General features: G+C 37.5%; 1 protein-coding gene across 1 annotated transcript; it reads left to right on the top strand.

The window, feature by feature from the left end:
• The first annotated feature begins 47,399 nt into the window (after window positions 1–47,399).
• Window positions 47,400–138,153, top strand: LOC126625466 (uncharacterized). Its single transcript, XM_050294557.1, has 3 exons — window positions 47,400–47,820; window positions 132,013–132,497; window positions 136,378–138,153. Exons 1-3 carry the CDS (start codon window positions 47,742–47,744, stop codon window positions 137,506–137,508), a joined length of 1,695 nt encoding a protein of 564 aa, XP_050150514.1. The 5' UTR covers window positions 47,400–47,741; the 3' UTR covers window positions 137,509–138,153.
• The last annotated feature ends 6,026 nt before the right edge of the window (window positions 138,154–144,179 follow it).

Raw genomic sequence — 144,179 nt, 5'->3', positions numbered from 1 at the left:
GGACCTAACCATTAGACATCTATGATGCCTCAGGACAAAGGACTAATTTGCATATTGCAACTTACGAGTTCTTACATGACATGTATGTTCGAACTCTCTTTTGATCGTTATTCAGTGCACTTGATTACTCTTTCATGCACCTATGTATTTGTCTTAGTGTCCAACACTAAATGACTTGAGACTAGTCATACTCACGCTTGAGTTGACATAACACATACTAACCTTAGCGGATTGTCAATGCCCAATTGGCAATCGTATGGCTAGGAACGTTTTAGGAATGAACATAAGAGAAAGGTCTCGTTAATTTAACTTACTTAAATCACTTCTCTCTTAGATCAAATACATTCCTTGGATTCCCTTATTGCTTAAACACATGATACAATAAATAGTGATTAACAATAAGCTTTGCCCTTCATTAAACATATAATAGTTTAATACATTAAGTATTCCAAAAGCTATTACATCAAATTAGTGGCTTTGTGGGCATACTTCAAACATTTCACCCAACACAGCCACTCATTACAACCACCCAACACATTCACCTACCACTACATCCACTCATTTCACCCAACACATCCATTCACCTACCACTACATCCACTCATTTCACCCAACACATCCACTCATTACAACCACCCAACACATTCACCTACCAGTACATCCACTCATTTCACCCAACACATCCATTCACCTACCACTACATCCACTCATTTCACTCAACACATCCACTCATTTCAACCACCCAACACGTTCACCTACCACTACATCCACTCATTACCACCACCCACTACATCTTTTCCCTAGCCTATAAATATATCCATCCAAAGACATATCTAGGGGGGACAGTTTAGGGAGAAGGGAGGAAGACACATTCTGCCGCAAGGCAGAGTCTTTTCTTCTTAACCATTCTACACATTCCTACAACAAAAACACAATTCCATGCACCTTCATTTCCCTTTCCTTGCCTTGACATCCATCCAACCTAAACACATTCAGCCATTCCCTTCCATATATCCATATGCATCCATCAAACCACACCTTGTGCCGCAACAAAGAGAAGAAGGATGACCCTTGAACGTGCTTGCCATTCAAGTTGGATTGTTGGAGTGTTTTTAGGTGTTTTCATTCTTTTGTTTTCAATGTCTAAATTTGTTTATCTTTGCTTTGTGAGTATGACGAACTAAACCCCCCCTTAGCTAGGGGGGAATTCAAAGCCATGAACATACTTGCAATATGAATTGATTACCTTCAGTTGTGATTTCATAAGTTGTGAATTCAATTTGTTTAATTGCTTGATTGATAACTTATTCGTGTATGTTTATTAAGAGTGCACACTTAGTTTGCATGCATGAATATGATGCTAGAGTATAAGGGAGTTTCACCTAATAGTTACAAACTTATATTCAGTAGTGGAGGTCGCTTATAAACGATCGCATTAAATGAATTCTTGGCAGGAGTTTCATGCTCATCATAGTAACGAATGCCTCGTCAATACATATAGTTTTCATAATGCTTAATGATCTTTGATTGTATCTTTATTATGCGAAAGGGACTTTTGAAGAATGCTTGAATTGTTGTATGCGCTTTCCCATCCAATTCAATAACTTAAGGAGAACTTGAAGGTTAATTTAAGCCGACTTAATTAACCTGGGGTGTTGAGTTTCATGATTTATCGAAAGAACAACTGAAAATTGGTTTATGTGCAAGTGTGTCATGTGTGGAGAAGAACCCTCTAGCTAGCCCATCATCCTTAGTTTACCCAAATTCGTCGAAAATCTGTTTTAGTTTACAATCTGTTTGTTTTGTTTTCAAATTTGTCAAAATCAAATCCCCCTTTACTTTAAAGTGTTTTATTAGTCAAAATCTATTTTGATTTGTGTTTTTAAGTGTCTTGAGTCAAGTTAGAACCTAATTTTGTCCAAAACCATCCCTAGAGTCAGTTTAGAGTCTAATTCATTGTTTTAAGCTGTTTTGAGTCTTTTAAACTAGTTTTGAGGCTTTTAGTTTGTATTGCATCTTTTGAGTCTAGTTTGGTGTTTTAAATTTAATTTTATGTTTTTAAGTTAGTTTAGAGGTTATTAGCAAGCCCTCCTAATCCCCGGTCCACAACGATCCCTACTTACATTCTTTACTACAATTGATACAAGAGGGTTTACTTTTTGTGTTAATTACCCCGATTTATAGATTCCTTACTCATGGTACCCTTCCAAATGACAAAGCCCAAGCTAAGCAGATTCGATACAAGGCTACCTGTTGCTTGATCATTACTGACCGACTCTACAAGCGGGGTTTTAACCTACTATACCTAAGATGCCTTACGTTCGCAGAGGTGAAAATTATCCTTCGGGAAATACGTGAAGGAGTCTGTGGAGATCATGCTGGATCTCGATCCTTAGCACACAAGGCTTTTCGTCAAGGATATTACTAGCCAACACTCCACCAAGATGCCATCAAAATATCTCGCTCATGTGATAAGTGTCAACGCTATGCAACTATTCCTTACTCCCTTCCCGAGTCGCTCACTCCTATGATCAGCCCTTGGCCCTTCGCTCAATGAGGACTTGATTTGATCGGCCCAATGCCTGTAGGGAAGGGTAAGGTCTGCTATGCAATCGTTGCAGTTGACTACTTCATAAAGTAGGCTGAAGTAGAACCCTTGGCAACCATTACTGAGGCAAAAATAGAAGACTTCGTATAGAAGAACATCCTTTGTAGATTCGGCATTGCCAATGGGATAGTCACTGACAACGAGCGACAGTTCAACAACAATAAGTTCAGGATGTTCTGCTCTAAGTTCAACATCAACTTATGTTTTGGCTCCCCAGCTCATCCCCAGTCTAATGGACAAATTGAAGCCATCAACAAAATAATCAAGTGAACTTTGAAAACCAGCTTGGACAAGGCTAAAGGTTGTTGGCCAGAATTTGTACCTTAAGTTCTTTGGTCATACTGCACTTCGTATCGGACATCAACAGGAGAAACCCCATTCTTACTTGCCTTTGGTACAAAGGCAGTTGTCCCAGTTGAGTTTGAGCAAGCAACGTTCCGAGTCCAGAATTACTTGGAAAACAAAAATGACAAGCAACTTACCCTCAACTTAGATCTAGTCGAGGAACATAGAAACCAAGCTCACTTGAGGAATGTCGTCTACAAGCAGCGCATCTCCAACTACTATGACTTAAGGGTCAAACCTCATTCTTTCAAAGTGGGGGACTGGGTATTGAAGAAAAGATTACTCTACGACAGAGTCCCGAGTGAATGAACACTTAGTCCAAACTGGGATAGACCGTTTGAAGTTGTTGGCATCAGTCGCCCTGGCTACTACAAGCTTAGAAGCTCCGATGACAAGACCCTTGGCTATCCATGGAACGCTGATCACTTAAAGTACTTTTACAAGTAAACTCACATTGTACAAGTGTTAAGCTTCAGTCGTTCGACATCCTATGTAATGAAGACTATTTGGCATGAATTCAATAAAGAGGTGATTTAGACAACTCGGTCCTAATCCTCTTACATTCCTAGCAAAGAAACACTCGGGTTCAAAGCTTCAACATGAATGCTTCCAACATGAAACAAAGTCTATGTCAATAACACTATACAAATAAACAAACAGCTTCACAGTATAATCGTTCAATCATACATTCCAACACATTCATACATAAGCCAACTGTGCTTCGAAAGGGTTCAACATACTTTGTGTCATTCGACATTTGCTACAATGTGCCTCTGTTGGAAATGTGCCCCAAAACCAATCATATGATGATACTTTACGGACATTTCACAAGTTAAACTAATGTAGTTTAAATATAAAGGGCAAAGATTATTGTTTTAAGCCGTCTCATATAAATGTTATATGCTTAAACGATAAGTCCAAGGAATATGTGATTAGGAGAATGCGATCTAAAGAAGTTAGATTCATGAGACCATTCTTTCGTAGACACATCCTAAACGTTCCTGATCATAGGATTTCCAATTGGGCATTGACAGTCCGTTAAGATCAGTACGTGCTGTGTCTTCTCTCAGGGAGAGTGACTAGTCTCGAGTCATTGGTGTGTGTGACATCAAGACAAGTACGTAGGTGCTTAATAGAGAATGAGTTCACTGAACACGATCAACGAAGAGTTCTCATATTCATGTCACATGAGAACTCATGGTTGGGATAATGCAAAGTAGTCCTTTGACCTGAGGCATCATAGTTGTCTTGTGGTTAAGTCCTTGATCTTTGATTATGTCAAAGTCACTCCATCAGGAGGGTGTCCACGACATAGTTGGGGTTAAGCCACTTAGCTATGGAGGCAAGTGAATGCGCAACAAGGGATCTCTAACCTTCAAACCGTTTGAGGGAGAATACTCTATGATATGATTAAGAATCTCTGGCCAGAGTATGAATGAGATTTAGGAAAGTCATTCCAAATCACATTCAAGGTAATCATATAAGCACACGAATCACATTGGATAGTAGACATGAATAAACTATCAAACCAAACAATGTGGTCAAGAGTATTGTATTAGAGAAAGACCGTATTGTATTTGTAATCCTAAACTGAATAGGTTCTCTACCTCTTCTGATTAGCTTGGGTAACCATGATATGTTGCTAGGTGTTGAAGGAAAATTTTGTGAAAACATGTTCATTTAAGCAACATCATATAGCATGCAATTAACAATTAAAGGCGGAATCATGCTAGCATGCACCTAAAAACAAAACATTAACCAAGAAATTCAAAGCCTAGTAGATTGCTGAACCATTAATCAACTCAAAACAAAGTGAGTTGAAATTTATACCTTTGAAGATTCCTCTTTGCATAAGCAAAGGCTAATCACCCAAAGAGAGGGCCTTCATTCCTTGCATCTTAAATCTATGGATTTGGATGGAAGAATAGGTTTCTCCAAGTTCCCAAAATAGGGAACCTCTAAGTCTCTTCACCAAGGAGAGATTGGAGAAGATATGAGTGACCTTGGAGTAGTAGGATTGCTAGATGTACCCCCCAAGGTGGCCGACCTCTTTAGAGAGAAATGGAGAGACATGTTCTCTCCAATTTTCCCCAAAACAAAAACCTTAATGAATTTTAGGCTATAAAGTCATATTTATACCTTTATTCATTTGAGTGGCAAACTTGTAAATAAGTCCAAGTTCACTACCCTTAGCATCATGGCCGGTCCTAGGGTATTTTGGGCTAATTAGGCCTTTGTGAATCATTATTCATTAAGTTGTCATACAACTTAAGTCAATGGACTTGACGTTCGAAGCCCATTGGGCCTTAAGGTCCAAAACTATCCCCGAGGTCTTTAACGAACTTATTCGTTTGATTAATTAACATATTAATTAATCCTTGCCATAAATAAATGATTAAACCATTTAATCATTCTTACTCATCTCCGTTTAATCTCCAATCTCCACCTCTTATGGTGTGCGATCCATTAGGTTCCTTTTAGCGAGGCAGTGGGTGATTAAAACCATTTTTACATCGATTGTGAATTTGAAACTTACTTACAATTCTCCCTTTAGTGATTACACACGTTTAGGGCTTCCATAAACCATGAGTGACACCTAGCAGCATATCATGGTTACCCAAGCTAATCAGAAGAGGTCAGAGAACCTATTCAGTTTGGGATTACAAATGCAATACGATCTTTCTCTAATCTAATACTCTTGACCACATTGTTTGGTTTGATAGTTTATATGTTCATGTCTACTATGCAATGTGATTCGTGTGCTTATATGATTTCCTTGAATGTGATTTAGAACTACTTTTCTAAATCTCATTCATACTCTGGCTAGAGATTCTAAATCATATCATAGAGTATTCTCCCTCAAACAGTTTGAAGGTTAGAGATCCCTTGTTGCGCATTCACTTGCCTCCATGGCTAAGTGGCTTAACCCCAACGATGCCGTGGACACCCTTCTAATGGAGTGACTTTGACATAATCAAAGATCAAGGACTTAACCACAAGACAACTATGATGCCTCAGGTCAAAGGACTACTTTGCATTATCCCAACCATGAGTTCTCATGTGACATGAGTATGAGAACTCTTCGTCGATCACGTTCAGTGAACTCATTCTCTATTGAGCACCTACGTACTTGTCTTGATGTCACACACACCAATGACTCGAGACTAGTCACTCTCCCTGAGAGAAGACATAGCACGTACCGATCTTGATGGACTGTGAATGCCCAATTGGCAATCTTATGATCAGGAACATTTAGGATGTGTCTACGAAAGAATGGTCTCATGAATCTAACTTCATTAGATTACATTCTCCCAATCACATATTCCTTGGACTTTATCGTTTAAGCATATAACATTTATATGAGACGGCTCAAACAATAATCTTTGCCCTTTATATTAAACTAGATTAGTTTAACATGTGAAATGTCCGTAAAGTATCATCATATGATTGGCTTTAGGGCACATTTCCAACAATCTCCCACTTGCACTATAGCCAATCAGCTTAGTCATCAGTGATGATACCTCTTTTGTAGTCATTTCATAAATGGCTGAATAGTAGGCCTAGACAATGGATACCTATATGTTATCCATAGAAGCAACCTTGAGAATAACGACGTCACCATTATACATGATTCTCAACCATGTGGTTCAGTCTCTCATTTGAGTTCGGATCTTGATGAGACCTTGATTCCCTGGCTTGAGCTATCGCCCCATTAGTGTCATACACTTTCTGGTTGGAACCGAATAGAGAGTTCATAAATGAACTTTCCTATCCAAACAACATTGTTGTAAACTTCTTTATGGCAATATATTTTGCATTCATAATGGAACACACTAAAGTCATTACTTTAATGTTTCCATCCAAATATCTCTTTAGTCATAATAAAGAGATATCCGTTTATCTCTTCATTCATAATGAAGAAACATCCAAATATCTCTTTAGTCATAATAAAGAGATATCCGTTTATCTCTTCATTCATAATGAAGAAACATCCAATGATGGATTAGATTCATAATCTAATACATTTACGCTTCCATTACGTTACTCTAATTCTTCCTCATTCTTTGAGGAATCTATCCTTTAGTATTTCTTAAATACTTAAGGACTCACTTGACAGTTGCCATGGTTCTGATCCTGGGCTTGCACTGATATCGTCTTGTACCGTTCGAGGTACAACTCATATCAATGTTTTTCATACAATATGAAATACATAAATCACCTTTATACGTATGCATAAAGGATTTTATTTACGCATTATTTCTTTGGGAGTCAAAGGGTACGTTCCCTTTGAGAAGAGCAACTTCTTAGTCTCACTAGAGTTGTCCTTCTAATTGAAGTTTATCATCATATGAGAAACTTCCTAGCAACTTTTGTCTATTATTAGGGATTGATATAATCAAATTATATCTTGAAATCTATCAATATAGATTTCCATCCCATGTATATAGACTATGTCTCCCATATACATTCTATCGTTATAGAATGCTTAAAGTCATAACTTTAAAGAAGAAATATTCTTTTCATTTCCAAAATCAATATATCATATATATTTAAATTTTAGGAACATGATTAACTCCCATAAACATTCTATCTTCATATAATGTTTTAAAGTCATAACTTTAACGAAGAAGAATTCTTTTCATTTCCAAAATTAATATATCATATATTTAAATTTTAGGAACATGATTAACTCCCACTAATCTTTTGTAAACCTAGTAAACAAAAGATTCATTTACATCTTCATGAGAAATCAAACGATTTGATCTTTCTCTCATAAGATGCATATAGCTCCCACTAGCTTGCTAAGATTCATGATGGATGGAACTCTACAACTTACATGTCTTGTGATTCATAGTTTTAGACATATATTATTAAGACTATCTTAATAATGGTTTCGGAAACCCATATTATGTCCAAACATTGAATTACCATTTAGTTGTAGCCAGCAATCTTCAAATTAATTGAAACCAAGACTATCTCAAAGATGGTTTCTTCAAAGTCAACCATTCTCTTTGATTGTAGTCACCTTAAGCTACCAATTAGCTTATGAAGGTTTCATTATTTCGGGTCAAATGGTATTTTACCATTTCCTTGAGTATATATCATATATACACTCAATGTAGTGATAAGGATTTTCATTCTTATTTCTTTCGAATTAAGAGGTGCAACTCTATGACATAGTCATAAAGTTCAAACCATTCAACTGAGACGGTTTATAAATCCTTCTCGACTACCTTGGAGCTTGTGGTATAGGAACTAGGTTGTTTATATTTGTTGATTACTTTCTTGTCTCTCAAAGAACCCATTCTTTGAGTTCTATCTCTCGTTCATTTGCTTTTAGGCAAATCACATTGTAGGATTACAATGAACTACCCAACAAAACAACATTGGTTAGTTGGTTTATAGAAGCGATATCCAAAAGTTAATTTAAGGATATCCCACAAGATTGTTATCAAACAAATATTGCTTATTAGCTCACAACCCCAAATCTTAACATGCTTGAGATTTGTCTTTCTTTCCAACTACATCTTATGGAGTCATGAAAAATTTGGAAGATCTTCTAATTGACAATCATATTGTTTTAGAAGTATATATCCTATATATGGGTAATAGATAACATCTAACGAACTAAATCTTATTCGAGTTCGTTCTTCTCCTTAATGGAGAAGTTTATTATCTTATGATGCTTCTTTCCTTGATATCTTTCAAGGAAACTGTTCTAAAGTGTTACCTTATCTTGGATCAAATCTAAGGAGGTAAATACTTTAGACGTCTTACTCATCAACTTACATTACTTGAATTCTTTGAAACCTTTTGCAAAGTATTCGGACTTATGTTTATTTAAAATAAACTATAGTCCAACCGAGGGTGATCTTCGGTGAATGTCATCCAACATGAGTAGTATTATGTTTGTGGACAAGTGCCACTAACATCTAAGTGAATTAACCTCAACAACTTTGTGATTCTTTCTTCTTTCCAAAAGAATAAAGATTCGAACATTTCGCCTCTATACAATTTTAACAAGAAGGTATTGGATCCGGATCTAACAATCCAAAGCATCCATTTATTACCAACTCGTAATTTATGTTTTTAGAGGAATCACAACTTAGTTGGGATTAGTCACTACCTTGCAACCTTTTGGGTTTTAAGCATCATTATGTTCTAAACAGTTAACACCACCATATTATCTCTACTATAGAGACAATAAATTAGATTACCATAATCCAATCATTGATTAATAAAGAACAATGTTTTGTCAAACAAAACATTTATCCATTTCACATAGTGACAGAATTTAGTTCCTTAAAATTGGAATATAAAGACAATCTATGTTTTTCCAATTTCTTTGGTAGTTCATATGAGGAAGTAAGTACCATCTGCTTTCGCAGAGATCTATATTTGATTCACTTTCCGAATGTGAAGCACCTTTTCCTTCTCTCATATATCTTCTACTTCTTATTCGTCACACTTTTACAACGATTGTAAAACATAGTTACTAATACGGAATCAAGCATTCAAGTAGAAGAACCAACTGTTTTGAACTTTTCAAGAACAATTTACAACACCTTCGAAATGTGTGTTCTTGACATTTGCAAGACATTTCTTGCAAATACCCCTTCCAATGTCCATCCTTTCATAAAGAAAGTTTGTTCCCTTGGAGTTAATTAAATCTTCTTCATTTGACTTCTCCTTTGACTACAATAGTCATGGTCCCTAAACTCCCACTATCTCTTTTGAAACTTATTTCAATTGTGTTATACACATCAAACATTTTGGAGAGCATGTGGTTATTGTTCACTACATAGTTTACAATAAACTTAGTGAACCATTAGGATAGGGGCACTTAGGTGAAGTCCTTGCCTAGTTTCCGTCTCATTAAGTGGTTTATCACTTCAACACTTAATGATTCAAAATCATTATAAGTCCATGTTAATGGACTATTTTTGTCAACCAACCATTATGTTCTAAACATAATTACAAACCTTCAAGAGTTGTACAAGGCAACTCTCATTTCTTCATACAACAATTTGTAAGTGAAGAAACATGGCACATAAAGTGTCCATGCCTTTGTGCTTTCTTCTCAAGTTCTTTGTTCATTTAACAAAGAAACAAGCGCTAAGTGTTTGCATTGACTAAGAGTTGTTCAAAGCAACTCCTATTTCTTCATACAACAAATTGTATTTGAAGAATTATGACATTAAAAGTGTTGTCCTCTTTATGATAGACTTTTTCTAACATATTCTTCTAATGATACATTATCAATAGGAAGATTGTGAGGAAGAGACTACTTAGGTACATTTACAAGCCATTAAAGACAATCTATGGTTTTGTAGTACCAAGTCCGGAAACTAAAGCATTCGGCTTTTCTTTGTCAAGTGTTGGATAGCGTTTGCAAATATATTGGTAAACAAATACATAACGAATATAAATTGATTGATTTTAAGCCACTTGATTCGGGTCTTTAAATCAAATAGCATCACCCACTATTTTTGGCAAATTCCATATCCCTCATTGGAATTCGAGAGTTTTGGAGGAAACTCTTAGTAGGTTATGGGAGGCTCACTATTACCAAGCCCACCTCAGAATTATATCATGTTGGCTAGCGTTAATAATAATGAGAGAGTACGCTTACTCATTTGCATCTAATGCAAGTACCCATCTTATTTGGCCTCTAGAGAATGATTGCCTCAGAATTATATCATGTTGGCGTCATTGCACTTAGTTAAGTCATTCCCACCATGCCTAGTTCGTGTAGGGGTTCAAGCATAGCCTCAGAATCATATCATGTTGGCTAAACTCGTTGCCTACCTCACTTCATCATGTATGTATATAGAACTCCTCCTGAGTGTAAGCACGCACTTTGTACTCCCCCATTATAGGGTGAAGCCGGTGTATGAGTCACAAACGATTGGAGCCTACCACGGTGGAAGGCTACGAAAGAGTGTTCAAAGCACTTTCCGCTTATCAACTTAATAATGGTTTGGTTGAGGGTTTTAGGTCTCATCACATATAAACATACATTTTAATCTCTATTAAAACTATTTGGGTCCTATTACAACTATTGGTCCATATGATTGTTTTTAGTTGTATATAATACTCCCACTATGTTTATAAAACGGTTTTTAAAGCAAGAGTATATGATACTACTAACATAACCTTTGCATTCATTTGATGGACTATATAGTTGCCTTAGGGCCTTAGGATGATTATGAACCTTTGTTTAGATTCAACACGAGCCTTGTGTTGAATCTCGGTCTAGGGATGGTGATTGATTTTAGTTACGCGTTTAATCACATTAAGGCGTGTTGTCTTAGGGGCGTTGGACCCAACTACTTCATTTTCATGCATATCAAATAAAGCAAGAAAGAAGTACTTCAAAGTAAAGGCGAGCTTATGCTCATTACAACATTTGCATAAAACAAATTACTTTAAAGTAAAGAAGAGCTTAAGCCCTTTTACAACATTTGATCAAATCAAATTACAACCAAAATTAATCTACACATTCCCATGGTTCAAACAAATTTGAAACGGCCTATCACATAGCTCAATTATATTAGGCTTAGGTTCATAATCACCCTTTAATTAATTAACACTTTAACTAATTAAATTGAATGCAACATTTTCATTTGGTTTTTGTATCCATAAAATTGATTTAAATGGAGCTAAACAAAATGAAAATCCAATTCTCATTTAAAGAGACAAAACAATTTTGTTCTCAACCTAATTTGGGCCATCAAGCAATTAACCTCAACTTTTGGGCTATATTGCAAAACTTTTGGGGTCACTTTGTAAAGACACAAAAGTCCACTACTTCATGTAATTACACTAGAACCCAAAATTTAATCAATGCAAAAACTTCATTAAAGGAGCAAAACAATTTGTCCTTTAGCGTTTTTGGACCTAAACGTAAAAACGTAAACTTTTGGGCCAAAGTGCAAATACACAAAAGTATCAAAACTTTATGTAATTGCATAAAAACCCAAAAGTACTCCCACTTGAGGGAGGGCCAGTTTTAGAGAGGGAAAGGGAGTGGAGATAAGTCCACAAAATTTTAGAAATTTTTTCAACAATTTCATAAAGCCTTGCAAGTGGAATTTGTGACATAAATTCATGCAAGTGGAATGTGACTTAAAGTCATGCAAGTGATGTGTGTGTAAGAGAAGTACTTCTTACACACCTATCACCATTTCCATCACCTTACACAATTTCTATCACATTAAAACATTTGATAAAGCACAAAACAAAGACTTTATGAAATAAATCAAAACTTTGAATCAAAACACAAACCTTTTTGTTCTTGGCAAAAATGTCAAGAACAATGAAGAACACTCATGAAAAAACTCAAAATTTTCCATGAACATTTTTCACCCAAAAACATTCCAAAACCATTCAAACTTTAGGGAAATAACATCTAACCAAACTAGGGTACATAGGGGTTCCAAAAGTCACCTTAAAACACTTTTAACAAGTCAAACAAGAACCCAAAAATCACCCTATATATTTGGCCGAAAATTCCCAAAAGCATGGCACCAAATTTTAGCTCCAATATTCATGCTCATATGAACTACATCTACAACATTTGAGATGGCAAATTTTCTAATAAAATTTACATTCAAAGAAACAAGAATAAAGCTTGTAACATATTACAACTTTTAAATCACAAACTATGAACTACAAAACCCAAAAGGATTCACCAACTACTAGACCTAGGCTCTGATACCACTTGAAGGATTATGTTGTGAAAACATGTTCATTTAAGCAACATCATATAGCATGCAATTAACAATTAAAGGCGGAATCATGCTAGCATGCACTTAAAAACAAAACATTAACCAAGAAATTCAAAGCCTAGTAGATTGCTGAACCATTAATCAACTCAAAACAAAGTGAGTTGAAATTTATACCTTTGAAGATTCCTCTTTGCATAAGCAAAGGCTAATCACCCAAAGAGAGGGCCTTCATTCCTTGCATCTTAAATCTATGGATTTGGATGGAAGAATAGGTTTCTCCAAGTTCCCAAAATAGGGAACCTCTAAGTCTCTTCACCAAGGAGAGATTGGATAAGATATGAGTGACCTTGGAGTAGTAGGATTGCTAGATGTACCCCCCAAGGTGGCCGGCCTCTTTAGAGAGAAATGGAGAGACATGTTCTCTCCAATTTTCCCCAAAACAAAAACCTTAATGAATTTTAGGCTATAAAGTCATATTTATACCTTTATTCATTTGAGTGGCAAACTTGTAAATAAGTCCAAGTTCACTACCCTTAGCATCATGGCCGGTCCTAGGGTATTTTGGGCTAATTAGGCCTTTGTGAATCATTATTCATTAAGTTGTCATACAACTTAAGTCAATGGACTTGACGTTCGAAGCCCATTGGGCCTTAAGGTCCAAAACTATCCCCGAGGTCTTTAACGAACTTATTCGTTTGATTAATTAACATATTAATTAATCCTTGCCATAAATAAATGATTAAACCATTTAATCATTCTTACTCATCTCCGTTTAATCTCCAATCTCCACCTCTTATGGTGTGCGATCCATTAGGTTCCTTTTAGCGAGGCAGTGGGCGATTAAAACCATTTTTACATCGATTGTGAATTTGAAACTTACTTTCAATTCTCCCTTTAGTGATTACACACGTTTAGGGCTTCCACAAACCATGAGTGACACCTAGCAGCATATCATGGTTACCCAAGCTAATCAAAAGAGGTCAGAGAACCTATTCAGTTTGGGATTACAAATGCAATACGGTCTTTCTCTAATCTAATACTCTTGACCACATTGTTTGGTTTGATAGTTTATATGTTCATGTCTACTATCCAATGTGATTCGTGTGCTTATATGATTTCCTTGAATGTGATTTAGAACGACTTTTCTAAATCTCATTCATACTCCGCCCAGAGATTCTAAATCATATCATAGAGTATTCTCCCTCAAACAGTTTGAAGGTTAGAGATCCCTTGTTGCGCATTCACTTGCCTCCATGGCTAAGTGGCTTAACCCCAACGATGCCGTGGACACCCTCCTGATGGAGTGACTTTGACATAATCAAAGATCAAGGACTTAACCACAAGACAACTATGATGCCTCAGGTCAAAGGACTACTTTGCATTATCCCAACCATGAGTTCTCATGTGACATGAGTATGAGAACTCTTCGTCGATCACGTTCAGTGAACTCATTCTCTATTGAGCATCTACGTACTTGTCTTGATGTCACACACACCAATGACTCGAGACTAGTCACTCTCCCTGAGAGAAGACATAGCACGTACCGATCTTGATGGACTGTCAATGCCCAATTGGCAATCCTATGATCAGGAACATTTAGGATGTGTCTACGAAAGAATGGTCTCATGAATCTAACTTCATTAGATTACATTCTCCCAATCACATATTCCTTGGACTTTATCGTTTAAGCATATAACATTTATATGAGACGGCTCAAACAATAATCTTTGCCCTTTATATTAAACTAGATTAGTTTAACAAGTGAAATGTCCGTAAAGTATCATCATATGATTGGCTTTAGGGCACATTTCCAACAGGTGTCACTCTTGGTTTGTGGAAGCCCTAAACGTGTATAAACACTAAAGGGAGAATTGAAAGTAAGTTTCAATTCACAATCGATTTGAAAGAGTTTTAATCGCCCACTACCTCGCTAAAAGGAACCTAATGGATCGTACACCGTGTAAGGTGGAGATTGAAGAAACAATGGAGATGAGTAAGAATAATTAAATGGTTTAATTATTTATGGCAAGGATTAATTAATATGTTAATTAATCAAACGAATAAGTTCGTTAAAGACCTCGGGATAGTTTTGGACCTTAAGGCCCAATGGGCTTCGAACGTCAAGCCCATTGACTTAAGTTGTATGACAATTTAATGAATAAAGATTCACAAAGGCCCAAAAGCCCAAATCCCTTATGTGGCCGACCATGTGTGTTGAATTAGGGTTTTTGGTTCTTTAGGTCATTTAAAGAAGTGACTATATAAAGAACTTTATAGCCTAAAATTGAAAAAGGGTTCTTTTTGGAGAAAATTGGAGAGAACATGTCTCTTTTTCTCTCTAGGAGGCCGGCCCCCTTGGAGGGTGTATCTAGCAATCCTACCACTCCAAGGTCACTCATTTCTTCTCCAATCTAACCTTGGTGAAGATACTTAGAGGTTCTCAATTTTGGGAACTTGGAGAAACCTATTCTTCCATCCAAATCCATAGATTTCAGATGCAAGGAATGAAGGCCCTCTCTTTGGGTGATTAGCCTTTGCTTATGCAAAGAGGAATCTACAAAGGTATATATTTCTCAACTCACTTTGATTTGAGTTGAGTCTTGGTTCACCAATCTATTAGGCTTTGAATTTCATGGGTAATGTTTTGTTTTTGAGTGCATGCAAGCAAGATTCCGCCTTTAATTGTTAATTGCATGCTATATGATGTTGCTCAAATGAACATGTTTTCACAAAATCATCCTTCAGCCTCGACACCTTGTCCTTATTCTCACCAACCAGGTGATGAAATGTGAAGAAGGAACTCATCTTCATGCCATTAACCAGGTGATGAAATGTACAACCCGTACTCTCCTTCATGCCACAAACCAGGTGATGAAATGTACAACCCGTACTCTCCTTCATGCCACCAACCAGGTGATGAAATGTACAACCCGTACTCTAATATTATTTGGCAACTTGCCACTCATGCCACCAACCAGGTGAAGAAGGAACTCATCTTCATGCCACCAACCAGGTGATGAAATGTACAACCCGTACTCTCCTTCATGCTACAAACCAGGTGATGAAATGTACAACCCGTACTCTAATATCATTTGGCAACTTGCCATTCATGCCACCAACTAGGTGAAGAAGGAACTCATCCTCGTGCCACCAACCAGGTGATAAAATGTGATGAAAAGTGATGAAGGAACTCACCTTTGTACGACCAACCAAGTGATGAAAGCAACTCAGCATTCATTCCACCTACTAGAAGACGAGTGGTACAACTTGTGCATGTGAACTCCTAGCATTCACAAATAATCAAAAACCCTCAAGCTTGACAACTCAACTAGGGGAGAACTTATGCCCAACAAGAGTTATAGTCACTAATAAAGTCTTATTGCAAGCCAACAACAACTTCAGTGTATGGCATACGAAGATCAAGCTATTCAGCCTTCTTGCATCTGCTTCAGACATTTCCCGTCTGTAACAATGCAAACTCCACAACTCGTAAAAAGCTTCTCATACTATTGATCAAGACAATCTGAAGAAAAACCAATTTATGGTGCCAACAAGAGCTTCATCAAAGGAGTTCAACCACAATTCTCAAAAGCTTCACACACTCTTGATCAAGACGTTTATTTGGAGAGTTATTAATCTGTGTATTCTTGTTTTCTAAAGTCGTTGCATGATCTCATTATTCTTTGCTTGGTTGCTACTTAGAAGGCGTTTCATCATTTTAGTTCCAATTACAAGAACTCATGCTTGTTTCATTCAAAGCTTAAAATTGAGTACATAACATATAACAAGATGAAGTTGTTTAGTAGTTACCACCAGAGCAAAAAGCCTTCGTCCCATGCATTTGTTTTGTAGGTTTAACCCCTTTGAGCCTTATTTAGCCTATTTTCTTTGTTAGCCACATTATCCCTACCTAGCCTAGAATAGGACTATCTATACCCTTGTTCTTAAAGTATAGTGGAGCATGACTTAGAGGGAATTCCTTTGATCAAACATATTGCAGAAATCAAGTGTGGGGGAAGGATATGCACACTGGTAGAAAAAAAAAAGGAGAAACAAAACGTGAAAAAGAAGAAAAAGTGGAAAAAGAAAGAAAAGTTGTGAAATAAGTGAGAAAGAACTCACAAGAATTGGTTGTTGAAAAAAGGGTTCAAAAAGTTTGAATATGACCCTAAAGTGTACGAAATCCCCTTAGTGTTTCAAGTTCATTGCTGCATTCAAGAGTGAATTCTAAGTTGATTTCATTGCTTTGCTTACTATTGCTTTAAGAACCTTTGTTTATCCTTAACCTTTCTTTGTTAGCCAATACACTTAGCCCCGTTACAACCCTTGGACGGTAATCTTGGGTGTTATGTGTCTCAATATGTGGAGTTTGGGATTGGTATGAGCATATGGTATCCCTAGTTCTTGCGTCTAAGTAGTGTCATTCCATTTATGAGATCATATATATATACATGCATTAATAATTCCAGAAAGTGCTTTCTTCGCTTATAACATATGTCAGTGTTAGTCTACATGTTTACATCAATCTTGTCACATATACCTAGTATAGAGAGTGTAGTCAGAAATTCTGTGTGAAAATAGAGTGTATACCTGGTGAGGAATTGTTGGAAATGTGCCCTAAATCCAATCATATGATGATACTTTACGGACATTTCACATGTTAAACTAATCTAGTTTAACTATAAAAGGCAAAGATTATTGTTTGAGCCGTCTCATATAAATGTTATATGCTTAAACGATAAAGTCCAAGGAATATGTGATTGGGAGAATGTAATCTAATGAAGTTAGATTCATGAGACCATTCTTTCGTAGACACATCCTAAATGTTCCTGATCATAGGATTGCCAATTGGGCATTGACAGTCCGTCAAGATCGGTACGTGCTATGTCTTCTCTCAGGGAGAGTGACTAGTCTCGAGTCATTGGTGTGTGTGACATCAAGACAAGTACGTAGGTGCTCAGTAGAGAATGAGTTCACTGAACGTGATCAACGAAGAGTTCTCATACTCATGTCACATGAGAACTCATGGTTGGGATAATGCAAAGTAGTCCTTTGACCTGAGGCATCACAGTTGTCTTGTGGTTAAGTCCTTGATCTTTGATTATGTCAAACGTCATTCCATTGGAGTGTCCACGGCATCGTTGGGGTTAAGCCACTTAGTCATGGAGGCAAGTGAATGCGCAACAAGGGATCTCTAACCTTCAAACTATTTGAGGGAGAATACTCTATGATATGATTAAGAATCTTTGGCCAAAGTATGAATGAGATTTAGGAAAACGTTCCAAATCACATTCAAGGTAATCATATAAGCACACGAATCACATTGGATAGTAGACATGAATAAATAAACTATCAAACCAAACAATGTGGTCAAGAGTATTGTATTAGAGAAAGACTGTATTGCATTTGTAATCCCAAACTGAATAGGTTTTCTCTACCTCTTCTGATTAGCTTGGGTAACCATGATATGCTGCAAGGTGTCACTCATGGTTTGTGGAAGCCCTAAATGTGTGTAATCACTAAAGGGAGAATTGAAAGTAAGTTTCAATTCACAATCGATGTAAAATGGTTTTAATCGCCCACTGCCTCGCTAAAAGGAACCTAATGGATCGCACACCGTGTAAGGAGGAGATTGAAGAAACAATGGAGATGAGTAAGAATGATTAAATGGTTTAATCATTTATTTATGGCAAGGATTAATTAATATGTTAATTAATCAAACGAATAAGTTCGTTAAAGACCTCGGGATAGTTTTGGACCTTAAGGCCCAATGGGCTTCGAACGTCAAGCCCATTAACTTAAGTTGTATGACAACTTAATGAATAATGATTCACAAAGGCCCAAACAACCCAAAAATACCCCAAGGCCGGCCATGATGTTTAGGGTAGTGAACTTGGACTTATTTACAAATTTGCCACTCAAATGAATAAAGGTATAAATATGACTTTATAGCCAAAATTCATTAGGGTTTGTTTTTGGAGAAAATTGGTGAGAACTTGTCTCTCCATTTCTCTCTAAAGAGGCCGGCCACCTTGGGGGTGCATCTTGCAATCCCACTACTCCAAGGTCACTCATTTCTTCTCCAATCTCTCCTTGGTGAAGAGACTTAGAGGTTCTCAATTTTGGGAACTTGGAGAAACCTATTCTTCCATCCAAATCCATAGGTTTTAGATGCAAGGAATGAAGGCCCTCTCTTTGGGTGATTAGCCTTTGCTTATGCAAAGAGGAATCTACAAAGGTATAAATTTCAACTCACTTTGTTTTGAGTTGAGTTTTGGTTCACCAATCTACTAGGCTTTGAATTTCTTGGTTAATGTTTTGTTTTTGAATGCATGCAAGCATGATTCCGCCTTTTAATTGTTATTAGCATGCTATAGATGTTATTCAAATGAACATGTTTTCACAAAATATACCTTCAGGAATTGAGGGAATTCTCTAAGGCATGCTACTACCATCAAAACCATGTTTTAATTGATTAAATGCGAGCTAGTGAGTGGTGATTGTGATTAAGTATGCGCTCGAGGGTAAGGATAACTAAAATCCATGTGAGTAGTGATTTTTAATATGTCATGCGTCATTGAAAACTCTGAGACGAACGTTGGAAGGTTTAGGTTTTGTTTTCTTGCATTTTCATAGCTCGTTTCTACTTATTATAGTGTTTTAAGCTATTTTCGTGTGTTTGTAGGTCTAATTGGCAAAGTTGGCAAGAAAGCATAATTTGATGCATTTTGAAGCACTTTTGGGCTGAATTGGATTGCAAGCATGTGGAGCATAAGGAATGGACGTTTTTGAAGATCAAATGAAGCTAGGAACGTGCTAAAGAGATGGAGAAATCAATTCAAGACTTGGAAGATGAATATTCAGCTGTAAGGGCACCTAAATCCCTTCTAGAAGGCCTATCCCTTCACTTAAACACATGCCGCACCACCCTTTCTAGAAGCCCTAAAAAGGTGGCGCCCCAAAGCTTTCTAGAAGTTCAAGAACCTGCCACAAGACTTCCTTTCTAGAAAACCTAAATAGGTGCCGCACCTTATACTTCTAGAAGCCCTAAAATCTGCAGAAACCCTAGTTCTTTTCCCCCTTGGATTGGGCCAAGCCTTTTTCTACAAAACCCTAGCCTATAAATATAAGTTTTTTAGCCAAAATGCGTCACCTCCCCCCATATCATTCAGAAACATAATCTGCCGCACCCTATACACCATTCTACATCATTCTCCACCACCATACATCTTTGCCTCAGCCCCATTCAACCAAAACCATCATTCCGGACCCCAAAACACATCTCATACACTTTATCCACCTTTGTGCCAAAACAAGAAGAAAGAAGGGAAGACTCTTGGATGTTTGAGCTTGATTGTTGGAGCATTCTAGGTGTAATTCGTTCTATATTTACAATGTTTAATTTCTTTTTCTTTTCTTTTTCTATGAACATAAGTGGCTAAACCCCTACTTAGCGAGGGGGAAATTCGAAGCCATGAACATCCTTAAGATATGAATTGATTTCTTCCAATTGTGATTTGATAAGTTGTGAATGCAATTCAATTAACTGTTTTCTTCAAAACTGATTCTTGTATGTTGATTAGGGATGCATACTTAGTTTTCATGCATGAATTTGATGCTAGAATATAAATGAGTTTCACCTAATCGTTACAAATTTATATTCATGAGTAGTGAAGGTTGCTAGTCACAATCGCGTTAATTGAATTCTTGGCAAACGTATCATGCATTCATAGTTACGAATGTCTTGTCAACACTTATGATTTTCATGGAACGTAAAGATGTTTGATTGTATCTCTATTATGCATTCATGTAGGGGTCCTTTTGGAGAATGATTTGGGTTGTTGCATGCATTCATCCAATTCAATGAGTAAAGGAAAATCTGAGGGTTATTTAGTGCATCATGGTTAATCTGGGGTGTTGAGCTTCATAATTTATTGAAAAGCAATTGGAAATTGATTCATGTACAAGTGTGTCATGTGTGAAGAATGGACCTCCAGCTAATCTATCAACCATCTTATTTCCCAAATTCATTTACAATCTGTTCTAAGTCTTTAGTTATTTGTTTTTACTTAAAATTCGTCAAAACCAAATCCTCCTTTACTTTGTTGAGTCATATTAGTTAGAAACTGTTTTAGTTTGTGTTTTTAAGTGTTTTGAGTGAAGGTAAAACCAATTTTCGACCAAATTCAGTCCTAGTGTCTAGTTTGAGTCTAATTAGCTTGTTTTGTGCTGTTTGAGTCATTTGAGTTGTTTTAGTGTATTAGGGGGCATTTGTTGCACCGGACTATCTCGGACTGGACTAGCTTCAAGGACTAAGCTGGACTGGCTTAGACTAGACTAAGCTGGACTAACTTAGTGAAGCGTTTGGTGCAGTGTTGGACTAAGAAGCTGGATAATAACAAATTCTAATATTATATTATTTAATATATAAATTATTAATATTTTATTATGATCTAGGTGACCGGAGATGACGAGGAGTCTATCGGGAGTGGTTGTTGAGCATGACGAGGACAAGAGAGGATAGTCTTAGCTAGTCCCATGGTTATTACGGGGTCTCGCTAAGACCTTTTAGTGAAGGGTTTTGTCCATGCTAGTCCCCTTTAGTCTCATTAATGTTAGTCCCAGCATGGAACAAACACAGTATTGGACTAACAGCTAGTCCAGTCCAGTCAAGTCTCACTTAGTGAGGGCAAACAAACGCCCCCTTAGAGTCTAGATTTCCATTCTTTGAGTCTAGTTAAGTATTTTCAAGCCTAGTTTTGTGTTTTAAAGTCAGTTTAGCATAGATTGCAATCCCTCCTAATCCCTAGTCCAGAATGATCCCTACTTACATCTTTACTACAGTTGTCAATAAGAGGGTTTAATTTGTGTGTCAAGTTAATTTTCACATCAAATTTTGGCGCCGTTGTCGGGGTTTAGCAACTTTGCTAATTCCTTATTGTTTCTTTTTATTTATTTTCATGTGTTTTTATTTTAGTTGCTGACTTGTTTTGTTTTCTTGTTTTTAGGTACAAGTGTATGACTCGAAGTTCTCAACCTATTCGTGAGCACATATTTAACTTTGACGACGATTTTGAGAGGACTTTGAAAGGAAGAGGAATCAGCAAGCATCTAATCCACCTAGCCTTGAACCTGAGTTTGAAGAACAAGTAGTAGAGGAGGAAGAAGACCCCACGACATAGGTTGTGGAGGAAGTGCAAGACATGGCAGCGGATAATCAAACCATCAAAGAGCTTTCTGCCTCGGGTGTGGACAATGCAATGCCTTTATGCATCAATACCCCACGGCAGCCCAAGGGAAGACAGACGAGTTCGAATTGAAGTTAAGCTTGTTACATCACATTCCGTGTTGGAAGTATGCCCACAAAGCCACTCATTTGATGTAATAGCTTTTGGAATACTTATTGTATTAAACTTTTATATGTTTAATGAAGGGCAAAGCTTATTGTTAATCACTATTTATCGTATCTTGTGTTTAAGCAATAAGGGAATCCAAGGAATGTATTTGATCTAAGAGATAAGTGATTTAAGTAAGTTAGATTAACGAGACCTTTCTCTTATGTTCATTCCTAAAATGTTCCTAGCCATAGGATTGCCAATTGGGCATTGACAATCCGCTAAGGTTAGTATGTGTTATGTCGACTTAAGCGCGAGTATGACAAGTCTCAAGTCATTTAGTGTTGGACACTAAGGCAAACACATAGGTGCTCGAAAGAGTGATCGAGTACACTGAACAACGATCAAAAGAGAGTTTGAACATACATGTCATGTAAGAACTCGAGAGTTGCAATATGCAAAGCAGTCCTTTGACCTGAGGCATCATAGATGTCTAATGGTTAGGTCCTTGATCTTTGATCATGTTAAAGGCATTCCATTGGAATGTCCACGACATTGTTGGGGTCAAGCTATCTAGTCGTGTAGGCATATGAATGCACAACAAGGGATCTCTAACCTTCCATGGTGGAAGGAGAATACTCTAAGATATGATTCGAAAGTCTTTGGCTAAAGCATATGAATATGACTTAGGAAGTTTGTTCCAAATCATATTCAATTGAATCATATAGATAAGTATCACATTGGATAGTAGACATGAAACAAACTATCACTCAAACAATGTGATTAAGAGTATTGTATTAGAGAAGGACCGTATTGCATTGTAGTAGTAACTGGATAGGTTCTCCAACCACTTCTACTTAGCTTGGGTAACCATGATATGCTGCTAGGTGTCACTTGATAGGAGCATATTTATGCGACTTAGTTGGCTTATTCTTGTGCATTTATGTCGTGTTTCCTTAGTTATTTTAATGTTTAAAGTCATTTTCGTGTGTTTTCAGATTTTATGGACAAAGTAGGCAAGAAGATGCATTTTGGAGCATTTTGGAGCAAAATGGGGCTTGGAATGGATAGCAAATGCATGGGCCAAAGTGGATGGACGAATTTGAGAACTAAAGAGGCCAAGAATATGAAGAATTATGGTCCAAAAGATGAAGAAAACAGCCCAAAAATCTGTCACCCCAACTTGCATTCCTTGCCATGCAAACCACATAGAATTCCCTTTGGATTCCCATGCCATGCTTGATCACTCTTGTCCCCTACATAATTTCTGATTTCATGCTTCAATTCATTTAATTATTACACTCAATTGCTTGATACCTCTTGTTCCCTTCACTCATTAGATTTTAGACAACATTTACATCCATTACATGCACCAATTGATGCTCCATCATTCACATTTGGAATCCAATGCCATGTGCAACACATGTTGTTGCACCTTTGACCCATTTGTTGACACATTTCACCTCCCTTTCCATCTCTATGCAATGTACACAATCATTCATGCTCCCTAGCTACAACACCACTCCATTTTACCCTTCACACTTTGCATCATTACTTCATTTTCACCCTTGGACCATTGCACACCACACACACAAATTGCCATGCATTTCATCCTTAACCTAACCTGATTTTCTAAGGTTTTTGGGGCCTATAAATACATGTTTACACCCCTTGGCAAAGGGTTCACACTCTCATATTCACCATTCATCACAGAAATTCGTCCATACAACCTCTAGGTAGCAAAACACCCCAAAAACACCATTCTAGTGCCTAGAAAACATAACAGCCACTCCACCTTCTTCCACCCTCTTTGCCTAGTTCTCCACCACCCTCCAACCCTCAAACACTCCTCCACACTTACCCTAAACCTTTCCATACCATTCCCCATCCATTCTACACCATAAAAACCACCCAAAACCGTCCAAAACCTCTAGTGCCGCTGCTTGCAAGGAAGGAAAGGGAAGGAACATCTTGTGCCGTGCCTATGCCCAAGCCTTGGGAGTGTTGGAGCGTTTCTAGGTGTTTTCTATCTTTGTTTTTAATGTCTAAATTTATGCATCTTTGCTTTGTAAGTATGAGGAACTAAACCCCTCTTAGTTAGGGGGTGATTCGAAACCATGTTCATACTTGCAATATGATTTGATTACATCCAGTTGTGATTCATAAGTTGTGAATTCAATTTATTTATCCGTTCGTATAAAAAATGATTTGTGTATGTTGGTTGAGAGTGCACGCTTAATTTTCATGCATGAATTTAACGCTAGAATATAAAGGAGTTTCACCTAATCGTTATGAACTTATATTCACAAGTAGTGAAGGTTGCTAGTCACAATCACGTTAAGTAAATTCTTGGCATAAGTTTCATGCAAATCATAGTAACGAGTGCCTCGTCAATGCTTATGTTTTTCATAGAACTTAATGATTCTTGCTTGTATCTCTATTATGCAATTCATGTAGGGAACTTGTAGGGAATGTTTTGGGTTGTCGTATGCAATCATCCAACCTAATAACTTGTGGAAAAACTGAGGGTTAATTAGTGCAATTCACGGTTAATTTAGGGCGTTGAGTATTCATAGTTTATCGAAAAGCAACTAGAAATCGTTTTGTATGCAAGTGTGACATGTGTGGAGAAGAACCTCCTAGCTAGCCTTCCATCCATAAGTTTCATTCAAATTCATTTTACAATCTGTTTTGATTCACTTAAATTTGTCTAAGAATTTGTTTATTTTGTTCTTGTCCTAATGTAATTATTTTCGTCCAAAATCAACCCCATCTTATTTCTTTGAGTCATATTAATTAGAACTCGTCTTAGATTATGTTTTTAAGTGTTTTAGTTCATTAGAAAACCAAAATTCGTCCAAGTTTGTGTTAGAGTCCCAAAACTGCCCAGATTGTGTGTTTAAGGTAGTTTTGAGTGTTTAGGGGCTGTTTTGAGTCTTTTGGTTTGTTTTAGTGTTTTAAAGTATAGTTTTGCATTCTTTGAGTCTAGTTAGTGTTTTAAACTTTGTTTTTACGTTTTCAAGTCAGTTTCCAAGTGATTTAGCAATCCCTCCTAATCCCCGGCCTAGAACGATCCCTACTTACATACTTTACTACAATTGATAAAAAGAGGGTTTAATTTTGTGTGTTTAGTTATTTTACGCATCATCACTCATGGTTTGTGGAAGCCCTAAAGATTAGCAAACACTAATTTTAAGGGAGAATTGAAATGTGGTTTCAATTCGCAATCGATCGTTAAGAGTAACAATCGCCCACTACCTTGCTAAATGGAACCTAATAGATCGTACACCGAATAAGGATGTTGGTGAAGAAATTAAATGAAATGGATAAGCAATTAAATGGTTTAATTGAAGAATGGTCAAGATTAATTAATTAGTTAATTAATTATACGAAATGTTCGTATTGGGCTTATATGTTGGTTTTGGGTTTCGGGGCCCAAAAGCGTTTTGGTCCACAAGGCCCATTATGTTTAAGTTGTATGACAACTAAAACAAAATGGGCAAATTAGCCCAATAACAAGGTAAGGCCGCCCATAGGGTGAGGGGTTGCAAATTTGGATTAATTACAAGTTTGCCACTCACATGTGATGAAGTATAAATTCAACTTTATAGCTTTATTTTCATTTAGGGTTTTTCTTGGTGAAATGAGGTGAAACACTTTCTCTCATTTTCTCTAAAGAGGCCGGCCACTTAGAGGAGTTTTAGCTAGCAATCTATTCTTCTCTAAGTCATCCATTTCATCTTCACAATCACATCCTTGGTGAAGAGACTTAGAGACATCAAACTTTTGGTGTTTTTGGAGAACAAATCCTCAAATCCTCAAATAAGCAAAGAAGCACTAAAAGGAGGAAAATCACAAGGAAGATCCAAGGAGCAAGGAGGTGACTTGAAGGCCCTCCACTTGGGTGAATCCCTTGTGTAAACAAGGATGAGCTTCAAGGGTAAAGAAACTCTAAATCTTACCTTCTCTTTAAATGTTGTTAAAGAGTTTATTGGTTCACCATATACTAGGCTTTGAAAGTCATGGGTTTTATGAATTGTTTTTGAATGCATGCCTACTTTAATTTGTTAATAGTTTGCATATGTATTCAAATGTTCTTACTTGTTCTTAGCTAGGACAAAATTTTTCCTTCATTCCGAAGTATCATGGGCTGTCCATGGAGGATCCAAACAAGCACTTGAAAGAGTTTGAAGTAGTTTGTTCAAGCATGAGCCCGGTGAATGTCGATGGCAGCATCTTGAAGATGAAGGATTTTCCATTCTCTCTAATGGACAAAGCTAAAGATTGGTTGTATGAACTAGCACCTGGGACGGTTACATCTTGGGAAAGCATGAAATGAGCATTCTTAGAGAAGTTATTTCGAACCTCAAGAGTCATTCTTTTGAGGAAACAGATTAGTGACATCTAACAAAATCAAGGTGAATCGTTTCCAACTTATTATGAATGTTTTAAAACTTTTGTAGCTTTATGTCCACAACACCAAATGAAGGAGGAGCTGTTCATTCAGTACTTCTACGAAAGACTCCTCCCCATTGAACGCCAAATGCTAGATGCCTTAGCGGGTGGCGCATTAGTGGACAAGACTCTAGTGGCTGCCAAGACTTTAATTACAAACCGAGCCCATAATGCACAAACAATATGAGAGTGTTGGACAAAGAGAAGGCCCACGACAACATAGTGTGAATGAGGTAAATGCAATTTCTGAAATTCAATCACAATTAGCTAATCTTACCTCTCTTGTGTCTCAGGTTGTAGTTGGGTCAAAAGCACAAGAAAATCAGGTTTGCACCGTGTGCTCCATCCAAGGGCATCTATCCGAGAAGTGCGCTCAGTTGATCGAGAATGGAGGATGGGAATCTGCCAATGCTATTGGATTCCAAGGCCAAAACCAAACCAAATACGATCCATACTCAAACACATACAACCCCGGATGGAGAGATCACTCTAATATGAAGTGGAGAGAACCCCAACAACCTACACAACAAGGGGGATTTCGTTAAAACCCCCCTGGGTTTCCACGGCCCTATCAACAAAATCAACCACCCCCGGCCCAATCTAGAATAAGTTCATCCATGGATAATGATTAACTTGTTCAATTATTAACCAATGTGGCACAGGGCATGCAAAATCAAGCTAATGAGGTGGAAGACTTGAAGAAACAAGTGGGACAAACGATTGAATTCATGGGGCAATTCAGTAGAGAACAAGGTAAGTTACCTAGTTCAACAAATGTGACTTCGAATGGAGGATTCGAATCTGCCAAAGCCATCACTTTGCGTAGTGGAAAAGAAGTTGGAATTAAGTCCGATATTCCCAAATCTGCCCCGAAAAAGGATGAAAAGCTGCAAAATGAGGAAGGAAGCACTAACACACCCATGACAAGAGTGAACCCCCTTTTGCCGTAGGCCCCTATCACTCCTAATTCGGCCAAACAAGGTAAGTTGGGTTCAAATTCAGTTAATATTAATCTGACCCATGTTCCTTTTCCTCGTAGGTTCATACAATCAAAGAAGGATGAGAATAAGAAGGACATTCTTGAAACATTCCAGAAAGTGCAAGTAAACATTCCACTCCTTGAGGCAATTAAACAAGTCCCGAAATATGCCAAATTTATCAAGGAGCTGTGCACAACCAAGAGAAGAATGTCAAACAAAAAGGTGGTTAAGGTAAGTGAAAATGTTTCAGCCGTCTTGCAACGTAAACTGCCCACTAAATGCAAAGACCCAGGTAGTTTTATGATTCCTTGTGTAATTGGCACTAATCAGTTTGAACATGCAATGCTTGACTTAGGTGCATCTATAAATGTCATGCCTTATTCTATTTATGCATCTACGAACTTGGGTGAATTGAAAAATGATGGTGTGATCATACAATTGGCTGATCATTTTAACGCTTATCTAAAATGAGTATTGGATGATGTTTTAGTGCAGGTGAACCATTTGATCTTCCTGGCTGATTTTTACGTTCTTGACATGGAAGATTCAGCCCATTCCACATCTTTGCCTATTCTCCTAGGTAGGCCATTCATGAAGACAGCCCGCACAAAGATAGATATATTCAAAGGAACATTGACCATGAAATTTGATGGGGAAGTTATTGATTTCAATATTTCTAATGCTATGAGATATCCTTATGATGACCACTCTTGTTTCTCTATTGATGTAATTGACTCTTTGGCACAGGAATTCCTTGAGGAATTGAACGAGGATGCCCTTGAAACAACCATTACGAAGAGCATATAACTCAGCAACCAAGACATTGGAGCCTTGCACCCCCACGACCAGATTATGGGAACTATTGCCGTGCCCTTTAATGAAGAAGTTGCAGAGGTTGTGGCTGCCTTTGAGTCATTACCACAACAATATGGTAAGATTTTGATCCCAATTTCAAGTTCAGATTCTACTAAGTTGTTACCTTCTGTTATTCAGGCACCTTCTCTTAAACTTAAGCCGTTGCCGGACCATTTAAAGTATGTGTTTTTGGGAGATGACGAAACCTTGCCCGTCATTGTTTCTTCACTTCATGGCACAAGAGGAAGAGAAGCTTGTGAGGGTGTTGCAGGAATACAAAACAGCCATAGGGTGGACCTTGGCTGATATTAGGGGAATTAGCCCTACCACTTGCATGCACTGCATACTTCTTGAAGAGAGGGCTAAACCATCTCGAGAGGCTCAACGTCGTCTCAACCCTCCCATGATGGAAGTTGTGAAAAAGGTGATAATCAAGCTCCTAGATTGTGGAGTAATCTATCCCATTTCTGATAGCCAATGAGTTTCACTAATTCAAGTCGTTCCCAAGAAGTCTAGAGTCACTGTTGTGAAAAATGAAGAAAACGAGCTTGTGCCTACACGAGTTCAAACTGGATGGCGAGTTTGCATCGACTATAGGAAGCTTAACGCCACAACAAGGAAAGATCATTTCCCTTTGCCATTCATCGACCAAATGCTTGAAAGGTTAGCCGGTCATGCGTTTTATTGTTTTCTTGATGGATATTCTGCATATAATCAAATTGTGATAGCCTCAGATGACCAAGAGAATACCACATTCACGTGTCCCTTTGGAATTTTTGCTTATCGTCGCATGCCATTCGGCCTATGCAACGCACCTGCCACTTTCCAAAGGTGTATGGTAAGTATATTCTCCGATTTTGTTGAGAAGATTATTGAGGTGTTTATGGATGATTTCAGTGTGTTTGGGGATTCTTTTGATAATTGTTTGGATAATCTAACCTTGATCTTGAAATGATTTGTTGAAACTAACCTTGTTTTGAATTGGGAAAAATGTCATTTTATGGTTAAACAAGGTATAGTTTTAGGCCATATCATTTCAGAAAAAGGAATTGAAATAGATAAATCGAAAATAGACCTTGTACGTCACTTACCCTCTCCTACTTCGGTTAAAGAGGTTCGTTCTTTTCTTGGCCAAGCAAGGTTCTATAGGCACTTCATTAAGGATTTTTCCAAGATCTCAAACCCCCTTTGCCGATTGCTTCAGAAAGATGTGCCTTTCAAGTTTGATAAGGAGTGTGAATCGGCATTTAAGTAACTCAAGGTGAAGCTAACTTCAGCCCCTATAATTGTTCCTCTCGATTAGAGCCTTCCTTTCGAGCTTATGTGTGATGCATCCGACTATGCACTAGGCGTTGTTTTGGGGCAAAGAAAAAGGAAGCAGTCATATGTCATTTACTACGCCTCTCGGAGTCTTAATGATGCCTAATTGAACTACTCCACAATGGAAAAAGAACTTCTTGCTATTGTCTTTGCTTTAGATAAGTTTCGGTCTTATTTAATTGGCACTAAAGTGATTGTCTACTCTGATCATGCAGCTTTGAAGTACCTACTAACGAAGAAGGAAGCAAAACCTAGGCTTATTCGTTAGATTCTTCTTCTTCAAGAATTTGACATCGAAATCTGAGACAAGAAGGGAAGTGAGAATGTAGTGGTTGACCACCTAAGCCGAATAATCCATGATGAGCATATTATGCCTATCCTAGAAACTTTTCCCGTTGAGCAGCTGCTGTCCATTGAAGGAAGTGAACCTTAGTATGCCGATTTAGTGAATTACTTAGTTGCTAAACAAGTTCCAAGCATTCTCACCAAGCACCAATGTGATAAACTTCGAAAAGATGCACGATTCTTTATTTGGGATGATCCCTATTTGTGGAAATATTGTTCTGACCAGATTTTGCGTAGATGTGTGCATGATTGTGAATTTCATTCGATTCTAAGATTCTGTCACACTTATGCTTGTGGTGGACATTTTGGCACCCAAAGAACAACATTAAAGGTTCTTGAATGTGGATTTTATTGGCTTACTTTGTTTAAAGATGCTAGAACTTTTTGTCTAACCTGTGATCATTGCCAAAGAACGGGAAATATAGGTGCCAAGGATCAAATGCTGCAGCAACCCTTATCCTTTGTTGAAATTTTTGACATTTGGGGTATTGATTTCATGGGCCCTTTCCCTCAATCTTATGGTTTCACTTATATCTTGCTAGCTGTTGATTATGTTTCGAAATGGGTGGAAGTAAAAGCCACCTGTACTAATGATTCTAAGGTGGTTGCAGATTTTGTGAAAACTAACATTTTTGCTAGGTTTGGAATGCCTAGAGTTCTCATCAGTGATGGAGGTTCCCACTTTTGTAATCTAACCATTAAGGCTTTGCTCAAGAAGTATGTTGATGCACAAAACTGGAGGGATCTTGGAACAACGTAAATCCAACTGTGAATCTGCAAGAAAGTAAATAACACAAGATGTATCATGGTTCACCCCAATGTTTGGGCTATGTCCACACTGATTATTGTATTTCACTGAGACGATTGTGAGGGAGTGAGAGAGCCTCTGTAATGAGAGTGAGGCTTTGCGAAGGTGAGGAGGCTTAAGAATTGGCCTTCCTTATTGTGAGGGTGAGGAGGCCTTTTTATAGACTAAGGGCTTCTCCCCTTTTTACATATTTTCCCCTTCATTTATTACATAATTACATTTGAGTCTTCAGAGTATTTATACGAGTTCCAAATACGGAGGCCCTAAGTATGGTACAAACAGTAGTCCCCTAAGTTTTCAGTTAAGAGAGTCTTTTGGCTGGAGACTTGAAATTCAGTCCATGTATGGGCCGAAGTAACTAGATGTTTTCTTGAACTGATGCTCGATATGAGGCGGTGCTCAATCTAAAGTGATGCTCAACTAGAAGTAGCACATGTTGCGAAGCTGCTCAGTTTGTGGCTTATGTTGCCTTGGTTGGCTCGGCTTGTGGCGTTGAAGGTCAGAAAGTCCCTTTTATAGAATAAGGGCTCGCTCCTCAATACATAAATGATGGGCTAGAGTTGATGCTCGTGGCGAGGCGGTTGCTCAGTAGGCGGCGATGCTCTCTAATGATGGTGAGGGAGTCTCTTTTATAGAATAAGGGCTCGCTCCTCAATACATAAATAATGGGTTAGGAGTGATGCTCGCGGCAGGCGGTTGCTCAGTTGGCGGCGATGCTCTCTAATGAGGGTGAGGGAGTCCCTTTTATAAAATAAGGGCTCGCTCCTCAGTACATGAATAATGGGTTAGGAGTGATGCTTGCGGCGATGCGGTTGCTCAGCTAACGATGATGCTCTCTAATGAGGGTGAGGGAGTCCCTTTCATAAAATAAAGGCTCGCTCCTCAGTACATAAATAATGGGTTAGGAGTGATGCTCGCGGCGAGGCGGATGCTCAGCTGGCGGCGATACTCTCTAATGAGGATGAGGGAGTCGCTTTTCTAAAATAAGGGCTCGCTCCTCAGTACATAAATAATTGGCTAAGCTCCCCAAGTATTTTTCATGAGGTTCAGTTGAGGCCCAATATATGGTACATAATGTAGTCCCCCAAGTCTTCGGTCAATAGAGTCTGTTGGCTGGAGACTTCAAATTGAATCCATGTATGGGTCGAAATGGCGGTTGTTCAGAGGCGGTATTTGTATACCCTGCACTGAAGCTTTGTAGGTGAAGCTTTGCAAGTGAAGCTTTGAAGCTAGAGCTCTGTAAATGAAGCTTTTGAAGCTAGATTGACATAAGTGATGCTCATGAATGTTTATGTTGATTGACATGAGTGATGCTCATGGATGTTGACATGAGTGATGCTCATGAATGTTTATGTTGATTGACATGAGTGATGCTCATGGATGTTGACATGAGTGATGCTCATGAATGTTGACATGAATGATGGTCATGAATGTTTATGTATGATTGTCATGAGTAATGCTCATGAATGTTTATGTATGAATGACATGAGTGATGCTCATGTATAATTTTGGAGTACTAGACATACTTTTGATCACCTGGTTGGTGATAATAGCTGCAGGCTGCTGAATAATTTTGGAGTACTAGGCGTACTTTTGATCACCTGGTTGGTGATAATAGCGGTAGGCTGCCGACTAATTTTTTGTAGTATTGGACGTACTTTTGATCACTTGGTTGGTGATAATAGAGGGCCTGGCTCTTTTGGGCATATGGGTCTTCGCCCTTCACATAAAATTCCAGCCCATTACTTTGGGCTTGCTTTTTTTTTTTTGTTTTTTTTTTGTTTTTTTTTTTGTTTTTGTTTTGATTACCCTATGATGGGGTTTATACAAATGTCTCCGAAAGATAAGAAAAATAAATTACAACATTCAAAAAATAAAGGTTTCGACAGTTGCAGATCGTTGGTGCGTACTGAGTTGTTGCAGATGTTTTTCATGTGCGTATTCTAGTGGCTTCTTTAGAAAGGTGGGAACATGCATAATGAAAGTTTTCTTTTTCAAAAGTTGATGGTCATGATTTCTCTTTATCTTCCTCATTTTTCTTTTTCTTTCTTTTGCTTTTTTTCTTTTCCCTTTCTGCTTGCTGTTGCTGTCTTTTAGAAAATGGCAGACAATAATAACATAGTTAATGATAGAAAATCCTTGTAGATCTTCCCTAAGAGCAAAAGCACTTCCCCGGCAAAGACAATAATGAAAGTGGCAACGAATTCAGCTAAAGTGGCTCTAATGGAGTTAGAATGGGTGGCCTCGTCGATAGTAGGCCCAGCTGCTAAGAAGAGGGCTGCTGCTGTGGTGACTGTTCATGCTTGCGAATGAGGTGAGGACTCCGTCTTGCTCTTCTACACTGGTGTGCTTCTTCTTTCAGAAGTGAACTGGCGACGATGCTGGATTTGTAACCTGCACATAAGGAGGTTGGGACCCGTTAGGGCTGCTTGGAGATGGCGGAGGAGTCGATATGAGTGGTGGTGAAGACGGAGGAACAGGAATTGGAGAAACGGGAGGCGAGGAAGACGGAGGTGGACTTGGTAGTGGGCAAGGGCACTCGTTAACTTTAATAGAAATCTTCTGGCCTTTCCACATGGGCACAATGGCTAAGAAGCTAACATATGCAATAAAAATCTTTTGGCCTTTCCACGTGGGCACAGTGGCTAAGAAGCTAACATGTGCAGGGTATCTAATAGATTGCACATTCAAATGATTCTCATCCCTGGCCTCCACATGCATACTCACCTCCCTCACGTGCAGTTCTATATCTTCGGTCCCCTTGCACATGACCACCGTACCGCACTGCACATACTCTTGCTTTGTCACTTGCAGGACATTGTACTGAGGAAGAATCGTTTTTGTATGATACCATTCCTTGGTGTGAGTCTCAAAAGAGCTTATCCATGGAATTTTCTCCAAGAAAGGAGCTCAAACTCCTCTGAGAATCCAAGACATGATCAAGGAAAGCCTGAAGAGACCACAGTATGCAAGCCTAGCTGATTTGCTGGAAATCCCAAAGGCCACAGAGTTGCACAAGCCACAGGTGGAAGCGGCGCAGCAAGACAAGCAGCACGACAACTCTCTTTGCAATATCTTAAGGTGGGCTTAGCTTGGATATAAGGGATTTAGGAATAGGTCCGACCTTGATCTGATCCCACCATGTTCTGCTTAGCCTTCTCTCTTCAACCCGCCAATAGATTCGACATCCTGCTCCAAACTCGAGAATGGTTCTCGCCTGCCCCGGCCCTCGTTACCGTCTCTTCCTTCCGGCAGACCCGCCTAGCTTTCGCTACCGCCAAACAGCAACAACCCCACACCTTTGTAAGTCGGAAGAAGCTTGGAGGGGAGGTTGGTCTCGCCGATGTTGGAGTAAGAGTGAGGGAAGGTGTTCGTCGGGAACACATGGGCAGTTCTAAAAGCCTTGGCTTTCCTCGGCAGGTTTATCATCATAATGTCGACAAGGGTAGAGTGGTGCACCCAACGAATCTTTATGGTCTGCTAACCCCTTGATAACAACAGAAGTGACTCCCTTATCGACGCAGAAGTGGCTCCCTTACCGCTCGGAGAACTTCCTCATGATTTCAATAGACTTATTTGACAGCTTCGCTTTAGCTCGGATTATAGGGCGGCGCGTGGAGCGCTTGAAAGGAGAGACAAAGGACGAAATGCTAGCGGCGAACGACGGAGCTTGGAGTCCCTTTTGTAAAATAAGGGCTCGCTCCTCAATACATAAATGATGGGTTTAACCCATGCAAAAAGCCATTGTCCTATGCATTTATTTTGTAGGTTTAACCCCTTTGGGCCTTATTTAGCCTATTTTCTTTGTTAGCCACATTATCCATACCTAACCTAGAATAGGACTATCCATACCCTTGTTCTTAAAGTATAGTGGAGCATGACTTAGAGGGAATTCCTTTAGATCAAACATATTGCAGAAATCAAGTGTGGGGGAAGGATATGTAAATGGGTAGAAAAAAAAAAGGAGAAACAAAACGTGAAAAAGAAGAAAAAGTGGAAAAAGAAAGAAAAGTTGTGAATAAGTGAGAAAGAACTCACAAGAATTGGTTGTTGAAGAAAGGGTTCAAAAAGTTTGAATATGACCCTAAAGTGTACGAAATCCCCTTAGTGTTTCAAGTTCTTTGCTGCATTCAAAAGTGAACTCTAAGTTGATTTCATTGCTTTGCTTACTATTGCTTTAAGAACCTTTGTTTATCCTTAACCTTTCTTTGTTAGCCAATACCCTTAGCCCCGTTACAACCCTTGGACGGTAGTCTTGGGTGTTATGTGTCTCAATATGTGGAGTTTGGGATTGGTATGAGCATATGGTATCCCTGGTTCTCGCGTCTAAGTAGTGGCATTCCATTCATGAGATCATATAAATATATATATATACATGCATTAATAATTCCAGAAAGTGCTTTCTTCGCTTATAACATATGTGAGTGTTAGTCTACATGTTTACATCAATCTTTTCACATATACCTAGTATAGGGAGTGTAGTCAGAAATTCTGTGTGAAAATAGAGTGTATACCCGGTGAGGAATTGAGGGAATGCTTTAAGGCATGTTGCTACCACCAAAACCATGTTTTAATTGATTAAATGCGAGCTAGTGAGTGGTGATTGTGATTAAGTATGCGCTCGAGGGTAAGGATAACTAAAATCCATGTGAGTAGTGATTTTTAATATGTCATGTGTCATTGAAAACTCTGAGACGAACGTTGGAAGGTTTAGGTTTTGTTTTGTTTGTTTTGTTTTCTTTGTTTTGCTCGAGGACTGGCAAAAGCTAAGTGTGGGGGAATTTGATAGGAGCATATTTATGCGTCTTAGTTAGCTTATTTTCTTGCATTTTCATAGTTGGTTTCTACTTATTATAATGTTTTAAGCTATTTTCGTGTGTTTGTAGGTCTAATTGGCAAAGTTGGCAAGAAAGTGTAATTTGATGCATTTTGAAGCACTTTTGGGCTAAATTGGATTGCACGCATGTGGAGCACAAGGAATGGACATTTTTGAAGATCAAATGAAGCTAGGAACGTGCTAAAGAGATGAAGAAATCAATTCAAGACTTGGAAGATGAATATTTAGCTGTAAGGGCACCTAAATCCCTTCTAGAAGGCCTATCCCTTCACTTAAACACATGCCACACCACCCTTTCTAGAAGCCCTAGAAAGGTGGCGCCCCAAAGCTTTGTAGAAGCTCAAGAACCTGCCACAAGACTTCCTTTCTAGAAAACCTAAATAGGTGCCGCACCTTATACTTCTAGAAGCCCTAAAATCTGCAGAAACCCTAGTTCTTTTCCCCCTTGGATTGGGCCAAGCCTTTTTCTACAAAACCCTAGCCTTTTCCCATCAGGATTTGTGAAAACCCTGGCCTATAAATATAAGTTTTTCAGCCAAAATTCGTCACCACCCCTCATATCATTCAGAAACACAATCTGCCGCACCCTATACACCATTCTACGTCATTCTCCACCACCATACATCCTTGCCGAAGCCCCATTCAACCAAAACCACATTCCCGACCCCAGAACACATCTCATACACTTCATCCACCTTTGTGCCGTAGCAAGAAGAAAGAAGGGAAGACCTTTGTGCCGTAGCAAGAAGAAAGAAGGGAAGACACTTCATCCACCTTTGTTTTTTTTCTTTTACCATTACCCCTTTTTCACCTATCTACATGTTTTTTAACAACTTGAAAATTAAAATAAAAAATTTCATAATTTTCCTTTTTTTTTGACAATTAAACACCGTTATAGGTTTATTCATCATACATTTCCGTATTTTAATTTTTTAAGTTCTTATACCATTCCAATAATTAAAATAATAGTTTACGGACAATATTTTTAACGGTTACCAATGAAGGTAATATGATATTTGCTAAGTATTCTTGGGTTACATAACTCCTTTTGAAATAAATAAATGAATAATTTAGATTATTAATAAATAATTTAGATTATTAATTATTGATGGTTAATTGAGCCAACTGAGCCAACTATCGTTGGCATAAGAAAAAGAAATGTACTTATAGATAATTTAGATTATTAATTATTGATGGTTAACTTTGGGAATCTTATGGGACACATAGTAGCATAGTAGGTAGGGAGTTATGTACACCAAAGTTTAAGCCGGGTAGGAAAAATGTTCCCCACACGAAAGCCTTCCCCAGTTCCCCTTCCTCACCAAATTTTACATATATAAAATAAATGGGTAAATGGTTACCCGTTTATAACCGCGGTTAATATCCATAACCACTCATTTAAATTTCAGGGGTAAACGGTTATACTCATAACCGTTTATTTATCTAAACCTATAACCGTAACCGTGAAGTTTAAATGGGCGGGTAACTGTGGGTATTTTTTCCATCCCTACTCAAACATGTACGTCGATCACTAGATGCCAAAACTATGTGGAATTTTCTACACCTAATTCAACTCAATAGTGTGATGTAGCACATAAGTATGGAGATATTCAATGGGAAAACAATTTCACGTGAAATTTAGGTGTAATTTTTTTTTTCGTTATCAATAAAATTTCTCTCATACTATTGACAATTTTCACAATAAAAAAAAAGTACTTGACATAGTGTTTGGACCGAAAATTACACAATCGCCCAGTGCAATAAAAACTGTTGAGTGAGTATAGCTCTACACCGTCAGATAAGAAAGTTAAGATAATTTTGTTGTTGTTAGGGGATAATATTATGGTTTTTAATCATGATAATTATCTTTTAATAATGAATTATCTTGACACTTTTCTTATACGAGAGAAATGTGAAGCAAACTATATCGAAGCAAGCAGAACAGTTCAATTTAATTTGGGATTCTTAGCATTCATCCCGGGGATTGAGCATCATGCATTATGAGAAGAGTCCTAGCATGTGGTGGCATCAGTTGGTAACCAAGGTGGAGTCCAACTTGAAAGATTAATTACGTGAAGTAAGCCAATGTGATGCATGCATGGGATAATTATTAGCAAACTCAAGGCTTCCAAATGAAGTGGATAAAGCTTGATATGCCAGGGCTTTGGAAATGAAGTTTGAATGACAATGCTTATATTTAGCAAAGACGGAATTGGGATGCCATGATTTGTTACGTGGTTTTGGTTGAAATGCGTGGTTAGTACCAAAGACGTTGAGTGCCACGACTCTCATTGGATAATCATCTCCGCATAACGATTATTATTTGTGGTGATTGATGGTCATGGCTGGATTTTGCGCTAAGTTAGTTCTATAAATAGAGGAGGGAGTGCATCATTCAGGATTTCTCCAATTCAACACACAAACTGCTCTGCGCAAACTCTCGCTCTACGCGAAACCTCTCAACAACCTTGAGATTTTTAATTTTCTTTTTTACAACACATCTTCAGTTTGGATAAACAACATTGTGAAGGCAACCGGTGACATCTTCAGTTTGGATAAACATCACTGTTGCCGTAGAATCAGCCGACCCCGAAGCACCTTTAGTTTGGATAAATAGCACTGTGTCGAGGCCAACTAGTTATTTATCCAAGTCTCGGTCGAGAAGGATTTTCAAATCCTTATTGGCAAATGTCATCTCATTAGCCTTCTAGGCGAAGTGAGGTGTTACGGGTTACTACATTTGGCACATTGAAAGCCAAATTTGATATTGAACTTCGCAGAATTAGCAGTCTTGTCTTCAGACGCTAGAACCCGAAGGCCGAGACGTGTTTCTTCCTTGGTCGCAATATCAAGAAGTCAGCAGTGCGGCCAACGCGACATCAACACATTTAACTCGTTGGCCGAGCTCGGCCAATGAGTTGGCATGCCCCGCACACAACTAAAGGAGGTAGTTAACTTATTAATTACTCGGCCTGCGCGCCACGTAGGCTTGGTAGTTTTTAAGGTCAACACATAGGTACACAAAATGGAAAAAATAAAAAATCTATATCTAATTTAAATATACTTCGTTAATTCAAGCTTCACGGAAAAACAAACACCTTCGGTCCTCAAATATTCCACCCATTTTCAGAAATTTACCATTTGTTTTCCACTTTCATTATGCTAGTGAATTGACGACATTGACCACAAAAAAATCGATCGTACAAGTCATGCGATCAAACTTAATAAAATCATTATTAAGTGAGAAAATATTGTCAAAAGATTTAAAGTCTGATCAATAAAAAAAGTACAAGCACAAATCATTAGCAAGTGAGAAAATAAATGTCATTTTGTGTACATTTTTTTAAAATCAATAAAAAAAGGCTCTTAAATTTGAAAACAAAAAATGGTACAGGATCACGAACCATAAGTTGTCGATACATTTTTTACAATAATATATTGCGCTTACTTTATTTTATTTTCAATTATGGACTGACGCCATGTAAAATTCAATTCTGGTTGCCTAAATAAACTTGTGGTTTGTGGTGGACATGGGAAGAGACAAAAAATACCCATTGATTGTTTTCTAGTGGTGGCAAAGAAAATAGGATTGATCAATCATTAGTTGTTTAGATTCTACTTACCCTTTGTTTTTGTGGAGATCCCTGCCCCTCCTTTGCCTTTTAATATATTGTAGATATATGATAATAAAATTATTGCGAGTGTGTGCAATGGAATAAAAAAAATAAGACACAAAATTTAAGAGATTCCTCTGCAATCAGTGTAACTAGAGTACATCTTCAAGGCAGCCGTGATGCTTTATTTTATAATATGAAATAATAGGAGTACAAAGATAACTCTTTCTATTCTTTTCTCTCTTCTTCCTCTCTTTTCTCTATTCCTTTTGTTTCTCTTTTCTTCTTATCACCATTATGTTTGGTGTGTGTTGCATTTATATAGAAAACAGGAGTTCTAGGAAGCAAGCTTCTACAGACAGTGGAAGACAGCCCGTATTCCCACTTGTAGCTTAGTGGATTAGTGGCCAGCGTGGACATCCACCATATTTACAACAGTTTATTGATTATTGTTTGCTTTATTTGATTCAAAAACTATAAATAAGCAGGTGTGCATATAAGGAGAAAAAAAGTTGCATAAAGTGGTTCCTAATTGAATATTTTACAACTAATTACAAATTTTCCCATTGAAACTTTCAATGTATTTCACTTTGGTTTTTATTTTAGTATAAGTGTAATTCTACGCCATTTCTATATATAGCACACAAAAAATATAGTTTAAATGAATAATGCAGATCTATAATTTTTCACTCAAATGAGGCATGAGCTATATTTTATTCCTCTCAATGTATCTTATTACTTTTTATCGTTGAGAAATATTATGGTACAACCCTTACACATCATCTACTATATATTGTTTATAAACTACTATTTACGCCTATGTAATTATATTTTATGGAACAATTTTTTTAAAACCTATTTTTCCCTTTTTAAACATTAAAAAAAAAATTCTAATGGCTATCTGACGTCAGCCTACCTTTTTATCTAGACCATTGAATTTAATAGTGCGCCTAATGTGACGACCCGTCTCTAAATTTTTTATGTAATTTTCTTCCCCAATGTTTAAATTGACGTTTCTGTCCTTTTTGGCAAAAGTGGAACCTGACGTGGACGTGGTTATTCGGTTTTTAATTTATTTTTCTCATTATCATAATTAATTAGTACTCGTTGTTACGATCGCGTGAGCACGAGTTAGACCTGAATCGGAATTGTAACGAAAAAAGTTACATTTAGTTAAAGTGCATTAACAACGGGTAAATTTGTACTTGTGTGCGTTAATTTTTCAATGTAGGAAGCTATTGTTAAGGGGACATATTTTGTGTACTATGAAATTGTACAAGTTCTATCCCATTTTCTCTTTAAAATCCGTCCTGTGCCTTATTCACCCTCACCAACCAATCAATCACTTTCCCATTTCTTTTCACCCAATCAAACATCACTCACTCACTCACACACACACACACTCTCTCTCTCTCTCTCTCTCTCTCTCTCTCTCTCTCATCTTCTTCTTCTTCTTCTCTCTTCACTCATAACTTTCTCTTCTCTACAACAACAAGGATCACCTTTAAAACTTCACATATTGAGACTCAAACAACAACCATTGTGCTCCTCTCATTCTCACGAACCCATCTGTACCAACCGATCACGAAATGGACGAGTTTTGAGTGTCCAACGTGGAGCAACTCAGAGTTTTGACATGGGTGGAGCTTTCCTTGACGTTTTCCGTTTGAGTTACAAGATTTTAGGAGTTTTGGAAGCATCGAGGCAACTCCCCGAGGCCATTAACCTAGTTTTAAAGTGGAGCCAACAAGGAAACCCACGAGTTTGAGAAGTCGAGTTTAGCTCTAAGACTTTCGAGCCAATTTCAGTCCATTTCCATCCACTTTTCGGACTTTTGAAAGAAACCGACGACTTTTTCCCAAATCCGGTGAACTAGACGGCGGCGCCGACAACAACGGATGGTGGAGGACCATCAGAGAAGAAGGAGAATATTCCATCAAAGTTGACGAAATATTCTGACGTCGTCAGTTATAGGTGAGACTTACCCTGATAAGGTACAAAGACTAATGAGGCTAGGAGGCTACGACCCATCGATGTATCAGTGAGTGGGCATTTGTTTATATATATATATATATATATATATATATAAAGTTTTATAGCTTCCACATGTGCTTTTGTATTGACTTATGTCTCTCATGCCATGTTTTATTTAATTTTAGAAATGTTATTACGTGGTTGAGATTTATATACTATCATGGCATGTTCATATACATTTTACCTACTCATCATACATTGCTACACCCGGTGTTAGTGCTCGCCCAGTGCCAAGGCCAATCTTTCACGTGTATGTTCACATCTGCACCGCACGCTCGCCTTGGATCCAAGTAGGTGATAGTTCTATCGTACAGGTAGCAATAAGCAACTCCAACTCGTATGTGACTGCGAATAGCGCCAGTCTTCACATGATTGTGGCACTAGAGCGTATATTATTATTACACCCAGTCCTGTTCATGTCAAATTCCCTCTGCATACTCGTGTGCTAGCATAGATTGATGAGCACATGATTTTATTATGCTACTGTTGTGATATTGTGATTTGGCATATTTCTAGATATATTGTTGATTTACATTTGATTTCATACTTATACGTAATATGATTTTCTGGAAACTATACATGTTTTACGGCGAAAGGTTAGTATGTTCAGAAAATAAATGTGTTTTATAAACCTTTGTTTTTGCCCACTCACCCTTTTGTTTTTTGTCCCTCCTGGTCCTAGTTAGTTGTTACTCTATGATGTACGAGGAATCTTTGGCGGTTCTGACATATCCATAAATAAATGTAGGGGACTTTTCCCGGCTGTGTATTAAGTACTTTATCTAGTTTCGACTGCATACGTTTAGGGGTTCTTCCCACTACTCTGCACTTGCTACTTTAGATTAAATAAATGTTAGTTTTGGTTTAAATTTATCCATATTTTTATGCTTTACTTCCCTTTTTTATCATGTCACCTTCTGGTGATGGCCAGCATGCCTCGACTCTAGTCAGGGTGTGTCTCTTTGGTATCAGAGCATAGGTTTAGCAGTTTTACATTTCTCGTATGTGTTATAGGTCCTAATAATTTTTGATCTCTTATGTAAGAATCATGCCACCTCGTAGAGTGTCACCCGTCTCTTCTGAGACTAATTTTCCTGATTTTGGGCAACTCGGTGAGGCTATCGCTAGTGCCATTTTGTCCACACTTCGTCTTTCCTAAGGGACTACCATAGAGATCGTATCCCACTATCAGATAAATAATCTCTTTAGCAATGAGGGGCCCGAGAAATCTGAGGTTTGGATCGATCATATTGAAAGACCATTCGCGTTATGCAACGACAGGGGAATCTTCCAGTGGAGAGATGGGTCGAGACAACGACTTGGTTCCTCCGTATGGGAGCGGAATCATGGTCAGCTTAGAGTCACGCCCGTTGTCTGCTCAAGATGCCATGAATTGGGATGTTTTCAGACGCCTATTTGAGGCTAGATTCACACATCCAGAATATAAGGATCGGAATAAAAATGAATTCACGAAGTTAAAGCAAGGTAAAATGTCAGTCACAGAGTACCATCGGAAGTTCACTGACTTATCCCGTTATTGTCCTGAGATCACCGGGAATCCCAAAGAGATGCTCTGTTATTTTAAAAGGGGGACTCGTAAATGACTGCGTTCTTTGGCGACTTCTACTCCATACTCTACCTACCAAGAATTCTTTAAGGTTCTGCTTCTTATCGAAGATTTCGAGAATGCTCCTGATGATGATGATGATGATGATGATGATGAGGATAATAATAATGACCAGAAGAATAATAACATGGGGCAATCTTCATTTGGCCCTCGAAAGACTCAGAGTTTTAAGAGAAGCGGTAATAGTTCTGGACCATTTAGCAATGGATCAAATTCTAATACGCCTCGAAGGGGCGGCAAGTCCATAGGCAATTCATGCTTTCAGAGTAAAAAAAACTTCAACAATTCTAGTGCTCAAATTTATCGCAGATGCAATAATCGCCATTATGGTGAATGTAAGAGGGGAGGTAATGGATGCTATACATATAGTCACATGGGCCACAAAGATAATCAATGCCCTCGGAATCAAAAACCTCAACCTCCTACACTACCACCTGCATTTCCTCTACAGCAGATTCCAGAACTTAGTACCTACACGCTAACAGGTTATGGTGGTGTTTTTCACTACAAGGGCGACATATCCTAGTATCCGGGATAAGCATATCAATACCCACCTGATCCTTATTACCAGGGTGGCTATCCGCAGTACTAAGGAAGTTATACGCCGTATCATGATGGCAGATCATAGTGGTATGATGGAGGGCAGTACTAGAATCTTGATGTAGCTTCTAGCAGCGGCGGCTTGGCTAGGTAGTCTAATCAAACCAACCAGGGTCGAGGTAATTAGAGACACATCAATCAAGCAAATAGGGGTCGTGGAGGTAGACAGCAAATGCAGGGTCGCGTCAACAACATCACCTTATAGGATGCTCAAAGTAACCTTGATTTGATCATGGATACGTTGAATGTTCTTGGTCATCTCGCTAGAATTTTAATTGACTCGGGTGCTACTCATTCAATTATTTTCCATATGTTCTCTAAAAAGACTTAACCTCACCCCACTCCCTTTAGTTATGAGTTGGAGTTCAATATGCCTAGGGATGAAATTTGCTATGTTAGTTGGAAGTACCAAGGATGTCCCGTTCTCATCGAGAATGTCGTAATGCCAGCTAATCGTGTTCTCTTGTCACCGACCTAAGATCTACTAGAGCCACTTTGGGAGTGGATCACCAGGGAGCTTTACTTGCCAACTTTCAAGTCAGACCAGTTTTGTTGGATCGCGTTCTCGAAGTTCAAACGAATGACTCAAAATCCCAGGAATTAAAGCCAGTACTGTTGATCGGCAATAAGGGAGATCTCGAGATTCGAAGACCTGATGGTATGCTTATGTAGGGCAATTGAATATATGTACCGAATGTGGAGGAGCTGAAGAAAGAAATACTCAATGAAGCGCATATCTCAGCTTATGCGATGCATCCTGGGAGTACTAAAATATATCATAATATTCTACCTTTCTACTACTGGGTAGGAGTGAAAAGAGAAATTGCGGAGTACGTTAGTCGTTGTCTGGTCTATTAGCAAGTCAAAGTGGAAAGAAAGAAACCATTCGGGTTGCTACAACCATTTCCTATACCCTAGTGGAAATGGAAAAATATCACAATGAATTTCGTGTACATGCTGCCTCGTACACGAAATGGCTATGATGGTATCTGGTGAAGGAAAAATTTAGTCCTAGCTAAGAACAAGTAAGAACATTTGAATACATGACTTTCAAAGCCTAGTATATGGTGAACCAATAAACTCTTTAACAACATTAAAGAGAAGTAAAGTTTTAGAGTTTTTTTACCCTTGAAGCTCATCCTTGTTTACACAAGGGATTCACCCAAGTGGAGGGCCTTCAAGTAACCTTCTTGCTCCTTGGATTTTCCTTGTGATTTTCCTCCTTTTAGTGCTCCTTTGCTTCTTTGAGGATTTGAGGATAAGTTCTCCAAAAACATCAAAAGCTTGATGTCTCTAAGTCTCCACACCAAGGATGAAGTGTGAAGATGAAATGGATGACTTAAAGAAGAAAAGATTGCTAGCTAATTCCCCTCTAAGTGGCCGGCCTCTTTAGAGAAAATGAGAGAAAGTGTTTCACCTCATTTCACCAAGAAAAAACCCTAATGAGAAATAAAGCTATAAAGTTGATTTTATACTTCATTTCAAGTGAGTGGCAAACTTGTAATTAATTCAAGTTTGCTACCCTCACCCTTATGGCCGGCCTTACCTTTGTTATTGGACTAATTGCCCATTTTGTTTTAGTTGTCATACAACTTAAACATAATGGGCCTTGTGGACCAAAACACTTTTGAGCCCTGAAGCCCAAAACCAACTTAAAAGCCCAATACGAACCTTTCGTAAAATTAATTAACTAATTAATTAATCTTGACTATTCTCAATTAAACCATTTAATTGCTTATCCATCTCATTTATATTTCTTCACTTTCACCCTTACTCGGTGTACGATCCATTAGGTTCCAATTAGCGAGGTAGTGGGCGATTGTTACTCTTAACGATCGATTGTGAATTGAAACCACATTTCAATTCTCCCTTTAATTAGTGTTGGCTAATCTTCAAGGCTTCCACAAACTATGAGTGACACCTAGCAGCATATCATGGTTACCCAAGCTAAGTAGAAGTGGTTGGAGAACCTATCCAGTTACAACTACAATGCAATACGGTCCTTCTCTAATACAATACTCTTAATCACATTGTTTGAGTGATAGTTTGTTTCATGTCTACTATCCAATGTGATACTTCTTTATATGATTCGATTGAATATGATTTGGAACAAATTTCCTAAGTCATATTCATATGCTTTGCCCAAAGACTCCCGAATCGTATCTTAGAGTATTCTCCTTCCACCATAGAAGGTTAAAGATCCCTTGTTGTGCATTCATATGCCTACATGACTAGATAGCTTGATCCTAACAATGCCGTGGACACTCCAATGGAATGCCATTTAACATGATCAAAGATCAAGGACCTAACCATTAGACATCTATGATGCCTCAGGTCAAAGGACTACTTTGCATATTGCAACTATCGAGTTCTTACATGACATGTATGTTTGAACTCTCTTTTGATCGTTGTTCAGTGTACTCAATTACTCTTTCGAGCACCTATGTGTTTGTCTTAGTGTCCAACACTAAATGACTTGAGACTTGTCATACTCACGCTTGAGTCAACATTGTTGGAAATGTGCCCTAAAGCCAATCATGTGATGATACTTTACGGACATTTCACATGTTAAACTAATCTAGTTTTACATATAAAGGGCATACATTATTGTTTGAGCCGTCTCATATAAATGTTATATGCTTAAACGATAAAGTCCAAGGAATATGTGATTGGGAGAATGTAATCTAATGAAGTTAGATTCATGAGACCATTCTTTCGTAGACACATCCTAAACGTTCCTGATCATCGGATTGCCAATTGGGCGTTGACAGTCCGTTAAGATCAGTACGTACTATGTCTTCTCTCAGGGAGAGTGATTAGTCTCGAGTCATTGGTGTGTGTGACATCAAGACAAGTACGTAGGTGCTCAATAGAGAATGAGTTCACTGAACGTGATCAACGAAGAGTTCTTATATTCCATGTCACATGAGAACTCATGGTTGGGATAATGCAAAGTAGTCCTTTGACCTGAGGCATCACAGTTGTCTTGTGGTTAAGTCCTTGATCTTTGATTATGTCAAAGTCACCCCCTCGGGGTGTCCACGGCATCGTTGGGGTTAAGCCACTTAGCTATGGAGACAAGTGAATGCGCAACAAGGGATCTCTAACCTTCAAACAGTTGAGGGAGAATACTCTATGATATGATTTGGAATCTCTGGCCAGAGTATGAATGAGATTAGGGAATGCGTTCCAAATCACATTCAAGGAAATCATATAAGCACACGAATCACATTGGATAGTAGACATGAATAAATAAACTATCATACCAAACAATGTGGTCAAGAGTATTAGATTAGAGAAGGACCGTATTGCATTTGTAATCCCGAACTGAATAGGTTCTCTAACCTCTTCTGATTAGCTTGGGTAACCATGATATGCTGCTAGGTGTCACTCATGGTTTGTGGAAGCCCTAAACGTGTGTAATCACTAAAGGGAGAATTGAAAATAGTTTCAATTCACAATCGATGTAAAATGGTTTTTAATCGCCCACTACCTCGCTAAAAGGAACCTAATGGATCGCACACCGTAAAAGGTAGAGATTGGAGATTAAACGGAAATGAGTAAGAATGATTAAATGGTTTAATCATTTATTTATGGCAAGGATTAATTAATATGTTAATTAATCAAACGAATAAGTTCGTTAAAGACTTCGGGATAGTTTTGGACCTTAAGGCCCAATGGGCTTCGAACGTCAAGCCCATTAACTTAAATTGTATGACAATTTAATGAATAAAGATTCATTAAAGCCCAAAAGCCCAAACATCCCTAAATGGCCGGCCATATTAGATGAATTAGGGTTTTGGTTGTTTAGGTTACTTAAAGAAGTGACTATATAAATGACTTTATAGGCAAAATTCATTAAGGAAAAATTAAGGGTTTATTTTGGGGGAAAATTGGTGAGAATTGTCTCTCCATTTTCTCTCTAAAGAGGCCAACACCTTGGAGGGTACATCTAGCAATCCTACTACTCCAAGGTCACTCATTTCTTCTACAATCAAACCTTGGTGAAGAGACTTAGAGGTTCCCTATTTTGGGAACTTGGAGAACCTATTCTTCCATCCAAATCCATGGATCTAAGAAGCAAGGAATGAAGGCCCTATCTCTTTGGGTGATTAGCCTTTGCTTATGCAAAGAGGAATCTACAAAGGTATTAATTTCAACTCACTTTGTTTTGAGTTGATTATTGGTTCACCAATCTACTAGGCTTTGAATTTCATGGTAATGTTTTGTTTTTGAGTGCATACAAGCATGATTCCGCCTTTAATTGTTAATTGCATGCTATATGATGTTGCTCAAATGAACATGTTTTTCAAAACAAATCCTTCAAGTGGTATCAGAGCCTAGGTCTAGTAGTTGGTGAATCCTTTTGGGTTTTGTAGTTCATAAGTTTATGATTTAAAAGTTGTAATTGTTACAAGCTTTATTCTTGCTTCTTTGAATGTAAATTTTGTTTGAAAATTTGCCATCTCAAATGTTGTAGATGTAGTTCATATGAGGATGAATATTGGAGCTAAAATTTGGTGCCATGTTTTTGGGGATTTTCGGCCAAATCCAAAGGGTGATTTTTTGGGTTCATGTTTGTCTTGTTAAAAATCTTTTAAGGTGACTTTTGGAACCCCTAAGTACCCTAGGATGTTAGACTCATTTTGAATGATAAAAATTTGAGTTTTATTGCATGAAAACATTCATGGAGCTCTTATGGGTTTTCATGGATGTTCTTCATATGTTCTTGATGTTCTTGCCAAGAACACAAAGGTTTGTGTTTTGATTCAAAGTTTTGATTTATTTCATAAAGTTTATGATATATGTTTTTCAAATGATTTATCATGTATTTAAAGTGTTAAATATTTGTATAAATGATGATGGAAACATCAATCATCAAAACATATATTATTTTTATGAAAGTATTTAAAGTGTTAAATATTTGTATAAATGATGAAAGAAATATCAATCATCAAAACATATATTATTTTTATGAAAGGTGAAAGCACTACTTGATTGTTTTTGACAAAACTAATAAATCAAAACACCCACCACTCCTTTTTATCCCTAAAAACCGGCCACCCTAATAAAATAGGGTATTTTTGGGGCTTTTATGCAATTACATAAAGTTTTGATACTTTTGTGTATTTGTACTTTGACCCGAAAGTTTACGTTTTGACGTTAAGGCCTAAAAACGCTAAAGGACAAATTGTTTTGCTCCTTTAATGAAGTTTTTGAATTTATTTAAATTTTGGGTTCTAGTTGTATTTACATGAAGTAGTGACTTTTGTGTTTTTACAAAGTGACCCCAAAAGTTTATGTTTTCGCAATATGGCCCAAAAAGTTGTGGTTATTGCATGATGGCCCAAATAGGATGAGAACAAAATTGTTTTGTCTTTTTAAATGAGAATTGGATTTTCATTTTGTTTAGCTCCACTTAAATCAATTTTATGGATACAAAAACCAAATGAAAATGTTGCATTCAATTAATTAGTTAAAGCGTTAATTAATTAAAGGATGATTATGAACCTAAGCCTAATATAATTGAGCTATGTGAAAGGCGTTTCAAATTTGTTTGAACCATGGGAATGTGTATATTAGATTTTGGTTGTAATTTGATTTGATCAAATGTTGTAAAAGGGCATAAGTCCTTCTTTACTTTAAGGTAATTTGTTTTATGCAAATGTTGTAATGAGCATAAGCTCATCCTTTACTTTGAAGTATTTCTTTCTTGCTTTATATGATATACATGAAAATGAAGTAATTGGGTCCAACACCCCTAAGACAACACGCCTTAATGTGATTAAACGCGTAACTAAAATCAATCTCCATCCCTAGACCGAGATTCAACACAAGGCTCGTGTTGAATCTAAACAAAGGTTCATAGTCATCCTAAGGCCCTAAGGCAACTATATAGTCCATCAAATGAATGCAAACCTAATGTTAGTAGTAACATATACTCTTGCTTTAAAAACCGTTTTAAAAGTATAGTGGGAGTATTATGTACAACTAAAACAATCATATGGACCAATAGTTGTAATAGGACCAAAATTGTTTTAATAGAGATTAAAATGTATATTGAAATGTGATGAGACCTAAAAACCCTCAACCAAACCAATATTAAGTTGATAAGCGAGAGATGTTTAGAATATCTCTTCGTGGCCTTCCACCGTGGTGGGATCCAATCGTTTATGACTTGTACACCGGCTTCACCCTATCATGGGGGAGTACAAAGTGCATGCTTATACTCAGGAGGAATCCATATACATATGATGAGGTGAGTGTAGGCAACGAGGATAGCTATATATTGTATCATCGTGAGGCTATTCTTGAACCCCTTCACGCACTAAGCATGGTGGGAAGAACTTAACTAAGTGCAATGGAACCAATATCATATCATTGTGAGGTTACATTCTCTAGAGGCCAAATAAGATGGGTACTTGCATTAGTTGCAAATGAGTAAGCGTACTCTCTCATTATTATTGTTGCTAGCCATATATCGTATCATCGTGAGGTGGGCTTGGTAATAGTGAGCCTCCCATAACCTACTAAGAGTTTCATCCAAAACTCTCGAATTCCAATGAGGGATATGGAATTTGCCAAAATAGTGGGTGATGCTATTTGATTTAACGACCCGAATCAAATGGCTTAAAATCAATCAATTTATATACGTTATGTATTTGTTTACCAATATATTTGCAAACGCTATCCAACACTTGACAAATAAAAGCCGAACGTTTAGTTTACGGACTTGGTACTACAAAACCATAGATTGTCTTTAATGGCTTGTAAATGTACCTAAGTAATCTCATCCTCACAATCTTCCTATTGATAATGTATCATTAGAAGAATATGTTAGAAAAGGTCTATCATAGAGAGGACAACACTTTTAATGTCATAATTCTTCAATTACAAATTGTTGTATGAAGAAATAGGAGTTGCTTTGAACAACCCTTAGTCAATGCAAACACTTAGTGCTTGTTTCTTTGTTAAATGAACAAAGAACTTGAGAAGAAAGCACAAAGGCATGGACACTTAATGTGCCATGATTCTTCACTTGCAAATTGTTGTATGAAGAAATGAGAGTTGCCTTGTACAACTCTTGAAAGTTTGTAATTATGTTTAGAACATAATGGTTGGTTGACAAAAATAGTCCATTAACATGGACTTATGATGATTTTGAATCATTGAGTGTTGAAGTGTTAAACCACTTAACAAGACGGAAACTAGGCAAGGACTTCACCTTTGTTTCCCCTATCCTAATGGTTCACTAAGTTTATGGTAAACTATGTAGTGAACAATAACCACATACTCTCCAAATTGTTTGATGTGTATAACACAATTGAAAAAGGTTTCAAGAGAGATAGTGGGAGTTTAGGGACCATGACTAATGTAGTCAAAGGTGAAACTCAAATAAAGAAGATAAATAACTCCAAGGGAACAAACTTTCTTTATGAAAGGATGGACATTGGAAGGGGTATTTGCAAGAAATGTCTTGCAAGTGTCAAGAACACACCTTTCGAAGGTGTTGTAAAATGTTCTTGAAAAGTTCAAAACAGTTGGTTCTTCTACTTGAATGTATGATTCCGTATTAGTAACTATATTTTACAAATGGTTGTAAAAGTGTGACTAATAAGAAGTAGAAGATATATGAGAGAAGAAAAGGTGCTTCACATACGGAACGTGAATAAGATATAGATCTCTGCGAAAGCAGATAGTACTTACTTCCTCATATGAACTACCAAAGAAATTGGATTATAGTAATCTAATTGATTGTCTCTATAGTAGAGATGATATGGTAGTGTTAACTGTTTAGAATATAATGATGCTTAAAACCCAAAAGGTTGCAAGGTAGTGACTAATCCCAACTAAATTGTGATACCTCTAAAACATAAGTTACGAGTTGGTGAAACAAGGATGTTTTGGATCGATAGATCCGGATCCAATACCTTCTTGTTAAAATTGTATAGAGGCGAAATGTTCGAATCTTTATTCTTTTGGAAAGAAGAAAGAATCACAAAGTTGTTGAGGTTAATTCACTTAGATGTTAGTGGCACTTGTCCACAACATAATACTACTCATGTTATATGACATTCACCGAAGATCACTCTCGGTTGGACTATAGTTTATTTTGAATAAACACAAGTCCGAATACTTTGCAAAAGGTTTCAAAGAATTCAAGAAATGTAAATAGATGAGTAAGATATCTAAAGTATTTACCTCCTTAGATTTGATCCAAGGAAAGGTAACACTTTAGATGAGTTTCCTTGAAAGATATCAAGGAAAATAGCATCATAAGATAATGTATTTCTCCATTAGGAGAAGAACGAACTTGAATAAGATTTAGTTCGTTAAATGTTATCTATTACCCATATATAGGATATATACTTCTAAAACAATATGATTGTCGATGAGAAGATCTTCCAATATTTTCATGACTCCATAAGATGTAGTTGGAAAGAAAGACAAATCTTAAGCATGTTAAAGATTTGGGGTTGTGTGCTAACAAGCAATATTTGTTTGATAATAATCTTGTAGGATATCCTTAAAATAACTTTTGGAAATCGCTTCTATAAACCAACTAACAAATGTTGTTTTGTTGGGTAGTTCATTGTAATTCTACAATGTGATTTGCCTAAAAGCAAATGAACGAGAGATAGAACTCAAAGAATGGGTTCTTTGAGAGAGAAGATAGTAATCAACAAATATAACAACCTAGTTCCTATACCACAAGCTCCAAGGTAGTCGATAAGAATGAAAATCCTTATGACTACATTGAGTGCATATACGATATATACTCAAGGAAATGGTAAAGTACCATTTGACTCGAAATAATGAAACCTTCATAGCTAATTGGTAGCTTAAGGTAACTACAATCAAAGAGAATGGTTGACTTTGAAGAAACCATCTTTGAGGTAGGCTTGGTTTCAATTAATTCGAAGATTGCTAGCTACAACTAAAATGGTGATTCAATGTTTTGACATAATATGGGTTTCCGAAACCATTATTAAGATAGTCTTGATAATATATGTCCAAAACTATAAATCACAAGACATGTAAGTTGTAGAGATCCATCCATCATGGATCTTAGCAAGTTAGTGGGAGCTATTTGCATTTTATGAGGAAAAAAGGATCAAATCGTTTGATTTCTCATCAAGATGTAAATGAATCTTTTGTTTACGAGTTTTACAAAAGATTAGTGGGAGTTAATCATGAATGCAAGATATATTGCCATATAGAAGTTTACAACAATGTTGTTTGGATGGGAAAGTTCATTTATGAACTCTCTATTCGATTCCAACCAGAAAGTGTATGACACTAATGGGGCGATAGCTCAAGCCTGGGAATCAAGGTCTCATCAAGATCCGAACACAAATGAGAGACTGAACCACATGATTGAGAATCATGTATAATGGTGACGTCGTTATTCTCAAGGTTGCTTCTGTGGATAACACATATAGATATCCACTGTCTAGGCCTACTATTCAGCCATTTATGAAATGACTACAGAAGAGGTATCATCAAGATGACCAAGCTGATTGGCTCTAGTGCAAGTGGGAGATTGTTGGAAATGTGCCCTAAAGCCAATCATGTGATGATACTTTACGGACATTTCACATGTTAAACTAATCTAGTTTTACATATAAAGGGCATACATTATTGTTTGAGCCGTCTCATATAAATGTTATATGCTTAAACGATAAAGTCCAAGGAATATGTGATTGGGAGAATGTAATCTAATGAAGTTAGATTCATGAGACCATTCTTTCGTAGACACATCCTAAACGTTCCTGATCATCGGATTGCCAATTGGGCGTTGACAGTCCGTTAAGATCAGTACGTACTATGTCTTCTCTCAGGGAGAGTGATTAGTCTCGAGTCATTGGTGTGTGTGACATCAAGACAAGTACGTAGGTGCTCAATAGAGAATGAGTTCACTGAACGTGATCAACGAAGAGTTCTTATATTCCATGTCACATGAGAACTCATGGTTGGGATAATGCAAAGTAGTCCTTTGACCTGAGGCATCACAGTTGTCTTGTGGTTAAGTCCTTGATCTTTGATTATGTCAAAGTCACCCCCTCGGGGTGTCCACGGCATCGTTGGGGTTAAGCCACTTAGCTATGGAGACAAGTGAATGCGCAACAAGGGATCTCTAACCTTCAAACAGTTGAGGGAGAATACTCTATGATATGATTTGGAATCTCTGGCCAGAGTATGAATGAGATTAGGGAATGCGTTCCAAATCACATTCAAGGAAATCATATAAGCACACGAATCACATTGGATAGTAGACATGAATAAATAAACTATCATACCAAACAATGTGGTCAAGAGTATTAGATTAGAGAAGGACCGTATTGCATTTGTAATCCCGAACTGAATAGGTTCTCTAACCTCTTCTGATTAGCTTGGGTAACCATGATATGCTGCTAGGTGTCACTCATGGTTTGTGGAAGCCCTAAACGTGTGTAATCACTAAAGGGAGAATTGAAAATAGTTTCAATTCACAATCGATGTAAAATGGTTTTTAATCGCCCACTACCTCGCTAAAAGGAACCTAATGGATCGCACACCGTAAAAGGTAGAGATTGGAGATTAAACGGAAATGAGTAAGAATGATTAAATGGTTTAATCATTTATTTATGGCAAGGATTAATTAATATGTTAATTAATCAAACGAATAAGTTCGTTAAAGACTTCGGGATAGTTTTGGACCTTAAGGCCCAATGGGCTTCGAACGTCAAGCCCATTAACTTAAATTGTATGACAATTTAATGAATAAAGATTCATTAAAGCCCAAAAGCCCAAACATCCCTAAATGGCCGGCCATATTAGATGCATTAGGGTTTTGGTTGTTTAGGTTACTTAAAGAAGTGACTATATAAATGACTTTATAGGCAAAATTCATTAAGGAAAAATTAAGGGTTTATTTTGGGGGAAAATTGGTGAGAATTGTCTCTCCATTTTCTCTCTAAAGAGGCCAACACCTTGGAGGGTACATCTAGCAATCCTACTACTCCAAGGTCACTCATTTCTTCTACAATCAAACCTTGGTGAAGAGACTTAGAGGTTCCCTATTTTGGGAACTTGGAGAACCTATTCTTCCATCCAAATCCATGGATCTAAGAAGCAAGGAATGAAGGCCCTATCTCTTTGGGTGATTAGCCTTTGCTTATGCAAAGAGGAATCTACAAAGGTATTAATTTCAACTCACTTTGTTTTGAGTTGATTATTGGTTCACCAATCTACTAGGCTTTGAATTTCATGGTAATGTTTTGTTTTTGAGTGCATACAAGCATGATTCCGCCTTTAATTGTTAATTGCATGCTATATGATGTTGCTCAAATGAACATGTTTTTCAAAACAAATCCTTCAAACATAACACATACTAACCTTAGCGGATTGTCAATGCCCAATTGGCAATCCTATGGCTAGGAACGTTTTAGGAATGAACATAAGAGAAAGGTCTCGTTAATCTAACTTACTTAAATCACTTATCTCTTAGATCAAATACATTCCTTGGATTCCCTTATTGCTTAAACACATGATACAATAAATAGTGATTAACAATAAGCTTTGCCCTTCATTAAACATATAAAAGTTTAATACAATAAGTATTCCAAAAGCTATTACATCAAATGAGTGGCTTTGTGGGCATACTTCCAACATCTGGGTGATTGTAGATCGACTTACCAAGTCAGTGCATTTCCTACCTGTTTGTGAAAGCTACCCTTTGAGTTGGTTGGCCAAACTTTTCATCTATGAAATTGTCAAGTATCATGGTGTTCCAGTTAGTATTATTTATGATTGGGACCCCAAATTTTACTTTGAAATTCTGGGTAGCTTTTCAAGAAGCTTTAGGTTCAAAATTACTTTACAACACCGCTTATCATCCTAAGACCGGTGGGCAATCAAAAAGAACTATTCAGATGCTGGAAGACATGCTGAGATCTTTAGTCCTACAGTTCGGAGACGCATGGCACAAACGCTTAGCCTTGATAGAATTTGCCTCTAACAACAGCTTTCACTCCAGCATTGGTATGTCACCATTTGAGGCGCATTATGGGAAACCTTGTCATACCCCGTTGTGTTGGTCCGAAGTCGATGAAAGAGTTTTATGAGCCCTGAAATAATGGATAAGACGACACAAACTATTCAAGTGATAAAGGCTAACCTGAAATAATGGATAAGACGACAAAAGAGTATAGCAGACAGACATTTGACCGACAAAGTATATAAGGTTAGAGATTGGGTATTCTTAAAGCTGTCACCATGGACAGGTATGGTATGTTTCGGGAAGTAAGGAAAGCTAAGTCCTCGTTACATCGGACCATATCAGATTATTAAGATACGTCTCTGATCCATCACATGTGATTCCTCCTCAACTGCTGGAGATTAACCCAGATTTGACTTATGATGAGGTTCCAGTGACGATTCTTGACTGGAAAGACAAAGTTCTTAGGAACAAAATAGTTCGTATGGTGAAGGTCTTATGGAGAAACCACTATGTTGAGGAAGCTACTTAGGAGACAGAGGAGTGTATGTGAGATCTTTATCCACATTTGGTCTTTGACTGATCTTTAGTAGTGTTGAAATTTCAAGGACAAAATTTTCTTAAGGGGGGGTAGATTGTGATGACCCGTCCCTAAATTTGCTATGTAATTTTCTCCCTAAGTGTGTAAATTGATGTTTATGCCTTTTTTGGCAAAAGTGGAACCTGACGTGGACTTAGTTATTCGGCTTTTAATTTATTTATCTCATTATCGTAATTCATTAGTACTCGTTTGATAGGAGCATATTTATGCGATTTAGTTAGCTTGTTTTCTTGCATTTTCATAGTTAGTTTCTGTTTATTATAGTGATTTAAGCTATTTTCGTGTGTCTGTAGGTCCAAATGACAAAGTTGGCAAGAAAGTGCATTTTGGAGCAGTTTTGGGCTGGTATGGATAACTTACATATGAAGCACAAGGAATGGACGAATTTGAAGTTCTAGAAGCTTTGTGCTGAATTTCCTAGTCCTATTCCTCTAGGATTGTGTAATCCTTCTTCTCCACTACTTTATGCCCAAACCCTAGCCTATAAATACATATTTTCTTACAATAATTCAAAACACCACCCTCTACCATATATTTCTACACCACGCACCCATTTATTCAGATACAATTGAGAGAGTTTCGAAGGTGTGCTTGCAAGGAAGGAAGGAAGGAGCTTTGTATCGTGGCTTGGAATCCAAGAAGGGTTCTAAATCTGCCATTGGAGTTGCTGGGTCGTTCCTGGTTCTTTCTATCCTTAGTTTTAGTTTAATATTTGTTTTAATTTGGTTTTATGTTTTCAAAGACATGAGGAATTAATTTCTTTATAGTTGGAGGTGAATTCAAAGCCATGATTATATGCTTTATATGAATTGATTGCATCCAGTTATTGTTTCTTGAGTCTTGAATGTGATTTGCTTATCTGAGTTATTAAAACTTGTTTATGTATGTTGATTGAGGATGCATACTTAGTTTGCATGCATGAACTTGATGCAAGAGTATAAGAGAGTTTCACCTAATCGTTATGAACTTATATTCACAAGTAGTGAAAGTCACTAGTCATAATTGTGTTAAGTGAATCCTTGGCAGGAGTATCATGCTTTTCATAGTTACGACCTTTGATATGTCTCTCTATCATGCTTTTCATAGTTAGGGAACTTGATAAGGATAATTTGGTTGTGATGCGTATCCCATCTAATTTAATGAGTTAAGGAAAATCTGATGGTTAATTTGTGCTGTCACTGTTAACTTGGGGTGTTGTCATTCATGGTCTAAGGGAACAATGTTGGAAATTGTTTTATATGCATATGTCATGTGTGGAGAATGATCCTCTGGTTAAGTTTTCACCATTCAAATCACCTAATTTACTTTGTTTTGCAATCTGTTTAGTTTAGTTAAATTTCGTCCAAATCAATCCCCATTTTAATTAAGTGTCTTAGATTAGTTAGAAAACTGTTTAAATCTCTCCAATTTAGTGTTTTGAGTCTTACTAGTCTTAAATTCGTCCAAATAACTCCCTAGAGTCTGTTTTGAGTCTTTTTGATTGTTTGTTGCTATTTTGAGTGTTTTGAGTCAGTTTTGAGTCTATAGAGTCTAGTTTAGTGTTTTTGAGTCGTATTTATGTTGATTAGCTTCCCTTCTAATCCCTGGCCTAAAACGATCCCTGCTTACATATACTACAATCATAGGGTTTTAATTTGAGTGTTAGAATATTTCACATCATCGTTGTTACGGTCGAGTGAGCGCAAGTTAGACCTGAATCGGAGTTGTAATGAAAAAGTTACATTTAGTTAAAGTGCATTAACAACGGGTAAATTTGTACTCGTGTGTGTTAATTTTTCAGTGTAGGAAGCTACTATTTTTTATAAGGGGACATATTTTGTGTAATCTAAATTGTACAAATCCTATCTTTTTTCTCTTTAAAATATGTCCCGTGCCTTATTCACCCTTACCAACCAATCAATCACTTTCCCATTTCTTCTCACCCAATCAGACATCACTATCTCTCTCTTCTTCCTAGCCAATTAGAAAGTTTTCTCTTTCTCTCTCTCTCTCTCTCATCTTTTTCTTCTTCTTCTTCTCTCCTCACCCGTAACTTTCTCTTCTCTACAACAACAAGGATCACCTTTAAAACTTCACAAATCGAGACTCAAACCACCACCATCGTGCTTATCTCATTCTCACGAAGCTATTCATACCAACTGATCACAAAATGGACAAGTTTTGAGTATCCAACCCGGAGCAACTCAGAGCTTCGACTCGGGTGGAGTTTTTTTTTCTGTTCGAGTTACAAGATTTTGGGAGTTTTGGAAGCATCAAGGCAACTCCCTGAGGCCACCAGCCTAGTTTTGAAATGGAGCTGACAAGGGAACCCACATGTTTGAGAAGTCGAGTTTAGCTCCGAGACTATCGAGCTAATTTTAGTCCATTTCCGTCTACTTTTTGGACTTTTGAAAGAAACCGGTAACTTTTTCAAGAATTTGGCGAACCAGACGTGACACACCCCGATCCTAGAATCAAGGTGTGCTGGCCGTCACGTGGGCGTGACGTAACCAAAAGTGCGACGCAGAAGCAATAGATAAGAGAAATACGAACAAACAAAAACCAAATACTAGCAATAATAACCTAGTAACATGCTAGAGTAAGTTTAAGTGTGAAACACACAAATTCAGAGCATAAGTACTAGGTGCAGTCAAGTAGGACCACAACTAAATTACAACACCCATAGGTGAGTCCTACATTTATTTAGTCTGTCAGTACGCCGTGGGAATCCTCGTGGGCCACCAACGCTGCTAACTAGAACTTGGAGAGGCGCAAAACAAAATTGAGTGGGTCAGTAAAACCAAAGTTTTTCAAAAAACATTTCATTTAAAATATTTCTAACCCCTCGCTGTAAAACCTGTATACTTTCCCAGAAAATAACATAATATGCATATAATCTTCATATATCTCAAATCACAATTCTTTATCAAAACCCAGAAAATATGCTATGCCATAAATGTCAATAACAGATTAAGAATGCATCAATATAACAGGTGACATAATGAATCAACCGGAGACCCTGCAGTTGGTCCTGTACGGTTAATTCCATAGCTCAATATCCAAACCAATCGGAGTCACCACGGTGACCTGTACGGCACTACTTGCACATAAGTCGGAACTACCTGAAGTAGTCTGTACGACAAGAATGGTGTAATAATACGCTCTAGTGATTCTCTCATCAATCATTTGTGCACATAATCTAAGGTCACCTACTAGTCAGAACCACCTCTAGTGATCTGTACGACTAGCATGTCGGAACCCTCTCATGGTCTGTACGACATGCATCTACTTGGATCCAAGGTGAGCGTGCGGTGCGGGTGAATATTATAAGCACTAACACCAGGGGTGCAGGTTATGAGCTCTCAACACGATTCACATCAACAATAAATCATATGAATAACATAAAACTCACCTGATACTCACCTGTGCATCCACAACACCATTTCATATATATATGCATCAATTGCTAATTCATATAATTCAAAATATGCATGCATGGCATTTTAAAAACATACTTTCTTTTAAATTCAATTTCTGGGAAAAATCAATAATATATAGGTAAATACAGAAAATACTGCCCATTCACTGATAAGTCGAAGGGTTGTAACCCTCGTGACGACACTGGATGCACTCGTCCTCGGGATAGGTATCACCTATATGCGAAACAACTATAAAAACGTTAATTAAAGCACATAACCGACAATTCGTAATAACTTCTCATACGGTGCTCAATTTGGGTATATGAATATACCACAATGACCTACTCGATGTCACGGACGTCAACATACTTTTAGAAAAAAAATCTGAGGCTGCACGCGCCCCCACGTGCTAGAATAGGCACGGGTCCACGCGCCCCCCATGTGTATCATCCCCTACCTTCAGTCGTCGGGAAAACTCGTTGGCGCTGGAAATTGGGCAGACCTGTAATCGGTCTTTTCTCGCTCAATTCTCAACCATTTTCCATGAAATTTTCACCAAAACTTCACAAATTACAAGAGGAAGAAGGATATACCTTTAAAAACCTCCCAATCCTTCGAAATCACGTCGGGAGATTTCACCAAAACCGGTCACCTTCGAACTAGGGTTTCCCGACGTCCAAAACTTCCAAACGAACGTCCCTGAGCTTCGTGGGAACTTCCTAGAGCTCACTATGAGCTTGGATTGTCCTAAAAACGAACCAATACAAAGTTCATGAATAGTGCCAAACTCGGTGCTTGTGATTTCGATGTGAAAATGAGGAAAACCTTACCTGAAAATGGCACCTTTGAGTTCATAGGGCACTCACGAACGCGATGGTGCTAATCTCCACTTCGATCCATGAAGTTTCAAGGGTTTTTGGTGTTGGTTCGTACAGTTTCGAGAGGGAGAGAGTGAGAGTGAATCGAGAAGAGGAGAGAGAGAGAGGGCACGGGGTGAGGGTATCCCGTGTGTGTGTGTGGTCCATCCCAAAACAAGTCCAACTTCTTTCCCTAACCACACAAATTGCAAATACTTTTTAATCCATTTCAAATTTTCCAAACTTAGGAAAATATGCATTATTCAATAATATGTCACACACACACCTTAGCATCCGTCAAGGACAATTTCGTCATTTCACAACCTCGATAAATAGAATCTCGAGACGGGCTGTGACAATCTACCCTTCTTATAGAATTTCATCCTCGAAATTCATACAATCAGTCACCACATTAATACTCATAAAACAACCTCGGATATATTTCTCTCATTTAATATTTTGTCTCCCAAGTAGCTTCTTCTACTGAGTGGTTCCTCGATAATACTTTTACCAAGCTCATTGTCTTATTCCTTAGAACTTTGTCTTTCCAATCCAAGATAGTCACTGGTTCTTCATCATACGTCAAATCCGGATTAATCTCCAAAGGTTGAGGAGGAATCACATGTGAAGGGTCTAAAACATAATGTCGAAGCATCAAAACATGAAACACATTATGTAATTTAGATAACTTCGGAGGCAACTCCAATCTGTAAGCGACTTCACCAATCCTCTTAGTGATCTCATAAGGTCCTTTGTACCTAGGACTTAGCTTGCCTTTCTTTCCAAATTGCACTACACCTCTCCAAGGTGACAATTTCAAGAATACCAAATTACCCACATCATATATACTCGATCAGTAGCATGTCTATCTGCTAAACTCTTTTGTCGATCCTGGGTTGCTTTCAGGTTAGACTTAATCACCTGAACATTTTGAGTAGTCTCATCCACAATCTCTGGGCCTTCTAACACTCTTTCGCCAACCTCTGACCAACACAATGGCGTACGACAAGCTCTACCATAAAGTGCCTCAAATGGTGACATACCAATGCTCGAATGAAAACTATTATTGTAGGCAAATTCCATCAAGTCTAGGTGATCATGCCAAGAATCACCAAACTGTAACACTGAAGATCTCAGCATATCCTCTAACGTCTGAATAGTCCTCTCTGATTGCCCATCGGTCTAAAGATGATAAGTAGTGCTGTAAAGCAGTTTTGTACCAAGAGCTTCCTGAAAAGCTATCCAAAACGTACAAGCAAAGGCTAATCAAATCAAATCCTAGTAGTTAGGTGAACCAAGACTCAACTCAAATCAAAGTGAGTTGAGAAATTTATACCTTTGTAGATTCCTCTTTGCATAAGCAAAGGCTAATCACCCAAGGAGAGGGCCTTCATTCCTTGCTTCTTAGATCCATGGATTTGGATGGAAGAATAGGTTTCTCCATGGATTGAGAACCTCTAAGTCTCCACACCAAGGTGAGATGTGAAGAAGAGATGAGTGACCTTGGAGGAGAAAGATTGCTAGCTAATCCGTCCAAGGTTGGCCGGCCTCTTTAGAGAGAAAAGAGAGCTTATGTTCTCATCCTTTCCCCAAAAGAAAAACCCTAAATGAATTTTGGCTATAAAGTCATATTTATACCTTTATTCATTGGAGTGGCAAAATTGTAATTAAAGCAAGTTCACTACCCTTCCTCTAAATGGCCAGCCATAGGGTTCTATTGGGCTTTTTGGGCCTTTGTGAATTAAGTTGTCATACAACTTAAGTTAATGGGCTTGACGTTCGAAGCCCATTGGGCCTTGAGGCCCAAAACTAACCCGTGGTCTTTTAACGAACTTTATTCGTTTGATTAATTAACATATTAATTAATCCTTGCCATAAATAAATAATCAAACCATTTAATTATTCTTACTCATCTCCTTTATTTCTTCAATCTCTACCTTACACGGTGTACGATCTATTAGGTTCCTTTTAGCGAGGTAGTGGGGGATTAGAACTCTTTCAAATCGATTGTGAATTGAAACTTACTTTCAATTCTCCCTTTAGTGATTATACACGTTTAGGGCTTCCACAAACCATGAGTGACACCTAGCAGTATGTCATGGTTACCCAAGCTAATCAGAAGAGGTGGAGAACCTATTCAGTTTAGGATTACAATGCAATACGGTCTTTCTCTAATTCAATACTCTTGATCACATTGTTTGGTTTGATAGTTTATTCATGTCTACTATCCAATGTGATTTATTTACTTATATGATTACCTTGAATGTGATTTGGAACGACTTCCTAAATCTCATTCATACTCTGGCCAGAGATTCTTAATCATATCATAGAGTATTCTCCCTCAAACGGTTTGAAGGTTAGAGATCCCTTGTTGCGCATTCATTTGCCTCCATGGCTAAGTGGCTTAACCCCAACTATGCCGTGGACACCCTCTGACGGGGTGACTTTGACATAGTCAAAGATCAAGGACCTAACCACAAGACAACTATGATGCCTCAGGTCAAAGGACTACTTTGCATTATCCCAACCATGAGTTCTCATGTGACATGAGTATGAGAACTCCTCGTTGATCGTGTTCAGTGGACTCATTCGTTATTGAGCACCTACATGCTTGTCTTGGTGTCAATCACACCAATGACTCGAGACTAGTCACTTTCCCTAGGAGAGGATATAGCATGTACTGATCTTAACGGACTGTCAATGCCCAATTGGCAATCCTATGATCAGCAACGTTTAGGATATGTATACGAAAGAGAATGGTCTCATTAATCTAACTTGTTTAAATTGCATTCTCCCAATTACATATTCCTTGGACTTATCGTTTAAGCATATAACATTTATATGAGACGACTTAAAACAATAATCTTTGCCCTTGACATTAAACTAGATTAGTTTAACATGTGAAATGTCCGTAAAGTATCATCATATGATTGGTTTTAGGGCACATTTCCAACAATCTCCCACTTGCACTAGAGCCAATTAGCTTGGTCATCAGTGATGATACCTCTTCTGTTGTCATTTCAAAAATGGCTGAGTAGTGGGCCTAGACAATGGATATCTATATGTTATCCATAGAAGCAACCTTGAGAATAACGACGTCACCATTATACATGATTCTCAATCATGTGGTTCAGTCACTCATTTGAGTTCGGATCTTGATGAGACCTTGATTCCCTGGCTTGAGCTATCGCCCCATTAGTGTCGTAGTGTCAGTACACTAGAGACACTTTCTGGTTGGAACCGAATAGAGAGTTCATGAATGAACTTTCCCATCCAAACAACATTGTTTGTAAGCTTCTATATGGCAATATATTTGCATTCATAATGGAACACACTAAAGTCATTACTTTTAATGTTTCCATCCAAATATCTTATTAGTCATAATAAAGAGATATCTGATTATCTCTTCATTCATAATGAAGAAACATCCAATGATGGATTAGATTCATAATCTAATACATTTACGCTTCCATTACGTTACTCTAATTCTTCCTCATTCTTTGAAGAATTTATCCTTTAGTATTTCTTAAATACTTAAGGATTCACTTGACAGTTGCCGTGGTTCTGATCCTGGGCTTGCACTGATATCGTCTTGTGCCTATCTAGGTACAACTCATATCAATGTTTTCATACAATATGAAATTCATAAATCACCTTTCTGCGTATGCATAAAGGATTCTATTTACGCATTATTTCTTTGGGAGTCAAAGGGCACGTTCCCTTTGAGAAGGGCAACTTGCTAGTCTCACTAGAGTCGTCCTTCTAATTGAAGTTTATCATCATATGAGAAACTTCCTAGCATCTATTGTCTATTATTAGGGATTGATATAATCCAATTATATCTTGAAATATATCATTATAGATTTCCATCCCATGTATATAGACTATATCTCCCATATACATTCTATCATTATAGAATGTTTAAAGTCATAACTTTAACGAAGAAGTATTCTTTTCATTTCCAAAATTAATATATCATATATGTGTATATACATATATTCAAATTTAGGAACATGATTAACTCCCACTAATCTTTTGTAAACCTAGTAAACAAAAGATTCATTTACATCTTTATGAGAAATCAAACGATTTGATCTTTCTCTCATAAGACGCTTATTGCTCCCACTAGCTTGCTAAGATCCATGATGGATGGATCTCTACAACTTACATGTCTTGTGATTCATAGTTTTAGATATATATTATCAAGACTATCTTAATAATGGTTTCGGAAACCCATATTATGTCCAAACATTGAATCACCATTTAGTTGTAGCTAGCAATCTTCGAATTAATTGACACCAAGACTACGTCAAAGATGGTTTCTTCAAAGTCAACCAATCTCTTTGATTGTAGTCACCTTAAGCTACCAATTAGCTATAAAGGTTTCATTATTTCGGGTCAAATGGTACTTTACCATTTCCTTGAGTATATGTCGCATATACACTCAATGTAGTCATAAGGATTTTCATTCTTATTTCTTTCGAATTAAGAGGTGTAACTCTATGACATAGTCATAAAGTTCAAACCATTCAACTGAGACAGTTTATAAATCCTTCTCGACTACCTTCGAGCTTGTGGTATAGGAACTAGGTTGTTATATTTGTTGGTTATCATCTTGTCTCTCAAGGAACCCATTCTTTGAGTTCTATCCCTCGTTCATTTTGCTCTATCTGAGGCAAATCCTATGGTAGGATTATATTGAACTATCCAACAAACAACATTTGTTAGTTGGTTTATAGAAGTGATATCCAAATGTTAATTTAAGGATACCCACAAGATAATTTTCAAACAAATATTGCTTAGTAGCACCCAACCCCAAATCTTAATACAATTAAGACTTGTCTTTCTTTCCAACTACATCCTATGGAGTCATGAAAATTTTGGAAGATCTTCTAATTGACAATTATATTGTCTTAGAAGTATATATCCTATATATGGGTAATTGATAATATCCAACGAACTAAATCTTATTCAAGTTCGTTCTTCTCTTAATGGAGAAATCCATTATCTTATGATGCTTCTTTCCTTGATATCTTTCAAGAAAACTGTTCTAAAGTGTTACCTTTCCTTGGATCAAATCTAAGGAGGTAAATACTTTAGACATCTTACTCATCAACTTACATTTATTGAATTCTTTGAAACCTTTTGCAAATTATTCGGACTTGTGTTTATTTAAAATAAACTATAGTCCAACCGAGAGTGATCTTCGGTGAATGTCATACAACATGAGTAATTTTATGTTGTAGACAAGTGCCACTAACATCTAAGTGAATTAACCTCAACAACTTTGTGATTCTTTCTTCCTTTCCAAAAGAATAAAGATTTGAACATTTCGCCTCTATACAATTTTAATAAGAAGGTATTGGATCCGGATCTAACGATCCAAAGCATCCATCTATGACCAACTCGTAATTTATGTTTTAGAGGTATCACAACTCAGTTGAGATTATGTTGGAAATGTGCCCTAAAGCCAATCATGTGATGATACTTTATGGACATTTCACATGTTAAACTAATCTAGTTTAACATATAAAGGGCATAGATTATTGTTTGAGCCGTCTCATATAAATGTTATATGCTTAAACGATAAAGTCCAAGGAATTTGTGATTGAGAGAATGTAATCTAATGAAGTTAGATTCTTGAGACCATTCTTTCGTAGACACATCCTAAACGTTCCTGATCATAGGATTGCCAATTGGGCATTGACAGTCCGTCAAGATCGGTACGTACTATGTCTTCTCTCAGGGAGAGTGATAAGTCTCGAATCATTGGTGTGTGTGACATCAAGACAAGTACGGTAGGTGCTCAATAGAGAATGAGTTCACTGAACGCGATCAACGAAGAGTTCTCATATTCCATGTCACATAAGAACTCATGGTTGGGATAATGCAAAGTAGTCCTTTGACCTGAGGCATCATAGTTGTCTTGTGGTTAAGACCTTGATCTTTGATTATGTCAAAGTCATCCCACCAGGAGGGTGTCCACGGCATCGTTGGGGTCAAGCCGCTTAGCTATGGAGACAAGTGAATGCGCAACAAGGGATCTCTAACCTTCAAACCGTTTGAGGGAGAATACTCTATGATATGATTTGAATCTTTGGCCAAAGTATGAATGAGATTAGGGAATGCGTTCCGAATCACATTCAAAGTAATCATATAAGCACAAGACACACATTGGATAGTAGACATGAGAAAATAAACTATCAAACCAAACAATGTGGTCAAGAGTATTAGATTAGAGAAGGACCGTATTGCATTTGTAATCTCGAACTGAATAGGTTCTCTAACCTCTTCTGATTAGCTTGGGTAACCATGATATGCTGCTAGGTGTCACTCATGGTTTGTGGAAGCCCTAAACGTGTATAATCACTAAAGGGAGAATTGAAAATAGTTTCAATTCACAATCGATGTAAAATGGTTTTAATCGCCCACTACCTCACTAAAAGGAACCTAATGGATCGCACACCGTGAAAGGTGGAGATTGGAGATTAAACGGAAATGAGTAAGAATGATTAAATGGTTTAATCATTTATTTATGGCAAGGATTAATTAATATGTTAATTAATCAAACGAATAAGTTCGTTAAAGACTTCGGGATAATTTTGGACCTTAAGGCCCAATGGGCTTCGAACGTCAAGCCCATTAACTTAAGTTGTATGACAATTTAATGAATAAAGATTCATTAAAGCCCAAAAGCCCAAAAATCCCCTAAATGGCCAGCCATGATGAAATGAATTAGGGTTTTGGTTGTTTAGGTCACTTAAAGAAGTGACTATATAAATGACTTTATAACTAAAAATTCATTAAGGAAAATAAGTGAAAAATGGGTTTATTTTTGGGGAAAATAGGTGAGAATTGTCTCTCCATTTTCTCTCTAAAGAGGCCAACACCTTGGAGGGTACATCTAGCAATCCTACTACTCCAAGGTCACTCATTTCTTCTACAATCGAACCTTGGTGTCGAGAATTAGAGGTTCTCAATTTTGGGAACTTGGAGAACCTATTCTTCCATCCAAATCCATGGATCTAAGAAGCAAGGAATGAAGGCCCTTATCTCTTTGGGTGATTAGCCTTTGCTTATGCAAAGAGGAATCTACAAAGGTATTAATTTCAACTCACTTATGTTTTGAGTTGATTATTGGTTCACCAATCTACTAGGCTTTGAATTTCATGGGTAAATGTTTTGTTTTTGAGTGCATGTAAGCATGATTCCGCCTTTAATTGTTAATTGCATGCTATATGATGTTGCTCAAATGAACATGTTTTACAAAATAAATCCTTCAAGTGGTATCAGAGCCTAGGTCTAGTAGTTGGTGAATCCTTTTGTGTTTTGTAGTTCATAAGTTTGTGATCTAAAAGTTGTAATTGTTACAAGCTTTATTCTTGCTTCTTTGAAAGTAAATTTTGTTGGAAAATTTGCTATCTCAAATGTTGTAGATGTTGTTCATATGAGCATGAATATTGGAGCTAAAATTTGGTGCCATGCTTTTGGGAAAATTCGGCCAAAATCAAAGGGTGATTTTTTGGGTTCTTGTTTGACTTGTTAAAAGTGTTTTAATGTGTTCTTTGGAACCCCTAAGTACCCTAGTTTGGTTAGATGTTATTTCCCTTAAGTAAGAATGGTTTTGGAATGTTTTTGGGTGGAAAAAGTTCATGGAAAAATTTGGGTTTTTCATGGATGTTCTTCATTGTTCTTGATGTTCTTGCCAAGAACAAAAAGGTTTGGTGTTTTGATTCAAAGTTTTGAATTATTTCATAAAGTATATGTGATATGTTTTTAAATGATTTATTATGTATTTAAAGTGTTAGATATTTGTATAAATGATGATTGAAATAATTGTGATTGAATTATTTCATAAACTTATCTTACATACACTTGCATGTTTTTGACAAAACTCACTAATCAACACACACACCAACCTTATCCCTCCCCAAAACCAGCCACTCCCTCAAAGGGAGTACTTTTGGGGCTTTTATGCAATTACATAAAGTTTTGATACTTTTGTGTATTTGCACTTTGGCCCAAAAGTTTACGTTTTTACGTTAAGGTCCAAAACGCTAAAGGACAAATTGTTTTGATCCTTTAATGATGTTTTTGCATTATTAAAAGTTTGGGTTCTAGTTGTATTTACATGAAGTTGTGACTTTTGTGTATTATACAAAGTGACCCCAAAAGTTTTTGTTATTGCAATATGGCCCAAAAGTTGAGGTTAATTGCATGATGGCCCAAATAGGATGAGAACAAAATTGTTTTGTCTCTTTAAATGAGAATTGGATTTTCATTTTGTTTAGCTCCATTTAAATCAATCTTATGGATACAAAAACCAAATGAAAATGTTGCATTCAATTAATTAGTTAAAGTGTTAATTAATTAAAGGGTGATTATGAACCTAAGCCTAATATAATTGAGCTATGTGAAAGGCGTTTCAAATTTGTTTGAACCATGGGAATGTGTAGATTAGATTTTGGTTGTAATTTGATTTGATCAAATGTTGTAAAAGGGCTTAAGCTCTTCTTTACTTTAAAGTAATTTGTTATATGCAAATGTTGTAATGAGCATAAGCTCACCTTTACTTTGAAGTACTTCTTTCTTGCTTTATACGATATGCATGAAAATGAAGTAGTTGGGTCCAACGCCCCTAAGACAACACGCCTTAATGTGATTAAACGCGTAACTAAAATCAATCACCATTCCTAGACCGAGATTCAACACAAGGCTCGTGTTGAATCTAAACAAAGGTTCATAATCATCCTTAGGCCCTAAGGCAACTATGTAGTCCATCAAATGAATGCAAAGTTTATGTTAGTAGTATCATATACTCTTGCTTTAAAAATCGTTTTAAAAGCATAGTGGGAGTATTATGTACAACTAAAACAAAGGGATGGACCAATAGTTGTAATAGGACCAAAATAGTTTTAATAGAGATTAAAGTGTATGTTTATATGTGATGAGACACAAAACCCTCAACCAAACCAATATTAAGTTGATAAGCGGAGAGTGCTTTGAACACTCTTTCGTGGCCTTCCACCGTGGTAGGCTCCGATCGTTTGTGACTCGTACACCGGCTTCACCCTATAATGGGGGAGTACAAAGTGCGTGCTTACACTCAGGAGGAGTTCTATATACATACATGATGAAGTGAGGTAGGCAACGAGTTTAGCCAACATGATATAATTCTGAGGCTATGCTTGAACCCCTACACGAACTAGGCATGGTGGGAATGACTTAACTAAGTGCAATGACGCCAACATGATATAATTCTGAGGCATCACTCTCTAGAGGCCAAATAAGATGGGTACTTGCATTAGTTGCAAATGAGTAAGCGTACTCTCTCATTATTATTAATGCTAGCCAACATGATATAATTCTGAGGTGGGCTTGGTAATAGTGAGCCTCCCATAACCTACTAGGAGTTTCATCCAAAACTCTCGAATTCCTATGAGGGATATGGAATTTGCCAAAAATAGTGGGTGGTGCTATTTGATTTAAAGACCCAAATCAAATGGCTTAAAATCAATCAATCTATATTCGTTATGTATTTGATTACCAATATATTTGCAAACGCTATCCAACACTTGACAAAACCGAACGTTTAGTTTACGGACTTGGTACTACAAAACCATAGATTGTCTTTAATGGCTTGTAAAAGTACCAAAGTAGTCTCATCCTCACAATCTTACTATTGATAATGTATCATTAGAAGAATATGTTAGAAAAGGTCTATCATAACGAGGACAACACTTTTAATGTCATAATTCTTCAATTACAATTTGTTGTATGAAGAAATAGGAGTTGCTTTGAACAACTCTTAGTCAATGCAAACACTTAGTGCTTGTTTCTTTGTTACATGAACAAGGAACTTGAGAAGAAAGCACAAAGGCATGAACACTTAATGTGCCATGATTCTTCATTTACAATTGTTGTATGAAGAAATGAGAGTTGCCTTGTACAACTCTTGAAGGTTTGTAATTATGTTTAGAACATAATGGTTGGTTGACAAAAATAGTCCATTAACATGGACTTATGATGATTTTGAATCATTGAATGTTGAAGTGATAAATCACTTAACGAGACAGAAACTAGGCAAGGACTTCACCTTTGTGTCCCTATCCTAATGGTTTACTAAGTTTATTGTAAACTATGTAGTGAACAATAACCACATGCTCTCCAAAATTGTTTGATGTGTATAACACAATTGAAAGAGGTTTCAAGAGAGATAGTGGGAGTTTAAGGACCATGTCTAATGTAGTCAAAGGTGAAAGTCAGATAAAGAAGATAAATAACTCCAAGGGAACAAACTTTCTTTATGAAAGGATGGACATTGGAAGGGGTATTTGCAAGAAATGTCTTGCAAGTGTCAAGAACACACCTTTCGAAGGTGTTGTAAAATGTTCTTGAAAAGTTCAAAACAGTTGGTTCTTCTACTTGAATGCATGATTCCGTATTAGTAACAAAGCTTTACAATCGTTGTAAAAGTGTGACTAATAAGAAGTAGAAGATATATGAGAGAAGAGAAGGTGCTTCACATTCGGAAACATGAATCAAATGTAGATCTCTGCGAAAGCAGATGGTACTTACTTCCTCATATGAACTACCAAAGAAATTGGAAAAACATAGATTGTCTTTGTATTCCAATTTTAAGGAACTAAATTCCGTCACTATGTGAAATGGATAAATGTTTTGTTTGACAAAACAATGTTCTTTATTAATCAATGATTGGATTATGGTAATCTAATTAATTATCTCTATAATAGAGATAATATGGTGGTGTTAACTGTTTAGAAAATAATGATGCTTAAAAACCCAAAAGGTTGCAAGGTAGTGACTAATCCCAACTAAAGTTGTGATACCTCTAAAACATAAATTACGAGTTGGTGAAAGATGGATGCTTTGGATCGTTAGATCCGGATCCAATACCTTCTTGTTAAAATTGTATAGAGACGAAATGTTCGAATCTTTATTCTTTTGGAAAGAAGAAAGAATCACAAAGTTGTTGAGGGTAATTCACTTTGATGTTTGTGGCACTTGTCCACAAACATATTACTACTCATGTTGGATAACATTCACCGAAGATCACTCTCGGTTGGACTATAGTTTATTTTGAATAAACACAAGTCCGAATACTTTGCAAAATGTTTCAAAGAATTCAAGAAATGTAAGTTGATGAGTAAGACATCTAAAGTATTTACCTCCTTAGATTTGATCCAAGGAAAGGTAACACTTTAGATGAGTTTCCTTGAAAGATATCAAGGAAAATAGCATCATAAGATAATGTATTTCTCCATTAGGAGAAGAACGAACTTGAATAAGATTTAGTTCGTTAGATGTTATCTATTACCCATATATAGGATATATACTTCTAAAACAATATGATTGTCAATGAGAAGATCTTCCAATATTTTCATGACTCCATAAGATGTAGTTGGAAAGAAAGACAAATCTTAAGGATGTTAAAGATTTGGGGTTGTGTGCTAACAAGCAATATTTGTTTGATAACAATCTTGTAGGATATCCTTAAAATAACTTTTGGATATCGCTTCTATAAACCAACTAACAAATGTTGTTTTGTTGGGTAGTTCATTGTAATTCTACAATGTGATTTGCCTAAAAGCAAATGAACGAGAGATAGAACTCAAAGAATGGGTTCTTTGAGAGACAAGAAAGTAATCAACAAATATAACAACCTAGTTCCTATACCACAAGCTCCAAGGTAGTCGATAAGAATTTATAAACCGTCTCAGTTGAATGGTTTTGAACTTTATGACTATGTCATAGAGTTGCACCTCTTACTTCGAAAGAAATAAGAATGAAAAATCCTTATGACTACATTGAGTGCATATACGATATATACTCAAGGAAATGGTAAAGTACCATTTGACTCGAAATAATGAAACCTTCAAAGCTAATTGGTAGCTTAAGGTGACTACAATCAAATAGAATGGTTGACTTTAAAGGAACCATTTTTGACGTAGTCTTAGTTTCAATAAATTCAAAGATTGCTAACTACAACTAAATGGTGATTCAATGTTTGGACATAATATGGGTTTCCGAAACCATTATTAAGACAGTCTTGATAATATATGTCTAAAACTATAAATCACAAGACATGTAAGTTGTAGAGATCCATCCATCATGGATCTTAGCAAGTTAGTGGGAGCTATTTGCATTTTATGAGAAAAAGGATCAAATCGTTTGATTTCTCATATAGATGTAAATGAATCTTTTGTTTACTAGTTTTACAAAAGATTAGTGGGAGTTAATCATGTTCCTAAAAATTTAAATATATATGATATATTAATTTTGGAAATGAAAAGAATACTTCTTCGTTAAAGTTATGACTTTAATACATTATATGAAGATAGAATGTATTTGGGAGATATAGTCTATATACATGGGATGGAAATCTATAATGATATATTTCATGATATAATTGGATTATATCAATCCCTAATAATAGACAATGGATGCTAGGAAGTTTCTCATATGATGATAAACTTCAATATGAAGGACGATTCTAGTGAGACTAGCAAGTTGCCCTTCTCAAAGGGAATGTACCCTTTGACTCCCAAAGAAATATTGCGTAAATTGAATCCTTTATGCATACGCAGAAAGGTGATTTATGTATTTCATATTGTATGAAAAACATTGATATGAGTTGTACCTAGAACGGTACAAGACGATATCAGTGCAAGCCCAGGATCAGAACCATGGCAACTGTCAAGTGAGTCCTTAAGTATTTGAGAAATACTAAAGGATAAATTCCTCAAAGATCAAGGAAGGATCAAAGTAACGTAATGGAAGCGTAAATGTATTAGATTATGAATCTAATCCATCATTGGATGTTTCTTCATTATGAATGAAGAGATAAACGAATATCTCTTTATTATGACTAAAGAGATATTTGGATGGAAACATTAAAGTAATGACTTTAGTGTGTTCCGTTATGAATGCAAGATATATTGCCATATAGAAGTTTACAACAATGTTGTTTGGATGGGAAAGTTCATTTATGAACTCTCTATTCGGTTCCAACCAGAAAGTGTTTGACACTAATGGGGCGATAGCTCAAGCCTGGGAATCAAGGTCTCATCAAGATCCGAACACAAATGAGAGACTAAACCACATGATTGAGAATCATGTATAATGGTGACGTCGTTATTCTCAAGGTTGCTTCTGTGGATAACACATATAGATATCCACTGCCTAGGCCTACTATTCAGCCATTTATGAAATGACTACAGAAGAGATATCATCATTGATGATCAAGCTGATTGGCTCTAGTGCAAGTGGGAGATTGTTGGAAATGTGCCCTAAAGCCAATCATGTGATGATACTTTATGGACATTTCACATGTTAAACTAATCTAGTTTAACATATAAAGGGCATAGATTATTGTTTGAGCCGTCTCATATAAATGTTATATGCTTAAACGATAAAGTCCAAGGAATTTGTGATTGAGAGAATGTAATCTAATGAAGTTAGATTCTTGAGACCATTCTTTCGTAGACACATCCTAAACGTTCCTGATCATAGGATTGCCAATTGGGCATTGACAGTCCGTCAAGATCGGTACGTACTATGTCTTCTCTCAGGGAGAGTGATAAGTCTCGAATCATTGGTGTGTGTGACATCAAGACAAGTACGGTAGGTGCTCAATAGAGAATGAGTTCACTGAACGCGATCAACGAAGAGTTCTCATATTCCATGTCACATAAGAACTCATGGTTGGGATAATGCAAAGTAGTCCTTTGACCTGAGGCATCATAGTTGTCTTGTGGTTAAGACCTTGATCTTTGATTATGTCAAAGTCATCCCACCAGGAGGGTGTCCACGGCATCGTTGGGGTCAAGCCGCTTAGCTATGGAGACAAGTGAATGCGCAACAAGGGATCTTTAACCTTCAAACCGTTTGAGGGAGAATACTCTATGATATGATTTGAATCTTTGGCCAAAGTATGAATGAGATTAGGGAATGCGTTCCGAATCACATTCAAAGTAATCATATAAGCACAAGACACACATTGGATAGTAGACATGAGAAAATAAACTATCAAACCAAACAATGTGGTCAAGAGTATTAGATTAGAGAAGGACCGTATTGCATTTGTAATCTCGAACTGAATAGGTTCTCTAACCTCTTCTGATTAGCTTGGGTAACCATGATATGCTGCTAGGTGTCACTCATGGTTTGTGGAAGCCCTAAACGTGTATAATCACTAAAGGGAGAATTGAAAATAGTTTCAATTCACAATCGATGTAAAATGGTTTTAATCGCCCACTACCTCACTAAAAGGAACCTAATGGATCGCACACCGTGAAAGGTGGAGATTGGAGATTAAACGGAAATGAGTAAGAATGATTAAATGGTTTAATCATTTATTTATGGCAAGGATTAATTAATATGTTAATTAATCAAACGAATAAGTTCGTTAAAGACTTCGGGATAATTTTGGACCTTAAGGCCCAATGGGCTTCGAACGTCAAGCCCATTAACTTAAGTTGTATGACAATTTAATGAATAAAGATTCATTAAAGCCCAAAAGCCCAAAAATCCCCTAAATGGCCAGCCATGATGAAATGAATTAGGGTTTTGGTTGTTTAGGTCACTTAAAGAAGTGACTATATAAATGACTTTATAACTAAAAATTCATTAAGGAAAATAAGTGAAAAATGGGTTTATTTTTGGGGAAAATAGGTGAGAATTGTCTCTCCATTTTCTCTCTAAAGAGGCCAACACCTTGGAGGGTACATCTAGCAATCCTACTACTCCAAGGTCACTCATTTCTTCTACAATCGAACCTTGGTGTCGAGAATTAGAGGTTCTCAATTTTGGGAACTTGGAGAACCTATTCTTCCATCCAAATCCATGGATCTAAGAAGCAAGGAATGAAGGCCCTTATCTCTTTGGGTGATTAGCCTTTGCTTATGCAAAGAGGAATCTACAAAGGTATTAATTTCAACTCACTTATGTTTTGAGTTGATTATTGGTTCACCAATCTACTAGGCTTTGAATTTCATGGGTAAATGTTTTGTTTTTGAGTGCATGTAAGCATGATTCCGCCTTTAATTGTTAATTGCATGCTATATGATGTTGCTCAAATGAACATGTTTTACAAAATAAATCCTTCAGATTAGTCACTACCTTGCAACCTTTTGGGTTTTAAGCATCGTTATATTCTAAACAGTTAACACTACCATATCATCTCTACTATAGAGACAATCAATTAGATTACTATAATCCAATCATTGACTAATAAAGAACAATGTTTTGTCAAACAAAACATTCATCCATCTCTACTATAGTGACGGAATTAAGTTCCTTAAAATTGGAATGTAAAGACAATCTTTGGTTTTTCCAATTTCTTTGGTAGTTCATATGAGGAAGTAAGTACTATCTGCTTTCGCAGAGATCTTTATTTTATTCACGTTCCGAATGTGAAGCACCTTTTTCTTCTCTCATATATCTTCTACTTCTTATTAGTCACACTTTTGCAACGATTGTAAAACATAGTTACTAATATGGAATCAAGCATTCAAGTAGAAGAACCAACTGTTTTGAACTATTCAAGAACAATTTATAACACCTTTGAAAGGTGTGTTCTTGACACTTGCAAGACATTTCTTGCAAATACTCCTTCCAATGTCCATTCTATCATAAAGAAAGTTTGTTCCCTTGGAGTTAATTTAATCTTCTTCATTTGACTTCTCCTTTGACTACAATAGTCATGGTCCCTAAACTCCCACTATCTCTCTTGAAACTTATTTCAATTGTGTTATACACATCAAACATTTTGGAGAGCATGTGTTTATTGTTCACTACATAGTTTACAATAAACTTAGTGAACCATTAGGATAGGGACATAAAGGTGAAGTCCTAGCCTAGTTTCCATGTCGTTAAGTGGTTTATCACTTCAACACTCAATGATTCAAAATCATCATAAGTCCATGTTGATGGACTATTTTTGTCAAACAACCATTATGTTCTAAACATAATAACAAATTTCAAGAGTTGTTCAAGGCAACTCTCATTTCTTCATACAACAATTTGTAAGTGAAGAATCATGGCACATAAAGTGTCCATGCCCTTGTGCTTTCTTTCTCAAGTTCTTTGTTCATTTAACAAAGAATCAAGCACTAGTGTTTGCATTGACTAAGGGTTGTTCAAAACAACTCTTATTTCTTCATACAACGATTTGTAAGTGAAGAACTAACAACACTAAAAGTGTCCTTGTCTTTATGCTAATCTTCGTAAGTTCCTTTGTTCATATAACGAAGGAATAAGCATTGGTTGTTTGTGTTGTCCTCTTCATGATAGACTTATCTAACATGTTCTTCCAATGATACATTATGAATAGGAAGATTGTGAGGATGAGACTACTTAGGTACATATACAATCCATTTAAGACATTCTTTGGGATTTTGGTACCAAGTCCGGAAACTAAAGCATTCGGCTTTTCTTTGGCAAGTTTTGGATAGCGTTTGGAAATATATTGGTAAATAAATACATAACGAATATAAATTGATTGATTTTAAGCCATTTGATTCGGGTCTTTAAATCAAATAGCACCACCCACTATTTTTGGCAAATTCCATATCCCTCATCGGAATTCGAGAATTTTGGAGGAAACTTTTAGTAGGGTATGGGAGACTCATCATTACCAAGGCCACCTCACAATGATATGATGTTGGCTAGCATCAATAATAATGAGAGAGTACACTTACTCATTTGCATCTCTTGCAAGTACCCATCTTATTTGGCCTTTAGAGAATGAAGCCTCACAATGATATGATGTTGGCTCCATTGCACTTAGTTAAGTCATTCCCACCATGCAAGTTCGGGTAGGGGTTCAAGAACAACCTCACAATGATATGATGTTGATCATTCTCGTTGCCTACCTTCACAACATCATGTATGCGTATAGGATTCATCTTGAGTGTAAGCACGCACTTTGTACTCCCCCATGATAGGGTGAAGCTGGTGTACGAGTCACAAACGATCGAGCCTACCATGGTGGAAGGCCACGAAAGAGTGTTCAAAAGCACTCTCACGCTTATCAACTTAATAATGGTTTGGTTGAGGGTTTTAGGTCTCATCACATACAAACATACATTTTAATCTTATTAAAACAATTTGGTCCTATTACAACTATTGGTCCATGTGATTGATTTAGTTGTATATAATACTCCCACTAAGCTTGTAAAACGGTTTTTTAAAGCAAGAGTATATGGTACTACTTACATAAGGTTTGCATTCATTGATGGACTATATAGTTGCCTTAGGGCCTTAGGATGACTATGAACCTTTGATTAGATCCAACACGAGCCTAGTGTTGAATCTCGGTCTAGGGATGGTGATTGATTTTAGTTACGCGTTAAACACATTAAGGCGTGTTGTCTTATTGGGCGTTGGACCCGCTACTCCAATTTCATGCATATCAAATAAAACAAGAAAAGGAGTACTTCAAAGTAAAGAAGAGCTTATGCTCTTTTACAACATTTGAATACTACAAATTACTTTAAAGTAAAGAAGAGCTTATGCGCTTTTATAATATTTGATCAAATCAAATTACAACCAAAATCTAATCTACACATTCCCATGGTTCAAACAAATTTGAAACGGCCTTTCACATAGCTCAATTATCGTAGGCTTAGGTTCATAATCACCCTTTAATTAATTAACACTTTAACTAATTAAATTGAATGCAACATTGTCATTTGGTTTTTGTATCCATAGAATTGATTTAAATGGAGCTAAATGAAATGAAAATCCAATTCTCATTTAATGAGACAAAACAATTTTGTTCTCAACCTAATTTGGGCTAAAATGCAATTACCACAACTTTTTGGGCTATATTGCAAAACATAAACTTTTGGGGTCACTTTGTAAAAACACAAAAGTCCACTACTTCATGTAATTACAACTAGAACCCAAAAATTTCAACAAATACAAAAACTTTATTAAAGGAACAAAACAATTTGTCCTTTAATGATTTTGGGCCTTTATGTAAAAACGTAAACTTTTGGGCCAAAGTGCAAATACACAAAAGTACCAAAACTTTATGTAATTGCATAAAAGCCCCAAAAACACCCCATTTGTAGGGTGGCTGGTTTTGGAGAGAAGGGAGTGATGTGTATGTTGATTTGTAGTTTTAGACATAAAGTCATGCAAGTGGTGCATGACATAAATGTCATGCAAGTGGTGTGTGTGAAAGGGAATTAATCCTTACACACTCACCAATATTTCTTTCACCTTTCAAAATAAATATCTAACACATTTAAATATTTGAAAAGCACAAAACAAAAACTTTATGAAATAAATCAAAACTTTGAATCAAAAACACCAAACTTTTTGTTCTTGGCTAAAATATCAAGAACAATGAAGATCATTCATGAAAAACTCAAAAAATCTCCATGAACATATTACAACATTTAAATCAAAGACTATGAACTACTAAACCCAAAAGGATTCACCAACTACTAGACCTAGGGTCTGATACCACTTGAAGGAAATTTTGTGAAAAACATGTTCATTTAAGCAACATCTATAGCATGAAGGAAATTTTGTGAAAACATGTTCATTTGAGCAACATCTATAGCATGCAATTAATAAATTAAAGGTGGAATCATGCTTGCATGCATTCAAAACAAAACATTACCCATTAAATTTAAAGCCTAGTAGATTGGTGAACCTTGACTCAACTTAAAACAACATTTGTTAGTTGAGAAATTTATACCTTTGTAGATTCCTCTTTGCATAAGCAAAGGCTAATCACCCAAGGAGAGGGCCTTCATTCCTTGCTTCTTAGATCCATGGATTTGGATGGATGAAATGGTTCTCCAAGTTCCCAAAATTGAGAACCTCTAAGTCTCTTCACCAAGGTTAGACTGGAGAAGAAATGAGTGACCTTGGAGTAGTAGGATTGCTAGCTAAACCCTCCAAGGAGGCCGGCCTCTTAGAGAGAAAGGAGAGAGATATGTTCTCTCCAATTCTCTAAAAGAAACCCTAAATGAATTTTGGCTATAAAGTCATATTTATACCTTAATTCATTGGAGTGGCAAACTTGTAAATAAGTCCAAAACTCACTCCATCTCTAAATGGCCGGCCTTAGGGTATTATTGGGCTAATTGGGCCTTTGTGAATCATTATTCATTAAGTTGTCATACAACTTAAGTCAATGGGCTTGACGTTCGAAGCCCATTGGGCCTTAAGGTCCAAAACTATCCCAAGGTCTTTAACGAACTTATTCGTTTGATTAATTAACATATTAATTAATCCTTGCCATAAATAATTAAACCATTTAATTATTCTTACTCATCTCCATTGTTTCTTCAATCTCCACCTTACACGGTGTACGATCCATTAGGTTCCTTTTAGCGAGGCAGTGGGCGATTAAAACCATTTCAAATCGATTGTGAATTGAAACTTACTTTCAATTCTCCCTTTAGTGATTATACACGTTTAGGGCTTCCACAAACCATGAGTGACACCTAGCAGCATATCATGGTTACCCAAGCTAATCAGAAGAGGTGGAGAACCTATTCGGTTTAGGATTACAAATGCAATACGGTCTTTCACTAATACAATACTCTTAACCACATTGTTTGGTTTGATAGTTTATTCATGTCTACTATCCAATGTGATTCGTGTGCTTATATGATTACCTTGAATGTGATTTGGAACGACTTCCTAAATCTCATTCATACTCTGGCCAGAGATTCTTAATCATATCATAGAGTATTCTCCCCCAAACGGTTTGAAGGTTAGAGATCCCTTGTTGCGCATTCACTTGCCTCCATGGCTAAGTGGCTTAACCCCGACGATGCCGTGGACACCCTCCTGATAGAGTGACTTTGACATAATCAAAGATCAAGGACTTAACCATAAGACAACTATGATGCCTCAGGTCAAAGGACTACTTTGCATTATCCCAACCATGAGTTCTCATGTTACATGAGTATGAGAACTCCTCGTTGATCGTGTTCAGTGGACTCATTCATTATTGAGCACCTACATGCTTGTCTTGATGTCACACACACCAATGACTCGAGACTAGTCACTCTCCCTGAGAGAAGACACATCACGTACTGATCTTAACGGACTGTCAATGCCCAATTGGCAATCCTATGATCAGGAACGTTTAGGATGTGTCTACGAAAGAACGGTCTCATGAATCTAACTTCTTTAGATTTATATGAGACAGCTCAAACAATAATCTTTGCCCTTGATATTATACTAGATTAGTTGAACATGTGAAGTGTCCATAAAGTATCATCATATGATTGGTTTTAGGGCACATTTCCAACAATCTCCTACTTGCACTAGAGCCAATCAGCTTGGTCATCAATGATGATACCTCTTCTGTAGTCATTTCATAAATGGCTGAGTAGTAGGCCTAGACAATGGATATCTATATGTTATCCATAGAAGCAACCTTGATGAGACCTTAATCATGATTATACATGATTCTTAATCATGTGGTTCAGTCTCTCATTTGAGTTCGGATCTTGATGAGACCTTGATTCCCTAGCTTGAGCTATCGCCCAATTAGTGTCGTACTGTCGGTACACTAGAGACACTTTCTGGTTGGAACCGAATAGAGAGTTCATAAATGAACTTTCCCATCCAAACAACATTGTTGTAAGCTTCTATATGGCAATATATTTTGCATTCATAATGGAACACACTAAAGTCATTACTTTTAATGTTTCCATCCAAATATCTCTTTAGTCATAATAAAGAGATATCTGATCTTCATTCATAATGAAGAAATATCCAATGATGGATTAGATTCATAATCTAATACATTTACGCTTCCATTACGTTACTCTAATTCTTCCTCATTCTTTGAGGAATCTATCCTTTAGTATTTCTTAAATACTTAAGGACTCACTTGACAGTTGCCGTGGTTCTAATCCTGGGCTTGCACTAATATCGTCTTGTACCTTTCTAGGTACAACTCATATCAATGTTTTTCATACAATATGAAATACATAAATCACCTCTCTACGTATGCATAAAGGATTCTATTTACGCATTATTTCTTTGGGAGTCAAAGGGTACGTTCCCTTTGAGAAGGGAAACTTGCTAGTCTCACTAGAGTCGTCCTTCTAATTGAAGTTTATCATCATATGAGAAACTTCCTAGCATCTCTTGTCTATTATTAGGGCTTGATATAATCCAATTATATCCTAAAATCTATCAATATAGATTTCCATCCCATGTATATAGATTATGTCTCCCATATACATTCTATCTTCATGTAATGTTTTAAAGTCATAACTTTAACGAAGAAGTATTCTTTTCATTTCCAAAATCAATATATCATATATTTTTATATATATATATATTTTCAAATTTAGGAACATGATTAACTCCCACTAATCTTTTGTAAATCTAGTAAACAAAAGATTCATTTACATCTTTATGAGAAATCAAACGTTTTGATCTTTCTCTCATAAGACGTTTACAACTCCCACTAGCTTGCTAAGATCCATGATGGTTGGATCTCTAGAACTTAAATGTCTTGTGATTCATAGTTTTAGACATATATTATCAAGACTATCTTAATAATGGTTTCGGAAACCTATATTATGTCCAAACGTTGAATCACCATTTAGTTGTAGCTAGCAATCTTCGAATTAATTGAAAACAAGACTACGACAAAGATGGTTTCTTCAAAGTCAACCATTCTCTTTGATTGTAGTCACCTTAAGCTACCAATTAGCTATTTAAGGTTTCATTATTTTGGGTTAAATGGTACTGTACCATTTCCTTGAGTATATATCGTATATACACTCAATGTAGTCATAAGGATTTTCATTCTTATTTCTTTCGAATTAAGAGGTGTAACTCTATGACATAGTCATAAAGTTCAAACCATTCAACTGAGACGGTTTATAAATCCTTCTCGACTACCTTGGAGCTTGTGGTATAGGAACTAGGTTGTTATATTTGTTGATCACTATCTTGTTTCTTAAAGAACCATTCTTTGAGTTCTATCCCTCGTTCATTTGCTCTATCTTAGGCAAATCCTAGTGTAGGATTACAATGAACTACCCAAGAAACAACATTTGTTAGTTGGTTTATAGAAGTGATATCCAAATGTTAATTTAAGGACACCCACAAGATAATTTTTAAACAAATATTGCTTATTAGCACACCACCCCAAATCTTAATATGATTAAGATTTGTCTTTCTTTCCAACTACATCTTATGGAGTCATGAAAAATGTGGAAGATCTTCTAATTGACAATCATATTGTCTTAGAAGCATATATCCTATATATGGGTAATTGATAACATCCAACGAACTAAATCTTATTCAAGTTCGTTCTTCTCCTAATGGAGAAATCCATTATCTTTTGATGCTTCTTTCCTTGATATTTTTCAAGGAAACTGTTCTAAAGTGTTATCTTTCCTTGGATCAAATCTAAGGAGGCAAATACTTTAGACGTCTTACTCATCAACTTACATTTCTTGAATTCTTTGAAACCTTTTGCAAAGTATTCGGCCTTGTGTTTATTCAAAATAAACTATAGTCCAACCGAGAGTGATCTTCGGTGAATGTCATACAACATGAGTAGTATTATGTTGTGGACAAGTGCCACTAACATCTAAGTGAATTAACCTCAACAACTTTGTGATTCTTTCTTCTTTCCAAAAGAATAAAGATTCGAACATTTCGCCTCTATACAATTTTAATAAGAAGGTGTTGGATCCGGATCTAACGATCTAAAGCATCCATCTATGACCAACTCGTATTTTATGTTTTTGAGGTATCACAACTCAGTTGGGATTAGTTACTACCTTGCAACCTTTTGGGTTTTAAGCATCGTTATATTCTAAACAGTTAACACTACCATATCATCTCTACTATAGAGACAATCAATTAGATTACAATAATCTAATCATTCATTAATAAAGAACAATGTTTTGTCAAACAAAACATTTATCCATTTCTACTATAGTGACGGAATTAAGTTCCTTAAAATTGGAATGTAAAGACAATATTTGGTTTTTCCAATTTCTTTGGTAGTTCATATGAGGAAGTAAGTACTATCTGCTTTCGTAGAGATCTTTATTTAATTCACGTTCCGAATGTGAAGGACCTTTTTCTTCTCTCATATATCTTCTACTTCTTATTAGTCACACTTTTACAACGATTGTAAAACATAGTTACTAATACGGAATCAAGCATTCAAGTAGAAGAACCAACTGTTTTGAACTATTCAAGAACAATTTACAACACCTTCGAAAGGTGTGTTCTTGACACTTGCAAGACATTTCTTGCAAATACCCCTTCCAATGTCCATCCTTTCATAAAGAAAGTTTGTTCCCTTGGAGTTTATTTCGCTTTCTTCATTTGACTTCTCCTTTGACTACAATAGTCATGGTCCCTAAACTCCCACTATCTCTCTTGAAAATTATTTCAATTATGTTATACACATCAAACGATTTGGAGAGTGTGTGGTTATTGTTCACTATATAGTTTACAATAAACTTAGTGAACCATTTGGATAGGGACACAAAGGTGAAGTCCTTGCCTAGTTTCCGTTTCTAGAAGTGGTTTAACACTTCAACACTCAATGATTCAAAATCATCATAAGTCCATGTTGATGGACTATTTTTGTCAACCAACCATTATGTTCTAAACATAATTACAAACTTTCAAGAGTTGTTCAAGGCAACTCTCATTTTTTTATACAACAATTTGTAAGTGAAGAATCATGGCACATAAAGTGTCCATGCCCTTGTGCTTTCTTCTCAAGTTCTTTGTTCATTTAACAAAGAAACAAGCACTAGTGTTTGCATCAGCTAAGGGTTGTTCAAAGCAACTCTTATTTCTTCATACAACGATTTGTAAGTGAAGAACTATGACATTAAAATCGTTGTCCTCTTTATGATAGACTTATCTAACATGTTCTTCCAATGATACATTATCAATAGGAAGATTGTGAGGATTAGACTACTTTGGTACATATACAATCCATTTAAGACAATCTTTGGGATTGTGGTACCAAGTCCGGAAACTAAAGCATTCGGCTTTTCTTAGTCAAGTTTTGGATAGCGTTTGCAAATATATTGGTAAACATATACATAACGAATATAAATTGATTGATTTTAAGCCATTTGATCCGGGTCTTTAAATCAAATAGTACCACCCACTATTTTTGGCAAATTCCATATCTATCATTGGAATTCGAGAGTTTTGGAGGAAACTCTTAGTAGGGTATGGGAGACTCACTATTACCAAGCCCACCTCACAATGATATGATGTTGGCTAGCATTCATAATAATGAGAGAGTACGCTTACTCATTTGCATCTCTTGCAAGTACCCATCTTATTTGGCCTCTAGAGAATGTAGCCTCACAATGATATGATGTTGGCTCCATTGCACTTAGTTAAGTCATTCCCACCATGCAAGTTCGGGTAGGGGTTCAAGAACAACCTCACAATGATATGATGTTGCCTATTCTCGTGGCCTACCTTTCACAACATCAAGTATGCATATAGACTCCTCCTGAGTGTAAGCACGCACTTTGCACTCCCCCATGATAGGGTGAAGCCAATGTACGAGTCACAAACGATCGGAGCCTACCATGGTGGAAGGCCACGAAAGAGTGTTCAAAGCACTCTCACGCTTCTCAACTTAATAATGGTTTGGTTGAGGGTTTTTAGGTCTCATCACATATAAATATTCATTTTAATCTTTATTAAAACAATTTTGGTCCTATTACAACTATTGGTCCATTTGATTGAATTTAGTTGTATATAATACTCCCACTATGCTTATAAAACGGTTTTTAAAGCAAGAGTATATGATACTACTTGTTGGAAATGTGCCCTAAAACCAATCATATGATGATACTTTACGGACATTTCACATGTTAAACTAATCTAGTTTAATATCAAGGGCAAAGATTATTGTTTGAGCCGTCTCATATAAATGTTATATGCTTAAACGATAAGTCCAAGGAATATGTGATTGGGAGAATGCGATCTAAAGAAGTTAGATTCATGAGACCATTCTTTCGTAGACACATCCTAAACGTTCCTGATCAGAGGATTGCCAATTGGGCATTGACAGTCCGTTAAGATCAGTACGTGATGTGTCTTCTCTCAGGGAGAGTGACTAGTCTCGAGTCATTGGAGTGTGTGACATCAAGGCAAGTACGTAGGTGCTCAATAGAAAATGAGTTCACTGAACACGATCAACGAAGAGTTCTCATATTCATGTCACATGAGAACTCATGGTTGGGATAATGCAAAGTAGTCCTTTGACCTGAGGCATCACAGTTGTCTTGTGGTTAAGTCCTTGATCTTTGATTATGTCAAAGTCACCCCATCCGCGGGTGTCCACGGCATCGATGGGGTTAAGCCACTTAGCTATGGAGGCAAGTGAATGCGCAACAAGGGATCTCTAACCTTCAAACCGTTTAGGGGAGAATACTCTATAATATGATTTAGAATCTCTGGCCAGAGTATGAATGAGATTTAGGAAAGTCGTTCCAAATCACATTCAAGGTAATCATATAAGCACACGAATCACATTGGATAGTAGACATGAATAAACTATCAAACCAAACAATGTGGTCAAGAGTATTGTATTAGAGAAAGACCGTATTGCATTTGTAATCCTAAACTGAATAGGTTCTCTACCTCTTTTGATTAGCTTGGGTAACCATGATATGCTGCTAGGTGTCACTCTTGGTTTGTGGAAGCCCTAAACGTGTATAAACACTAAAGGGAGAATTGAAAGTAAGTTTCAATACACAATCGATTTGAAAGAGTTTTAATTGCCCACTGCCTCGCTAAAAGGAACCTAATGGATCGTACACCGTGTAAGGTGGAGATTGAAGAAACAATGGAGATGAGTAAGAATAATTAAATGGTTTAATTATTTAGGCAAGGATTAATTAATATGTTAATTAATCAAACAAATAAATTCGTTAAAGACCTCGGGATAGTTTTGGACCTTAAGGCCCAATGGGCTTCGAACTGAAGGGAAAAATTATGAGATTCTAGCATGGGATTTCATAATGACTATCATGCATATACAAATCAAAAATTTAATATACGAAAGCAGCGGAAGCATTTATAACATATTTTCAAAGCTATAGTCATGCAAATCCCCTTCAAGGTTCATAGGTTTATATATAATGCATCAAAACAATTTTAGAATCAAGAACAAAGTGAAGGTTAGTCTTATACCTGTTGATCTAGACTTGAGACCAAGGATGGACCACCTCCAAGGCCTTTGCTCCTTGAAATCCTTGAGCCTAGCTTCCCTCCTTGCCTCCTCCACTTTGTTACAATGAGTGCTCCTAGGTTCTCTTCAAGTTCCCAAAGTAGGAAACCTCTAAAGATCCTCACCCACTAGTGTAGTGAGAAGGATAAAGGAATAACCAAAAGGGTGTAAGAGATGTTAGTAAAAACCCCCTTTGGTGGCCGGCCTTTGTGGTTCAAGATGGCTATTTTCTTTTGCCTCTTTTGTTGTTCAAAACTCACAAAAAACCCTAATGAACAATATCTTATAAAGTTGCTTATATAGACAAAAAGAAAACCTAGTCAACACTTGACTAAATATCTCTCCAAAACCCACATAATATGGCCGGCCCTCTTGTGTTGTTTTTGGGCTTTGGGCTTTTATTATTTCAAGTCATCCAATGCTTGAATAAAAGCCCAATGGGTTTAGGCCCAATGGGCCTAATTAAACCCGAACGTTTCTTTAAGCCCAAAACGATCTTTATCGCTTTTATGATTTTTCTAGACTTTTCTAAATTAATCACAACACATAATTAATCTAATTAATTGTTTCCATCATCCATTAGTTACTCACTACAATAGTGTTGTGGTGAACAATCTTTTAGGTTCTAATTAGCAAGGCAGTGAGGTGATTGGCATTAATCCAATTGCTTATATTTAATTCAATCACTTAGTGAATTCAAACCTCATTTTATTTCACCTTTCTTCTTTGATGACTACATCTAATCATCTAGAAGAACTCACAAGCTATGAGTGACATCTAACCATATGTCATAGCTACCCAAGCTAATGTAGAAGTTTATTCAAAGAACCTAGTCAGTTGGAATTACAATGTAATTCAATCCTTCTCTAATACAATACTCTCAATCACATCATTAGGGTATGGATATTTCATGTCAAACCCCTAATGTGATTATTCCTTCTTATATGATCCAATTGAGTCGTTTAGGAACGCTTTCCTTTATTACGCTCGATACTTCGGCCGAAGATTCCCGAATCATATCTTAGAGTATTCTTCCTCTCTTATCGAGGATTAGAGATTCCTTGTTGCGCATACACTTGCCTTCATGACTAAGTGGCTTAACCCTAACTATGCCGTTGACATTCTGATAGAGTGACGTTGACATAATCAAAGATTAAGTACTTAACCACAAGACAACGACGATGCCTCAGGTCAAAGGATTACTTACATTATTCCAACCATTTGAGTTACTTGCTTGACATGTGAGTAGACCTCCATGCAAGTACTCTGATTCGATTGTGTTCAGTGAACTCATTCCCTTAATGAGCACCTACATACTTGTCTTAGTGTCACAACACGAATGGGTTGAGACTTTCCATCCTTCCAATTGAAGCGGACACAGTATGTACCAGTCTAAGCATTGTCAGTATCCCTCTGACAATCCAACAACCAGGAACCTTTTGGACATAATGGTTATGTGAAGAAGGTCTCTGTAGTCTAACATCATTAGATTACTTCTTCAATCGATCCATTGTCCATGGATTCACTATTCAGGACATATTTCGTTTATTGAGATAGTCCTAATTAGTATCTTTGCCATTTGATGTATAAGAATCATCCATACATCGATTCATTTGTCCTGAAAGATTTCTTCCAAAGATTGACTTTCAGGGCATATTTCCAACACGAACGTCAAGCCCATTGACTTAAGTTGTATGACAATTTAATGAATAAAGATTGACAAAGGCTCAAAAGCCCAAATCCCTTATGTGGCCGGCCATGTGTGTTGAATTAGGGTTTTTGGTTCTTAAGTCATTTAAAGAAGTGACTATATAAAGAACTTTATAGCCTAAAATTCTTTAAGGGTTCCTTTTGGAGAAAATTGGAGAGAACATGTCTCTCATTTTCTCTCTAGGAGGCCGGCCCCCTTGGAGGGTGTATCTAGCAATCCTACCACTCCAAGGTCATTCATTTCTTCTCCAATCTAACCTTGGTGAAGATACTTAGAGGTTCTCAATTTTGGAAACTTGGAGAAACCTATTCTTCCATCCAAATCCATAGATTTTAGATGCAAGGAATGAAGGCCCTCTCTTTGGGTGATTAGCCTTTGCTTATGCAAAGAGGAATCTACAGAGGTATATATTTCTCAACTCACTTTGATTTGAGTTGAGTCTTGGTTCACCAATCTACTAGGCTTTGAATTTCATGGGTAATGTTTTGTTTTTGAATGCATGCAAGCATGATTCCGCCTTTTAATTGTTAAATGCATGATATAGATGTTATTCAAATGAACATGTTTTCACAAAATAATCCTTCAAGTGGTATCAGAGCCTAGGTCTAGTAGTTGGTGAATCCTTTTGGGTTTTGTATTTCATAGTTTTGATTTAAAAGTTGTAATATGTTACAAGCTTTATTCTTGTTTCTTTGAATGTAAATTTTATTAGAAAATTTGCCATCTCAAATGTTGTAGATGTAGTTCATATGAGCATGAATATGGGAGCTAAAATTTGGTGCCATGCTTTTGGGAATTTTCGGCCAAATCCAAAGGGTGGATTTTTGGGTTCTTGTTTGACTTGTTAAAAGTGTTTTCAAGTAACTTTTGGAACCCCTATGTACCCTAGTTTGGTTATATGTTATTTCCCTAAAGTTTGAATGGTTTTGGGATGTTTTTGGAGTAAAAATGTTCATGGAAATTTTTTGGGTTTTTCATGAATGTTCTTCATTGTTCTTGACATTTTTGCCAAGAACAAAAAGTTTTGTGTTTTGATTCAAAGTTTTGATTTATTTCATAAAGTTGATGTTTTATGTTTTTCAAATGATTTAATGTGTTAGATATTTGTTTAAATGGTGGTAGAAGTAATGGTGGGTGTGAAAGGATTAATTCCCTTTCACACACACCACTTGCACCACTTGCATGCTTTATATCAAAACTCACAAATCAACACACACATCACTCTAATCCTTCTCCAAAACCGGCCATCCCTCAAGTGGGAGTACTTTTGGGGCTTTTATGCAATTACATAAAGTTTTGATACTTTTGTGTATTTGTACTTTGGCCCAAAAGTTTACGTTTTTACGTTTAGGTCCAAAAACGCTAAAGGACAAATTGTTTTGCTCCTTTAATGAAGTTTTTGCATTGTTTAAATTTTGGGTTCTAGTTGTAATTACATGAAGTAGTGGACTTTTGTGTTTTTACAAAATGACCCCAAAAGTTTGTGTTTTTGCAATATAGCCCAAATGTTGTGGTAATTGCATATTGGCCCAAATTAGGTAGAGAACAAAATTGTTTTGTCTCTTTAAATGAGAATTGGATTTTCATTTCATTTAGCTCCATTTAAATCAATCTTATGGATACAAAAACCAAATGAAAATGTTGCATTCAATTTAATTAGTTAAAGTGTTAATTAATTAAAGGGTGATTATGAACCTAAGCCTACGATAATTGAGCTATGTGAAAGGCCGTTTCAAATTTGTTTGAACCATGGGAATGTGTAGATTAGATTTTGGTTGTAATTTGATTTGATCAAATGTTGTAAAGGAGCATAAGCTCTTCTTTACTTTAAAGTAATTTGTTTTGATCAAATGTTGTAAAAGAGCATAAGCTCTTCTTTACTTTGAAGTACTCCTTTCTTGCTTTATTTGATATGCATGAAAATGAAGTAGTTGGGTCCAACGCCCCTAAGACAACACGCCTTATTGTGATTAAACGCGTAACTAAAATTGGAGGGATTATTTTGTGAAAACAAGTTAATTTAAGCAACATCTATAAGCATGCAATTAACAATTAAAGGCGGAATCATGCTTGCATGCACTTAAAAACAAAACATTAACCATGAAATTCAAAGCCTAGTAGATTGGTGAACCAAAACTCAACTCAAAACAAAGTGAGTTGAAATTGTACCTTTGTAGATTCCTCTTTGCATAAGCAAAGGCTAATCACCCAAAGAGAGGGCCTTCATTCCTTGCATCTAAAATCTATGGATTTGGATGGAAGAATAGGTTTCTCCAAGTTCCCAAAATTGAGAACCTCTAAGTCTCTTCACCAAGGAGAGATTGGAGAAGAAATGAGTGACCTTGGAGTAGTGGGATTGCAAGATGCACCCCCCAAGGTGGCCGGCCTCTTTAGAGAGAAATGGAGAGAGAAGTTCTCACCAATTTTCTCCAAAACAAACCCTTAATGAATTTTAGCTATAAAGTCATATTTATACCTTTATTCATTTGAGTGGCAAACTTGTAAATAAGTCCAAGTTCACTACCCTAAACATCATGGCCGGCCATTGGGATATTATTGGGCTATTATGCCCTTGTGAATCTTTATTCATTAAGTTGTCATACAACCTAAGTCAATGGGCTTGACGTTCGAAGCCCATTGGGCCTAAACGTCCAAAACTATCCTGAGGTCTTTTAACGAACTTATTCGTTTGATTAATTAACATATTAATTAATCATTGCCATAAATAAATGATTAAACCATTTAATCATTCTTACTCATCTCCGTTTAATCTCCAATCTCCACCTTTTATGGTGTGCGATCCATTAGGTTCCTTTTAGCGAGGCAGTGGGCGATTAAAACCATTTCAAATCGATTGTGAATTGAAACTTACTTTCAATTCTCCCTTTAGTGATTAGACACGTTTAGGGCTTCCACAAACCATGAGTGACACCTTGCAGCATATCATGGTTACCCAAGCTAATCAGAAGAGGTAGAGAAAACCTATTCAGTTTGGGATTACAAATGCAATATGGTCTTTCTCTAATACAATACTCTTGACCACATTGTTTGGTTTGATAGTTTATTTATTCATGTCTATTATCCAATGTGATTCGTGTGCTTATATGATTACTGTTGGAAATGTGCCCTAAAACCAATCATATGATGATACTTTACGGACATTTCAAATGTTAAACTAATCTAGTTTAACATATAAAGGGCAAAGATTATTGTTTGAGCCGTCTCATATAAATGTTATATGCTTAAACGATAAAGTCCAAGGAATATGTGATTGGGAGAATGCAATCTAATGAAGTTAGATTAATGAGACCATTCTTTCGTAGACACATCCTAAATGTTCCTGATCATAGGATTACCAATTGGGCATTGACAGTCCGTTAAGATCAGTACGTACTGTGTCTTCTCTCAGGGAGAGTGACTAGTCTCGAGTCATTGGTGTGTGTGACATCAAGACAAGTAGGTAGGTGCTCAATAAGAGAATGAGTTCACTGAACGTGATCAACGAAGAGTTCTTATATTCCATGTCACATGAGAACTCATGGTTGGGATAATGCAAAGTAGTCCTTTGACCTGAGGCATCACAGTTGTCTTGTGGTTAAGTCCTTAATCTTTGATTATGTCTAATTCACCCCCTCGGGGTGTCACGACATCGTTGGGGTTAAGCCACTTAGCTATGGAGACAAGTGAATGCGCAACAAGGGATCTCTAACCTTCAAACAGTTGAGGGAGAATACCCTATGATATGATTTGGAATCTCTGGCCAGAGTATGAATGAGATTGGGGAATGCGTTCCAAATCACATTCAAGGAAATCATATAAGCAAACGATTCACATTGGATAGTAGACATGAGTAAATAAACTATCATACCAAACAATGTGGTCAAGAGTATTAGATTAGAGAAGGACCGTATTGCATTTGTAATCCCGAACTGAATAGGTTCTCTAACCTCTTCTGATTAGCTTGGGTAACCATGACATGCTGCTAGGCGTCAACCATGGTTTGTGGAAGCCCTAAACGTGTGTAATCACTAAAGGGAGAATTGAAAATTGTTTCAATTCACAATCGATGTAAAATTGTTTTAATCGCCCACTGCCTCGCTAAAAGGAACCTAATGGATCGCACACCATAAAAGGTGGAGATTGAAGATTAAACGGAAATGAGTAAGAATGATTAAATGGTTTAATCATTTATTTATGGCAAGGATTAATTAATATGTTAATTAATCAAACGAATAAGTTCGTTAAAGACCTCGGGATAGTTTTGGACCTTAAGGCCCAATGGGCTTCGAACGTCAAGCCCATTAACTTAAGTTGTATGACAATTTAATGAATAAAGATTCATTAAAGCCCAAAAGCCCAAAATTCCTTAGGTGGCCGGCCATATGGTGATGAATTAGGGTTTTGGTTGTTTAGGTCACTTAAAGAAGTGACTATATAAAGGACTTTATAGCCAAATATTCATTAATGTGATTAAGGGTTTATTTTGGGTGAAAATGGGTGAGAATTGTCTCTCCATTTTCTCTCTAAAGAGGCCAACACCTTGGAGGGTACATCTAGCAATCCTACTACTCCAAGGTCACTCATTTCTTCTACAATCAAACCTTGGTGAAGAGACTTAGAGGTTCTCAATTTTGGGAACTTGGAGAACCTATTCTTCCATCCAAATCCATGGATCTAAGAAGCAAGGAATGAAGGCCCTATCTCTTTGGGTGATTAGCCTTTGCTTATGCAAAGAGGAATCTACAAAGGTATTAATTTCAACTCACTTTGTTTTGAGTTGATTTTTGGTTCACCAATCTACTAGGCTTTGAATTTCATGGGTAATGTTTTGTTTTTGAATGCATACAAGCATGATTCCGCCTTTAATTTGTTAATTGCATACTATAGATGTTATTCAAATGAACATGTTTTTCAAAATAAATCCTTCAATTACCTTGAATGTGATTTAGAACGACTTTTCTAAATCTCATTCATACTCTGGCCAGAGATTCTAAATCATATCATAGAGTATTCTCCCTCAAACAGTTTGAAGGTTAGAGATCCCTTGTTGCGCATTCACTTGCCTCCATGGCTAAGTGGCTTAACCCCAACGATGCCGTGGACACCCTCCTAATGGAGTGACTTTGACATAATCAAAGATCAAGGACTTAACCACAAGACAACTATGATGGCTCAGGTCAAAGGACTACTTTGCATTATCCCAACCATGAGTTCTCATGTGACATGAGTATGAGAACTCTTCGTTGATCACGCTCAGTGAACTCATTCTCTATTGAGCACCTACGTACTTGTCTTGATGTCACACACACCAATGACTCGAGACTAGTCACTCTCCCTGAGAGAAGACATAGCACGTACCGATCTTGACGGACTGTCAATGCCCAATTGGCAATCCTATGATCAGGAACATTTAGGATGTGTCAACGAAAGAATGGTCTTATGAATCTAACTTCATTAGATTGCATTCTCCCAATCACATATTCCTTGGACTTTATCGTTTAAGCATATAACATTTATATGAGACGGCTCAAACAATAATCTTTGCCCTTTATATTAAACTAGATTAGTTTAACATGCGAAATGTCCGTAGAGTATCATCACATGATTGGTTTTAGGGCACATTTCCAACAAAAATCAATCACCATCCCTAGACCGAGATTCAACACAAGGCTCGTGTTGAATCTAAACAAAGGTTCATAATCATCCTAAGGCCCTAAGGCAACTATATAGTCCATCAAATGAATGCAAAGGTTATGTTAGTAGTATCATATACTCTTGCTTTAAAAATGTTTTATAAACATAGTGGGAGTATTATATACAACTAAAAACAATCATATGGACCAATAGTTGTAATAGGACCAAAATTGTTTTAATAGAGATTAAAATGTATGTTTATATGTGATGAGACCTAAAACCCTCAACCAAACCATTATTAAGTTGATAAGCGTGGGAGTGCTTTGAACACTCTTTCGTGGCCTTCCACCGTGGTAGCTCCGATCGTTTGTGACTCGTACACCGGCTTCACCTTATCATGGGGGAGTACAAAGTGCGTGCTTACACTCAGGAGGGGTCTATATACATACTTGATGAGGTGAGTGTAGGCAACGAGGATGGCCGACATCGTATCATCGTGAGGCTATTCTTGAACCCCTTCACGAACTAAGCATGGTGGGAATGACTTAACTAAGTGCAATGGAGCCAACATCATATCATTGTGAGGTGGGCTTGGTAGTAGTGAGTCTCCCATACCCTACTAAGAGTTTCATCCAAAACTCTCGAATTCCAATGAGGGATATGGAATTTGCCCAAAATAGTGGGTGGTGCTATTTGATTTAAAGACCCGGATCAAATGGCTTAAAATCAATCAATTTATATTCGTTATGTATTTGTTTACCAATATATTTGCAAACCCTATCCAACACTTGACAAATAAAAGCCGAAAGCTTTAGTTTCCGTACTTGGTACTACAAAACCATAGATTGTCTTTAATGGCTTGTAAATGTACCTAAGTAGTCTCATCCTCACAATCTTCCTATTGATAATGTATCATTAGAAGAATATGTTAGAAAAGGTCTATCATAAAGAGGACAACACTTTTAATGTCATAATTCTTCAATTACAATTTGTTGTATGAAGAAATAGGAGTTGCTTTGAACAAGGAACTTGAGAAGAAAGCACAAAGGCATGGACACTTAATGTGCCATGATTCTTCACTTACAATTTGTTGTATGAAGAAATAAGAGTTGCCTTGTACAACTCTTGAAAGTTTGTAATTATGTTTAGAACATAATGGTTGGTTGACAAAAATAGTCCATTAACATGGACTTATGATGATTTTGAATCATTGAGTGTTGAAGTGATAAACCACTTAACGAGACAGAAACTAGGCTAGGACTTCACCTTTATGTCCCTATCCTAATGGTTCACTAAGTTTATTGTAAACTATGTAGTGAACAATAAACACATGCTCTCCAAAATGTTTGATGTGTATAACACAATTGAAAAAGGTTTCAAGAGAGATAGTGGGAGTTTAGGGACCATGACTATTGTAGTAAAAGGAGAAGTCAAATGAAGAAGATAAAATTAACTCCAAGGGAACAAACTTTCTTTATGAAAGGATGGACATTGGAAGGGGTATTTGCAAGAAATGTCTTGCAAGTATCAAGAACACACCTTTCGAAGGTGTTGTAAATTGTTCTTGAATAGTTCAAAACAGTTGGTTCTTCTACTTGAATGCTTGATTCCGTATTAGCAACTATGTTTTACAATCGTTGTAAAAGTGTGACTAATAAGAAGTAGAAGATATATGAGAGAAGAAAAGGTGCTTCACATTCGGAACTTGAATAAAATATAGATCTCTGCGAAAGCAGATAGTACGTACTTCCTCATATGAACTACCAAAGAAATTGGAAAAACTAAAGATTGTCTTTACATTCCAATTATAAGGAATTTAATTCCGTCACTATAGTAGAGATGGATGAATGTTTTGTTTGACAAAACATTGTTCTTTATTAATCAATGATTGGATTATAGTAATCTAATTGATTGTCTCTATAGTAGAGATGATATGGTAGTGTTAACTGTTTAGAATATAATGATGCTTAAAACCCAAAAGGTTGCAAGGTAGTGACTAATCTCAACTAAATTGTGATACCTCTAAATCATAAATTACGAGTTGGTCATAGATGGATGCTTTGGATCGTTAGATCCGGATCCAATACCTTCTTGTTAAATTTGTATAGAGGTGAAATGTTCGAATCTTTATTCTTTTGGAAAGAAGAAAGAATCACAAAGTTGTTGAGGTTAATTCACTTAGATGTTAGTGGCACTTGTCCACAACATAATACTACTCATGCTATATGACATTCACCGAAGATCACTCTCAGTTGGACTATAGTTTATTTTGAATAAACACAAATCCGAATACTTTGCAAAATGTTTCAAAGAATTCAAGTAATGTAAGTTGATGAGTAAGATGTCTAAAGTATTTACCTCCTTAGATTTGATCCAAGATAAGGTAACACTTTAGAACAGTTTCCTTGAAAGATATCAAGGAAATAAGCATCATAAGATAATAGATTTCTACATAAGGAGAAGAACAAACTTAAATAAGATTTAGTTCGTTGGATGTTATCTATTACCCATATATAGGATATATATATACACTTCTAAAAACAATATGATTGTCAATTAGAAGATCTTCCAAATTTTTCATGACTCCATAAGATGTAGTTGGAAAGAAAGACAAATCTTAAGCATGTTAAGATTTGGGGTTGTGTGCTAATAAGCAATATTTGTTTGATAACAATCTTGTGGGATATCCTTAAATTAACTTTTGGATATCGCTTCTATAAACCAACTAACAAATGTTGTTTTGTTGGGTAGTTCATTGTAATCCTACAATGTGATTTGCCTAAGAGCAAATGAACGAGGGATAGAACTCAAAGAATGGTCCTTTAAGAAACAAGATAGTGAGCAACAAATATAACAACCTAGTTCCTATACCACAAACTCCAAGGTAGTCGAGAAGGATTTATAAACCGTCTCAGTTGAATGGTTTGAACTTTATGACTATGTCATAGAGTTACACCTCTTAATTCGAAAGAAATAAGAATGAAAATCCTTATGACTACATTGAGTGTATATATATGATATATACTCAAGTAAATGGTAAAGTACCATTTGACCCGAAATAATGAAACCTTCATAAGCTAATTGGTAGCTTAAGGTAACTACAATCAAAAGGATGGTTGACTTTGAAGAAACCATTTTTGACGTAGTCTTGGTTTCAATTAATTCGAAGATAGCTAGCTACAACTAAATGGTGATTCAATTTTTGGACATAATATGGGTTTCCGAAACATTATTAAGATAGTCTTGATAATATATGTCTAAAACTATGAATCACAAGACATATAAGTTGTAGAGATCCAACCATCATGAATCTTAGCAAGCTAGTGGGTGCTATAAGCATCTTATGAGAAAAGGATCAAATCGTTTGATTTCTCATAAAGATGTAAATGAATCTTTTGTTTACTAGGTTTACAAAAGGTTAGTGGGAGTTAATCATGTTCCTAAAATTTAAATATATATGATATATTAATTTTGGAAATGAAAAGAATACTTCTTCATTAAAGTTATAACTTTAAAACATTACATGAAGATAGAATGTATAAGGGAGTTAATCATGTTCCTAAAAATTAATATATATATGATATATTAATTTTGGAAATGAAAAGAATACTTCTTCGTTAAAGTTATGACTTTAAAACATTATATGAAGATAGAATGTATATGGGCGATATAGTCTATATACATGGGATGGAAATCTATAATGATATATTTCATGATATAATTGGATTATATCAATCCCTAATAATAGACAATAGATGCTAGCAAGTTTCTCATATGATGATAAACTTCAATTAGAAGGACAACTCTAGTGAGACTAAGAAGTTGCTCTTCTCAAAGAGAACGTACTCTTTGACTCCCAAAGAAATAATGCGTAAATAGAATCCTTTATGCATACGCATAAAGGTGATTTATGTATTTCATATTGTATGAAAAACATTGATATGAGTTGAACCTAGAACGGTACAAGATGATATCAGTGCAAGCCCAGGATCAGAACCATGGCAACTGTCAAGTGAGTCCTTAAGTATTTAAGAAATACTAAAGGACAGATTCCTCAAAGAATGAGGAAGAATTAGAGTAACGTAAAGGAAGCGTAAATGTATTAGATTATGAATCTAATCCATCATTGGATGTTTCTTCATTATGAATGAAGAGATAATCAGATATCTCTTTATTATGACTAAAGAGATATTTGGATGGAAACATTAAAAGTAATGACTTTAGTATGTTCCATTATGAATGCAAAATATATTGTCATATAGAAGCTTACAACATTGTTGTTTGGATGGGAAAGTTCATTTATGAACTCTCTATTCGGTTCCAACCAGAAAGTGTCTCTAGTGTACCGACACTACGACACTAATGGGGCGATAGCTCAAGCCAGGGAATCAAGGTCTCATCAAGATCCGAACTCAAATGAGAGACTGAACCACATGATTGAGAATCATGTATAATGGTGACGTCGTTATTCTCAAGGTTGCTTCTATGGATAACATATAAATATCCATTGTCTAGGCCTACTTTTCAGCCATTTATGAAATGACTACAGAAGAGGTATCATCACTGATGACCAAGCTGATTGGGTCTAGTGCAAGTGGGAGATTGTTGGAAATGTGCCCTAAAACCAATCATATGATGATACTTTACGGACATTTCACATGTTAAACTAATCTAGTTTAATATCAAGGGCAAAGATTATTGTTTGAGCCGTCTCATATAAATGTTGTATGCTTAAACGATAAGTCCAAGGAATATGTGATTGGGAGAATGCGATCTAAAGAAGTTAGATTCATGAGACCATTCTTTCGTAGACACATCCTAAACGTTCCTGATCATAGGATTGCCAATTGGGCATTGACAGTCCGTTAAGATCAGTACGTGCTGTGTCTTTTCTCAGGGAGAGTGACTAGTCTCGAGTCATTGGTGTGTGTGACATCAAGGCAAGTACGTAGGTGCTCAATAGAGAATGAGTTCATTGAACACGATCAACGAAGAGTTCTCATATTCATGTCACATGAGAAGTCATGGTTGGGATAATGCAAAGTAGTCATTTGACCTGAGGCATCATAGTTGTCTTGTGGTTAAGACCTTGATCTTTGATTATGTCAAAGTCATCCCAGAGAGTATTCTCCTTCAAACGGTTTGAAGGTTAGAGATCCCTTGTTGCGCATTCACTTGTCTCCATAGCTAACTATGATCCCTTGTCGTGGACACCCTCCTGATGGGATGACTTTGACGTAATCAAAGATCAAGGTCTTAACCACAAGACAACTATGATGCCTCAGGTCAAATGACTACTTTGCATTATCCCAACCATGAGTTCTCATGTGACATGGAATATGAGAACTCTTCGTTGACCGCGTTCAGTGAACTCATTCTCTATTGAGCACCTACCGTACTTGTCTTAATGTCACACACACCAATGACTAGAGACTAATCACTCTCCCTGAGAGAAGACATAGTACGTACTGATCTTAACGGACTGTCAACGCCCAATTGGCAATCCTATGATCAGGAACGTTTAGGATGTGTCTACGAAAGAATGGTCTCATGAATCTAACTTCATTAGATTACATTCTCCCAATCACATATTCCTTGGACTTTATCGTTTAAGCATATAACATTTATATGAGACGGCTCAAACAATAATCTTTGCCCTTTATATGTAAAACTAGATTAGTTTAACATGTGAAATGTCCGTAAAGTATCATCACATGATTGGCTTTAGGGCACATTTCCAACACAATCGATTTGAAAGAGTTTTAATCGCCCACTGCCTCGCTAAAAGGATCCTAATGGATCGTACAGCGTGTAAGGTGGAGATTGAAGGAACAATGGAGATGAGTAAGAATAATTAAATGGTTTAATTATTTATGGCAAGGATTAATTAATATGTTAATTAATCAAACGAATAAGTTCGTTAAAGACCTCGGGATAGTTTTGGACCTTAAGGCCCAATGGGCTTCGAACGTCAAGCCCATTGACTTAAGTTGTATGACAATTTAATGAATAAAGATTGACAAAGGCCCAAAAGCCCAAATCCCTTATGTGGCCGGCCATGTGTGTTGAATTAGGGTTTTTGGTTCTTAAGTCATTTAAAGAAGTGACTATATAAAGAACTTTATAGCCTAAAATTCATTAAGGGTTCCTTTTGGAGAAAATTGGAGAGAACATGTCTCTCCTTTTCTCTCTAGGAGGCCGGCCCCCTTGGAGGGTGTATCTAGCAATCCTACCACTCCAAGGTCACTCATTTCTTCTCCAATCTAACCTTGGTGAAGATACTTAGAGGTTCTCAATTTTGGAAACTTGGAGAAACCTATTCTTCCATCCAAATCCATAGATTTTTGATGCAAGGAATCTACAAAGGTATATATTTCTCAACTCACTTTGATTTGAGTTGAGTCTTGGTTCACCAATCTACTAGGCTTTGAATTTCATGGGTAATGTTTTGTTTTTGAATGCATGCAAGCATGATTCCGCCTTTTAATTGTTAAATGCATGATATAGATGTTATTCAAATGAACATGTTTTCACAAAATAATCCTTCACTACTAACATAAACTTTGCATTCATTTGATGGACTATATAGTTGCCTTAGGGCCTTAGGATGACTATGAACCTTTGTTTAGATTCAACACGAGCCTAGTGTTTAATCTCGGTCTAGGGATGGTGATTGATTTTAGTTATGTGTTTAATCTCATTAAGGCGTGTTGTCTTAGGGGCGTTGGACCCTCTACTCCATTTTCATGCATATCAAATAATACAAGAAAGGAGTACTTCAAAGTAAAGATGAGTTTATGCTCTTTACAACATTTGAATAAAACAAATTACTTTAAAGTAAAGAAGAGCTTATGCTCTTTTACAACATTTGATCAAATCAAATTACAACCAAAATCTAATCTACACATTCCCATGGTTCAAACAAATTTGAAACGGCCTTTCACATAGCTCAATTATCGTAGGCTTAGGTTCATAATCACCCTTTAATTAATTAACACTTTAACTAATTAAATTGAATGCAACATTTTCATTTGGTTTTTGTATCCATAATATTGATTTAAATGGAGCTAAATGAAATGAAAATCCAATTCTCATTTAAAGAGACAAAACCATTTTGTTCTCAACCTAATCTGGGCCAAAATGCAATAACCTCAACTTTTTGGGCTATGTTGCTAAACTTAAACTTTTGAGCTCATTTTGTTAAAACACAAAAGTCCATTACTTCATGTAATTACAACTAGAACCCAAAAATTTCAACAAATTGAAAAACATCATTAAAGGAACAAAACAATTTGTCCTTTAATGATTTTGGGCCTTTACGTAAATACGTAAACTTTTGGGTCAAACTACAAATTACACAAAAGTACCAAAACTTTATGTAATTGCATAAAAGCCCCAAAAGTACCCCACTTGTAGGGTGGCCGGTTTTGGAGAGATTGAAGCCACAAAATTTTGAAAATTTTTCAAGAAAGTCATAAAGCCATGCAAGTGGAAATAGGTTGGTGTGAATAAAGCCATGCAAGTGGTGTGTGTGCAAGAGAAGTACTTCTTACACACCCATCACCATTTCTATCACCTTTCAAAATTTCAATAAATGTTTTGTTGATAGATAAGTCACACCCACCAACACAAAACAAAGACTTTATGAAATCATCCAAAACTTTGAATCAAAACACCAAACCTTTTTGTTCTTGGTAAGAACTTCAAGAACAATGAAGAACATCCAAGAAAACCCATAAGAGTTCCATGAACATTTTCAAGCAATAAAACTCAAATTTTCACTACTCAAAATGGGGTTAACATCCTAGGGTACTTAGGGGTTCCAAAAGTCACCTTAAAACACTTTTAACAAGTCAAACAAGAACCCAAAAAATCACCCTTTGGATTTGGCCGAAAATCCCCAAAAACATGGCACCAAATTTTAGCTCCAAAATTCATGATCATATGAACTACATCTACAACATTTGAGATGGCAAATTTTTTAACAAAATTTACATTCAAAGAAACAAGAATAAAGCTTGTAACATATTACAACATTTAAATCAAAGACTATGAACTACAAAACCAAAAAGGATTCACCAACTACTAGACCTAGGGTCTGATACCACTTGAAGGAAATTTTGTGAAAAACATGTTCATTTGAGCAACATCTATAGCATGCAATTAACAAATTAAAGGCGGAATCATGATTGCATGCACTCAAAACAAAACATTACCCATTAAATTCAAAGCCTAGTAGATTGGTGAACCTTGACTCAACTTAAAACAACATTTGTTAGTTGAGAAATTTATACCTTTGTAGATTCCTCTTTGCATAAGCAAAGGCTAATCACCTAAGGAGAGGGCCTTCATTCCTTGCTTCTTAGATCCATGGATTTGGATGGATGAAATGGTTCTCCAAGTTCCCAAAATTGAGAACCTCTAAGTCTCTTCACCAAGGTTAGATTGGAGAAGAAATGAGTGACCTTGGAGTAGTAGGATTGCTAGCTAAACCCTCCAAGGAGGCCGGCCTCTTAGAGAGAAAAGAGAGAGATATGTTCTCTCCAATTCTCTAAAAGAAACCCTAAATCAATTTTGGCTATAAAGTCATATTTATACCTTAATTCATTGGAGTGGCAAACTTGTAAATAAGTCCAAAACTCACTCCATCTCTAAATGGCCGGCCTTAGGGTATTATTGGGCTAATTGCGCCTTTGTGAATCATTATTCATTAAGTTGTCATATAACTTAAGTCAATGGGCTTGATGTTCGAAGCCCATTGGGCCTTAAGGTCCAAAACTATCCCGAGGTCTTTAACGAACTTATTCGTTTGATTAATTAACATATTAATTAATCCTTGCCATAAGTAATTAAACCATTTAATTATTCTTACTCATCTCCATTGTTTCTTCAATCTCCACCTTACACGGTGTACGATCCATTAGGTTCCTTTTAGCGAGGCAGTGGGCGATTAAAACCATTTCAAATCGATTGTGAATTGAAACTTACTTTCAATTCTCCCTTTAGTGATTATACATGTTTAGGGCTTCCACAAACCATGAGTGACACCTAGCAGCATATCATGGTTACCCAAGCTAATCAAAAGAGGTGGCGAACCTATTTAGTTTAGGATTACAAATGCAATACGGTCTTTCTCTAATACAATACTCTTGACCACATTGTTTGGTTTGATAGTTTATTCATGTCTACTATCCAATGTGATTCGTGTGCTTATATGATTACCTTGAATGTGATTTGGAACGACTTCCTAAATCTCATTCATACTCTGGCCAGAGATTCTTAATCATATCATAGAGTATTCTCCCCCAAACGGTTTGAAGGTTAGAGATCCCTTGTTGCGCATTCACTTGCCTCCATGGTTAAGTGGCTTAACCCCGACAATGCCGTGGACACCCTTCTGATGGAGTGACTTTGACATAATCAAAGATCAAGGATTTAACCACAAGAAAACTATGATGCCTCAAGTTAAAGAACTACTTTGCATTATCCCAACCATAAGTTCTCATGTGACATGAGTATGAGAACTCCTCGTTGATCGTGTTCAGTGGACTCATTCATTATTGAGCACCTACATGCTTGTCTTGATGTCACACACACCAATGACTCGAGACTAGTCACTCTCCCTGAGAGAAGACACAACACGTACTGATCTTAACGGACTGTCAATGCCCAATTGGCAATCCTATGATAAGGAACGTTTAGGATGTGTCTACGAAAGAATGGTCTCATGAATCTAACTTCTTTAGATCGCATTCTCCCAATCACATATTCCTTGGACTTATCGTTGAAGCGTATAACATTTATATGAGACAACTCAAACAATAATCTTTGCCCTTGATATTAAACTAGATTAGTTTAACATGTGAAATGTCCGTAAAGTATCATCATATGATTGGTTTTAGGGAACATTTCCAACATAGCATGCAATTAACAATTAAAAGGCAGAATCATGCTTGTATGCACTTAAAAACAAAACATTAACCATGAAATTCAAAGCCTACTAGATTGTGAACCAAGACTCAACTAAAATCAAAGTGAGTTGAGAAATTTATACATTTGTAGATTCCTCTTTGCATAAGCAAAGGCTAATCACCCAAGGAGAGGGCCTTCATTCCTTGCTTCTTAGATCCATGGATTTGGATGGAAGAATAGGTTTCTCCAAGTTCCCAAAATTGAGAACCTCTAAGTCTCCACACCAAGGTGAGATGTGAAGAAGAGATGAGTGACCTTGGAGGAGAAAGATTACTAGCTAATCCCTCCAAGGGTGGCCGCCCTCTTTAGAGAGAAAAGAGAGCTTATGTTCTCATCCTTTCCCCAAAAGAAAAACCCTAAATGAATTTTGGCTATAAAATCATATTTATACCTTTATTCATTGGAGTGGCAAACTTGTAATTAAAGCAAGTTCACTACCCTTCCTCTAAATGGCCGGCCATAGGGTTCTATTGGGCTTTTTAGGCCTTTGTGAATTAAGTTGTCATACAACTTAAGTTAATGGGCTTGACGTTCGAAGCCCATTGGGCCTTGAGGCCCAAAACTAACCTGTGTTCTTTTAACGAACTTTATTTGTTTGATTAATTAACATATTAATTAATCCTTGCCATAAATAAATGATCAAACCATTTAATTATTCTTACTCTTCTCCTTTGTTTCTTCAATCTCTACCTTACACGGTGTACAATCCATTAGGTTCCTTTTAGCGAGGCAGTGGGCGATTAGAACTCTTTCAAATCGATTGTGAATTGAAACTTACTTTCAATTCTCCCTTTAGTGATTATACACGTTTAGGGCTTCCACAAACCATGAGTGACACCTAGCAGTATGTCATGGTTACCCAAGCTAATCAGAAGAGGTGGAGAACCTATTCAGTTTAGGATTACAAAGCAATACGGTATTTCTCTAATACAATACTCTTGATCACATTGTTTGGTTTGATAGTTTATTCATGTCTACTATCCAATGTGATTCATTTACTTATATGATTACCTTGAATGTGATTTGGAATGACTTCCTAAATCTCATTCATACTCTGGCCAGAGATTCTTAATCATATCATAAAGTATTCTCCCTCAAACGGTTTGAAGGTTAGAGATCCCTTGTTGCGCATTCACTTGCCTCCATGGCTAAGTGGCTTAACCCCAACTATGCCTTGGACATCCTCTGATGGGGTGACTTTGACATAGTCAAAGATCAAGGACCTAACCACAAGACAACTATGATGCCTCAGGTCAAATGACTACTTTGCATTATCCTAACCTTGAGTTCTCATGTGACATGAGTATGAGAACTCCTCGTTGATCGTGTTCAGTGGACTCATTCATTATTGAGTACCTACATGCTTGTCTTGGTGTCAATCACACCAATGACTCGAGACTAGTCACTCTCCCAAAGAGAAGACATAACATGTACTGATCTTAAGGGACTGTCAATGCCCAATTGGCAATCCTATGATCAAGAACGTTTAGGATATGTATACGAAAGAGAATGGTCTCATTAATCTAACTTGTTTAAATTGCATTCTCCCAATTACATATTCCTTGGACTTATCGTTTAAGCATATAACATTTATATGAGACGGCTTAAAACAATAATCTTTGCCCTTGACATTAAACTAGATTAGTTTAACATGTGAAATGTCCGTAAAGTATCATCATATGATTGGTTTTAGGGCACATTTCTAACACTAATCCCAACTGAGTTGTGATACCTCAAAAACATAAAATACGAGTTGGTCATAGATGGATGTTTTGGATCGTTAGATCCGGATCCAACACCTTCTTATTAAAATTGTATAGAGGCGAAATGTTCGAATCTTTATTCTTTTGGAAAGAAGAAAGAATCACAAAGTTGTTGAGGTTAATTCACTTAGATGTTAGTGGCACTTGTCCACAACATAATACTACTCATGTTGTATGACATTCACCGAAGATCACTCTCGGTTGGACTATAGTTTATTTTGAATAAACACAAGTCCGAATACTTTGCAAAAGGTTTCAAAGAATTCAAGAAATGTAAGTTGATGAGTAAGACGTCTAAAGTATTTGCCTCCTTAGATTTGATCCAAGGAAAGATAACACTTTAGAACAGTTTCCTTGAATAATATCAAGGAAAGAAGCATCAAAAGATAATGGATTTCTCCATTAGGAGAAGAACGAACTTGAATAAGATTTAGTTCCTTGGATGTTATCAATTACCCATATATAGGATATATGCTTCTAAGACAATATGATTGTCAATTAGAAGATCTTCCAAAATTTTCATGACTCCATAAGATGTAGTTGGAAAGAAAGACAAATCTTAATCATGTTAAGATTTGGGGTTGTGTGCTAATAAGCAATATTTGTTTGAGAATTATCTTGTGTGTATCCTTAAATTAACATTTGGATATCACTTCTATAAACCAACTAACAAATGTTGTTTGTTGGGTAGTTCATTGTAATCCTACACCAGGATTTGCCTAAGATAGAGCAAATGAACGAGAGATAGAACTCAAAGAATGGGTTCTTTGAGAGACAAGATAGTGATCAACAAATATAACAACCTAGTTCCTACACCACAAGCTCCAAGGTAGTCGAGAAGGATTTATAAACCGTCTCAGTTGAATGGTTTGAACTTTATGACTATGTCATAGAGTTACACCTCTTAATTCGAAAGAAATAAGAATGAAAATCCTTATGACTACATTGAGTGTATATACGATATATACTCAAGGAAATGGTAAAGTACCATTTGACCCGAAATAATGAAACCTCCATCGCTAATTGGTAGCTTAAGGTGACTACAATCAAAGAGAATGGTTGACTTTGAAGAAACCATCTTTGACGTAGTCTTAGTTTCAATTAATTCGAAGATAGCTAGCTACAACTAAATGGTGATTCAATGTTTGGACATAATATGGGTTTCCGAAACCATTATTAAGATAGTCTTGATAATATATGTTTAAAACTATGAATCACAAGACATGTAAGTTGTAGAGATCCAACCATCATGGATCTTAGCAAGCTAGTGGGAGCTATAAACGTCTTATGAGAGAAAGATCAAATCGTTTGATTTCTCATAAAGATGTAAATGAATCTTTTGTTTACCAGGTTTACAAAAGATTAGTGGGAGTTAATCATGTTCCTAAATTTGAATATATATATATATATATATACAAATATATGATATATTAATTTTGGAAATGAAAAGAATACTTCTTTGTTAAAGTTATGACTTTAGAACATTATATGAAGATAGAATGTCTATGGGAGACATAGTCTATATACATGGGATGAAAATCTATATTGATAGATTTTAGGATATATCTATAAAGTTTCTCATATGATGATGAACTTCAATCAAAAAGGACAACTCTAGTGAGACTAAGAAGTTGCTCTTCTCAAAGAGAACGTACTCTTTGACTCCCAAAGAAATAATGCGTAAATAGAATCCTTTATGCATACGCAGAAAAGTGATTTATGTATTTCATATTGTATGAAAAACATTGATATGAGTTGTACCTAGAACGGTACAAGACGATATCAGTGCAAGCCCAGGATCAGAACCATGGCAACTGTCAAGTGAGTCTTTAAGTATTTAAGAAATACTAAAGGATATATTCCTCAAACATCGAGGAAGAATTAGAGTAACGTAATGGAAGTGTAAATGTATTAGATTATGAATCTAATCCATCATTGGATGTTTCTTCATTATGAATGAAGAGATAAACAGATATCTCTTTATTATGACTAAAGAGATATTTGGATGGAAACATTAAAGTAATGACTTTAGTGTGTTCCATTATGAATGCAAAATATATTGTCATATAGAAGTTTACAACAATGTTGTTTGGATGGGAAAGTTCATTTATGAACTCTCTATTCGGTTCCAACCAGAAAGTGTCTGACACTGATGGGGCGATAGCTCAAGCCAGGGAATCAAGGTCTCATCACGATACGAACTCAAATGAGAGACTGAACCACATGATTAAGAATCATGTATAATGGTGACGTCGTTATTCTCAAGGTTGCTTCTATGGATAACATATAAATATCCATTGTCTAGGCCTACTACTCAGCCATTTATGAAATGACTACAGAAGACGTATCATCACTGATGACCAAGCTGATTGGCTCTAGTGCAAGTGGGAGATTGTTGGAAATGTGACCTAAAACCAATCATATGATGATACTTTACGGACATTTCACATGTTAAACTAATCTAGTTTAATATCAAGGGCAAAGATTATTGTTTGAGCCGTCTCATACAAATGTTATACGCTTAAACGATAAGTCCAAGGAATATGTGATTGGAAGAATGCGATCTAAAGAAGTTAGATTCATGAGACCATTCTTTCCTAGACACATCCTAAACGTTCCTGATCATAGGATTGCCAATTGGGCATTGACAGTCCGTTAAGATCAGTACGTGTTGTGTCTTCTCTTAGGGAGAGTGACTAGTCTCGAGTCATTGGTGTGTGTGACATCAAGACAAGTACGTAGGTGCTCAATAGAGAATGAGTTCACTGAACACGATCAACGAAGAGTTCTCATACTCATATCACATGAGAACTCATGGTTGGGATAATGCAAAGTATTCCTTTGACTTGAGGTATCATACTTGTCTTGTGGTTAGGTCCTTGATCTTTGATTATGTCAAAGTCACCCCATCCGCGGGTGTCCACGGCATCGTTAGGGTTAAGCCACTTAGCCATGGAGGCAAGTGAATGCGCAACAAGGGATCTCTAACCTTCAAACCGTTTGGAGGAGAATACTTTATGATATGATTAAGAATCTCTGGCCAGAGTATGAATGAGATTTAGGAAGTCGTTCCAAATCACATTCAAGGTAATCATATAAGCAAATGAATCACATTGGATAGTAGATATGAATAAACTATCAAACCAAACAATGTGGTCAAGAGTATTGTATTAGAGAAAGACCGTATTGCATTGTAATCCTAAACTGAATAGGTTCTCCACCTCTTCTGATTAGCTTGGGTAACCATGACCTACTGCTAGGTGTCACTCATGGTTTGTGGAAGCCCTAAATGTGTATAATCACTAAAGGGAGAATTGAAAGTAAGTTTCAATTCACAATCGATTTGAAATGGTTTTAATCGTCCACTGCCTCGCTAAAAGGAACCTAATGGATCGTACACCGTGTAAGGTGGAGATTGAAGAAACAATGGAGATGAGTAAGAATAATTAAATGGTTTAATTATTTATGGCAGGGATTAATTAATATGTTAATTATGTTGGAAATGTGCCCTAAAGCCAACCATGTGATGATACTTTACGGACATTTCACATGTTAAACTAATCTAGTTTTACATATAAAGGGCATAAATTATTGTTTGAGCCGTCTCATATAAATGTTATATGCTTAAACGATAAAGTCCAAGGAATATGTGATTGGGAGAATGTAATCTAATGAAGTTAGATTCATGAGACCATTCTTTCGTAGACACATCCTAAACGTTCCTGATCATAGGATTGCCAATTGGGCGTATACAGTCCGTCAAGATCAGTACGTACTATGTCTTCTCTCAGGGAGAGTGATTAGTCTCGAGTCATTGGTGTGTGTGACATCAAGACAAGTACGGTAGGTGCTCAATAGAGAATGAGTTCACTGAACGCGATCAACGAAGGGTTCTCATATTCCATGTCACATGAGAACTCATGGTTGGGATAATGCAAAGTAGTCCTTTGACCTGAGGCATCATAGTTGTCTTGTGGTTAAGACCTTGATCTTTGATTATGTCAAAGTCACTCCATCAGGAGGGTGTCCACGGCATCGTTGGGGTCAAGTGACTTAGCTATGGAAACAAGTGAATGCGCAACAAGGGATCTCTAACCTTCAAACCGTTTGAGGGAGAATACTCTATGATATGATTTAAATCTCTGATCAGAGTATGAATGAGATTAGGGAATGCATTCCGAATCACATTCATGGTAATCATATAAGCACAAGACACACATTGGATAGTAGACATGAGAAAATAAACTATCAAACCAAACAATGTGGTCAAGAGTATTAGATTAGAGAAAGACCGTATTGCATTTGTAATCTCGAACTAAATAGGTTCTCTAACCTCTTCTGATTAGCTTGGGTAACCATGATATGCTGCTAGGTGTCACTCATGGTTTGTGGAAGCCCTAAACGTGTATAATCACTAAAGGGAGAATTGAAAATAGTTTCAATTCACAATCGATGTAAAATGGTTTTAATCGCCCACTACCTCGCTAAAAGGAACCTAATGGATCGCACACCGTGAAAGGTGGAGATTGGAGATTAAACGGAAATGAGTAAGAATGATTAAATGGTTTAATCATTTATTTATGGCAAGGATTAATTAATATGTTAATTAATCAAACGAAAAAGTTCGTTAAAGACTTCGGGATAGTTTTGGACCTTAAGGCCCAATGGGCTTCGAACGTCAAGCCCATTAACTTAAGTTGTATGACAATTTAATGAATAAAGATTCATTAAAGCCCAAAAGCCCAAACATCCCTAAATGGCCAGCCATGATGAAATGAATTAGGGTTTTGGTTGTTTAGGTCACTTAAAGAAGTGACTATATAAATGACTTTATAACTAAAATTCATTAAGGAAATATTAAGGGTTTATTTTGGGGGAAAATTGGTGAGAATTGTCTGTCCATTTTCTCTCTAAATAGGCCAACACCTTGGAGGGTACATCTAGCAATCCTACTACTCCAAGGTCACTCATTTCTTCTACAATCGAACCTTGGTGTCGAGAATTAGAGGTTCTCAATTTTGGGAACTTGGAGAACCTATTCTTCCATCCAAATCCATGGATCTAAGAAGCAAGGAATGAAGGCCCCTATCTCTTTGGGTGATTAGCATTTGCTTATGCAAAGAGGAATCTACAAAGGTATTAATTTCAACTCACTTTGTTTTTGAGTTGATTATTGGTTCACCAATCTACTAGGCTTTGAATTTCATGGGTAAATGTTTTGTATTTGAGTGCATGTAAGCATGATTCCGCCTTTAATTGTTAATTGCATGCTATATGATGTTGCTCAAATGAACATGTTTTCACAAAATAATTCCTTCAAGTGGTATCAGAGCCTAGGTCTAGTAGTTGGTGAATCCTTTTGGGTTTTGTAGTTCATAAGTTTGTGATTTAAAAGTTGTAATTGTTACAAGCTTTATTCTTGCTTCTTTGAAAGTAAATTTTGTTGGAAAATTTGCTATCTCAAATGTTGTAGATGTTGTTCATATAAGCATGAATATTGGAGCTAAAATTTGGTGCCATGCTTTTGGGAAAATTCGGCCAAATCCAAAGGGTGATTTTTTGGGTTCTTGTTTGACTTGTTAAAAGTGTTTTAATGTGTTCTTTGGAACCCCTAAGTACCCTAGTTTGGTTAGATGTTATTTCCCTTAAGTAAGAATGGTTTTGGAATGTTTTTGGGAGAAAAAGGTTCATGGAAAAATTTGGGTTTTTCATGGATGTTCTTGCCAAGAACAAAAAGGTTTGGTGTTTTGATTCAAAGTTTTGATTTATTTCATAAAGTATATGTGATATGTTTTTAAATGTTTTATCATGTATTTAAAGTATTAGATATTTGTATAAATGATGATTGAAATAATTGTGATTGAATTATTTCATAAACATATCCTTTCACATACACTTGCATGCTTTTGACAAAACTCACAAATCAACACACACACCAATGTTATCTTCCCCTAAAACAGGCCACTCCCTCAAAGGGAGTACTTTTGGGGCTTTTATGCAATTACATAAAGTTTTGATACTTTTGTGTATTTGCACTTTGGCCCAAAAGTTTACGTTTTTACGTTTAGGTCCAAAAACGCTAAAGGACAAATTGTTTTGTTCCTTTAATGAAGTTTTTGCATTATTAAAAGTTTGGGTTCTAGTTGTATTTACATGAAGTAGTGACTTTTGTGTATTATACAAAGTGACCCCAAAAGTTTTTGTATTTGCAATATGGCCCAAAAGTTGAGGTTAATTGCAAGATGGCCCAAATAGGATGAGAACAAAATTGTTTTGTCTCTTTAAATGAGAATTGGATTTTCATTTTGTTTAGCTCCATTTAAATCAATCTTATGGATACAAAAACCAAATGAAAATGTTGCATTCATTTAATTAGTTAAAGTGTTAATTAATTAAAGGGTGATTATGAACCTAAGCCTAATATAATTGAGCTATGTGAAAGGCGTTTCAAATTTGTTTGAACCATGGGAATGTGTAGATTAGATTTTGGTTGTAATTTGATTTGATCAAATGTTGTAAAAGGGCTTAAGCTCTTCTTTACTTTAAAGTAATTTGTATTATGCAAATGTTGTAATGAGCATAAGCTCACCTTTACTTTGAAGTACTTCTTTCTTGCTTTATTTGATATGCATGAAAATGAAGTAGTTGGGTTCAACGCCCCTAAGACAACACGCCTTAATGTGATTAAACGCGTAACTAAAATCAATCTTCATTCCTAGACCGAGATTCAACACAAGGCTCGTGTTGAATCTAAACAAAGGTTCATAATCATCCTTAGGCCCTAAGGCAACTATATATAGTCCATCAAATGAATGCAAAGTTTATGTTAGTAGTATCATATACTCTTGCTTAAAAATCGTTTTAAAAGCATAGTGGGAGTATTATGTACAACTAAAACAATGAGATGGACCAATAGTTGTAATAGGACCAAAATTGTTTTAATAGAGATTAAAATGTATGTTTATATGTGGTGAGACCTAAAACCCTCAACCAAACCAATATTAAGTTGATAAGCGGAGAGTGCTTTGAACACTCTTTCGTGGCCTTCCACCGTGGTAGGCTCCGATCGTTTGTGACTCGTACACCGGCTTCACCCTATAATGGGGGAGTACAAAGTGCGTGCTTACACTCAGGAGGAGTTCTATATACATACATGATGAAGTGAGGTAGGCAACGAGTTTAGCCAACATGATATAATTCTGAGGCTATGCTTGAACCCCTACACGAACTAGGCATGGTGGGAATGACTTAACTAAGTGCAATGACGCCAACATGATATAATTCTGAGGCATCACTCTCTAGAGGCCAAATAAGATGGGTACTTGCATTAGTTGCAAATGAGTAAGCGTACTCTCTCATTATTATTAATGCTAGCCAACATGATATAATTCTGAGGTGGGCTTGGTAATAGTGAGCCTCCCATAACCTACTAGGAGTTTCATCCAAAACTCTCGAATTCCAATGAGGGATATGGAATTTGCCAAAAATAGTGGGTGGTGCTATTTGATTTAAAGACCCGAATCAAATGGCATAAAATCAATCAATTTATATTCGTTATGTATTTGTTTACCAATATATTTGCAAACGCTATCCAACACTTGACAAATAAAAGCCGAACGTTTAGTTTACGGACTTGGTACTACAAAACCATAGATTGTCTTTAATGGCTTGTAAAAGTACCAAAGTAGTCTCATCCTCACAATCTTCCTATTGATAATGTATCATTAGAAGAATATGTTAGAAAAGGTCTATCATAAAGAGGACAACACTTTTAATGTCATAATTCTTCAATTACAAATTGTTGTATGAAGAAATAGGAGTTGCTTTGAACAACCCTTAGTCAATGCAAACACTTAGTGCTTGTTTCTTTGTTACATGAACAAGGAAATTGAGAAGAAAGCACAAAGGCATGGACACTTTATGTGCCATGATTCTTCACTTACAATTTGTTGTGTGAAGAAATAAGAGTTGCCTTGTACAACTCTTTAAAGTTTGTAATTATGTTTAGAACATAATGGTTGGTTGACAAAAATAGTCCATCAACATGGACTTATGATGATTTTGAATCATTGAGTGTTGAAGTGATAAACCACTTAACGAGACGGAAACTAGGCAAGGACTTCACCTTTGTTTCCCTATCCTAATCATTCACTAAGTTTATTGTAAACTATATAGTGAAAAATAACCACATACTCTCCAAAATTGTTTGATGTGTATAACACAATTGAAAAAGGTTTCAAGAGAGATAGTGGGAGTTTAGGGACCATGACTAATGTAGTCAAAGGTGAAAGTCAAATAAAGAAGATAAATAACTCCAAGGGAACAAACTTTCTTTATGAAAGGATGGACATTGGAAGGGGTATTTGCAAGAAATGTCTTGCAAGTGTCAAGGACACACCTTTCGAAGGTGTTGTAAATTGTTCTTGAATAGTTCAAAACAGTTGGTTCTTCTACTTGAATGCATGATTCCGTATTAGTAACTATGTTTTACAATCGTTGTAAAAGTGTGGCTAATAAGAAGTAGAAGATTAATGAGAGAAGAGAAAGTACTTCACATTCGAAGCGTGAATCAAATGTAGATCTCTGCGAAAGCAGATGGTACTTACTTCCTCATATGAACTACCAAAGAAATTGGAAAAACATAGATTGTCTTTATATTCCAATTTTAAGGAACTAAATTCCGTCACTATGTGAAATGGATAAATGTTTTGTTTAACAAAACAATGTTCTTTATTAATCAATGATTAGATTATGGTAATCTAATTAATTATCTCTATAGTAGAGATAATATGGTAGTGTTAACTGTTTAGAAAATAATGATGCTTAAAACCCAAAAGGTTGCAAGGTAGTGACTAATCGCAACTAAAGTTGTGATACCTCTAAAACATAAATTACGAGTTGGTCATAGATGGACGCTTTGGATCGTTAGATCCAGATCCAATACCTTCTTGTTAAAATTGTATAGAGGCGAAATGTTCGAATCTTTATTCTTTTGGAAAGAAGAAAGAATCACAAAGTTGTTGAGGTTAATTCACTTAAATGTTAGTGGCACATGTCCACAAACATAATACTACTCATGTTGGATAACATTCACCGAAGATCACTCTCGGTTGGACTATAGTTTATTTTGAATAAACACAAGTCCGAATACTTTGCAAAATGTTTCAAAGAATTCAAGAAATGTAAGTTGATGAGTAAGACGTCTAAAGTATTTACCTCCTTAGATTTGATCCAAGGAAAGGTAACACTTTAGATGAGTTTCCTTGAAAGATATCAAGGAAAATAGCATCATAAGATAATGTATTTCTCCATTAGGAGAAGAACGAACTTGAATAAGATTTAGTTCGTTAGATGTTATCTATTACCCATATATAGGATATATACTTCTAAAACAATATGATTGTCAATGAGAAGATCTTCCAATATTTTCATGACTCCATAAGATGTAGTTGGAAAGAAAGACAAATCTTAAGCATGTTAAGATTTGGGGTTGTGTGCTAATAAGCAATATTTGTTTAATAACAATCTTGTAGGATATCCTTAAAATAACTTTTGGATATCGCTTCTATAAACCAACTAACAAATGTTGTTTTGTTGGGTAGTTCATTGTAATTCTACAATGTGATTTGCCTAAAAGCAAATGAACGAGAGATAGAACTCAAAGAATGGGTTCTTTGAGAGACAAGAAAGTAATCAACAAATATAACAACCTAGTTCCTATACCACAAGCTCCAAGGTAGTCGATAAGGATTTATAAACCGTCTCAGTTGAATGGTTTTGAACTTTATAACTATGTCATAGAGTTGCACCTCTTAATTCGAAAGAAATAAGAATGAAAATCCTTATGACTACATTGAGTGCATATACGATATATACTCAAGGAAATGGTAAAGTACCATTTGACTCGAAATAATGAAACCTTCATAGCTAATTGGTAGCTTAAGGTGACTACAATCAAAGAGATTGGTTGACTTTGAAGAAACTATCTTTGAGATAGTCTTGGTTTCAATTAATTCGAAAATTGCTAGCTACAACTAAATGGTGATTCAATGTTTGGACATAATATGGGTTTCCGAAACCATTATTAAGATAGTCTTGATAATATATGTCTAAAACCATAAATCACAAGACATATAAGTTGTAGAGATCCATCCATCATGGATCTTAGCAAGTTAGTGGGAGCTATTTGCATTTTATGAGAAAAGGATCAAATCGTTTGATTTCTCATAAAGATGTAAATGAATCTTTTGTTTACTTGTTTTACAAAAGATTAGTGGGAGTTAATCATGTTCCTAAAAATTTAAATATATATGATATATTAATTTTTGGAAATGAAAAGAATACTTCTTCGTTAAAGTTAAGACTTTAATACATTATATGAAGATAGAATGTATATGGGAGATATAGTCTATGTACATGGGATGGAAATCTATAATGATATATTTCATGATATAATTGGATTATATCAATCCCTAATAATAGACAATGGATGCTAGGAAGTTTCTCATATGATGATAAACTTCAATAAGAAGGACGATTCTAGTGAGACTAGCAAGTTGCCCTTCTCATAGGGAATGTACCCTTTGACTCCCAAAGAAATAATGCGTAAATTGAATCCTTTATGCATATGCAGAAAGGTGATTTATGTATTTCATATTGTATGAAAAACATTGATATGAGTTGTACCTAGAACGGTACAAGATGATATCAGTGCAAGCCCAGGATCAGAACCATGGCATCTGTCAAGTGAGTCCTTAAGTATTTAAGAAATACTAAAGGATAAATTCCTCAAAGATCGAGGAAGAATCAAAGTGACGTAATGGAAGAGTAAATGTATTAGATTATGAATCTAATCCTTCATTGTATGTTTCTTCATTATGAATGAAGAGATAAACAGATATCTATTTATTATGACTAAAGAGATATTTGGATGGAAACATTAAAGTAATGACTTTAGTGTGTTCCATTATGAATGCAAGATATATTGCCATATAGAAGTTTACAACAATGTTGTTTGGATGGGAAAGTTCATTTATGAACTCTCTATTCGGTTCCAACCAGAAAGTGTATGACACTAATGGGGCGATAGCTCAAGCCTGGGAATCAAGGTCTCATCAAGATCCGAACACAAATGAGAGACTGAACCACATGATTAAGAATCATGTATAATGGTGATGTCGTTATTCTCAAGGTTGCTTCTATGGATAACACATATAGATGTCCACTGTCTAGGCCTACTATTCAGCCATTTATGAAATGACTACAGAAGAGGTATCATCAAGATGACCAAGCTGATTGGCTCTAGTGCAAGTGGGAGATTGTTGGAAATGTGCCCTAAAGCCAACCATGTGATGATACTTTACGGACATTTCACATGTTAAACTAATCTAGTTTTACATATAAAGGGCATAAATTATTGTTTGAGCCGTCTCATATAAATGTTATATGCTTAAACGATAAAGTCCAAGGAATATGTGATTGGGAGAATGTAATCTAATGAAGTTAGATTCATGAGACCATTCTTTCGTAGACACATCCTAAACGTTCCTGATCATAGGATTGCCAATTGGGCGTTGACAGTCCGTCAAGATCAGTACGTACTATGTCTTCTCTCAGGGAGAGTGATTAGTCTCGAGTCATTGGTGTGTGTGACATCAAGACAAGTACGGTAGGTGCTCAATAGAGAATGAGTTCACTGAACGCGATCAACGAAGGGTTCTCATATTCCATGTCACATGAGAACTCATGGTTGGGATAATGCAAAGTAGTCCTTTGACCTGAGGCATCATAGTTGTCTTGTGGTTAAGACCTTGATCTTTGATTATGTTAAAGTCACTCCATCAGGAGGGTGTCCACGGCATCGTTGGGGTCAAGTGACTTAGCTATGGAAACAAGTGAATGCGCAACAAGGGATCTCTAACCTTCAAACCGTTTGAGGGAGAATACTCTATGATATGATTTAAATCTCTGATCAGAGTATGAATGAGATTAGGGAATGCGTTCCGAATCACATTCATGGTAATCATATAAGCACAAGACACACATTGGATAGTAGACATGAGAAAATAAACTATCAAACCAAACAATGTGGTCAAGAGTATTAGATTAGAGAAAGACCGTATTGCATTTGTAATCTCGAACTGAATAGGTTCTCTAACCTCTTCTGATTAGCTTGGGTAACCATGATATGCTGCTAGGTGTCACTCATGGTTTGTGGAAGCCCTAAACGTGTATAATCACTAAAGGGAAAATTGAAAATAGTTTCAATTCACAATCGATGTAAAATGGTTTTAATCGCCCACTACATCGCTAAAAGGAACCTAATGGATCGCACACCGTGAAAGGTGGAGATTGGAGATTAAACGGAAATGAGTAAGAATGATTAAATGGTTTAATCATTTATTTATGGCAAGGATTAATTAATATGTTAATTAATCAAACGAAAAAGTTCGTTAAAGACTTCGGGATAGTTTTGGACCTTAAGGCCCAATGGGCTTCGAACGTCAAGCCCATTAACTTAAGTTGTATGACAATTTAATGAATAAAGATTCATTAAAGCCCAAAAGCCCAAACATCCCTAAATGGCCAGCCATGATGAAATGAATTAGGGTTTTGGTTGTTTAGGTCACTTAAAGAAGTGACTATATAAATGACTTTATAACTAAAATTCATTAAGGAAATATTAAGGGTTTATTTTGGGGGAAAATTGGTGAGAATTGTCTCTCCATTTTCTCTCTAAATAGGCCAACACCTTGGAGGGTACATCTAGCAATCCTACTACTCCAAGGTCACTCATTTCTTCTACAATCGAACCTTGGTGTCGAGAATTAGAGGTTCTCAATTTTGGGAACTTGGAGAACCTATTCTTCCATCCAAATCCATGGATCTAAGAAGCAAGGAATGAAGGCCCCTATCTCTTTGGGTGATTAGCCTTTGCTTATGCAAAGAGGAATCTACAAAGGTATTAATTTCAACTCACTTTGTTTTTGAGTTGATTATTGGTTCACCAATCTACTAGGCTTTGAATTTCATGGGTAAATGTTTTGTATTTGAGTGCATGTAAGCATGATTCCGCCTTTAATTGTTAATTGCATGCTATATGATGTTGCTCAAATGAACATGTTTTCACAAAATAATTCCTTCAAATTAATCAAACGAATAAGTTCGTAAAAGACCTCGGGATAGTTTTGAACCTTAAGGCCCAGTGGGCTTCGAACGTCAAGCCCATTGACTTAAGTTGTATGACAACTTAATGAATAATGATTCACAAAGGCCCAATTAGCCCAATAATACCCTAAGGCTGGCCATTTAGAGATGGAGTGAGTTTTGGACTTATTTACAAGTTTGCCACTCCAATGAATTAAGGTATAAATATGACTTTATAGCCAAAAATCATTTAGGGTTTTCTTTTGGGGAAAGGATGAGAACATAAGCTCTCCTTTCTCTCTAAAGTGGTCGGCCACCTTGGAGGGTTTAGCTAGCAATCCTACTACTCCAAGGTCACTCGTTTCTTCTCCAATCTAACCTTGGTGAAGAGACTTAGAGGTTCTCAATTTTGGGAACTTGGAGAACCATTTCATCCATCCAAATCCATAGATCTAAGATGCAAGGAATGAAGGCCATCTCTTTGGGTGATTAGCCTTTGCTTATGCAAAGAGGAATCTACAAAGGTATAATTTCTCAACTAACAAATGTTGTTTTAAGTTGAGTCAAGGTTCACCAATCTACTAGGCTTTGAATTTCATGATTAATGTTTTGTTTTTGAGTGCATGCAAGCATGATTCCGCCTTTTAATTGTTAATTGCATGCTATAGATGTTGCTCAAATGAACATGTTTTTCACAATATTTCCTTTAGTAAGTAGGATAATTCTTTTCATGAATTTTCAACTGTCGAGAAGCATAAGCAATCACTCTATTATGCTGCATCAAAACACATCCCAAACCATTCAAAGAAGAATCACTGTAAATCTCAAAGTTAGCGTTATCATCAAGAAGTACCAATACTGGAGCATGAGTGAGGCAATATTTCAGCTGTTGGAAACTTTGCTCACAATTCTCGTCCCACTCAAACTTAACATCCTTCCTGGTTAATTTCGTTAGTGGCAAAGCAATCATAGAAAAATCTTGAACAAACCGTCGATAATAACTTGCTAGACCCAAAAAACTCCGTACCTCAGTGACGGTTCGTGGTTGTTCCTAATTCTCCACTGCTGCTATCTTTTGAGGATCTACTTGAATTCCTTGTGCCGACATTACATGCCCCAAAAATGCCACTTCATTCAACCAAAACTGACATTTACTGAACTTAGCATACAACCGATGCCCCCTAAATTTCTTTAATACCAAGTTAAGATGTCGAATGTGATCTGCTTTCGACTTAGAGTATACCAGAATATCATCGATAAAAACAATGAAAAATCTATCAAGATATTGCTGGAATACCTCATTCATTAGCCTCATGAAAGCTGCAGTGCATTAGTCAATCCGAATGGCATCACCAAAAACTCATAATGTCCATAACGGGTCCTGAATGCCGTTTTAGGTACATCCTCATCTTTAATCTTCAACTGATAATAGCCAGATCTCAAATCAATCTTAGAGAACACACACGCACCTTTAAGCTGATCAAATAAATCATCGATACGAAGCAATGGATAACGGTTTTTAATCGTCACCCGATTCAATTGCCTGTAATCAATACATAATCTCAAGGTTCCATCTTTCTTTCTTACAAATAACACCGGAGCTCCCCAAGGTGAAGTACTAGGTTGAATGAAACCTTTATCAGTTAATTCCTGTAACTGAATTTTCAATTCTCTCAATTCAGCTGGAGCCATTCTATATAGAGTCAAAGATATAGGATCCGTACCTGGAAGCAAATCAATCGAAAACTCCACATCTCTGTCTGGCGGCAATCCAGGCAAATCGTCTGGGAATACATCAGGATAGTGCCTGACTACTCCAACTTCCTCCACACTGCTAGGAACAACATCATTTAACACCACATGTGCTAAGTATCCTTGACAACCTTTCGATAACAACTTCTTTGCTCTCATGGCAGAAATAACACCATGTCTTACCCACAAAAGTAACCTCTGGTAATCCAGGACGATGAAAAGTAACTAACTTCCCGTAACAATCTATATGGGCACGATTATAATGAAACCAATTTGCCCCTAAAATCATATCAAAATCCACGATATCTAACGGGATAAGATTAGCTGGCATAACTACACCATCTACCATCACTGGACACCCTGGATAAACACTATCAACATAACATTTGTCCCCTCTAGGCATAGCAAACTCTAAATCAAATCCTAGAGGTGTAGGGTGAGGTTGAGTCATTCAAGCAAACGTATGAGAAATCACAGAATGTGTAGCACCACAATCAATCAAAACTCTAGCAAAATGACCAAGAATATTGAACGTACCCATAATTAAATCCGGATGATTTTAAGCATTTTGCAGTGAGATGTGATTAACACGTCCCTGAGCTTGCTGTCGTCTACCACGACCTTTGTTGCTTTGGTTACCTCGCCCCTGAGAAGTACGTCCCTGTCCTGACTGATTAGACTGCCTATATGGTCCTGCACCGCTAGCAGCAACCTTTCCCTGTAAGGGCTAACCTCTCTGATGCCACTGAGATCCACTAGCTGGCATGGAAAAATAAGAAGTATAACCTCTAGGGTCTTGGGAATACCCAATCTGAGAATAAGGATCCTGGGAATACTGATACTGTCCGGAAGTATAGGGAGCAGCATCACCCTGATAGTGGTAAGCACCACCACGATTTGTTTGACCATAACTACCTGATCCAAAGCTCTGCTGAATCGGCGCTAGAGGTGGCATAGCAGATTGCTGAGATCTCTGCTGACTCTAGGGACACTGAGTAGGCCTATGTCCCATCTGTCCACAAGTGTAGCAAGCACCACTACTTCTCTTACACTCTCCATGATGTCTGAAGTTACAACGGCGGCGGCACAACGGAGCACCAGAACCACCAGCACCACCAAAATCTCTCTGTCTCTGAAACCTGGGTCCACCAGCAAATCTTCCACCTCTTTTCGGGCATGTGACACTAAATCCTCCACTGGAAAAACTCGAGCTCGCTCCACTTTTCTTGAAATTCTGTGTCTTACGGGGTCCTTGAGTGGAGATACCTTTACCCTTATCATCTTTCTTTTGATTATCATTTTTATCTTCATCATCCTTACTGTTACTAGGAAAGTTGTCGGAATCCTCCATCCGAACCAAAATCTCAAAAAACTCATGATAAGTGGTGCAAGGAAGCGCACTAGCAAAAGTCCTCCATTTCCTCTTAATTCCCAGCTTAAAACGGCGAAGCATCTCTGCCTTATTACCAGCTGTATCAGGGTCATAACAAGACAAGTCTGTAAACTTCCTGTAATACTCATGCGCTGACATATTCTTTTGCTTCAATTGAGTGAACTCCTGCTTCTTATGATCAATGTACTCCGGAGGGACAAATCTTTTCTTAAAATTCTCTTTGAATACTTCCCAATCAGCTGCCATCTCAGGTGATATAAACTGAGTCTGATTTACCCACCAAGCTACTGGCTCTTGCCCCAAAAACCAAGTAGTGGTCTCAACCCGATCCTAGAATCAAGGCGTGCTGGCCGTCACGTGGGCGTGACGTAACCAAAAGTGCGACGCGGAAGCAATAGATAAGAGAAATACGAACAAATGATAGGAGCATATTTATGCGACTTAGTTAGCTTGTTCTTGTGCATTTATGTTGTTATTTCTTAGTCAATTATGTATTTTAAACTATTCTCGTGTGTTTGTAGGTTCAAATAATAAAGTTAGCAACAAAGTGCTATTTAGAGCATTTTGGAGCATTTTTGGGCCAAGATTGGATAGTGCAAGCATGGAGACACGAGGATGGACGTTTTTGAAGATTTGAAGGCTAGAAATCAGCATGTGTGTGTGCAAGTGTGTTGACCTACAACTCCAAACATCTATCCACTACACCTATTACATCCACTCATTACCAAACATCCATCCACTACACCCATTACATCGACTCATTACCAAACACCAATCCACTACACTCATTACATCCACTCATTACCAAACATCCACCCACTACACCCATTACATCCACTCATTACCAAACATCAACCCACTACACCCATTACATCCACTCATTACCAAACACTCATCCACTACACCCATTACATCCACTCATTACCAAACACTCATCCCCTACACCCATTAAATCCACTCATTACCAAACATCCATCCACTACACCCATTACATCCACTCATTACCACAACATACACCACTACCACCTTAATTAGATGGTGGTCCTCTCCCTAGCCTATAAATACATCCATCCTTCACCATAACAAGGGAGAGGAGAAAACATCCATCAAAAGACACTACATTCACATCTCACAACTCCATACATTTACACTTTCATTCCTTGGCCGGGAGAACACAATCCACCCATCCACCCTTCACCATAACTCGCCTATATCCATTGATGCGAAAATTATCTTAACACACAAATTAAACCCTCTTGTTGTCAATTGTAGTAAAGAATGTAAGTAGGGATCGTTCTAGGCCGGGGATTAGGAGGGATTGCTAAAACACTTGGAACTGACTTAAAAACGTAAAATTAAGTTTGAAACACCAAACTAGACTCAAAAGATGCAATACAAACTAAAAAGACTCAAAACTAGTTTAAAAGACTCCAAACAGCTTAAAACAATGAATTAGACTTTAAACTGACTCTAGGGATGGTTTTGGACGAAATTAGGTTCTAACTTGACTCAAGACACTTAAAAACACAAATCAAAACAGATTTTGACTAATAAAACACTTTAAAGTAAAGGGGGATTTGATTTTGACAAATTTGAAAACAAAACAAACAGATTGTAAACTAAAACAGATTTTGGACGAATTTGGGTAAACTATGGATGATGGGCTAGCTAGAGGGTTCTTCTCCACACATGACACACTTGCACATAAACCAATTTTCAGTTGTTCTTTCGATAAATCATGAAACTCAACACCCCAGGTTAATTAAGTCCGCTTAAATTAACCTTCAAGTTCTCCTTAAGTTATTGAATTGGATGGGAAAGCGCATACAACAATTCAAGCATTCTTCAAAAGTCCTTTACGTGAACAGCACAGTAAAGATACAATCAAAGATCATTAAGCATTATGAAAACTATAAGTATTGACGAGGCATTCATTACTATGATGAGCATGAAACTCCTGCCAAGCATTCATTTAACTCGATCGTTTATAAGCGACCTCCACTACTTGTGAATATAAGTTTGTAACTATTTGGTGAAACTCCCTTATACTCTAGCATCATATTCATGCATGCAAACTAAGTGTGCACTCTTAATAAACATACACGAATAAGTCATTAATCAAGCAGTTAAACAAATTGAATTCACAACTTATGAAATCACAACTGAAGGTAATCAATTCATATTGCAAGTATGTTCATGGCTTTGAATTCCCCCTAGCTAAGGGGGGTTTAGCTCCTCATACTCACAAAGCAAAGATAAACAAATTTAGATATTGAAAGCAAAGAATGAAAACACCTAAAAACGGTCCAACGATCCAACTTGAATGGCAAGCACATCCAAGGGTCCTCCTTCTTCTCTTTGTTGCGGCACAAGGTGTGGTTTTATGGATGAGTGGTAAATTATGGTGGTGGATGGATATAGGTGAGTTATGGTGAAGGGTGGATGGGTGGATTGTGTTCTCTCGGCCAAGGAATGAAAGTGTAAGTGTAAGAAGTTGTGAGATGTGAATGTAGTGTCTTTTGATGGATCTTTTTCCCCCTCTCCTCTTGTTATGGTGAAGGGTGAATGTATTTATAGGCTAGGGAGAGGACTACTATCTAATTAAGGTGTTAGTGGTGTATGTTGTGGTAATGAGTGGATGTAATGGGTGTAGTGGGTGAATGTTTGGTAATAAGTGGATGTAATGGGTGTAGTGGATGGATGTTTGGTAATTTTAGGTTAACACACTTGCACACAAACATGCTGATTTCTAGCCTTCAAATCTTCAAAAACGTCCATCCTCATGTCTCCACGCTTGCACTATCCAATCTTGGCCCAAAAATGCTCCAAAATGCTCCAAATAGCACTTTGTTGCTAACTTTGTTATTTGAACCTACAAACACACGAAAATAGCTTAAAGGACTAAAATAACTAGAATTAAACTAAGTAAATGCCAAGAAACAAGCTAACTATGTTGCATAAATATGCTCCTATCAAATTCCCCCACACTTAGCTTTTGCTAGTCCTCAAGCAAAACAAAACAAACGAAACAAACAAAACATAACCTAGACCTTCCAACATTTGCCTCAGGGATTTTCAATGAAACATGACATGCCAAAGATCACCACTTACATAGATTTAAGCAATCCTTACCCTCGAGCATACTTAATCATAGTCACCATTCACTAGCTCACATTTAATCAATTAAAACAATATTTTGAATGTAGTAACATGCCTTAGAGAATTCCCTCAATTCCTTACTAGATACTCTCTATTTTCACACACATTTTCTGACTACACACCCTACACTAGTTATATGTGAGAAGATTGATGTAAACATGGAAGACTAGTACTCACATATGTTATAACAAAGAAAGCAATTTCTGGAGTTAATAAGCATGTTTAGATATGATCTCATGAATGGTATGCTACTACTTAGATGCGAGAACCAGTGACACCATATGCTCATACCAAATTCAAACTCCACAAATTGAAACAAATAACACTCAAGATGAAGTTAAGGGTTGTAATGGGGCTTGGGGATAATGACTAACAAAGAAAGGATAGGGATAACAAACGTTCTTCAAGCAATAGCAAGCAAAGTAATGAAATCGACACTTGGAATTCACTTTAGAATGCAAAAACCAACTTTTAAACACAAAGGGAAGATTCATGCAAGACTTAGGGTCGAATTCAATGCTTTGGACCCTTTTTTAATAAACAACACTTTTAGAGCTCTTTTCCATTCTTTTTTTTTCTTTTTTTTTCTTTTCTCTACCCATGCCTTATTAAGGACTTTGGCACACGCACACAGAAGAATCACTTCCCCCCACACTTGCTTTCTGCATGCAATACATTGATCAAAGAGGAGTTCATTTTAGGTCATGCTTTACTATGCTTCAAGAACAAGGGTATGGATGGTCCTAAAACTAGGCTAGGTAAGGATAGTGTGGGTTAACAAAGAACATAGGCTTAACAAAGCTCAACGGGGTTAAACTTAAACACATAATGAAATAGGGGCATGGCAATTTGGCTTTGGTGGTTACTACACAACTTCATCTTGAATATGTGTTATGCAAATCAATAGCATGCTTTGAATGAAATAGGCATGAGTTCTAGCATTTGGAACTAAATGATGAAACACCTTCTAAGTAGCAACCAAGCAAAGAATAATGAAATCATGCAACGACTTTAGAAAACAATGATGCACAGATTATTAACTCTCCAAATAAACGTTTAGGCTCAAGTCTCACAAGGTTGTAGCGTTCATTTGAGTTCCTTCCTTCAAGCATGTTACAAAAACTGATTTTTCCTCTATGATTGCATGTGAATTCATAAATTATAACCACAACCAAGCATACACCAAAGAGGAAATCAAATTTTCATCCATGTTTATAACTCTCTTTAACAGTCATGTAATTAAAAACCAAATCATCATCATTGTGTTGGAAGGTACCCTAAGACACAAATAAACACACAAAAACAACTCTTTTTGGGTTTTTCAAAACATTTTTTCAAATTTTTATGAGATTTTCAGATTTTTATGTCAAAACACACTAAAACACAGCAAAACAGTTTAAAAACACTTAAAAACAGCAAGGAACAACACTAGAAGTGATGGGTGATAAACTCCTACGAATTTCATGCAAAACAACTTGGTTACCCCCCCCCCCCACACACTTAAATCAAACATTGTCCTTAATGTTTCAAGCATAAACTCACACAAAAACAAGCAAACGAACAACCAACGAATAAACATGACAAGTATGGTAAAGTAAAAACCAGACAGAGTAGAGTTTAAGAACGTAAATCTGGTTTTGGAGATAGATGATCTTGTTGTCGTTCCACAGCTTTGATCTCAAACTGGTTTGGAATTCTGAGTGAGGAATATGAGAGTTCCTTGGTTTCAAATCAAACTCCTTCTGCTGGGTTGATTTGATTGTGCAGTCTGCATTCTTCTCTACTTGTTTCTTCTGCACGGCAGGCAGGCACGAGGTAGAAGTGTTGGTCTGTTTCTTTCTTCAATTTTTCCAAGTGCCCACCTCTTGCTTTCTTTCTCCTTGTCCCTAGCTGAGGATGAATTGGCAAATTGTCTCCACATGCTTCGAGGTATCATTTTCACTTCCCTTATCTGTTCCCCAGGCAGATGTGGTAGACGAAGAGGAAGCATAAGATGATGAAGATAAGTACTCGAGAGCAAGGCTAGGTAAGCAATCAGGATGGGGTTCCAGGCAGTCGATTCCAGATTGGAAGATTGATACCAAGTGCTAGCTAATTGCTCTCTTTCTCCTTGTCCCAAAATAATGACAAGGAGAAAGACAGGGAGAAAACCTGATATGAGATACTCTTGCTTTCAACCTTCATGTTATGAAATACTTTTGCTTTCGATGAGTTGTTTGCAGAGGTACCCCAAGGAATAAGGAACACCGAGTGACTCAAGAGGGTTTGTTGGAAAGGCATTCTCGAAGAAGAAGAAGGGTTATGTATGCCTGTCTTGCAATGGAGGGTGAAGGGTGACTGTAGACATCGAAATTTCGGTAAAATAAATGTTGATCAATAATTAAAATTTCAATGTTTATGTGTCACATAAATTTTACACATAGCATGTGACTAAACAAAAAATCAAAATAAATCGGAAAAGTCATCAAACAGGACACGTGTCAACACCTGGCAGAAATGATTTATTTCATCTAATTATTTAAATCCAAAAAATCAAGTTTTGGATTTCTATAAATAGGAGGCCAAGGCATTCATTTTGGACACCAATTCATAACCAATTCACCTCACACCAAAACCTTGAAGCTTTGAAACTCCAAAGCTCCTAAGCAAATCCCGAAGAATCAAGAAAGCCCTCTTCGTTCTTCGTCAACTCAACCTTCAAGATCAAGCCCCAACGGCCCTTGAAGAACTTCCATCAATTCAAGATCAAGCCCCGACGGCCTTTGAAGAAAGTGTCCATCGTTCATCACTCGTTCATCCCTAGATTAAGCCCCGACGGCCCTTTGGATCCACGACGTCAACAAATTTGCACAACTGTTCATTCCAAGATCAAGCCCCGACGGCCCTTTGGACCAACAACATCAAATCCATCCATTGCAAAGATAGAATCAGAGGCTAAATTTGTAGAAGAGATTGTAACCCCTAAATCATCAATACAAATATTATTTTGTACACGTGTTCTTGTCTCATTCATCGCAGGAATTTCCGTGTTTACAAATTTGGCACGCCCAGTGGGACCATCTCTACCTCTCATCTCTATCTTTGAATCAGCAAAAAGCACAAATGGCATCAAAGAAAGCTCAAGTTGTTCTCGCAGCCAATGCAAGGAACAAGAACGTTATCACCGTAGGCAAAAGCTCTTTCTGCCGCATCTTCCACCTCTGCATCAACTTCGCCGAAGGAACAAGAGCACCTGAGGCATGAACCTGTGATCACCCTGGCTTCGCTAAAGGCGCCAAGGAAGGAAAGCCCAAGGAAGTACTCTGGTTTCATGCTTTCCGATGCCTACACAAGTGGCAACTCAGCCATGCAAGTCATGACTACTGGAGCGACTTCAATCGATGAACAGCTGGCTCATATGAATGAAGCAATTGCAAGGCTAACATGGATTGTGGAAGAAAAAGACCAGCAAATCGCCGCACTCGTCAACCAACTAGATGTAAAGCCCGACGTGAAAATCGAGCAAGGGGATGGTTCAGTAAAGAAGGAAAACGATGAGGATGAAGAGCCTCCGGTGGAGAAAATCGATGTGAAGCCGGAGCCAGGCCAAGCAGCGGCACTCATGGGATCTCTTTCTATCCAACAGCTGCAAGAGATGATATCCAACACCATCAAGACGCAGTACGAAGGGAGCTCACATACCTCATCGTTCTACTCAAAGCCCTACTCCAAGAAGATTGATACCCTAAAGATGCCAAGGGGTTATCAACCACCAAAGTTCATGCAGTTTGATGGAAAAGGAAACCCGAAGCAACATGTCGCACATTTCGTCGAAACCTGCAATAATGCAGGGACGGAAGGAGATTACCTCGCCAAGCAGTTTGTGCGCTCGTTAAAAGGAAACGCCTTTGAGTGGTACACAGACCTGGAGCCCGAATCCATCAACAGCTGGGAACAGTTGGAAAGGGAATTCCTCAATCGCTTCTACAGCACCTGCCGCACCGTGAGCATGCTAGAGCTGACAAGCACGAAGCAATGGAAGGATGAGCCAGTCGTGGACTACATCAACCGATGGCGCAATCTGAGCCTCGACTGCAAGGACAGGCTTTCGGAGATCTCTTCGATCGAGATGTGCGTCCAAGGCATGCAATGGGGGTTACACTATATCCTTCAAGGCATTAAACCACGGACATTTGAAGAGTTAGCCACCCGTGCCCACGACATGGAGCTAAGTATTGCCCATCACGGGAAGAAAGAGCCGATCACCGACTTCAAGAAGGATAAGGTGTTCTCCCCAAATGTAGACAAGATTGGGAAGAAACCCCCTAAGGAAGCGTTCACCGTCAGCACTGCGCCCGTCAAGACCGCCTCCGCGCCTATCAAGATCTCCTCCAACACCAAAGCAAAGGAGATAAAGAAAAGTGAGCCTCCTCGCACCCAAGAAAGGTACAAAAGCACCTTGAGGGAATTGGAGCAGAAGGTATACCCTTTTCCTGACTCAGACATGGATGCAATGTTAGACGACTTGCTAGAAAAGAAGGTAATTGAGCTACCCGAATGCAAGCAGCCTGAAGAAATGAATCGCATAAACGATCCTAAATATTGCAAGTACCATCGAATCGTAAGCCATCCTGTGGGTAAATGCTTCGTCCTCAAAGAGCTCATCATGAAGCTAGCACAACAAGGGTGAATCGAGCTCGACCTCGAAGACACGGCCGCGCCACATACTACTACAATTGCATTTGGATCTTTCGATCCCGTGCCTCTCCAAGTAGCACTTGACCATTCCTATCAATGTTCAAGTTACACGATACCTTATGCGCAACCATCACCGGGGACAAACGAACAAGATGCACATGCCGATGATGAAGAAGGATGGACATTGGTGACCTACAAAAAAACAAGGAAACCAAAACCACAAGCCATAAGACAAAAGGTGGAACAAGTGAGAAAGCACCATCGCCACAACAGTAGGAAGCCCAAAAGAAACGTAAAAGTTGATAAGCCAATGTATGCTGGGGAACCTATGGAGCAAGAGCCACGCATTCCCGTCTCATTGTACGAGTACTTCCCGAATGACTTCTTCCAACGGTGCACTATCGCTGCATGCCACATGGTCGAAGTAGAAATAGAAGAACCTTTAAAATGCAAAGATATCACCACTGAGGGAGAAAAAATTCTCACGCTCGAAGAAGGTCTGCCAACACACTTTAGCATTGAGGAAGCGCTACGATTACCAAAGAAGATGCGAATAGCATTAGCAGCGGTCTTGGAAAGTCCCAATGACCATGAGGTGCAAGAAAGCAAGAACGAAGGCTTCAAGCTTCAGTCACATGAATATGCCACATGCTGTGCCATCGAGGACACAATCCATTTCACCGACGAAGACTTGCTGCTAGGATCCAAGCCTCACAACCGTCCTCTCTTCGTCTCTGGGTACGTAAGGGAGCACAAAGTCAATCGCATGCTTGTGGATGGTGGATCAGCCATAAACATCATGCCAAAGTCAACAATGACTACAATCGGCATCAAGGCGGATGAACTGTCCTTAAGTCGTTTATTAATCCAAGGTTTTAATCAAGGAGGACAAAAAGCGATGGGCATGATCCGAGTGGAGATGACTATTGGTGAACTCAAGTCAAGCACGATATTCCACGTGATTGATGCAAGAACTTCCTACGGCTTGCTTTTAGGAAGGCCTTGGATCCATGCAAATGGAGTAGTACCGTCCACCCTTCACCATTGCTTGAAATTCTACCGAGAAGGAGTGAAGGTGATCTATGGTGACACCAAACCATTCACCGAAGCCGAATCCCATTTTGCAGACGCCAAGTTCTACATGGATGAAGACATGGTGCTCGAAGCTCTTCCAAAAGAGATCAAATCCACGGGCAAAGCAACACCTAAAAAGCAGGAGTGGCAAGCCATGCCCAAGAAGCAAGAAGAAGAAGCCATGTCGTCTTTAAGCAAGAACGATGATGAGCTTGCTAAACCTGCAATAACCAAAGGCAGTAGGACGCCCTCAAATGTACTAAACACACCCGTTTTCCGATACATCCCGATGTCAAGAAGAAAGAATGGTCAATCCCCATTCGAAACTGAAGCAAGCAAAGCCGATGCACAACGGTACGTGGATAATGTAAAGTTGCTCAAGACGAATGCAGTTCTACCTCTGACACAGCTAAGCAATGCTAAGGTTGCAAGATTACCACAAGGCTTCGTAAAAGCTCTACCAAAGAAAGCGGAACCAAGTTTTCTCCCAACCAAGAGGACTGAAGAAGGTTTTGATCCGAACGCCTACAAACTCATGTCAAAAGCTGGGTACGACTTCGCTTCTTCTTCGAATCCCGGAAAAAAGGTTTGAAACACAGTCAACAATAAAGAACGTGACCTCACCGAGACTCAAAAGAAGTTGAAGAAGCATGGTTACGGAGTTAACAACAACAAAGCTGGACTTGGCTTCACACCAAATGCACCTGTGAAGATTTCAAGCAAAGCGAAAAATGCTAGCACTCAACACATTAGTGTGAGCATTGAACAAGATCAAGAGGAGCCTAAATCCACCCCTCGAACGCCAGTCTTCGATAGGATGAATCGTTCAAGACCCAGAACGTCAGCCCTTGATCACATTGGTGGTCAAAACCGAACCTCCGTCTTCAAGAGGCTTAACAGGCCAACCTCCCGAAGCTCTATTTTTTAAAGGTTGTCAAAACCTAATAAGCAAAGCAACACGGCTAGCTCTCCTCCTCGTCAATCAGCTTTGGAAAGACTTGAAGACAACATGAAGTTTTCTGGAAATAGGGAAACAACGTCCAAGGAAGAAAAGCTCGACAGGCTAGCAGGAAAAGGCGATATTCGAAGCTCGATTCCTTCAAGGATGAAGCGTCAAGCAATCTTGGAGGTTGATGCAAATGGACCACTGATAGTAAGAAGGCGCACCATCATCCATACTGGACAATCTGCATACCAACAAACCCAAGAAGACGACACTAAAGAGGAAGTCCAAAATGTCTTCCACATCACGATCCAAGAAGGCAAAGAAGACGAGACCCCTGAAGAAGATGTCACTGCTGCACCACCACAACTTGAAGATGGGGGGCAAGCCACAGTTGACGATCTCAAGGAGCTCAACTTGGGCACAGAAGAGGAGCAAAAACCTATCTTTGTAAGTGCACTGCTAAGAGCAGACGAGATAGAGGAGTACTACCAACTGCTATCAGAGTACAAAGACATCTTTGCCTGGACTTACAAAGAAATGCCCCGCCTTGACCCTGTCATCGTTGTGCATCATCTTGCAGTCAAGCCTGGAACACGACCAATAAAGCAAACTCAAAGGCGATATCGATCCGAGCTCATTCCACAAATCGAGGCAGAGATTGACAAGCTAATCAAAGCAGGATTCATTCGAGAGGTGCAATACCCCAAGTGGATCTCCAACATCGTCATAGTCCTCAAGAAATCTGGACAAATACGTGTTTGCGTAGACTTTCGGGACCTCAACGACGCTTGTCCGAATGACGACTTCCCCTTGCCAATCATTGAAATCATGGTGGACGCAACCACTGGCCACGAGGCACTGTCATTCATGGACGGCTCTTCTGGATACAATCAAATTCATATGGCTCTCGAAGACGAGGAACTAACAGCATTCCGCATTCCAAAAGGTATCTACTGTTACAAGGTGATGCCCTTTGGTCTAAAGAATGCTGGAGCTACATATCAACGCGCAATGCAGAAAATCTTCAATGACATGCTACACAAGAACGTAGAATGTTATGTGGACGATGTGGTGGTCAAAACAAAGAAAAGATCAGATCACTTGAAGGATTTGCGAGTAGTGTTCGAAAGGCTGCGAAAATACAACCTCAAGATGAACCCGTTAAAATGTGCGTTTGGCGTCTCCTCTGGAAAGTTCCTCGGCTTCATTGTCAAGCACCGTGGTATTGAAGTTGACCAATCAAAAATCAAGGCCATTCAAAGTATGCCTGAGCTAAGAAACCTGTACGAGCTGAAAAGTCTACAAAGACGGCTAGCCTTCATCAGACGCTTCATCTCTAACCTTGCAGGGCGTTGTCAACCGTTCAGCCGACTCATGAAGAAGGATGTTCCGTTTGTATGGGACGAAGCATGCCACAATGCTTTTGAAAGCATAAAAAAGTATTTGTCAAGTCCACCTGTCTTGGGGGCGCCTGTGCCCGGGAAACCACTCATATTGTACATCGCCGCTCAAGAAAGTTCAGTTGGAGCACTCTTGGCGCAAGAGAATGAATCCCAGAAAGAAGGAGCGCTTTACTACCTCAGCCGAACCCTCACAGGCGCCGAGTTGAACTACTCCCCAATAGAAAAGATGTGCCTTGCCTTGGTGTTCGCCATCCAGAAACTCAGGCATTACATGCATGCGTACACCATCCACTTGGTTGCAAAAGCTGACCCGGTCAAATACGTCATGTCCAAACCCGTCTTGACAGGGCGACTCGCTAAATGGGCGTTGCTTCTTAACCAATATGAGATCATCTACGTCCTAGCTAAAGTTGTAAAGGGACAAGCGCTGGCAGACTTTCTTGCCGATCACCCAATCCCAGCTGATTGGAAAATCTCAGACGACTTGCCTGATGAGGAAGTGTTCTACATCGACATCTTCCCGACATGGACGATGTTCTTCGACGGATCTGCACGAGCAGACGGAGCGGGGGCAGGAGTAGTATTCATGTCGCCACAAAGGCATATATTACCTTATTCCTTTCAACTAAGCGAATTATGCTCCAACAATGTCGCTGAGTACCAAGCACTGATCATCGGACTCCAAATGGCGATCAATATGGGAATCACAGCTCTTGAGATATTTGGCGACTCCAAGATCATAATCAATCAACTCTTAACTGAATATGAGGTGAAGAAAGATGATCTCATCCCATACTTTCGGCTGGCAACTCAACTGCTACAAGAGTTTGAAACTGTGACACTAGAGCATGTGCCAAGAAAAGAAAATCAAATGGCAGACGCTCTTGCCAACCTAGCCTCAAGCATGACATTAGGAGAAGATGAAGCTGCAGACGTGCCAGTCTGCCAAAGATGGGTGATCCCTCTCGTCACTGAAATGCTACTAGATGATAGAAATGTCATCTCAGTACTTCCAGTCGATGTTGAAGAGTGGAGACAACCGTTGATCGATTACTTAGAGCATGGAAAACTGCCAGATGATCCTAGACACCGCTCCGAAATACGTCGACGAGCACATCGCTTCCTCTATTACAAAGAAACACTCTACCGACGCTCTTTCGAATGAGTACTTCTGAGATGCCTAGGTGAGGAAGAAGTTAATCAAGCCATGGAAGAAGCACACTCATGCGTATGCGGGGCGCATCAATCTGGACCAAAGCTACATTTCCAGCTCAAAAGAATGGGCTACTACTGGCCAAGCATGGTGAAGGAATGCTTGGAATATGCCAAAATGTGCCAAGCCTGCCAATTCCATGCAAACTTCATACACCAACCACCTGAGCCATTACACCCTACAGCTGCTTCATGGCCATTCGATGCATGGGGATTGGACGTCGTAGGACCAATTACTCCAAAATCATCTGCAGGAGAAGCTTACATCCTAGCTGCAACAGATTACTTCTCCAAGTGGGCTGAAGCCATACCTCTAAGGGAAGTAAAGAAGGAAACTGTCGTCCGTTTCATCAAGGAGCACATCATCCACCGATATGGGGTGCCTCGCTACATCATCACTGACAACGGAAAGTAATTCTCCAACCGACTCGTGGATGAGTTATGTGAGAAATACAAGTTCAAGCAGCATAAGTCTTCCATGTATCATGGCCCGGCCAACGGTCTTGCAGAAGCATTCAACAAAACATTGTGCAATCTCTTAAAGAAAGTGATCGGCCGAACAAAGAGAGACTGGCACGAAAGAATAAGCGAAGCACTTTGGGCATATCGGACGACACATAGGACTCCTACCCAAGCTACGCCTTATTCTCTTGTATATGGCGTGGAATCTGTTCTACCGCTCGAAAGTCAAATCCCCTCACTGAGAATGGCTATACAAGAAGGCTTGACTGAGAAGGAGAATGCAAAGTTGCGCCTTCAAGAGTTGGAAGCACTCGACGAAAGAAAGCTCGAAGCTCAACAACACTTGGAATGCTACCAACCACGGCTATCCAAGGCATTCAACAAGAAGGTCCGCCCAAGGTCTTTCCAAACTGGAGATCTCGTCCTCGCATTGCGTAGGCCTATCATCACAACTCATAAGACGAAAAGCAAGTTCACATCAAAGTGGGATGGACCATACGTAATACAAGAGGTTTACACCAACGGCGCCTACTTAATCATGGCAGAAGACGGCTTGAAGATTGGCCCTATCAATGGAAGATTCTTGAAGCGCTACTACCCCTAAAAGGCGACAGCCAAAGCTCCTGGCCCGCAAGAGCATAAACTGTGTACGGCAAAATCATCAGAAAAAAAATGCATCTGAACTACGTTTTGACTTGATCTTTTCCTTGGAGGGGTACGTAGGCAGCTCAAACATTAAATTTCGAGTTCAGTCACATCAAAATAAAATTTAAAAAAAAAATGTTTTATTAATGAAAGTCAATTTCATTACAAGAAAAAAAAAATACATATGTGATTACTATGTATCTAAAAATAAAAAATAAAAAAAAAATTTATGTATTTAAAAAAAAATAATATATGTATATATAAATAATAATAAAAAAAAAAGAAAAAAAAAAGATTTCTTTTATATACATATACATACATACATATATATATATATATGTATGTATATCCATCAGCCCTCAAAAGGAGGCCACCCAGGCCCAAGCTCCACGCGTTTCCATCCAGGCCCAAGCTCCTCGAACTTTCCGAGCTCTCCACCTAAATTCGGCCTCACACTCACCACCGCAACAATCAGAACCATGTAGCGGAGACTGCTCTCATCTTCTCCCTCATTACCCACTTCACCCCTGTTTTCAACATTCAGACCAAAACCCACTTTCCCAATTCGAATCAACCCACGTCGTCATCTTCTTCTTCGCCCAGATCGGCCATTTCTGCCGCAGGAATCTTCTTCGCTGCTGACAATTCAACCACCATCTCCGTCCCTACCTTCCCCTCCTTCGAACCCAACACCCTCAAAGTACCTATTTTCCAGTTCCAATTTTCCCCATTTTTCCCAACCCAACCCTACCTCCAGCAGCCCACGTTATGCTAAGGTGGAGGTCACCTCCATCACTGTTGCTGAGGATGCTATCGTCACCTCCACTGCACTCCGTGAGTCCTAACCCTAGATTCCACCACGCTTCTTCAATTTCGCCGCCCTCCAATCGACCTCCTCTGCCGCCACGGCATGGATAGACGGGATCATAAAGGACATCATCCACAGCTCCACCATCGTCACCAACGCCGAGGGCCAGAGAACTACTTCGTCCGTGGTGGCGTATACGAAGAACGGGGATAGGCTTGTGGGCCAGATTGCCAAACGACAGGCCGTTGTGAACCCTGAGAACACCTTCTTCTCCGTGAAGAGGTTCATTGGGAGGAGGATGTCTGAGGTGGACGAGGAGTCGAAGCAGGTCTCGTACAAGGTCGTAAGGGATGCGAATGGGAATGTCAAGATCGACTGCCCTGCTATCGGCAAGCAGTTCGCCACTGAAGAAATTTCAGCTCAGGTGTTGAGGAAGCTTGTGGATGATGCTTCAAAGTTTTTGAATGATAAAGTTGGTAAAGCAGTGATCACTGTGCCTGCTTACTTTAATGACTCTCAAAGAACTGCTACAAAAGATGCCGGCCGTATTGCTGGTTTGGAAGTTCTTAGGATTATAAATGAACCTACTGCTGCTTCTTTAGCATACGGCTTTGACAGGAAGAACAATGAAACTATCTTGGTATTTGACCTTAGAGGTGGTACTTTCGATGTTTCAGTACTTGAGGTTGGTGATGGTGTGTTTGAAGTGCTATCTACTTCAGGAGATACGCATTTGGGGGGCAAAACCGTCAACAGCACTAGGAAGACTTCAGGAGTCATTGTTTGTGGAAGTGGGATGAATTTAGTGTTTCTGGGAACTGAGGTTGGTCCATGGAGTAAAACTGGTGGACTTGGTGATGTTCTTGGAGGCCCCCCACCGGCTATGGCTGCAAATGGGCATCGAGTGATGACGATTTCTCCGCGTTATGATCAGTACAAGGATGCATGGGGTACAGAAGTCACAGTTGAGCTTAAAGTGGGAGATAAAACCGAAACAGTTCGATTTTTTTTTTTCACTGCTACAAACGAGGAGTTGATTGTGTTTTCGTGGATCACCCATTGTTTCTCGAGAGGGTATAGGGGAAAACTGCATCCAAAATTGATGGTCCGGTCGCTGGAGTCGATTTCAAGGACAATCAACGTAGTTTTAGCCTTCTATACCAGGCAGCTCTAGTAGCACCAAGAGTTCTGAACCTTAACAGCAGCAAATATTTTTCTGGACCATATGGGGAAGAAGTTGTTTTCATTGCCAACGATTGGCACACCGCCCTGCTTCCATGCTACCTGAAAGCCATATACAAGCCTAAAGGCATATACAAGACCGCCAAAGTAGCCGTTTGCATTCACAACATTGCTTACCAAGGCAGATTTGCTTTCGCTGACTTTTCACTTCTCAATCTGCCCAATGAATTCAATAGCTCGTTTGATTTCATTGACGGGTATGACAAATCAGTAAAGGGGAGGAAAATTAACTGGATGAAAGCAATAATCTTGGAATCAGACAAGGTCTTGACTGTTAGCCCATACAACGACAAAGAACTTCAATAAACCGCCGTCAAACGACTAGCCGGTAGTGAAGCTCAATGCCTTGCATTCTACCTCAAGCTCCAGCTGCTTCTGCACCTCCGCCATGGCTGCTGCCTGTGAATGAGATTGACAAAACCAAAGTTTGTCAACTCACACCCAAAGGCCTTCTCTCCGTCCGTGACAAACAACATCGAAGAACTTCAATAAACCGCCGTCAAACGACTAGCCGGTCATGAAGCCTCGACTGCAGCTCACCGTCCGTCGAGTTCCATCCCTACAAAGCACCATATATATAAAGAAAAGAAAAGAAAAAAAAAAAAAAAAAAAAAAAAGAGGTTTTCAAATGGTGACCAGCCACCGAAAGCAAAGAAAATAAGTGATTGACAGGCACCATCCAAAAGGAAATGATAAAAAAAGAAAAAAACAAGAAAGGCAGGTCATGGTGTACGTTACTATTCGCAAGTATGAAAAAGGAAATAGGTGGTGGAGATAGAATAATTGAAAGAAAGAAAGCAATCAGACAGCACTTGGTATCAAACTTCCGATCTGGAATCAACTGCTTGGAACCCTTCCCTGATTGCTTACCTAGCACTGCTCTCGAAATACCCATTGTTTCAACATCTTATGCTTCTAGAGAAAATACCACATCTGCCTGAAGAACAGATAAGGCAAGGGAAAATGATACATTGAAGCATGTAGAGACAAGCACAACAAAACACGAGTCGATTCATCCGTTACTTCTTCAAAATCAAAAGTATCTCATATCATTAGGGTTTCAATCACTCTGGGTTTGGTGGACCTATTTTGACCCTCAAATTCTTGGGTCGACCCGCTAGACGTTGTGAGCTACACGTGCCGATTTACCACCCTTGAATCAAATCCTTAAAGATCAAGTCACCAACTGGAAGAAAAGCCCATCAATCTTGAAGATCATACCGTTGACCAAACTGCTCAGGTGTGAATTAGAAATATTGAACAAAGCAACAAGTCGTCACTTTCACCTCGTGCCTGCTTGCAATATGTTCGAGTCAACCTTCAAGAATCAAGCCTCAACGGCCCTTGAAGAAGTTTCCAGCCAAATTCAAGATCAAGCATCGACGGCCCTTGAGGAAATCACAAGTCCGATTCAAGATTAAGTGTCTACCACCCTTAAATCAAAACCCAGTTCAAGAATAAGCCTGTGGAAAGTCAACAATTGGAGGAAACCAGAAAATCCTATGAACCAGCTCAAGATCAAAGCTGTGGAAAGTCAATAAGCGCAACGGTCTGTGGAAAGTCAACAATTGGAGGAAACCAGAAAATCCTCTGAACCAGTTCAAGATCAAAGCTGTGGAAAGTCAACAAGCGCAACAAAATACGTGCCGATTCACCCACTACCAAAGCGAAAGATCATCTACCACATGAAGCTCCTTATGGTCCAATTTCAACCTTCAAGATCAAGCCTCAACGGCTTTTGAAGAAATTTCAAACAAAGTTCAAGATTAAGCCCTAACGGCCCTTGAAGAAATTACCAACCCAGTTCAAGATCAAGCCTCAACGGCCCTTGGATCAATATCTGCAGTAAGGGACTTCAAAACGCATCTTCTACACGTGACAAGCACATGTATACGAAGCGCCTTAAAGTGGGGGCATTTGTAGACATCGAAATTTCGGTAAAATAAATGTTGATCAATAATTAAAATTTCAATGTTTATGTGTCACATAAATTTTACACATAGCATGTGACTAAACAAAAAATCAAAATAAATCAGAAAAGTCATCAAACAGGACACGTGTCAACACCTGGCAGAAATGATTTATTTCATCTAATTATTTAAATCCAAAAAATCAAGTTTTGGATTTCTATAAATAGGAGGCCAAGGCATTCATTTTGGACACCAATTCATAACCAATTTACCTCACACCAAAACCTTGAAGCTTTGAAACTCCAAAGCTCCTAAGCAAATCCCGAAGAATCAAGAAAGCCCTCTTCGTTCTTCGTCAACTCAACCCTCAAGATCAAGCCCCAACGGCCCTTGAAGAACTTCCATCAATTCAAGATCAAGCCCCGACGGCCCTTGAAGAAAGTGTCCATCGTTCATCATTCGTTCATCCTTAGATTAAGCCCCGACGGCCCTTTGGATCCACGACGTCAACAAATTTGCACAACTGTTCATTCCAAGATCAAGCCCCGACGGCCCTTTGGACCAACAACATCAAATCCATCCATTGCAAAGATAGAATCAGAGGCTAAATCTGTAGAAGAGATTGTAACCCCTAAATCATCAATACAAATATTATTTTGTACACGTGTTCTTGTCTCATTCATCGCAGGAATTTCCGTGTTTACAGTGACATTTATAAGAATTAATAACCGGTACTATTCTTTCACTCTTGTCAGAAATCGTTGGATGATTTAATAGTAAACTTCACGTGCTTTCTACTTCACAAGTGATCTTCGACAGATTGTCCGTAATTTCCGCAAGGCTGAGTGTACATGTGACAGGCTCTGACATGTCTGGAAAACCAAGTGCCTCATCGATATCTGGAATAGGCGCTTCGACAAACTACCCGTGATTTTCGCAAAGCTGACTCTGCATGTGACAGATGCTGACACGTCTGGAAAAGCAGATGCCTCTCTGATATCTGGAATTGGCGCTTCGACAAACTACTCGTGATTTTTGCAAAGATGACTCTGCATGTGACAGATGCTGACACGTCTGGAAAAACATATGCCTCTCCGATATCTGAGCTTGCCTCTTCGATCTCTGAAATCCCGTCGAGTGCAGAGGTTGCATGTGACAAGTGCGGACAAATCTGAAAAAGAAGATTGGCTGTGGTTTCTGAACAAGCCCAGCTTTTGAGAAAGCTAGCGCCTCTTCGATTTTTTGAGTTGGCCTCTTCGATTTCTGAGCACGCCTCTTCGATCGCTGAAATCCCGTCGAGTGCTGATTTTTATAGAGGTACGCAGGACGTTCAAAACACACTTGAATTTCTACCTGTAGAAACTCTCTTCTTGCACTTCTACGATCTTGACTTGTCCGACCTCTTCTTTCTTTAACACCTCTGAAAATGTCTGGCCTCTCAGACCGTCGTTTTGACTTGAACCTTGGTGAAGAAGCAGTCCCGCCTTTTCAAACAACATATGGCGCCCATCCTTCATATCCCCTGCTAGTCCCCTTACCGTTGGGGATTCGGTGATGAAGAATGATATGACAGCTGCGGTAGTGGCCAAGAACCTTGTCACTCCTAAAGATAACAGACTACTTGCCAAATGGTTTGATGAGTTGGTTGTTAAGGATTCTCTGGCTCTCAGTGTGCAGTGTGCAGGTTCTGTATCTAATATGGCCCAACGCCTATTTGGTCGAACCCATCAAGTTGAATCGTGTTGGAAATGTGCCCTAAAACCAATCATATGATGATACTTTACGGACATTTCACATGTTAAACTAATGTAGTTTAAATATAAAGGGCAAAGATTATTGTTTGAGCCGTCTCATATAAATGTTATATGCTTAAACGATAAGTCCAAGGAATATGTGATTGGGAGAATGCAATCTAAAGAAGTTAGATTCATGAGACCATTCTTTCGTAGACACATCCTAAACGTTCCTGATCATAGGATTGCCAATTGGGCATTGACAGTCCGTTAAGATCAGTACGTGCTGTGTCTTCTCTCAGGGAGAGTGACTAGTCTCGAGTCATTGGTGTGTGTGACATCAAAACAAGTACGTAGGTGCTCAATAGAGAATGAGTTACTGAAAACGATCAACGAAGAGTTCTCATATTCATGTCACATGAGAACTCGTAGTTGGGATAATGCAAAGTAGTCCTTTGACCTGAGGCATCACAGTTGTCTTGTGGTTAAGTCCTTGATCTTTGATTATGTCAAAGTCACCCCATCCGCGGGTGTCCACGGCATCATTGGGGTTAAGCCACTTAGCCATGGAGACAATTGAATGCGCAACAAGGGATCTCTAACCATTAAACCGTTTGGGGGAGAATACTCTATGATATGATTGAAAATCTCTGATCAGAGTATGAATGAGATTTAGGAAGGCGTTCCAAATCACATTCAAGGTAATCATATAAGTAAACGAATCATATTGGATAGTAGACATGAATAAACTATCAAACCAAACAATGTGGTCAAGAGTATTGTATTAGAGAAAGACCGTATTGCATTTGTAATCCTAAACTGAATAGGTTCTCCACCTCTTCTGATTAGCTTGGGTAACCATGATATGCTGCTAGGTGTCACTCATGGTTTGTGGAAGCCCTAAACGTGTATAATCACTAAAGGGAGAATTGAAAGTAAGTTTCAATTCACAATCGATTTGAAATGGTTTTAATCGCCCACTGCCTCGCTAAAAGGAACCTAATGGATCGTACACCGTGTAAGGTGGAGATTGAAGGAATAATGGAGATGAGTAAGAATGGTTTAATTATTTATGGCAAGGATTAATTAATATGTTAATTAATCAAACGAATAAATTCGTAAAAGGCCACGGGTTAGTTTTGGGCCTCAAGACCCAATGGGCTTCGAACGTCAAGCCCATTGACTTAAGTTGTATGACAACTTAATTCACAAAGGCCCAAAAGCCCAATAAAACCCTTATGGCCGGCCATGTTAGAGAGAATGGCTTTTTGGTTCTTTAGGTCACTTATTTGAAGGGACTATATAAAGGACTTTATAGCCTAAATTCATTAAGGGTTCTTTTGGAGAAAATTGGAGAGAACATGTCTCTCCTTTTCTCTCTAGGAGGCCGGCCCCCTTGGAGGGATTAGCTAGCAATCCCACTCCTCCAAGGTCACTCATTTCTTCTCCAATCTAACCTTGGTGTGGAGACTTAGAGGTTCTCTATTTTGAGAACTTGGAGAAACCTTTTCATCCATCCAAATCTATAGATCTTAGATGCAAGGAATGAAGGCCCTCTCTTTGGGTGATTAGCCTTTGCTTATGCAAAGAGGAATCTACAAAGGTATAAATTTCTCAACTCACTTTGATCTGAGTTGAGTCTTGGTTCACCAATCTACTAGGCTTTGAATTTCTTGGTTAATGTTTTGTTTTTTAAGTGCATGCTAGCATGATTCAGCCTTTAATTGTTAATTGCATGCTAATATATGTTGCTTAAATGAACATGTTTTCACAAATCTTCCTTCAAATCGTTGGCGGCTGAAGTGATGAGTCTCAAACAGGAGATTAGAGGGCTCAAGCATGAGAATAAATAGTTGCACAAGCTCGCACATAACTATGCTACAAACATGAAGAGGAAGATTGACCAGATGCAGGAATCTGATGGTCAGATTTTACTTGATCATCAGAGGTTTGTCGGTTTGTTCCAACAGCATTTGCCTTCGTCTTCTGGGGCTGTACCGCATAATGAAGCTCCAAATGATCAACCTCTTATGCCTCCTCCTTCTGGGGCTCCGCCGACTACTGAGGCTCCGCCGACTACTGAGACTTCTCCTAAGCAGCCTTTGTGAAGGCTCTTTCTTGTATTTTTCTGCTTAATGTTCCTTTTTTTTCATGAAAATGAATGTAAAAATACCTTGCATATCTGTCAGTGTTTCAAAAATAAACCCACACCAAAAACAATTAAACAAGCAACAAATAAAAATGATAATCATGGCAAAATAAAACTACAGAAAAGGAAAGGTTTTTAGAATCGCAAAACTGCTTGTGGAGCGATTAAAAAAAAATCCTTATTTGAATACATGGGTTGCCTCCCAAGAAGCGTTTGCTTTAACGTCTTCCAGCCAGACGAAACTTCCTTCTAAACTTGGATAGGGCCCATAGCATGGAATTGATCCTTGAATGGACGGTGATACTTGACATGATCCGGCAATGGTTGAAATTCTAGTGTATGAAGGGAAAATTATGAGCTTAATGATAGACGCATATTTATGCGACTTAGTTAACTAGTTTTCTTGCATTTACGTTATTAGTTCTTAGTTATTTTAGTACTTTAAGCCATTTTCGTGTGTTTGTAGGTCCAAAGGGTTAAGGTAGCAAGAAAGTGCATTTTGGTGCATTTTGGAGCAGTTTTGAGCTTGGAATGGATTACTTATGATATGAGCAAGATGGATGGACGAATTTGAAGAAAAAAAAGGCTAGGAACATGCTAAAAATCTGGTGAAACAAATACAAGTTGCAAGAAGGGATAAATTTCTAGAAGGATTGGCCAAAACTTCACTCAAAACCATGCATACCCCATAAAATTCATCAATGCCGTGGCCTTCCCTTTGTTTTACTTCCACCAGATTTTTTAGTGATGATGCAATGCCTATCTCACTATGACATTTGAGTGGATGATGTAATGCTTAACTCACCATGAC

This window comes from Malus sylvestris, chromosome 6 (assembly GCF_916048215.2).
Source record: "Malus sylvestris chromosome 6, drMalSylv7.2, whole genome shotgun sequence".
In the NCBI taxonomy this organism is placed as follows: Eukaryota; Viridiplantae; Streptophyta; class Magnoliopsida; order Rosales; family Rosaceae; genus Malus; species Malus sylvestris.
This window is presented reverse-complemented; position numbering and strand designations above follow the sequence as displayed.

Bases quoted from the DNA above. Each gene is read 5' to 3' on its own strand.
- LOC126625466 (XM_050294557.1), top strand. From the start codon at position 47,742: ATGATTCCGCCTTTAATTGTTAATTGCATGCTATATGATGTTGCTCAA. The intron at 47,821-132,012 runs GTGGTATCAGAG...GACCACTGATAG, and splicing joins TTTCAAAACAAATCCTTCAA to TAAGAAGGCGCACCATCATC. The intron at 132,498-136,377 runs GTGCAATACCCC...TCCTAACCCTAG, and splicing joins AAGCAGGATTCATTCGAGAG to ATTCCACCACGCTTCTTCAA.